This window comes from Toxorhynchites rutilus, chromosome 2 (assembly GCF_029784135.1).
Source record: "Toxorhynchites rutilus septentrionalis strain SRP chromosome 2, ASM2978413v1, whole genome shotgun sequence".
Taxonomy (NCBI): Eukaryota; Metazoa; Arthropoda; class Insecta; order Diptera; family Culicidae; genus Toxorhynchites; species Toxorhynchites rutilus.
In genome coordinates this window covers 189,695,502-189,817,453 of record NC_073745.1, presented here as the reverse complement: position 1 = coordinate 189,817,453, position 121,952 = coordinate 189,695,502, and the positions used below count along the sequence as shown (strand labels likewise).

The 121,952-nt window shown below is 39.9% G+C and overlaps 3 protein-coding genes across 4 annotated transcripts; 1 reads left to right on the top strand and 2 right to left on the bottom strand.

The window, feature by feature from the left end:
* Nucleotides 1–13,058: 13,058 nt before the first annotated feature.
* Nucleotides 13,059–13,866, bottom strand: LOC129771212 (cilia- and flagella-associated protein 299-like). Its single transcript, XM_055774632.1, has 3 exons — nucleotides 13,732–13,866; nucleotides 13,506–13,671; nucleotides 13,059–13,449 (listed from the first exon to the last, which is right to left on the bottom strand). The coding sequence occupies exons 1-3, from the start codon at nucleotides 13,863–13,865 to the stop codon at nucleotides 13,060–13,062; spliced, it is 690 nt and encodes a 229-aa protein (XP_055630607.1). The 5' UTR covers nucleotide 13,866; the 3' UTR covers nucleotide 13,059.
* A 9,104-nt stretch (nucleotides 13,867–22,970) lies between these two features.
* Nucleotides 22,971–24,083, bottom strand: LOC129766544 (uncharacterized). The gene is made up of 5 exons (XM_055767117.1): nucleotides 23,958–24,083; nucleotides 23,604–23,838; nucleotides 23,501–23,547; nucleotides 23,199–23,256; nucleotides 22,971–23,013 (listed from the first exon to the last, which is right to left on the bottom strand). Exons 1-5 carry the CDS (start codon nucleotides 24,081–24,083, stop codon nucleotides 23,009–23,011), a joined length of 471 nt encoding a protein of 156 aa, XP_055623092.1. The 3' UTR covers nucleotides 22,971–23,008.
* An 8,778-nt stretch (nucleotides 24,084–32,861) lies between these two features.
* Nucleotides 32,862–119,980, top strand: LOC129771686 (heparan sulfate glucosamine 3-O-sulfotransferase 1). Of its 2 annotated transcripts, XM_055775599.1 has the most exons (9): nucleotides 32,862–33,240; nucleotides 33,308–33,921; nucleotides 55,416–55,944; nucleotides 83,213–83,390; nucleotides 83,619–83,747; nucleotides 83,854–84,069; nucleotides 84,488–84,651; nucleotides 90,153–90,346; nucleotides 94,276–119,980. In XM_055775599.1, exons 3-9 carry the CDS (start codon nucleotides 55,880–55,882, stop codon nucleotides 94,497–94,499), a joined length of 1,170 nt encoding a protein of 389 aa, XP_055631574.1. In that variant the 5' UTR covers nucleotides 32,862–33,240; nucleotides 33,308–33,921; nucleotides 55,416–55,879; the 3' UTR covers nucleotides 94,500–119,980. The 2 variants fall into 2 exon arrangements, with proteins under 2 accessions (XP_055631574.1, XP_055631575.1); XM_055775600.1 differs by lacking the exons at nucleotides 32,862–33,240; nucleotides 33,308–33,921; nucleotides 55,416–55,944 and adding an exon at nucleotides 58,136–58,262.
* Nucleotides 119,981–121,952: the final 1,972 nt, after the last annotated feature.

The window sequence follows — 121,952 nt, the reverse complement described above, 5'->3', positions numbered from 1 at the left end:
GATTCAGAAGAATTCGAACCAATGGTGATGGAAATTTTGATTGGCAAGTGGTCACTGCCGTTGGGGTTCTGGATTACATTCCACTTGCAATCTAACGATAGTGAATTCGAGCAAAGCGAGAGGTCAAGAGCACTTGGGTTAGCAGGAGGTTTAGGTACACGTGTTGTTTCCCCAGTGTTCAAAACGGTCATATTGAAGCTGTTACAAAGATCATATATCAACAATGAACGATTGTCGTCGTACTGTTCCCCCCAGGCAGTTCCGTGAGAGTTGAAGTCTCCCAAGATCAATCGTGGCTCAGGAAGGAGTGAGCACATGTCAACAAGTTGATTGCGGCTAACCGCAGCTCTCGGAGGCCAATACAAGCTGACAATACAGAGGTCTTTGCCTCTGATGTTTGCATGACAAGCAACAGCTTCGATCCCTCCAATAGGTGGAAGGTCAATTCGAAAAAATGAGTGGCACTTATTGATACCCAATAGCACCCCTCCGTATCTGTCATCACGGTCCAAGCGTATGATATTAAAATTGTGGAAAGAGAGATCATCTCGCGAAGAAAGCCAAGTTTCGGACAGAGCAAAAACATCACAATTGAACTTATGAATTAAAAATTTGAATGTATCCAATTTAGGGATAAGACTACGACAATTCCACTGTAAAACAGTGATATCTCCGACCTCTCTATTTAAATTAGACATCAAGAGAGATAATCATTGCAAGGAGGGGCCATGTTTGCATCAATTGTTGCAAAATTGTCTTTAATACTGGAAGCATTGAAATGACAATGGTTCTGATGGAGTCGGAAACATTAAAACACTTGAAGATTTGGTCCAAAAGGTCAGACAACTTTATAAATCCCGATTGGGAAGTTGAACTGGACGGAAAAACAGGGACAGTTGGGGTTTTTGATGTCCCCTCGAGTGCTGGGCCATTCGAAGGTGAATTATTCCCACGGAAACCAGGAGGAACCTGATTTTGCTTGTCCGCTGCACTCGATTTTTTAGGCATGCTAACAGGGGGTATCACCGGAGGGGCTTGTCCTTGAACTTTGGGAGTGGTCACATTTTTGCGCCGGGGATTCCCTTGGAAAATGAACGGTGTGCCCCCGTTAGCTGTGTCCGCTTCTATTTCGTCAACGGGCAACGTGGCGAAGACATTTTGTGTGTTGATTGGTTGTTGTTGTTGGGCCAGTGGCGAAGCGCCCTTTAAAATATCCGCAAAAGTGCGTTTCGAGCGTTCCTTCAAAGAGCGCTTCTGTTTCTCCCAGCGACTCTTGTAAGTTTCACAAACTGAGAGCTCGTGTGGGGATCCCCCGCAATATGGACATTTATGCTCAGTCGCACTGCAGGATTTCCCCTCATGTTGCTCTCCGCAAGTGGCACAGCGCTCCTTGTTGGCACAATAATCTGAAGTGTGACCAACTGACTTGCATTTTTGGCAAGTCATGGGCTTTGGCACGAAGAGTCGCACAGGCAATCTCAATTTGCCCACCATGACGTAGTCAGGTAGAGCGGAACCAGCAAAAGTTACTCGAAACGAGTCTGACGGCGTGAATTTAGTTTTTCCCTCTTCTTGGGATACTTTTCCTAGTTGGCGGCTGTCCAAAATTTTAACACCCACCAACGGGAGTCTTTTAAATTTACCAACTCCTTCTTTTATCATTTCGCACGTCAGACCAGTTTCAGTTACCACCCCCGAGATTTCTACGTCATGGGAGGGCACGTAGACGCGATACTCTAGGGAGAATCTCTCGTCGATCACAATTGCATTCGCGTGTTTCCGATCACTCACGACAACACGCAGTTTGTTCGGTCTAACCTTAGAGATTTCGACCACGGAGGAATATAATCTTGCCAGATCTTTCGAAACCTGAATGACATTAATTGCCTTTCCTTTTGGTTTAGGCCGGAAAAAAACAACCCATGGACCAGCTCCAAGTGCATCGTCTGGATAGACCTTGACACGAGGAGAGGAAACAACTGAGGGGGAGGACGAGGTCGATTGTTGAACGGGAGCGGTATCAGTAGGGCTGGGAGGCAAGTTCGGTAGTAGAGCGGAAGCGGGAGCGGGAGATTGAGGGGGCGAAGAGGAAAAGTTTGCCAATTTTCTTGAGGGGGGCTTGTTAAGGTAGATTACCTCTTTCTCTGAAGAGACATCTTCTGAGGGGGGAACGCGTTTAAGCGACTTCCCAGCCCCCGTTGTAGCTAGTGAGGAGGAAACAGTAGTTTCAATCTCCATGTCAACATGACCTTCTGCTATTACGGCAGATATAAAATAATATAATTCTTATTTTTTTTTGTATTTTTAAACCTAATATATATTATACCTAAATCGCACACCAATGCGAATGAAATGAAGCGGTGTCTCAATCGAACCGCGTGGCAATCGCTCGGCACAGATGCAACGGTATATCGCACCACAACACGATGATGGAATCGATGACGATGCTAAAGCACACACAGCGATGATACGGCACACGCACCGCGTCCGCCGTGGAGGACTTCTTCCTCACGCTGGTAGTGATTGCTGCTCTCCTCACTCGCGCAATAAAAAGAACCCCGTTAGGGCGAAATAACTTCACCAGCCACGAACTGATAACGGTATAATCTCCACTTTATAATAGACGCGAACAAATTTGCGACCGATGTCTTCGGACTGCGCGAGCTGAATGTTCAAAAGGTATTGTTATCAAAAGCAAAAATAATTAAACTTATAAAATGAACGAACTACATTTTTCCGTCAATTTTTTAACTGTCCATTGCATCTCTGAAAGAGTATCTTATATTACAAGGTATGACAGAATATAAACAACTTACGAATAACGCTTAGTTCACTCCAAGATTTTAATGTGGGAGCAAAATTCGACATTGGCGAATTTCGATACGTACATTCATAGCAAATGAAATGTTTTGGAGACGTTTTTTTAACGTCGGTGGAAACAGCTTTGCTAGTGAAGCTGACCGAATGAAATCCGCCTTATTATATCCGCTAGTCCTGGTGATGAATATAATGGTAAAGCAATCTGCGCTTCGTGTTGATGATGGACGTAATCTTCTGAGTCAACTAACGGCTTAATTGTGGAGAAGGCATTACGGTTTCTCACGAGGTTTCTTTTTCGGTCGAAATGTAACGATATATTTGTAATCTGTAAAAGTTTTTGAAAGGTTTGCTACACTTTTGGTTTTCAATAATTGAAACATCGTACTTACTCCACAGATACGGGAACCCTTATTCGAAACTATTTTGTCGCCTCCGCAAAAATCGACCCAGCGCGCCTGTAAATACGTTTCCGATAAAAACTAACGCGAACATTTTCACTCGTATTCGGCCAGCTTTTCACTGAGCATTTAATTTTTATTTTTAATGTGCACTTTCCCTGATATTTTTCTCCGAACGAAATAAAAACACACGAAATCATAATCACATAAATACGAAGTCACAGTCACGTAAATGTTTACTCCTCCGAATTGAAAACCCTCGATCAAAAGTGGAACGAAGAGTTGCCAGATGATTTTTGAAAAAAGTCTGTAAAAATATGTGAAAGTCTGTTAAAAATGTGGAAATGTCTGTAAAAGTGTGCGGATCTGTAGAAATGTCTTTTAACGTTAATCTTCATAGATTCATTGATATTTTGTACATCGCGATGCACGTAAGATTGTCTTTTGTATATTATTGTATATTTTGTATATGTATATTTTGCATATATACAGCCATACCATGCCAAACCGATATAGTGGTTCTCAGATTTCGATGAAAAGTGGTAGTTTTGTTCTTTATCGCAAAACATTAGACCCGTATTTTTGGATTTTTTCGTTAGGGTGATCATTTCCATTTTAGGGTGGTCCGAAAAATATTTTTTCCGCTCTCTTTCCTAAAACTGGCTTTTTTCAAAAAATCATAACTTCAGAACCACTGAGCCGGTTTAGATTATCGACATATCTAAATAAAGCCAATGAGCTAGCTTTTTACTAAAAATATTGAACTTGCAAAAAAATGGATTTTATTTTCGTAATTATCGATTGCATTGGTTTTTTTTTATTGTATTCATGATTTTGGACTAGAGGGCGCTATATTTTTTGTATTTTTCTTGAATGATAATGCTGTTTTACATAACATATCCCGATTTCAGAGATGCGATTTTTTTTTCGTTTTGGAGATATGATTTTTCAAAGTTAACCGGTGGTCCAAAAAATCATTTTCCCATTGAGAACGCAAAATTATTTTTTTGATCAAGGCGCCTACAAGTATATTCTAAGGTGAGGCCATTTCGTAACTAAGTTGGTTAGGAGAGCGGTATATGAAAACTGTACGGAAGAAAGCAGAAGGGGAAATATTTGCTTGAATTGTGAAAGAGACAGACTGATCACGAGCGAGCTTGGGCACAAGCGTATTCTGTTTTGTTTACAAACAAAACACAGTAGACTTTCAAGATGGCTGAACAGTGGTTTTAGCAAGTTGGCCCACCTTAGGATATACTTCTAGGCGCCTTGGTTTTGATATGAATTCTTTAGAACGAATTTCTGAACTTTTTCTCACCATAACATTGTTCTACGGGCAGAATACAACAAATACAACAAAATGAAAATGGCTCAAAAGGGACCTTTCCTTCATCGGATCTTGTGATTAGCAACACATTTGGTCTTCCATTTTTACCCTTTTTATTTATATAGATAGATGGATAGAAGATATATGAATGCGTTGTTTTGCCTGAAAATCCATTTCCACTTTCGAACGAAGATCAACTTCGCTAGCGCAAATATCGAATGGTCGAACAACGCTCATCATGATGTAATTTTCGGTCATATGGGAATTCAATTTTCCAAATTTTCCGACATTCCTTCAGAGTTTTCCGAAAATTTTCCGATTTTGCTCTCCACTATATTGATCCACGGGAAGAGACAAATACAACAAAATAAAGAAGGCTAAAATCGGGCCATCCCTTCTTCGGGTTTTTTGCTTACGAACATATTTGGCTTTCCATTTTTATTTATATAGATAGATATAGACTAACAGTGCGAGGTTGAAGGGATGCTAATGAACTGGGATGAAACAATCTCCGTTATCGCTTGGATGTAGTCAATCTTAATATTACTCAAAGATGTTCAGTTAGGGCTTTGAGAATAAACTCATTGTCGTTTGCCCAAAAGAGACCCCTCTAGGAGAGTCATTTTCAAGGAAATTAGCGACGGACGGCAACCACTCGTTTGCTAAAAAATGATTCGCTTGGCGCCGGTAGCGCTAATTCGGTTTAGTTGGTTTGTCGCCAGCCGTTCTTGACATTATCGAGAAATTATAAGTTTTACCAATCTCATCGATAGTTCTCATAGGTTCTCGACTCTGTTCCCTCACTGTCATGAAATTTCAAAGTGTAGTATAGTAAATGTATAGTATGTGTAGTAAATGAATGCAATTTTTCATTCATCGTGAAGAAACGTATCGTCTCTTTCGTCTGCAATGATGTCAGGGCAAAAGTACTTATGAAATCATAAAAAACGTTGACGTGTACAAGTTATTGTTACCAAACAAAACACCAACAGAATGTAAAAGATGCTGAAGTACTGTCGTCGGTTACTGAGTGATACTATGCTCACGACTTCACTGTGGTGCGACCTATTTTGCGCACGTAACCACTGTGTTTACGCTGGACGGCAAAGTGTTAATGAATGACTCAAAAAATAGGTCTAACGTCATGTGTATTGATATAAACTAAATATGAAAACTTTTTATGTATTAAAACTATGGAAAAATGTCATACGGTGAGTCAAATATATTTAGTGTGATGAATAGAGCCTCTCATTTTTCATAAACCTGTGCAATATTGTTACATCCAAAAAGTTTGCAATTTGCAAAAATTAAAAGTATTTTACAGATATTTCTGTGAATTAACAAACATATCTGTAAATCTGGCATCTCTGGTGGTATGAGAATTTATTGCAAGAAATCACTTGAAAAAATGCTTGAATTTGCTTGAAAATGAAGTGAATTGAGTCCGCACCACTTAGGTTTGTATGAGGTCAACTATTCTCTATCGGATTAGTCGGCCCTAAGGCAGTTTTAAATTGCTAAAATTTGTATGAATTTTTTTTCTTGGCGTTATTTACCTACTAGAAGTACGTTGTTCTGACCCTAATTTAAACTATTTTCTATGAATTTCTAGATATTCTCGTCAAAACTTACCATTATAATATAAAATTATCTTTAGACACAATTTTTGTATGATATTTGTTCACTACTTGCAAGCAAAAGTGATTTTCATTTACATAGAGTACTAATTTGATTTGCAAAAAATAATTTTCATTCATAATTTTTATTTTAAAAGTTTGTTCATTTCTTCTGCAAACCCATATTGTCATGCCTACTTCCCCATTTCGTAATACGTAGCTCAATGCCGTCAACGCGGATATCTTGTCACCGCGTCGGAAAAGTCGATTCAATAAAAGGCAAGGTTGCCAGACAAATTTATCACATTAAAAGGGATAAAGCGATGATGAAGTCGACGTAAGCTAAGATAAGATCAGACAATTGGCGATCTAACGTACAAATCTACACCTAGGCGGCGCTGCGGTGAAAGTGATGATGGTTTTAAATTTTGCCATGTGAGCTTATGGAAGGTTTGTAGTTCTTTTCATAAATTACAATGTTATAATCATAAAAGATTATTTGATTGTGATGAGTTTGTAAGAAATTTAATTCTGCGCAATTTTATATATAACATGTTATTTATTTACCTCTTTCAGTAGTGAAAACTATAAAAATGTTGACAATGGTTGAATTAAAGAAGGAAATTCGAGAGCACAATCAAACACAAGTAGAAAAATGCACGATTCCTGCATGTGAGAACTACCTTGGAAAGCGCGGAAGTAAAATATACGTGATTTGTTTTTGAGTTTTAGGTTACATTGCTAAGAAGAAATGGGAAGTCTCATCATTCACTATGCAGATGGGAGAGTTGTTAGCTCTAGCTCGTAAATATGAAAAAAGAGATGGTTGATACCATCCAGGTTGTGTTTTGCTGACTACCAATTGTTACACTGCTGACATGTTCTTTCCCGCTGATTTATTTTGATGATTTGATAATGATTTTATATTTAGATTCCCAATAAAACTATCTCAAAAAGAAAACGTGCCCCGTCAGCGTGCAAAACAAAATTACAACGATTCCGTTTAGAAACATGAGGGTTTTATTAGTTTTTCCAATTATTTCCAAGTCTAAAAAATATCTTCGCATATTTTCAAATATCTTAAAAAAGAGACATGTAAAGACAATGTAAAGATTTGGCATCCCTGATTCGAGCGCTACATTCTGTTTTTGACGTTTTGAGGGATGCGAGTGCGAGTAAATACAAAAAACTTTGAAGTAGCTCGCACGCCGTATCACACATGACACTAACTGGCATGATGTGTTCACACGGTGTGAGTAGCTGCACTGCAGTAATACTTATGACAGACATACAGCTGTACTTGCGTTGTACTTCGAAAATTGTATGTCTGTCACCATGTACAGTGCTAGAACCATGCAAGCAACTCGGTACAATCGCTGTACCTGTACCGACCTATTTTACCGCTGTACATGGCTACAGTTGTACTGTGCGCAGCGCCATAGACGGTTAGTGGTGGGTAGCATGAACAAAACGAATCAAAACATTTGGTATACATTCTTTTCAATGACTTTCTCTTGAGTTAATAACTCAGATTGGATACATATTTGTTGTGTTCGATAGTTTAGACGCTAAATAAAAACCTTTTTCATTGAAATATTGGTGAAAATACAATGCAATAAATTCAAACTTCTGATTGTCAGTCTGACATGCGGTACAATGTACAACTAAAGTATGTGTGTCATGCTATCGTGGTACCTGTACAAAGCTGTACACGTACAGCGCTAGTACAGTTGTATGTCTGTCCATGGTATAACTGACTAGACCGACTCGTATGCTTACTCGCACCGTCTGAACCCGGCTTTAGATCGCCAATATACTCACTCGCGATATTTTTCAGTGCAGCTCTTCACAATGGTCATGGGTGATTTCGCGCTTTGCTCTGATTGGTTGACGAATAAAAATCGTTATTGAAGAAAAAAAAATCGCGCTCATTGTGGATGATTGTAAATCCGCCATTATACGTACCAAGTGGACAGGAAATGCACGATTTTATGCTCCCGCCTTCCCCTTTGTGGACAATCGAGAACATTTTCATAACCCTATCCTGTTGTCTACGTGGACATTTACCTTGTTTTATTAGAATAACTAAACATAACATAACATAATAACTGAAATGCATCTAAATTAAATTTTAATTCCATTTAAGTTTATTTTATTTCAAATTTTATTAGCTGTACCATAGTTGACCAGGTGGACAATTCGAAAAAATGAATTTGAGCTTTACTGATTGTGTTTTGCAACGGCAATAGAATAAAAATAAATGGATTGAAAATTATTATCAAATATATTTTTAGTTAACGATATTTTAAACACTTGCAAAAAATGTGTTGCTATTATTCAGAATACATATTAAATATTAGAAAGTTGATTTATGTTCACAGGTTTATCTCAGAAGTCTACTTATTCTATCTGGAAATCCTAAAACTTCCTGGGGAGTTGGCAGTAGCAACAATCTTTGAAGTGGATTGTATAATATGAGCTTCATCGGTGCCGAACTTTGCGAGTTTTTTTAAGCGCACGCAAACGAACAGACCAATTTTGTATGTGACGAATTTCATGCCAACTCGACTGGCTGTTGGCAGCACCATCTCAGATAGCAGTGAAACGTTCTGGGTGTAAACACATGGATCTTCTAAGCAACATACTTGAAATATTAAAAAAAAAATTATAGGAGGTTGTGTCTAAGATACGACCGCATTGTTGACGTAGAACTACGCTGTTATTTTATATAAGTCGCTCGTTTATACCTTCGGATATAATTCTATAATGCTGTGAAATTTTAGAAACAACTGCATAGTAGAATAATCTCTGAAATGGTTTTTTCATTGTAGAATCAGTTGACGATATTTGATTGATGATTCATTCGTGCCCTCACAGAACAATACACTAGCTGATCTCATGTCGCAATTTATTTCATGTCAATGCATTGAAAATTTACCTCGAACGCTATTCCGGTGGCCTTTTTCGCAATTGACATAGACTCGGCTACAGTCGATTATATACATGTTGCACCATTATTCCACATCTCATAACTACATCAATATATCATTGGCACCGCATGAAAACAACAACAACAACACTTGCATGTATCAAATATTATGCTACATGTTATTTTGTATTGCCTCAGTTGAATCGCACCTCTAAACATCGTTCGTATAACGTAAACCAAGCGCCAAACAAGCGTTCGCCATAGCATGTATACAGAGCCATACATTGTTGGCTTGAAACTACTAGGAATATAAACACTTCTCATCATTTTGCGAAACGCTTCTGTTAATATTGGTCTGGCCTCAAAAAAGTTGCATTACTTTCTTATGCTCGAGATAAGCACAGCTGTCATCCTTAGTGGAGGAAGTTTTGCTACTGGCAAGCGAAACCTAGTTACATACAAAATTCCAAAACGACATTTACTTTCTTCTTGGTGACTAAACAAGCAAAATAAACACTTTTTGTTAATATCAACAACCTCAAAAACAGTAGCATTGCTTCATTATGATCAAGATTAGCGTGAATGCAATCGTAGTTGAAGGCAGTTTTGCGACTGGCACGCGAACCCAAATAACTTATAACATTCCAGTACGACATTCAAGATGCCTGGTATTCTTCAAATAATTTTTTGGCGCACAACCTTAACGCCTGCTTCGCCATAACGTCAGTTTAATGCATTTAATGATGCAATGTCAAAGGCACCAACGAAGCCCTGCTTGGAAAAAGATTGAATTATGCCACACAGCTTGTACTCTGCTGTAACACTCATCGATGCAAATTCGCTGATGAGTTTGTCAAGAGCGACCGCCAGCGGGGGGGAGCTTGATTTTAGTTGCTGGCTGGGTAACGGCGTTTACATTTTCGACCTACGCGCCGAAGTTGCCTACTTCGCTGTTGTTCGATGCGGTGTCACACTCGCGAAGGCTCGGTTCAGTGCGAGCGCTTTTCACTGCACCAACATTGCGTGCATCATTAGATGATACTTGCCTCAAAATTTTATTGCTCCTGGCAATGCGTTCGTTTTTTGCAGGGCTCGAGCCTGTCTCGCTCGTCACACATTATGCGAAGCGTCTAATTTATGTCGCGGAAAGAAAAACACACGATACGAATAACGCGAAAAACGAACTGAAAAAAACACACGACTATATCCAAGTTGGATTACCACTGGTGGGGTCCAATCTTAAATCGAAGCACAGCGAAAGCAAAGTGATTTGGGTTGCTCAACAGTCCGATGCCGAATAAAAGTTTTCCTCTGCGAGATCCACTGTTTATACTCTAGGCAAGTGTTCCCCTTCATTCTTCTTCTTTTCCTTTGTTTACGGAGACTTTAAATCCTACGATTTCTCCTTCGTTGCTCGTTATTGAAAGCCTTGTTCGGGAAAGCACACAAATGGACAGAACAAATGTATGGGAAAATGGAAACGCTTAAAGTTTTTATGAATTTTAACCATTTACAAACCAGAGGATTCGAATGTATAGCATATTAAACAAATCTTAGGGAATTTCCGTTTCGTTTTGTATGTAAATCGCCAAAATCCGTTCGCGGCAAAAATAATTATTAACGTTAAGTTTATTTCATAAAAACGTGACCTGTTTTCTCATTTGGCACCCTTAATGAAAGACGTAGTTCTACGTCAAAAATTACATTATTTATTAAATTATAAAAAAATTCTCGACTTCAACTTTCTATATTTTATAGTTTCTGGAATATAAAGCATTTTTGTATGAAGATTCTCTTAAAATAATGTTTTACTCGTATTTTCATGTGTAATTTCTCGCGTTTGACATGTTTCTAAAAAGAGAAAAGCAGAACATGTAAATCGTTATAATTTATACATCAAGATGTTACTATTAAAAATTAATAGTAATTTTTCAAAGAAAAACATGGAACACTATTGAAGGTTGTCCACAGACGTACAATATTATGGCGTCACAGTAATATTTGTGCAATGAAATTGAATCATTTGGAGATGATATTGAAGTCGGGTCTTAATATTGTGCAAGGCTGGCTACTGACGATCAATATTTCATCGCAAGTACTTGTTGGAACCTGACACTTGATATCCCACAATGCCGGATGTGAACGATTAGTCTCAATAAACTCGAGAATAAAATTCCCGTCGGCGTTTCTGATGGCCATCGCGACACACGCGTCCCCGAAAAACAGTCTGTGAAATTGTTTATCTTCTTCTTTGTTTTTAAGAGGTTTTAAACTTTGCAGTTCATTCGCCTCCAAATTAAACTGTTTAAGATAACACTCACTTTATACCCGAGACGATGTAAATGTAAACATGAGCCTTGACATTAACTGACACCATATTGCACAACGTCACACATAGATCATGCAATATTGTAAGCGTTGCACAATAAATATCTAAATTTGTTGATATCATATAATATATTGTACAACATTTCAATAACTGAAACACACCCTCAATATTATTCCACAACCACCTATGTTGTGCAATAATATTGTAGATGTATGTGCCGTTTTAGAAAAACTTTTCCCCTGTAAAAGTGTCCACCTTCCGATGTATGGACGACTCATTGGAAATAGTAAGGGCTCACCATATAATATTTTTGAGAATTTGAAGAAAATGGTGGGTTATATCTATGATATAACCGCAACGTTGACGTGGGACTAACGTTGTCTTAGTAAGCATTTGTATTGTATTGATTAAATTATCGATTGAATAAAACAATATTCGAATTCAATTGAATTCATCATATTTGCTTTGTAAGTAAAAAGTTTGAACAGTTGCGATGTAATATCAATTCATGCATTGTAATAAAGGGTGTGTCACATAAAAAAGCATCACGGAAAAAACGCTGTAGAAATTCGCCCAGTAGACCGATCCTTTTGAAAATTTTAGACAGTAAAATAAAAACTATTAAACAACTTTTGGCATTTTCGTTTTATTCATACTTCGAGCCCACGCCCGTATGCTCGCACCTTCCTCTTTACCCCGTTCATAAGGTTCTGTACAACGTCAGGTTGTAGTTTTTTTTTTTTAACAGAAATCCATTTTCTCTTGAAGTCCGCCTCCGATTTGACAACTTTTGGGTTCTTCCGGAGGGCCTGCTTCATAATCGCCCAATATTTCTCTATTGGGCGAAGCTCCGGCGCGTTGGGCGGGTTCATTTCCTTTGGCACGAAGGTGACCCCGTTGGCTTCGTACCACTCCAACGTCCTTTGAATAGTGGCACGAAGCGAGATCCGGCCAGAAGATGGTCGGGCCCTCGTGCTGCTTCAATAGTGGTAGTAAGCTTTTCTGTAGGCACTCCTTAAGGTAAACCTGCCCGTTTACCGTGCCGGTCATCACGAAGGGAGCGCTTGATTAAACAATTGGAGATTCTATAGTTTTTTTTTGGCAGAATTTGGCAGATACCGTTTTCAAATAAATTTTAAAGAAGACAAAATAAATGTGTATTTTGAGGTATTGACAAATAAGTCTATAAACCTCTAAGCCTTAAAATCATTCAAACCTCCACAGGGATTGAATCGGAAGCTTCCGCGTGGTTCACTATTTTTGATGCTATTAACCACTTGTCTACGAGGTTCACTATCACTTCTACATCTCTCTGTTTATTTCCGATATGTGGTTATTGAGCGGGAATTCTGGCTGAGAGAACGCGTCAGTACAAAATTGCTCTGTATGTGAGTGGCTCTAATGATGTCAATGACATGGGTAGATATTCCGCTATTAGCATTACACAATTGATCTATGTAAATACTACAGCAAACAGGATTCACTGTCCGAAAAGAGAAAATGATTGTTGCATGCTTCCAGTGCTAGTTCTGTGTGAATTTGCGCAAGCGCCATGGAAATATTCATCTGATGAATTGACGCCACCGTGTAAAAGAAACATTATATATACAGTTCAGATGCATTGTATTTTGACTCATCGATTAATAATTTTTTCTTATAACATGATCGTACAACATAATCTGTTCATAGATATCACTATCTATTTCCATTCGAGTTGTATTAGGTCCGACATCGTTCTCGATTGGGTTTGGATATATATCCTTGCGATCGTGTATATTTCGGAATATGACACCTCGAATAGGATCGTATAAAACATGGTAATTTGCGGAACGTGTGTTGAAAACCTCGTCAGTTTTAAAGTTGTAGAACGAAAGATCTAACTTTGTCGGATACAGTACTTGATCACCCCTGAAAATTGCTTTCCAATCCAAGCTGTTCTTGCCTATGTTAGTACGGCGTAGAGCTTCTTCATAATCAATGTAACCGGAAATTTCTTCATGTTTTAGAACGTATCGCATGTAGATTATAGTCTGCGAAATACCTCAATAAATAATTTTAGATTCTTCTTGTTCGAATGCATACTCACAGAAAGTAATCCGAGACGATTGGGTCTCTCACGAACAGCTAGTTCTCCCAAAAAATTGTCAGATATTTGTAATCCTCTACTGTAGAGTACATTCGAGTACTGATTAGAGCACAGAAAGCTCTCGATTTCATTCCGTCTACGTTCGAAATCAGTCTTGGCAAGAGATCTGGATGATGATATATTTGATGTTTAATATGCAGTTATTTTGATGTACTCATGTACGTACCTAAACCCGTTTTGATACACGCGTAAAGCATTACGTCCGAGGTAACGCAAATCGAGCGTTGTTACTAAGCTCTCGAGATACTCTTTATGAGTAGGGAACTTGAGAAAGTTTAGATCCTTCTCTGTGATTTGCATTGTATTGAGTGCGCGAAACTTCTCGGTGATATTTTGTTGACAAAAATATTCAAAGTCTACTAGTTTTTAAAACGATTTTTTCACCGTCAGCCTAGCATTACATAATTGGAAATTTGAAACTATATCATATTTATATCTCTATTAAGGCTGATTTAGACGAAGCCAGTCAGCGCTCTAGTTGAAGTTAACTGAGAAGCCTGGAAAATCGTTATTTCAGATACTAGAGGTGAATGAACCTTCGCGGTTCGAGAACTCGTAAACATGAGATGTGCAATATTTTCAGAGGGAAATGTAAAATAGAATGATCGTTTGGTAGTCCTAGGCATAATATCAAACGTAAAAGGACGTTTATCAAATTTATTTGTAACGAAGAACATAATCTATTACAAAAATTTCGATGCATTCTACAATAATATTCGAAGTGGAAAACAAGTGGATTGCATAATATAATTGCTTAGTTCTACGTCGAAAATATGAGGTCGTGTCCTAGATATAACCCCTCACAATTTTTACCCCATTTGTTTATTTATTCAGGCTCATTAGCATCTTAGCTGTAACAGAGCCGGATTGATTCGTGTAGATGTTAAATGTTTATAGTATCTATACATATGGTAAATTACACAGTTGCCATTTAGGCGTAAGAGTATTCCTTCTGTTCCATTGCACAATGGTCCAAGAGGTGCATTTAAGTGGAGATTAGCATCTAGAGCTCGACAATTATTCTCTAGACAAAAACTGTCTTCGACAAAGTTGTTACATATGACAAAGCGCTCATTTTGATGTTGCCAAAAATAGGGTTACCAATATTTTTCGAAGAAATAAAAGATTTTAGTTTCTTATCTTTATAGATAGAGGTAAATATGGTTCGACAATGTTTTAGTCCCAGTTATTTTAAGCAAATTTGTAGAACAAAATTTGTTTCAATCTCTTGAAATAACCGATATAGCGTTTTTTGTAGGTAGCGTTAGGGTCACCATGAGAAAAACGGTTTTCATTCTCTGTTTTTTTACATTTCAAATTTTAAATGCAAACTGTCTTTAGAACACTTTTAGAGCTTACTAAGACAAATATTTTGCGATGCAGAACTTGTCCATATCTCGATTCTACTTAAATTTATTTATATTTATTTCCAAAAAATACGCTCTCTTCATTCGCTTGTCATTATTTTTGGGGCAAACATGAAAAATGTTTGTTGACTGCATTTGAAAGAACATACTTCACTCTACATAATGTGGTATTTCCAAAACTATGTTATTTTTTGTATTTGAGTAAATTAAAATTGAAGTGAGTTTTTGGGTGAAGAAGCATCAATAATTTCAAGTAGGATTAAAATATTGACAACCTCTGCATAATAAAATATTAGTCTTGATAAGCTCTAAAAGTTGTGATCATTCTATCTTGGATTCCTCGAGTCGAGAAAGACGCACCACGCTAGATATGGGGTACAGACTAAAGGGCGTTGCTGATTAACGGTCAGATGCATCTCAATAGGAAGTATCCCCCGTGTCGGGCACACGTACAGAGCATAGGAAACTGCAACATCCCAATTATGAGAACACTTGTAATACTAACATCGAGCCAAGCGCGAGTAATCGGTTACATATTACTAATATAGTTGTAGGCAAACATTGTCGAAATACTGAACTCCCAGCCCCGTTAGGCTGACGCCATATGAGCCTTAATAAAAATATATATTTTGGATAAAAAAAGCTTTAAAAGTCGTTCGAAGACAGTTTTGATGTAGGGTTTGAAATATAAAAGTTAGAGAGAAAAAAACCGTTCTTTCATGGTCACCATAATGAAACTTAGAATAAAAAGCGCTATATCGGATATTTCAAGAGATAGAATAAAACTTTGTTCTACAAAGTTGCTTAAAATAACTGAGGCTACAACATTGTGAAATTATATTTACCTCTATCTATAAAGATAAGAAAGTTAGATCTTTTATTTCTTCGAAAGTTTTGTTAACCCTATTTTTGACAACATAAAAATAAGCGCTTATTATATGCACAAACTTTGTCGAAGACAGTTTTTGTCTAGAGAATAATGGTTGAGCTCTAAATTCTAATTTCCACTTAAATGCACCTCCTGGGCCGTTGTGCATTGTTCAGTTAGACCAGCCAGCGGAGACTTTTGATATGATTAAAGTTGTGCAATTAATAGCACATGTTTTTTGTTACAAACAGCACTGCCCATTTTTGCATAGGAGATGTAATCGACAACACCATTAGTGTTGGGAAACGCACTTTTGTTGTTTTTTGGCCTATAAGCATAACCGTGCATATTTCCAATGAAATAATCTGTTCAGTTGTAGGATATTATCGGCACAAAGAGGGCGTAGGAGATTTTGCGGATTAAAACATATTTTTTTCCATTTGGAAAACGCTTGCGTCTATTTATGCGGACAATCAATCGTTTCAATGAACATTTGTTCGCATAGCTAGACGTAATCACCAGGTTGCTCTGTCGGTAGCGTTAGTAGATCTCTGTTATTTGATAGATATAGATATCGTCAACAACAGGCACAAGATCGCTGACATAACATTTTTTTGCAATGTACTGAGCGGACGGATCAGCAGCCCACAACTCTACGACAGGATGTTGTTCTTGTGAATATAACATCAGAAGAAATTCGAAGAAGACTAAGATTATATATAAGAGACCAACTAAATGTATAAGTTTTAAATGTGTATTTTCTGTTTTCTTGTATAGTTTTAAGAAGAGTAACGGGCTTACATTCTATAGTCCAAATAAACAATCAATCAATCTTCGTTCATCGCAGTGCAGGGTACAGAAAATTAGTAATTATATGAGCAGCGTTACAATGGTTTTTTATATTCATCTATTAGGAAACACTAAGTAATAAGATACTATCATAAAAGGCGTGTTTGAACTCTGCAACGAATGTGATTCGAATGTAGATTTAGCTTATAGCACATAATACTGATAATTGTCGATTTTCGAACGATGTATGAAAGCTGCATGGAACTACGTTTGTTATGCGGACAAACAGTGATTGTTCAGAAACGTTTTTTCAAAATTGCTCAAATGTTTTCGAACAAAAAATGTTTGTTTGCATGTTAAGCAAACGTATTACATTGTGTAGAATGCATAATGGTGAAAAAGTCGATTTTGTTCTTTTTGTCGCTTACGTCTCCTATACAAACATGGTCAGAGCAGAGTTTGTACGGATGGAGAGAGGCCAGTACTCCGACCGTGGGTCGATCTCCACCACTAACATCACTAACATCACTTTGCATGAACGTAGTTATTCTATAATAACACACATAGATGGCCAACTGAGAGCCCTAAGTTTTGAATTCACGATCAATCGCATAATAAGCGAACGCGCAACCAAAAATGTGGTCTTCAGAATGCAACGGTCAGTACCGTTTTTGCACCTAGTTTTGCATCGTGTTTTGCGCAGTATTTTGCAGCGTATTTCTATACTGTTTTACACCGGTTCCCGGAATAAATCGCCACAGAAAACGACTGCAACAGAAACCACCGCTTATAAAATGTGTAGTAGGCTATAAATATTGTGGCGCGGTATTGTATTTCAAAACAAGAATTAACCGGGCAAACGTATCGCCCCAGGCAAACGTAACGCCCCGGGCAGACGTATACCGTCCGACGCTCGCTAGAGCTCGGTCGGACATTGCTAAAGGATCGTATCCTATGTTTCAAACTAACCGGGCAATCAGTGGATCCCAGGTTTGCGTGCGAGACACCGCCGCTTCCGACGGCGGGTCGGCGGTGGACTCGGATTGCGTCATCTTGGCGGCATGGGCCGCCTCGATTCCTTATCCTCGCCAAATGGGGACTTCGTCCCCATTACATTGTCCTCAGAATAAATTTCGAAAAACGAGAACAAGAGAATAAATTTATAATAGAAATGTGAGGCACATGATGTTTTTCCCGCGCCAAATATTTCTAGCCTACTACACTTTTTCTAAGCGGTTGTTTCTGTTGCAGTTGTTTACTGTGGCGATTTATTCCGGTCACCTTTTACACCATACTTGAATCTGGTTGCTTTCTTTGTTGTTTTTTGAGAAGGCTCCTTTTCGCGGCAAGGTTCTTAGCAGATTCATGTCTGTGTCCGTATTAGAACACTGACAGTAGTACCAACAAAGAAAATTGTGAAACGGGAAGATTTAAAATTACAAATTCTTGGTATATATTAGAATTTTATTATTCTTTATTTAAGAGACTCTTTCGAAACAACTTCTGCAGTAAGAAGTATGTCCAGTTTGATTTCATTTCTGGAAATTTATTGATTTATTTATCGTCTCGAGTTATAAATACTAAACGTACTGAATCTTAGTTTAAGTTCTTCAATCTACTTTTGAACATGTATTTAGACAAATTAAAATCATAAACAGCACTTACATCGTTGAACGATTTAACACAGTTATCAAAAGGATTGTTGTCGGAAGTTGTCGAAGAGCATACCGAATTAAGCTGCGTTGAACACTTTCCATCCGAATACTCTAGACTGCATGATAAAGCGACCATACGGAATTGGAATTTTGTGTGACGCAGCAGGTTTTCCTTTTGATACATGCCTGTCCCTTTGGCATGCTCGGATTTCGGATTTAACGTAATTCACGAGTCGATGTCTGTCACAAGAGTGTATTTATCTTACCAACTAACTTACGAGCTAAGTTCGCATATGATATTACATGTTTATTTATTATCATTATTGTTGTCAACAACAAGCGTCGAGCAGGGCGGTATGTTATTGTTGTTAGTTGTTGGAGGTCGTATACAGGGAAGTTTGGCGTGCCATAATAGCGTTCAGCTGATGTTATGAAATTAGTTGGTTTGGGGGATTTCCGTAAGGAAATCAAAAGTTGCTGACGAATGTAAATGTTGTGTATCTAATATGCGGAAAAGTGGTTATGGGAAATAAGTAAGAATGCGGAATTGAAGATGAGAAAGAATGAGGGTCAGGATGTTTTGTGTTTAATTGGAATTGAGGTTAGTTAGTATGCTACACCTCCCCTCTTTAGGAGAATGGTGTAACCATTCGGAAAAAAAGGATAAAGAGAAATTATACCCGCTGAGCTTGCGTTTACAAATGAAAAATATGTTAAATTTTTTTTTTTTTTACTAGTTTTGTGCATATAAGTTTCATGCCTTGATTAGCCTATTTTTGTGTACTATCGTTTGTTTGCCTGTTATAGGGTGCTTAATAGTGCAATTAGTATTTTCTATATTTATTATGCTATATGGTCCTATATAAAAAGGATATAAATCTATCATGTTTGAACTGGACCCTATTTCTTATATTCGTTCCGTTTCGTTTTTATAAAAACAGATTTTCTATACAATATTGCACTACTAATTGTGGTTTCATTATTCATAATATAATTATTAACAATTGATACAACATGTGGTATACTCTTCAAAATTTAAAAAGTGAATGTTCAAAAAAAGATATATAGTTTTCAACTGGGTATTTGTTTTAAGGTTAGTATGAAATTAGAATTTTTATTGACTCAACGCATATGAACTTCTTCGTTACTCGTCTCATCTCTGTCTAGAAGAGTGGACATGTGAGTACGGAATAAAATTTCTGAACTAATCAGTACAATGCGCTAGAGCAATTGCCTTTCGTTCTTTTAATATGCCCATTTTATATTCCTTCGCTAGTCAGCTCTTGTGCTGCTGCATTATATTCATGACCTTTTATTTAGGCTCATTTTTCCCTTTTATCTTTTTTATCTTCATATTCTCTTATCTTCTTATCTAGAAGAGCAAACTCGAGTGTTTGACTTCCATTTTATTTAATTATTTCATTTCTTTCTCTTTTCTAGAAGAGCAAACTCTTATGTTTGACTTCCATTTTAATAAATGTGCATTCGTGCATCATATTTCTTTTCTTTTATTTCGCTTCTTTGGGTCTTCATAAATTTTCGGATTCTTGACTCTCAGATCAAGTCCTTGTAAAGTCATTTCTACGCTTCGTCAAGAAAAAATTAGAGATATTAAAGACAATCGTGCTATTTTGAATTTCATGACATGAAGTTGATCAGACTTCTGCCACTAATTTTCTAATAAATCGAAGTTTTTTGGAATTAGAAATTGGAAATATAATTGGAAAAAGAGAGAAATAGTAAAACATATCCAATTTTTAAAATTTCAAGAGTATAAGTGATTTATTTATTTTTAGTGCATTTTAGAGGTTTATACAATGATTTCATACATGGAAATGGCATTGTTGACGATTTCCTTTCGTGTATGATAATGTTATCTTATCTCTTATGTATGTGTTCACGAGCTTCTTATTTCTCATGTTCTTGAAAAACATTAAGATATATATATATATATATATATATATATATATATATATATATATATATATATATATATATATATATATATATATAAGTTATAAGCGAAACCAGGCTTAACCTTCAAAACCATCAACACAGAGCACGTGTTGTCGAGCGGGTAGTCATTGAACGAGGGTAATGATTTTAAGCAGGGTAGTTGAAAGTGTAGTCAACGGGTAGATTAGTCAAGTTCTCGCTGGATATAAAATATGGAGCAATGTCAAAATAAAGGAGTTCTAGCCTAGAGCTCAACCATCCAACATGTTCTTGTTCAACCATCTTTCAGAACCTTAGGTGATTATAACTGGCGCAGTCGGTAGGATCTCGTTGGTTGTTTCCTAGTGCTGGTGAGTGGAGCCTGTTCGCGACCGGAAAAAAGTGAGCATAACTTCAGGGAAGGAAGCGTCGCTAAGGGAATATTAGCGATTTGAAGCAGTTCCCCACGGGCACCGAGGGCAGCAACCGACGGGACCAACATTCTGTTTACGAGAATATCGATCTTATCATACCCGGAGAAACTTACGATTGGCACCCGGCGAAAATCGTCACCTTCTTCCAAATCCAACGATTTGTGCGACAGAGGGAATATCTGTACAGCACAATTGAAGCAGGAAAAACCTATAGATCACACAGCAGAGGGAACATCTGTCTAGAAGTATAATCGGCATCTGTGTTTAGATACACTGTGGATTGAGCGTAGAGGCAAATCACACAGAAATAATATCTGCAGCATACATCAGAAATCGGAACGAGACGTTCCTCGCTTGAAGAGGGAGTAGTTATAAGCGAAACCAGGCTTAACCTTCAAAACCATCAACACAGAGCACGTGTTGTCGAGCGGGTAGTCATTGAACGAGGGTAATGATTTTAAGCAGGGTAGTTGAAAGTGTAGTCAACGGGTAGATTAGTCAAGTTCTCGCTGGATATAAAATATGGAGCAATGTCAAAATAAAGTAGTTCTAGCCTAGAGCTCAACCATCCAACATGTTCTTGTTCAACCATCTTTCAGAACCGTAGGTGATTATAACTTATATATATATATATGTATATATATATATATATATATATATATATATATATATATATATTTATAAGAATGTTCATTTAATCTTCGCTTGCATTTCAATATAAAAACTCTATTCATGTATTCTCATTGGACCATTACCATGATATTAAATGTTATTCTTTAACCTTGATTTAATATCCTTACACAGCTGATGAAGCTGCTTTGCAAACAACCTATTTGTTGGCAAAAAAAAAAAAATGTCATATTTTGCTCATTGCCCATAATAATAATTTTAAAAGCTTATTGTTTCTATCGACTTCTTTGTCTTCAATATGTTATTTTCATCGGTAACTGTACCGAAATTCATTATTTCCTTGTCATTTTTAATTCAATCATTTACTTTCTTCGGTAATTTATTTCTCGTACTAATAAAATAAAAAGTAATTGTACAGATTCCTATTTTCCATTCAATATTGATTTTTTTTTTTCATTTAATATTGTTTTAATATCCGTATTAATTGGATAAGGAATTTAATAATGTGAAAAAAATAATTTTCTAATTAGAATAATTAAATTAAGAATTAAATTTGTCAATCAATAAGCTACGTCGTTGTTACAATTGTATGCGAGGGGGCGCTAGCCATGAGCCTCGATTCAATTAAACAAACGAGCGCGCTTGAAAATTTTTTTATCCTACATTATGGTATATATTTTGGTGCAAGCGCGTAACGCGCGCTGCTGGTCACAATTGTTATTATTATTATTATTTGGCCTTAACCGTCGTATCGGCCGCTTTAGAAGGTCGCGATTCACAAATTTGTATCGCTTCCTAGGTTGTTTATTCTTCATATCGTTTTCATTTATATATAAAAAAAATGCTTCTCCTTTGTTTTCCTTACATTTTACGGGGTGGCCGCAATCGCTTGTGCGGCTTTTAAAGCTTCTGCACGTACGCATGTTTTATAGATTTTATACAGTTGGCTATAGCACCTACTACTAGGATTATCACAATCACCCATAATAATATTTCTTGGGTCGCATGCATCTCGGTGTGATGCTCTACGTGATTTAGTATTGTGACTTGTGGGTCACCTTTATTCTCTATTTTTTTTTGAGTTGAAGAGGCCCATTTTTAAGTCACACATGCGCGTAATTTTTTCCTATTCATAAAATGTTGTTTTTTGTGGTTCTTTATCGTTACATGCTTTCCCTTATTGGCTACTGAATGACTCTCCACCTGCCGTTTCGATGTCGTCTCGATGTCGTCTCTCCTGCTTGGTTCGCTGCAGCGTCCTTCCGTCGAGCTGCCTACTGGACTGCTTCCTTTTTCTCTGCGATCGATTAGCAGCTAAACCTACCCAGTCTACTTTGTTGTGCAAAATTGGTCCCAACAAATGGTGTCGACAACGGTACCGATATCGTGCCATTTTGCAATGATTTTGTCGACCAACCCTTCGTATTTGACAACCAATTATGAGCCAACATTGGGTCAATCTGGCACCGCGTCGACCACACGCAAAACTGCTCGACCCTTATTATGACTCTGTTTCTTTTCAAGGAAATGAAAATAAAATGTAATGAAAGAAATACCGTTGATAAAAAATATGTATCTTATTTCTAGAAAAAGCAATTCACACTTAAATACAATTGCAACTTGAAATACAATCATCAACTTATCGTTTATTCACTTAGTTTTATAATGTATACTGAATATATATTCATGTTAAAAGTATGTGCAGTATATAATAATATTAATGTGAATGCCTGCTGTCGGTGGAGCGGTGGAAGACAATGCGAGATTAACCTGAAAATAAATAAAATAATTAATACGAAAGTACATTATACGTTAGAGATAATAGGAACGATAACAAAAACGATTCCTTGGTCTAGAAAAAAACAAAAACAAGGAACCGTTTTCACTATTAGGTCGATTCCGTTCATAACAAAAAACATGAAAACTATGCAACAAAAATAAATCATTGTACTCACCTGTATTTACTATGATGCCTGTTGAAGCTGGAGCAATAAAAGGCAATGTGAAATTAACCTGAAATAAAAATAATAAATAGTATACATGTATATAAAATATTATAGCCTATAGAAACGATATTATTTTTATTATATTACCGGAATAAATATTCGTTATCAGATAACAAATATTTATTCCGGTCACATCCCTGGATACGGGAAAATTATCCGGCACAATTATTTTAATAATTCAACTGCCTCTATGTCTCTGCCGACCAATACAACAGATTTTTCTGATAGAACAGTGAAATAAACTTACTCACCTGTCCTATCTGTCTACTCTGCAGTTCGGGAGTTCGATCAAGCCAATCTGGAACGAATTAAATTGAGTTTAAACTGAAAATAAAAGCAATTTTTAATACTTACAAAAATCGTTTCTCTTTCCAAAAACTGTTGTGTTGTGTTTTGACAGTTCAATGAGGAAAAAAAAGGCTGCTGTGATAGCGATTCGCTCAATTCGTGTAGTTTTATTGTGATTATAGCAGAAGCTTAGGGCAGTGCTGCCTGCGGGTGGCAAGGCGGGGTAAAATTCGGGCACTTTTGTAGCACTTTTCGTCACTCGGTCGACACTGTGCTTATAACCGCTCGAAAATATAGGAATCTGGGTAGTTAGTTGACCGGTGTGATGTTTCTCTCGACTCGTCGTAGATGTCGCTTCCCATATCTGCCCTCTGTACTGCTTCCACTGTCACCGATTTATCGCCTTCTTCGATCGATTACATTCACCGATTGATTACATTCTATGTCGAAGAGGGGGTTACACTTAGCGACGCTGTGGTGAGGTAACGCTACGGCTGCAGGTGCGATTATAAGTACCAACGAAATCACTATATTGCGGGAACGCATGTTTAAATGGGAATGGTTGTATGACTGTTGAGGCTACCCGGTGGTGTGATTTCCCTGCTTACACTTTCGATTACTGCGCCCACTGTTACCACTTGCTGATTCTAACATGTCTCTCACTTTTTTTCTTTTAACTCTCCGTAATTCACTTCATGTGTTCTTTTACCACTTCTGTTGGGAGCACCAGCTAAAAAAAATTTGTCCTGCTGGTCCCGACGGCTCAGTGGTTCTGACGTTAAGCATAGGTTTGTTCGGTTAATGACTCTTTGAGAATTAGCGCACTTGCAGTTCAACGTTTATCACTCACTTTATTCCACATTTATTTGCGTAATCAAATTGAAATTGTACCGCCACTTTCTTCTTCCAAGCGAAATAAGTTTGCAGATCACTGTTTACACCTTAATTGGTTTCTGTTCAATCGCTTTTCCGTTAACTAGTAGAAAATTAGGGTACTAAATGGCTCACTATTCATTTTTGCTTCTTTCAGCATACCACAACACTTTCCGGCTGACCCTTGGTACCGCACAGATCACTTTGTAATGTCCAAGTTCTCGATTAGGCCGTAAACTATCACGGTGATACAGGATCGTGAAACGCGGTCGCCATGATACATGCTTCCTTTAGGCATGCTCGGATTTCGGATTTAACGTAATTCACGAGTCGATGTCTGTCACAAGAGTGACTGAAACAACATCTACTTTTTATGTTTTCGATTAACGCATCGATTGTGCTAATTTCATTCGGTAGTCCTAAACGTGCTTTACCTGTTAGTCGCGTTCGTAAAAATTTGATAGCGACTGTAAGATGTTCCGTCTGCGTAAATTATTTTAATAGGTTAGCCGAATCGACAAATGCATTTAAACTATCGGGCGATCCGTCGTATGTTTGGACGATCGCCGTCGCTGTTTTAAGGTCAAATTGTGTAGCCATGATGGTGGGCTCTGCTCCTTTGCTTAAACGTTTGCAGAGGATGGCTGTCCGTGCTACGGTTTTAAATGTTAATTTTTGTTTATATAATATAGGCGTTTGTTCAAGAATTTTTATACTTTCTTGGTGCCTTATTTCTAAAATTTCATTTCTAATAATCATGGACGCCATTAAAGTTAATGAAATAAAAAGGTTTTATTTCGTCCTGTCACGGTCGCCATGATACATGCCTGTCCCTTTGGCATGCTCGGATTTCGGATTTAACGTAATTCACGAGTCGATATCTGTCACAAGAGTGTATTTCTCTTACCAACTAACTTACGAGCTAAGTTCGCACATGATATTACATGTTTATTTATTATCATTATTGTTGTCTACAACAAGCGTCGAGCAGGGCGGTATGTTATTGTTGTTAGTTGTTGGAGGTCGTATACAGGGAAGTTTGGCGTGCCATAATAGCGTTCAGCCGATGTTATGAAATTAGTTGGTTTGGGGGATTTCCGTAAGGAAATCAAAAGTTGCTGACGAATGTAAATGTTGTTAGATATGGTATGCGGAAAAGTGGTTATGGGAAATAAGTAAGAATGCGGAATTGAGGATGAGAAAGAATGAGGGTGAGGATGTTTTGTGTTTAATTGGAATTGAGGTTAGTTAGTATGCTACACTTTTTCATAGTATTAATTTTTAGATTTTCCAAAACAATACTCGGAACTTGACAGTTCAGTATAGTTGTATTGGTGCCAACCCGTGAAACATCTCAGTGCGAAACTAACAGCTTTCGGGGCGAACCTAGTGCGACACTAGGTTGAAACTGAGTGAAAAAAAGACGGGTGGGTAATGTCGGGGACATAACCGGAGTGACGTAGGACTATAAAAAGGGGACAGCTTTTGTTAAATATATATTTTAAATATATTGTTTTATTTTCTTCTCCTACGTGAATACCTACCTATCTACCTGAAAAATGGATTAGTTTACTGTTTACTCTTTATGAATATGTTGAGGGTTGAAAAGAACCTTTGGTGTTGTGTTTTTGTTATCACTCGATATTCCCATCTTGTTCGGTTAAACCTTCCTGTTTAGCTATTGAGTTTGCCACTCGCCACAGCTTTCACAGTTGGAAAATTTCTTCCTATCCAGCTTGTGACATATTGTTCAGTAAATTACATTTAATGCGACGTGCCGGAGAAGCACTTTGCCACTCACTGAAACTAATTGTTGCCTTGATGAGCGCCGAACCGAAGCTGCTCTGTTCTTGATGCGTGTTTTCTGATTGTCGTGAGCAGCTTTGCAAGTCAACTCGAGCACTCCGACGGCCGAAACTCTATAATCGCTGTTAGGTATACTGGTGCTCCGGCACCAATCCGTTCGGCCTAGTTACCCTTGCGGAGCAATCAGTGAATGCGACCAACAGGGAACTGGAGACCTGCACGGTTCGAGTGAGACTTTGCCTTTCCCTTAACTTGTCCTCCTTTGTTACGTCCACGATGCCGATGCCGTACAACCACACGGGTTTACGGTTTGAAAGAAAATAAGATATTTTTTTGGGGTCCGCGTGTTTTATACTCTAGCGGTACACACTCACAGGATAGAGACAAATCGGCAGACTCAGCCAGAGGGGCGAGTCCAACGAGACGAACTAATGAGCGTTAAAAGAGAGCGATGGCAAAAAAAATACATAGAGGCGAATAAACTGCAAAGTTTAAAGCCTCTTAAAAACAAAAAAACAAAACAAGAAAGAAGAAGAAGAAAAATACATTCATTACGATTTGTTCGCTCGTTGGATTCACATGCAGGCTAAAAAGGGTCCTTTTCAGGATCACAAAATTATCATCAATCTAAAGAGTTTATTGTTTTGTTGTCACTCGATATCCCCATCTTGTTCGGCTAAACCTTTCTGTTTAGCGATTGCATTTGCCACTCGCCTCAGCTTTCACAGTTGGAAAATTTCTTCCCATCCAGCTTGTGACATATTTTACAGTAAATTACATTCAATGCAACGTACCGAAGCGCCACTCAGTGTCGCATTGGAGGCGATTTGAACCTGTAATTGAACATTTGCGATGACAGTGGTACAGTGTCGACTTTCAATGTGCGGTCATAATTTGGATCTTTATGTTTACAAAAATGTCCAACTAAATAAGTCGCATTACATGTCCGTCCAATTAGCTAAATGTCGAACTAATTGTAAATTACTGTACTTTCAATCTGGAAACAATTTAAGAGTTGGTGAAAATTGAATAATCTTGAAAATCCCCAACTATCAATAAGCTCAGAACTACTGCCAAATTCACATACTCATCAGATCCTGGCAAACAAATTATGAAAACATCAATTTGTGTTTTATTATTATTTTGGATAATGTTTTAGAACGCATTGAACTTTATTTCCTAAATTCTTTTTTGGAAGGTTTAATGGCCCTGAAAAGCGCCTTGTTATCACTTCGGCGGCCGAAACTATATAACGGCGGCTAGGTGGACTGGTGCACTGGTACTAACGCGCTCGGCCTAGCTACCCTTGCGGGGAACTCCATATCAACACGGTTCGAGCGGGATTTTGCCTTTCCCTTCACTTTTCCTCCTTTACCATGTCCAGACATGGGTGCTTGGGTTGGTTTGTTGATGTGTTGTGATGCGAACCGATGTGGTGTACGGTTTGAATGAGAATGATCGTTACGGCAGCGGAGCGGGGATTTTTAAGCTGACTGGCTGGCTCGAGAATTACGCATGTGCGAGACTGCGACCAATGTTTCGTTCATTTTTTTCTTTTTCCTTTCCAATCGTGCTTCATTCTATTTCGCTGCTGCTCTGGTTGCCCGTTTTGGTCGGCACGATTTGAGGAGCACAAAATGGACCAATCAAAAATGGGCACATAGTGAATTTTGAGAATGCTTGATATTTCACAATTATTCAATTATTTATCTCAAGAAAAATGAAATGTTATTCGTTATGACAGATGCGTAGATATATTTCCTATCAATTGATGCAAAAACCTTTGCGATCTATTGAGAAATGCTCGAGTTATAAGCGTTCCAAATCTTGCATTTTTTCCTACTTGTTCAGTGCCTAGATTTCCATTTCACCCCCTATATCTTCCGGTTAGACGTAGTCCTACGTCAAAAAACGTTCTGACAGCAGTTAGTGTGGCACTGGGGTTGAAACAGAACAAAAACAAATTCGTTAAAAGTATGCAATTCGCCGACGTTCAAGAAAGAACTCGATTCGATAAGATTCTATTGATTTACAAAATACGAAAATTTGTTCTGTGTCATAAATATATGGATCGAATCGACCGTTCGATTCAATTTACATAATAAGGCCAATATTTCCTATAGAGGGTCGTTATACCTCTAGGTAATTGAGGAATATAATAATCATCTTGGGTGAATTATTATGGAAAATAAATGCATTGTATGCTCATAAATGACAATTTCTTTAAAAAAATTCAACGATATTGATTGATGAGCCTTTTCAGAAAATAAAGTATCACTTTTCAATTATTTAGTAACCGTTAATTATTTTTATTTTATAGAATAATTTATTATTGAATATTTATTAGTATGACCTATTTTTTCCCTTCAACTAACCCTCCTATACTCGAGCATACGGTCTCACCGACCGAGAATCAGCTATTTTGTTTTGAGGAGGCTGAATTAAAAGACTGTTGAAAATGAATGAAGTTGAAGAAAAAGTATTTTCTGGTTTTTTTTTTTAATCATATCTTCTATTACTTAAAAAATATACAAATAACGCAAATTCACAATCGAAGAATTACAGAGACAAGCACAGTCTGACACCGTGCGCGAGTATACGGGTTATGATTTTCCGCGCGAATACAGAATGGTTAAAACTTTGTACTACATTCATTTTCTTATAACTTTTCGATACAGTCAACGTTGGTGGACCGTCGCCTAACATTTGAACAGTTAGTCGCGCGCAATGCAAGCAGGGAGAAAATGCTCTTGAAATCATCGATCAATCGGTTTGATTATTCATGGATGAAAATTGTGTTGTAACTTGTTCCCATTATTAAAGTGGTCGAATGGGCCAAGCAGCAGTTTTAATTTTAGTCCTTGGAAGCGGAAGATTATAGTAACTTTCATCGGGAGTGAGAATTGAACTCGTGACCATCAGCGTGAGAGGTACGGATGACGCCTCAGGGATTATTATTCGTTGATAAGTTATAAACCGAAATGGATCAGCATTGTGCAATTAACCGTAAAATGAACAGAGAGTGTTTAAGGGGATATTCTAGTGTAGAGACACGAATTTCGGACGTTTCGAGCTCCGTATAAATAAAACAAAGAACATTTTTACTATCCATTATACCATTATTTGTTCATCTATCTTTTAACAATAAAACAAAAATTGAACGGAGAAAAAATATTCATAACTAGAATAGTTAGGAGCTGATGAAGTGAGAGAGTTAAAAAAAAAGTTTTGCCATGGCGTACACTATTCCAGCCCTTCTGGTTATCTGAAACAAACACATCGAACAGATTCTGAATCAGTAAAAATGCCGCTATCGCATGAACCTCGGACAAGTCAAAAACATCTTTTTTGACAATATGGCGGCTGTTTGAAAAAAAAGAGGCTTAAAACGTTTTTTTCTTATGTTTCCCAATTTTTTGAAAATGGTAAATTTAACAAATATTATTTTATAGAGGTTCATGCAAATTATATTCATACAAATTTGACTTGAATCGGTTCAGTAGAACTTGAGATATCGTGTACGGAAGTTTGAAAAAACTAGTTTTGGGAAAAACGTGTTTGAAGTTCATTGTTATGACCGTACCAGGATAAATACCGCATCACTAAAATGGCTCTAACTCGGTAAATGATAGGATTTCAGATAAGTCCTTTCTAGGGTATATTCTTAAATGCCTAAACAACAGAATTTTTTTTTTAATTTTGAAATTTCTAGACTAGAACACTGTCTTAAATCAATTAAATTCGTAAAACGTTCCATTCATTACCATGTTGGTAGTTCTGATAAATGAGTGTTTGTACTAAGGGGTGCGAACGATTCGCAAATCAATAAAAAATCAATTAGAGTAATCTCATCTTTTCCTTGAAACTGTCGATCTATGCGTTTGTGATTAAGGTTATAACGACATTGAGCACGTTGTCTGGTCGTGCGAGGTGTATTTTGTCTCCAGATCGAATTTAGAAAACGTAGATTCGGCACATGTGCTCCCGTGGCCGAGTGGTTAGCGTCATAACTAACATGCCGGGTGTTCGGGTTCGATTCCCGTTCTGGTCGGGGGAATTTTTCGTCAAAGAAATTTCCTCCGACTTGCACTGTGATCACGCGTATTCTAGAGCTTGCCACTCAGAATGCATTCAAGGCGTGTTATTTGGCATAGAAATCTCAACTAAGTACTAATAAAAATGACGCAAGTAATACTACGTTGAGACGGCGAAGTTCCTCTAGGAACGTTAGTGCCATTGAAGAAGAAGAAGAAGAAGAAGATTCGGCACATCCTTCGCACGTTAAGTCCGTAGTTGGATCGTGAGGGACGAATATACAGGCAAACCTTTTTTTTGTGCGGGAGATAGGGACCGCACAAAAAAAGTCGCATAAAAAAAATCGTGCAAAACTTCACCAGCAGCTTTAAAAAATCGTGTTCGGTACACATTTTGAAAAAAACTTTTTATGTGCGGTAGATAGGGACCGCATTAAAAAAAGTTTCCCCCAAGAAAATAACTCAAATCCACGTCATTCACCGTTCAATTTCCTTTCGTTTCCCTGCTTTGCGATGGGACACTTTGCCTTTTCGGTTGCGCGTGGCTGTTTTGTGCTTTTAGTTGCATGTCAAAACGTGTTGCTGTTAGAAATCATGTCATGCAAACACTTAGAAAAACTTAGAGCATTTGATGAGAGGAGGGGAATGATTTCAGAAGTGGATAATTGAGACGCAAATATGCTTTTTTCGCACTGAAATGCATATAAACCATCGAAAAAAAACTAAATGGACGATATAAACCATCGAAAAAAACTAAATGGACGTCAAATATAAATAATTCGTCAAACATGCTTCTTTTCATACACCGCACAGAACAGAAAATCGCACAAAAAAAATTCGCACAAAAAAAACCGCACAAAAACAGGTTTTACTGTACAGGAAAATCTGTGAGCGTAAATTACGAAGACGGGTATTTATGTGAAGGCAACTTAACAGCGAAGTGCAGTCGATGTTTCCCTGGATCAGATCACCAATGAAGCTTGCCATTGCAATGTTGCGTCTCGCCTCCAGGATTTCCAGATGTATAAGCATACAACGGCTTTAATAGCTGGGTAAATTGTTGGTGTCATACCACGGAAGATGCCTCAGAGCGAAACGATTAACTTCCGTTGAATATCTTCGATGCGATTCGTCTCGTTTTGGTAGTATTAACACCACACTACAGCCGAGTATTCCAAAATAGGCCGCACCAATGAGCAATACAAAGCTTTTAAGCAATATACATTTTTGAAAGTTTTAGCGAAGCAAAAGAAAAAGCCGAGATGAGAGGAAGCTTTTGACACTACGTAAGCATAAGCGTAAGCATTAGAAAGGATTTTGTCTGCTCGCTAGATGGATTGAACCAACAGGTTGAAAACGGGTGGATTTTAAATCGAAATATTTTTCCCTCCCATTGTCCATGGAACGAGTGATGCAGTGGCATATAAAAATTGTATATCACCGATGTATTAGTTGCTCGTTATTGACGAATGGGTAGATAAGCAAGTAAGAAGTTAAGCGTTAAACCGTTTAAGGAATATGGAACCGTATATAACATATCAATCAAATCTTAGAGAGCTTCCGATATGATTGCTATGGAAATTCGTTCGAGGTGAAAATAGTTTTTTTATTTGGCACCCTTACAGAAAGACGCAGTCCTACGTAAAAAACGCATACTAAAGTGCCCCAATCCTTTATGATCAACCTTTAATCATTCCAACGTCATCAATATCACATTGCAACCACGACTTCATGAGGACAAGCACATCGTAATCCCAGCTGAACAATTTTTGTATGTTAACATCTGATGTTCTGGTGGTAAACCGAAGAAATGTGATCAATCGATTCGAAAATGCATCCTAGTATTCGTTCTGATGACAATGGAGGATCAGTTGATACTGTCGATTGGATAAAATCATTTCGAGTGTCAGTTTTATTTGCACCTCGCCATGCCACGATGTGAATATCGAAAGTGTGCTTGCCTATGGCGACAGTGTGGAAGACCTGGACCTCATGTCCAACCACCGAATTGGGAGGATCGTATGTGGTTTGCAGCAAAGGTCAACTATGAGGGGGGTATAATGGGTTCCCAAATCACTAAAATCGTTGAGTCTAAGCGTCTAATATACCACACATCATGAAAGTGCTCACGAAAAATTTCGAGTCAGAATAAGAGCCATGGCATTATCCATTCGAATGCAGTTTAGTCGTCAAAAAACGAATGAATTTTCAGATGGTTCACACGGCTCGAGTTCTTAAGTTACTATAACCATATTCTGTCGGCAAAAAACTGTTTACGCATTCTAAAGGATATTTTTGAAAAAATGAAGTCATTTCCAATGCCAATGCTTAAAGAGTGTCGTCTACAAAGGATTCTAGTTGTGAATATATATTCGAATCATCAACAACTGATAACTATTTTGGTGAAATATGTACAAGCCGTAACAATCAAACTGATTATACACAGTTCAATAAATAACAAAAACACATGGAAGTTGAGATGCGATAAGAAAGAGGTAACATTACAAACGAAGAACAGCGAGTTTTGTGGAATATTCACTGATGACATCATTTTCATTTTGTAGTTCGTTCATTGCATAAAACGTGTTAGTATTCTGAAGGCTATTGAGAAGGTCATACGAAGCTGGCTGAACAGAAGACAAACTGGTACGGGAGATCCTAGAGGGAAACACGCCTCACTTCGTAGTAAAATATTGTCATTATCAACCAAGTACGTACGCCAATGTGTGTGGGTGTAGCATCCGTGTGACGTGGACAGTTGTACAGACGAAAAACGCCCGCTAGGGAAAAAGCGTCCATTGATAGTAGAGTTAAGCTCCGGGAGAGGACGAAACCCGCATATCGGAAATGAGCGGGAGATCAACAAAGTTTGGTACAAAGGAAAACGCTGAATTTTCTCACTGGAAAGAATGAATTTTCCGGAGAGCTTCATGCAATAATTCCTCCATGTGTCTGTGACACTGAGCCGTGAACAATGAAAAGGAGTTGAGGTGAGCGAGAATGAGAGCGCTTGGAGAGCAATAAGTGCAAACGTATATTCAACTGTTTCCACCGTAGGATATCACCAGAGACGGATGATTATTAGTAACGCCAACAGTGTGGCAGTGAATATACACTTGTTATATAAAAACGGGAAAATAAATGTAATACCTGCCGTTTGTGGGTGACTACAGAAATCATTCGGGAGTGCATCCATTTCTGAGGACGTGCGCTGAGTGGGGATTGAATTTGTTATCCAATGTGGAGAAAAGTGCTGGTGAAAAGTTGAAAGAAGAAATATCATGGAAAATTGATAAGTTAATGCTGCGGAGGCATTTCTCAAATGGCGATTATATCTGTGAATACGTTTTTCTTATCATTTATAAATATTGTGAATCCACAACCGAATTGAGATTTTCAACTTCAGCTGTCCTTGAATCAGGATAAGTTCAACGCAGCTCGTGAATTTGTTTCTTGTGGAAATACATGTGAGAAGAAAAAATTAAGGAAAAAGGCAAAATGTGTTTGGGTACCTGTGATCAATAAATATACAAGAAAAGAGGAATAACATCGAATAACCTAGAGCAGTGTGCTCGGAATGAACAATCTGATGTGATCCTGCAGATGGCTAGCAGCAACAATGTCCCCGAAATATTGGCGGAAGTAGCAAAGCTATTTTGAACAGAATTTAGGTAATTTCACAAAAAAAAATCATGTAAGATAGCATATAACAATCCGGTGTGAGCAAAAGTATGAGCCACAAAGTCCACAAATGTTATCCTTGATTTCCCTCGGTCTCGGTTACGTGTCTCCTACAGAAGCACTTAGCCTTGTGTATGTATGTATGTATGTATGTATGTATCAATGTGGTCAGTGTCAAGCTGTGAAGAATTCAACATTGGGCTACATATACACAATAATTGCACTGATTATGATAAGACTTTCGTGATTAATTGAAGCGTTACCGTTCGATGTAGGTGTTACAGTTGTTTCTTGTTTATTGCAAAATATTTCCACATGGGATTGTCAGCAATCTTACAATTGTCGGAAGGTTTATTTCTTGATTGAAAAGCGAAAAACTTGCGGCGGTTTTGACATAGGATTATGTCTTTGATTTGTATATAGGGGGGTAACTCTACGAAAAATTTAACGATTCATCAAGAGTTTTCAAACGCATATTACTCAAAACCGTTATTGCGACATATGTTGTGTTGTATACCATTAGTCAGGAAATTTATCCAGCATTTTTTTTTGCTTAAGACATAAACAGTGAATATAGTAAAAAAAGTTAACAATTTGACAATAAAAATGGGTATGTTTTTTATTTTACTAGCCACTCGTTTTCCCCCACAACGCAACGAGTAATCTTTTTGCCTACAATTCGGCGTTAACTCTCAATATGATTAGATGCATATTATGAATTATTCTCAATTTGCCGATAATATGCGTTTATCAGCTGGAAGAGTCAATGGAAGGATGATCTATTAGGAATCTTGAAGATTTTTTTTCGTCTATATGACTTTCAACACTTTTGGCTGGTTCGTCACTTTTTACTTCCATTTTTGGAAGAATGTTGGGAGTGATGATTGAACCCGTGATCTTTGCGTGAGAGGTATGGATGTTACCACTATGCCAGATCGCCTCCACGTCTTGAAAATAATATTGGATGATTTCACTCTCTAATCCCCAAAGATTTGACGAGAGCCTGGCTCAGAAGGTTAAGCGTTGAACGAGATTTCAAAAAATTGAACTTCAGGTTGTTGTCCAATCAATTCGTGCTCAATTCCCGTTCTATCGTGTAGGTCTTGCTACTAACAATTTATGGAATTGTAGTCCAGGATGTCATTATACCGTGCATGTTGTTTGGTTATGTAAAAAATGCAATTAATGAATTGAACAAGCTGCTGATTTAGAAGTTCGAGAGGATATACTCACACATATTTTTCAGTGCCATTTGATGATGTACCAAAAAATACAGATTTTGAACAATGACAAACTCTATTTAAATGCAATTACTACACACAATCACAGTCCTATGTCAAGATCCCATCCGTGCCCCTAGGTCCAGACCTATCCACTTTTTTCATTGCGTTTTGTCTACATTACGGTGATTAGAAGACCAAAATTCATGCTGTACATTAGTGCTATGTTATGTCCATTGAGCTCTATACCATAATGTGTTGAATAAAATCATGTAAAATCCTCAGAACTTATTGTACTACTTTATTAAACTTGTGTTTTTATCAATGAGGGGATAGTTTTCGAATAGAATTTATTTAAAAAGATCAAATAATTAGATAGAGTGAAACGAATAACGAAAAAGAAATAAACGGATGCGAATACTCCCGATGCATATGCAGATTATCCATATCATTATTTCCTTGAGAATTATGATTTCACATCTCTATTTGCCATACAAGTTTTTTCTTGCTGCTGCTGATGTTATATCGAGCATCCGAAGTTTGTGTATAGTATTTGATAACATATCTTTAAATCACTTCTTCCAACGTAAAATCTTTTATCAATGTGATTAGATACATGAAATTTTCAGTGTGTTACATTTCATAACAATATTTTTGAACTTTTCTCTTTTTGGATAGATACAATACTGATAAGTTTATCCATATTATTGTTCTTTTGCTCACACGTTTATACGAGGGAAGGTCACATAAAAAGCGCTCCAATCCTAGTTTTAAGAATATACATGATGTTCAATGTGCAGGCTGTTAGAAAACTTTTTTGTGTATGAATTATCCTCCACAAAAATCCTATCATCAGGATAGGGACAGTTTGCAAGAAAAATGAATACTGGAGATAAACTGTTAAAGCGTCAATGAGGTGGATGCTTTTTCTCCTTATATACACAGGCGCAGGAATTTATAGGTAATGTGAGATAGTGCGTTTGTGTGGGTTCGGGACAATTGGTGTGTATAAAGTTCTACGTCATTCTTTTGCTAGTAACATAGTACCATGCTCTTTCTCTCCTTCCAAAGTGTATTTACGCTGAGGTCGAGATTGGGAGCCACCGGATGTGGTGTATGAATCATGCTGAAACATACCCAACAGTAAAGCCGCCAAAGAAGAAAATACCACACGCGAGCTGCTACCCGGTGCTACTAGGTATTGACTTGATAACTTGGTGGTGGTGTGCAAATGGAGGAAACTTTATGCACTTTCAAAGTACCATTTGTTGATTTTGACACCCCGGTAATGTGTGGAGGGACGGCTGATTTCCATTTCAAAACGATATTTAAATGAAAACATCAGGAAAAATACATCTGTGTGTAAGAAAAAGATTCATAAAAAGCTGACCTAATATTGAACTTTTGATTGATACCATGATTTGCTATAGACCTGATACCCTAAAAACAGTTCTCGTATAATTAGGAACAAAATATTTAAAAAAGCATTACACATAAAAAGGGTTGAAAAAACAGTGTCAATACAGATTAATTCATCTGATGGGCGGTGAATTATTGAGTAATTTTATATGCCACACATACACATTTGCATTTGCAACACATTCCAAGTTTTTCGTGTATAAAAATGAAGCAAAAAGGCGAATTTTCGTTAGAATGAAATCAACTTTATGGATACAGTCCCCGGCACAAAAACGACCCTTCTTCAATTAATAAGTTTGTGAAAAATAAATCCATAATGTTTGCATGATTAGACTAATTTGAGTTAGGTCAAACATTTACCGTTTTATTCGACAACTTATTGTCATTTCAAAAATAATTCCATTATACTTCTCTCATAGAAACCCTCGTCCCTATTGACGAAAAACTGGGACAGTCGATTTTCACAAGCTTCTCCTGAGGTGAATTTTTTATCAGCAATATAATTCACTATAGACAGGAACAGGTAGAAACATTTGATGCCAAATGGATTTATGAGAACCTCACAAGCCTGAGTTTCTGGCGAGTCACTACAGACTGGTGTTGCCTGGGTTTGTCTTGGCAGAAGAAATTCTAAACTTGGCTGTTACTGATCAATTACTAGCTGAGCAATCCCACCCAAATTAGCCGAAAATTATTCAATTTTGACGTGACCCTCTTCGATTTTTTTAAACTTTGTACATAAAATCACAGTTTTCATTATCATCGGTTAGACCTCGATTACATGTCCAAATCTATCTTTTCCTCAAAACTATCGATCTCCGTGTTTAACCCCTTGTTTTTGAATTCCTACAGCATGGACCAAACATGAACACAACGAGTCGTTCCCATACTATGCTGTGCGTGCGTATCTGAGTTGTGCCGGTGAATGAGACAAGTTTTTAGCCTTGCTTTGTTTTCTCACGAATACTGTGCGCCTGGAGCTATGCAATCGTTTCATATCGATATACCACGAGTGACGTTCGATGTTGTACGTTCTGGCACAGTCTTATCGCCACAAGTGTCGTTCGATGTTGTACGCGAAAAGGTTAATCATCAGTATTGTCCAAACCTCCTTATGTCCCTTTCTCTCTCTCAGTCATCGCCTTTGTTCAAATATCATAATTCGAAATCTTGATGTTTGATCAAAATATAATATATATTTAGAAAAAAAACATTTGATATATACTGTTAAAAAAAATATTACTAAAAAATTAAAATATTACTGAATTGGATGTAATATTAAAAATTTTCATATTTCAAAATACCCCCCTCGATTTTTTGTATGCGTTACACATATTATGTATGTTTTTATTAGAAATTTCGTTTCTTTTATTTCTACAACGCTTGAGGTATAGTGCCGTGCCGTGTTGGATTCACCAAAATGATGATATGATTTGTTAAAAACATATGAAATTTAAATATTTTGTAAAATCGTAACTGTTGAAGAAAATTGTCAATAAAAAATGAAAACTACATGCGTTTCTACATGAAAATCTATATGCAACGATTTTTTCCCAGGACTCGTTTCTCACACCCAATAAGAGAAAAACATTAGGACTAACCGTTTTCAAGATATAACCAATTGATTATAAGTAATGAAAATAATGTTTGTGAATCATTAGAAAGATAGGTTCCGTCATCGTACAAAAAATTCACTACTCCGAGCTTTATGGAGAAAAGTCAAAGAGACGTAGAAAACCCACAACATCTTCCTTCAGTATTGTCTTTCGATACAATGGCCCTTGTCGTGCCTTGAATCACGCTAACATGAAGAAAACTGGGTAATGTAGAGCATGGCCCAAAATCTATGAAGATGAAAAATGAAAATCGACACTTCTCTCAGTAGCTTTGCTTCGACTAGGACTACTCGGCATTCGCCGTCAGCATGCCTTGCATTGACTAGAAATAAATTGACGAGCGTTAAGAGCGAGGATGACTGATGAACTATACTAGCAAATGGTTTTTTCATTAGATTGACGTGACTAATGAATACAAATCTGCCTCTTCATTCAACCTGACTTCAATCCATCCCACTACTCCCCCTGACACGAATCTCGTTACCTGCGTATACAATCTTATTTTAACGTTATTAAGTGAAACGAAAACTTGATTTCTGATGCAAAAAAGTAGTTACATTATTATTGGACGGCTCAATTGTTTACCCACCGTAAACTCAAACTAACGAACTTAGACAATTACCAGGTATGCTATAGAGATCCTCGCGTTAGTGTTAGTAAATAGCGTGCAAAATAGCGTGCAGTTTGGGAGGAATTCTGAACAAAATTTCCGAGTTTAATTTTGTGAAAAAACGTACAGGAAAACGGGTTTACATCAACAAAATTCAAAAATTTGTCAATGTTGCTGACCACAACACTGCATGCTATTTTATATGTGTGAGTAGTTTTCGTGCACGAAACAAAAAATCTAGCTCACCTGTAGCATATGTCAGACCACGTTGAACTCAAACATCGATTCATGTATATGTGATACATGAGAGAGAGAAATGAATTCAGTTACTTCAATATGTATTGATGTCCATTTGACAGGGAAGAATGAAATGAGATAGTCGTAGAGTGAGATAGCAACTAAACGCCCGTATAACTGTTGAGTCAGGTTCACGGAGAAACTGTTTTTTTTTAAATCGTTTATTTTTACAGGCTCAGTTACATAAGTTTAAAGGAGCCGAACTCCTTACTGTATTGTTACTAGTATATATACATTTTTCCATAATTCTAGTGTTAATAATATAGGAAACCGATTACTCGCGGTTGACTCGAGTTTAGAAGGGTGACATATTTTCTTCAGGAAAAGGAGGGGATATGAGGATATGTTGACAATGATCCCACTCACACTCTATATCACACTCATCACACTCAATCCTTAAACCTATCTTATATCTAATATGTATTTACATTTCATCTTATTCTTAAGAAGGGATCCGATCTCTCACAAAGGAAAAAATAGGGATATAAGGACAATCACACACGAAGATCGATAGCTTTAAGGAATACATATATTTGGGACATGTAATCAAGGTCTAACCGAGCCAACACGTCTCTCACCGGCACCATGGGCTGCCTTCCTCGGGCCTGAAGGGTCTCTTCTAAATTCGATCTGGCGACAAGATACAGCTCGCACGACCAAACAACGTGCTCGATGTCGTGGTAACCTTGGCCACAAACACAAAGATTGTTGTCGGCAAGATTAATACGAAAGAGTAGCGCGTCTAACGAACAGTGATTGGACATGAGTCGGGAGAAGGTGCGAATAAAGTCCCGACTCAAGTCCAGACTTTTGAACCATGGTTTGAGGCTAACCTTAGGGATAATCGAGTGTAGCCGCCGGCCCAATTCATCTTCGTTCCATTTGCGTTGCCAGTTAACTATGGTATTTTTGCGGACTAAAGAATAAAATTCATTGAAGGCGATTTTTTATTTTTTTTTTATTAAATCGTTTATTTTTACAGGCTCAGTTACATAAGTTTAAAGGAGCCAAACTCCTATCTGTATAGTTACAAGTATACATAAACATTTTTTATTAATTCTAATGTTAATGAAGTAGAGAACCGATTACTCGCGGCTTGCTCGAGTTTAGAAGGGTGACATTTTGTTTCAGGAAAAGGATGGAATATAAGGATTTGTTGACAATGTTCACACTCACATTCGCACTCACATTCATCATACTCAATTCTTAAGCCTATCTTATATCTAACATGTATTTACATTTCACCTTATTCTATTGTTAGTAAGAAGGGATTTGATTTCTCGCGAAGGAAAAGGAAAAGGAGAATATAAGCATATAAGGACAATCACACACGAAGATCGATAGCTTTTAGGAAGACATATATTTGGGACATGTAATCAAGGTCTAACCGAGCCAACACATCTCTCACCGGCACATTGGGCTGCCTTCCTCTAGCCCGAAGAGAGTTTTCTAAATTCGATCTGGCAACAAGATACTCCTCGCACGACCAAACAACGTGTTCGATGTCGTGGTAACCATGGCCACAAGCACAGATATTGCCATCGGCAAGATTAAAACGAAAGAGTAGCGCGTCTAACGAACAGTGATTGGACATGAGTCGAGAGAAGGTGCGAATAAAGTCCCGACTTAAGTCCAGACTTTTGAACCATGGTTTGAGGCTAACCTTAGGGATAATCGAGTGAAGCCACCGACCCAATTCATCTTCGTTCTACTTACGTTGCCAGTTAGCGATGGTATTTTTACGGACTAAAGAATAAAATTCGTTGAAAGCGATTTGACGCTGATAAATATCGCCTTCAATTGCACCTACCTTTGCTAATGAGTCAGCCCTCTCATTACCCTGAATTGAGCAATGTGAAGGGACCCAGACAAAGGTAATGACATAACAGCGTCTGGATAAAGCACTCAAAATTTCTCGTATTCTCTCAAGGAAGTACGGCGAGTGCTTTTCCGGCCTCACTGAACGGATAGCTTCGACAGAGCTAAGACTATCCGTTACAATGTAATAGTGTTCAACAGGTCGTGAGGCGACGCTGTCCAGCGCCCAATGTATTGCTGCCAATTCAGCAATATACACTGAGCAAGGATACTGAAGACTGTGTGAGGTGCTAAAAAATTCGTTGAACACTCCAAATCCTGTGGACTCGTTTATAGTGGACCCATCAGTAAAGTACATATTATCACAATTGACACGCCCATACTTTGCATTGAAGATCGAAGGAACGATCCCCGATCGATGATAATCTGGAATTCCATGGATTTTCTCCTTCATGAACAGATCAAAATGTACAGAGGAATTGATGTAGTCAGGAAAACAAACACGGTTGGGAGTATACGAAGAAGGATCAACCTGCATGGAGATGAATTCATGATATGAGCTCATGAATCCTGAATGAAAATTTAGCTCGATAAGCTGCTCAAAATTTCCGATCACCAATGGGTTCATGACCTTACACCGGATGAGGAACCGAAGAGATAATAAATTGAAGCGATCTTTTAGTGGGAGTAGGCCTGCCAAAACCTCGAGACTCATGGTATGCGTTGAGGGCATACATCCCAACGCAATACGGAGACAAAGATACTGAATTCGCTCGAGTTTAATGAGATGTGTTTTGGCAGCTGATTGAAAACAGAAACTGCCATACTCCATCACTGAGAGAATAGTTGTTCGATACAACATTATAAGGTCTTCGGGATGGGCTCCCCACCATGTGCCGGTGATTGTACGGAGAAAGTTTATTCTTTGTTGGCATTTTTTACTCAGATACCTAATATGGGCCCCCCAAGTACATTTGGAGTCGAACCAGACCCCAAGATACTTGAATGACATAGCATGAGTGATCGGTTTACCCAAAAGTTGAAGCTTTGGTTTTGCTGGTCTATGCTTCCTAGAAAAAACCACCATCTCTGTTTTCTCCGTGGAGAATTCGATCCCTAGCCCAATGGCCCAGGTTGAAAAATTGTTCAAAGTATCTTGTAAGGGTCCTTGCAGGTCGGATTCGTTTGATCCTACGACAGACACCACTCCGTCATCTGCAAGTTGTCTTAGGCTGCAATTTTGTGTAAGACAATTGTCGATGTCGCTTACATAGAAGTTGTACAAAAGGGGGCTTAAACATGAGCCCTGGGGGAGGCCCATGTAGGAGACCCGATTTACTGTCGAATCCCCGTGAGAAAAGTTCAACTGTTTCTCACAAAGCAAGTTATATAACATATTATTCAACAGAGGCGGCAGACCCCGAGAGTGTAATTTGTCTGACAAAACCTCTATTGAAACAGAATCAAAGGCCCCCTTTATGTCCAAGAATACTGAAGCCATTTGTTTTTTTTCGGCGTAAGCCATTTGAATTTCTGAAGAAAGCAACGCAAGACAATCATTCGTCCCCTTGCCCCTGCGGAACCCATATTGTGTATCTGAGAGTAGGCCATTCGTTTCAACCCATCGATCAAGACGAAACAAGATCATTTTCTCCAACAATTTCCGTATACAAGACAGCATTGCTATTGGGCGGTACGAATTGAAGTCGGACGCGGGTTTTCCGGGTTTTTGAATAGCTATAATTCGCACTTGTCTCCAATCATCTGGAACAATATTATGCTCCAGAAACCGATTGAATAAATTCAACAAGCGATGTTTCGCCACATCAGGGAGGTTTTTTAACAAGTTGAACTTAATTCTATCCGTTCCTGGAGCCGAATTGTTACAAGAAAGGAGAGCAAGAGAGAATTCTACCATCGAAAACTCGGAATCAAGATCGCACCTATCTTGTGGTATATCTCGAACAATTTTTTGCACAGGAACGGAATCGGGACAAACCTTCCGTGCAAAATTAAAAATCCATCGATGTGAATATTCTTCGCTTTCATTTGTTGAAGAGCGATTTCTCATGTTTCGAGCTACTTTCCATAATTTTTACATTGACGTTTCTCGTGACAAACCTCCCACGAAATTTCGCCAATAAGCACGTTTTTTACCTTTGATCAAGTTTTTAAATTGATTTTCAAGGTCTAAATACGTTTGAAAATTCTCAATGGTTCCACGTTTCCGAAAAGCTTTAAATGCATTCGATTTATCTCCATAAAGCTTGGAACACTGGCTATCCCACCATGGATTGGGAGGCCTTCGACGAAAGGTGGAACCTGGGATGGGTTTCGTTTGAGCGCGAACTGCACTGTCATAGATCAAACGAGAAATGAAGTTAAACTCCTCCAATGGAGGTAAGCCATCTCTGGAATTGATGGCTAGAGCAATCGCGTCCGCATATTTTTTCCAGTGAATGTGTCTTGTGAGGTCGTATGCCATGTTTATTGATTCAGAAGAATTCAACCCATTGGTGATAGAAATTTTGATTGGCAAGTGATCACTACTGTTGGGATCCTGGATTACATTCCACTTGCAATCTAACGATAGTGAATTCGAGCAAAGCGAGAGGTCAAGAGCACTTGGCAAAGCAGGAGGTTTAGGTACACGTGTTGTTTCCCCAGTATTCAAAACGGTCATATTGAAGCTGTTACAAAGGTCATATATCAACAATGAACGATTGTCGTCGTACTGTTCCCCCCAGGCAGTTCCGTGAGAGTTGAAGTCTCCCAAGATTAATCGTGGCTCAGGAAGGAGTGAGCACATGTCAGCAAGTTGATTGCGGCTAAACGCAGCTCTCGGAGGCCAATACGAGCTGACTATAGAGGTCTTTGCCTCTGATGTTTGCATGCAACAAGCAACAGCTTCGATCCCTCCAATAGGTGGAAGGTCAATTCTAAAAAATGAGTGACACTTGTTGATCCCTAATAGTACCCCTCCGTATCTGTTATCGCGGTCCAAGCGTATTATATTAAAATCGTGGTAAGAGAGATCATTTTGAGAAGAGAGCCAGGTTTCGGACAGAGCAATAACATCACAATTGAGTTTATGAATTAGAAATTTGAATGTATCCAATTTAGGCATAAGACTACGACAATTCCACTGTAAAACAGTGATATCTCTGACTTCTCTATTTAAATTAGACATCAAGAGAGATAATCATTGCAAGGAGGGGCCATGTTTGCATCAATTGCTGCAAAATTGTCTTTGATACTGGAAGCATTGCGGTGACAATGGTTCTGATGGAGTCGGAAACATTAAAACACGTGAAGATTTGATCCACAAGGTCAGACAACTTTATAAATCCCGGTTGGGAAGTTGAGCTGGACGGAAAAACAGGGACAGTTGGGCAGTTGGGGTTTTTGATGTCCCCTCGAGTGCTGGGTCGTTCGAAGGTGAACTGTTACCACGGAGACCAGGAGGGACTTGATTTTGCTTATCCGCTGCACTCGATTTTTTTGTCAAGCTAACAGGGGGTATCACCGGAGGGACTTGTTCTTGAACTTTGGGAGTGGTCATATTTTTGCGCCGAGGATTCCCTTGGAAGATAAACGATGTGCCCCCGCTAGCTGTGTCCGCTTCCATTTCGTCAACTGGAAACGTAGCGAAGACATTGTGTGTATTGATTGGTTGTTGTTCTTGAGCCAGTGGAGAAGCGCCCTTCAAAATTTTTGCGAAAGTGCGTTTAGAGCGTTCCCTCAAAGAGCGCTTCTGTTTCTCCCAGCGAGTCTTGTATGTTTCATAAGCTGAGAGCACGTGTGGGGATCCCCCGCAATATGGACACTTATGCTCAGTCGCACTGAAGGGTTTCCCCTCATGTTGTTCTCCGCAAGTGGCACATCGTTCTTTATTGGCACAATAAGCAGCCGTGTGACCAACTGACTTGCACTTTAGACAAGTCATTGGCTTTGGAATAAAAAGTCACACGGCTAACCTCAATTTATCTACCATCACGTAGTCAGGGAGAGGTGAACCAGCGAAGGAGACTCGAAACGAGTTGGACGGCGTAAATTTAGATTCATTCCCTTCATGGGAGACTGTTCCGAGCTGGCGGCAACCCAAGATCTTAACAGTCATCGAGGGCAGTTTTTTAATACGGCCAGTACCTTCACTCGTTTCGGTTATCACACCCTCAATTTCGACTATGTGAGAGGGAATGTAAAACCGATACTCAATTGTAAAATGCTGATTGACAACAATCTTGTTTGCGTCTTTTCGATCAGTCACGACAACTCGCAATTTGTTTGGTCTAACCTTCGAAATTTCCGAAACGGAGGTATACCTTGCCAGATCTTTCGCGATCTTCATGACTCTCAACGCTTTTCCATTTGGCTTAGGCCTGAAGAAAACAACCCAGGGACCAGTTCCAGGCGCATCTTCTGGATAGACCTTCACACGCGGGGTGGGAATAACAGGGGGGGAAGGCGAGGACGGGGATTGAGAGGGATCGGGGACAGTAGGGTAGGAAGGTGAAGGTTGAGAAGGAGCGGGGAGAACAGAGGGAGAAGACGAGGTTGAAGGTAAAGTGGGATCGTTAAGGGCAGATGGGAGATTTGCTAGTTTTTTGGAGGGAGACTTGGTAGGGTTAGCTGACTCGTCCCCAGAAGAAGTATCTTCCGTATTTGGTACGCGTTTGAGTGACTTTTTTTTATCACTTAGGAGGGAACTAGAGTCAGAGACCTCCATATCCGAAGGTCCCCCACTCTCTGCCATTTTGAAATTTGCACTTATATTCTAAGTATTTTTTTTAAAACAATATTTCACAATAAAATAATTCACAAAAACAAAAAAAAACTTAATTAATAATTATTTTCTCTGAGTATATTTAATTTTATTCACCTATGAACGCACTCCAGTGCAGATGAACGGGAGCGCGCTGAAAGCTCGTTGGTGGTGAGAATGTGCTTACGACACCACTACACACAGTCGTCGGTAAAAGCTTACCCGCACTGGCACTGTTGACACGATGATTCGGCGAAAACTCCAATGTCGGCGAAGCAGCGACAAAATAAAACCCAATCCTTGGTTTTCCGATGTTAAAAGCCTCTATCCGCTTTCAGGCAGGGTACTCCACTCACTATCCAGATAGCGAAATGAACTCTTCAGCGGCATAAAAAACAACAATCACGCGGTAACCGATAACGGAACTTAGACGCGACTTTCCTTCGTCTGGTTACTTCGGGCAATCGGCGAAGAATGATGGAGAAACTGTTGGAAGAAGCCAAAACTCATTTCCAATCGAATACGAAGGCGATGTTCTTCATAGTCCACTGACTATCTCCAGTTGATAATGACCTGTGCAAAGTTTCAGCTCAATAGAACATGATTTAGGGGTGCCTCAATGTGCTCAAAGTTTTTGGTGTTTTGACTCTAGAAAATCATGTCCGATTCGATTGAGCTGAAGCTTTACACAGGTCCTTTTTTGTGCCGATAAAAAAATGTACATGGTCCGTTTTTGAAATTTGGGATGACTTTTTTCGCTGCTACCCTAATGTATACAAATCCTAAGAAAAACAACGTGCGCCTTCATTCCTGAGATTTCTTTAGTTGTTCATTTATATTTAGATAGTGAATGAGAGTCACCGTTGAAATGTAAAACCAATCGCAAAATTGAGTATACAAGCCTTGATGGTTTGTTATTGTTGAGTTTTTCGGGGTTTAAAATAAATAAATAAATGCGACTTATATTCATCGTAAAATCGATACATTTTACTCTTATGTGGGATAAGAAAAAAATTAAAATGCTCACATTTCTACTTCATGTTTAAAATACAAACAAAAAATCTCCAATAAAGGCGTTGCAAAATTGAGTGCACAGTTCAAGTTTTCTTAAAACTTTCTTTTTTTTTCTAAATTGAAATCAATTCAGAAATGTTAATAGATAACAAAAATCAATACACCTTGTGTTGGTAAGGCCTCTTTGTGGCGTCCAGCACTTCTTGCAAGTATCGAGGCGAGATTTCTGGTCACTGTAGGCGAAAGTACCTTCCAGATCTCCGTAATCGTCGTTTTGAGTTCTGCTTCGTTCCCTGGATTTTGATGGATGGATGGTTCTTGATTTCCCACCATATATACTCAATAGTGTTCAAGTTCGGTGATTTCGGAGGTGTTTTGAGTTGATTTGAACATAATAGACCAGATATTCCAGCGCCACGAAATCAGTTTGCTTCGGGTCATTATTCTTTTGAAAGTAGTAATCACGAGGGAGACCGATTTTCTGAACGGGAGACTGCAGGTTACGTTTCAGGAAGATCAATTAAGCCATCTTGTCCATCGCGAATCGATAAACACCATGGTTTCAGTTCCAGGAGCCGCCAATGTACCATGCATCATCTGACTACCGCCGCCGTGTTTTACTGTAATGACCAAATGCTGAATCTGAAGCACCGATCCTGATTTCCTCCACGCCATCTGTCTTCCATTCGATTCAAAGATATTGGTTTTTGGCTCATCCGTATAAAAGACTTTGCTCCAAGACTCTTTAGGTCTGTTTACATATGCCTTAGCAAACTGTAGTCGTTTTTTTCATATTCACCTTTGAGATGTAATACTTTTCACGGCCAACATGACCTCTCAGATTGTTCCCGTATGATGCTCTTCGGACAGTGTCTGCGCAGACAGATCTTCCAATAATGCCGGCTACTTAAGTAGTCAATTTAGGAATGTTTGTTTTAGGGTTCTTTCGCATTGTTCGTACAATTACCCGTTCGTCATCAGAAGATAGAATCCGATTGCGTTCTATACCGGGAGATTTTCCATGGTTCCTTCGCATTTCCATTTGCTTATGATTTTCTTTACTGTAGAGTGGGTTCTTCATTTCCTGCAATGTCTTTCCACTACAATTCATACTTATTATCATTGTACATGTTGTTCAGTCCGAAAAACGCACTGAAAAGTATTCGCTCCGTAAGCCACGCCCACTTTAGTTTTGTCGCGATGCACTTGCCCAAATGAGGGTATATAAGGCGATGCACTAACCGCGAACTTCATTCATTATCATATCACATCGGACTGTTGAGCAGTCCAGTTCACTTTGCTTTCGCTGCGCTTCGATCTAAGATTGGACCCCACCAGTGGTAATCCAACTTGGATATCGTCGTGTGGTTTTTTCTTTTAGTTTTTCGCGTTATTCGTATAGTGTGTTTTCTTCTTACCGCGTCATAAATTTGACGCTTCGCGTAGTATGTGATGAGCAAGAAGAAGAGGAAGGCAGGCTCGAGCCCTGCAAAAAATGATCGCATTGCCAGGGGCAATAAATTTTCAAGGCAAGCGTCATCTAATGATGCACGCGATGGTGGCGCGGTGAAAAGTGCCCGCACAGAGTCGAGCCTTCGCGACTGTGACACCGCATCGAACGGCACTGAAGTAGGCGACTTCGGCGCGACGGTTGAAAATGCAAACTCTGCTACTGAGGCAGCATCCAAAATCAAACTCCCTCTGCTGGTGGTGAAGGCGGTCGCTCTCGACAAACTCATCAGTGAATTTGCATCGATGGGCGTTAAAGCAGAATATAAGCTATGTGGCATCGGCACTAAAGTTTTCCTCCGTACGCGGAATGAATTTGATCTGGTCGTGGCGTTTTTGAAGAATGCCAATATTGAGTTTTTCACCCACGACATCCCGGGGAACAAACCCTTCAAGGCTGTTATTCGCGGCCTGTCTAACTACGACCCGAAGACGATCACCGCTGAACTCAAGGATCGGTTTAAGCTAGTCGTAACCGCCATTTACCGGATGAAACGTAGAGGTGAAAACGAGAAGATGTACCCGGACTGTCTGTTTCTGGTGCACTTTCAGAAAGGGACGGTGACGCTGAATGCCCTCAAAGCGATCCGCTCTCTTTTTTCCCTGAGAATCCGATGGGAACCTTACCGTGGCGGCCGTCGCGACGTCACCCAGTGCCAGCGGTGCCTGAATTTTAGACATGGCACCCGCAACTGTAACATCAAACCTCGCTGCAGCACGTGTGCTAAGGACCACGCCACTGGTGACTGCCCAGTGGACAAAGCTGGTAAAGTGGAGTACAAATGTATCAACTGTGGCGGTGCTCATCAGGGTTCGGACCGGCAATGCCCGAAACGCGAAAATTTCAAACATATCCGCAAGCAGGCGTCTATCAACAATCAACCGGGGCGGAAGAAGGAGAAGTCGTTTAGAGCAGAAGATTTTCCTCCGCTGCGCCCCACTCAGCAAACAACTCATCCAAGCGCTCGGGATCGAGCTGCCCCTCCTCAACGTACCTCCGGCGAGCCCGCCGGACAGCGCTCACCTCCCACCCCCCCTGGATTTTGGCGCCCACCACAAACTGAAACCAACTCCGAAAAGTTCACCCCGACGGAGCTACTGGAAATTTTTGACAAGATGACGACCGCCCTCCGCGCGTGCCGCAACAAGCCCGAGCAGATGAATGTGCTTGGTAAGTTTATCATTGAATATGGCTCTAAGGTCTCTGAAAATTGCCACTTGGAACGCTTGCTCGATAAGAGCAAAAGCCATCGAGTTTGCCGATTTCGTCGGCAGACACAGCATCGACGTGGGTCTGCTCTCAGAGACCCACCTAAAATCTGGTGACAGTTTCTGGCTGCCGGATCACAACATCATCCGGCTTGATCGCACCAGCTCTAGGGGGGGGCGGTGTTGCGGTCATCGTACGGAAAGGCCTGAAGCTCAACATACTTCCGCACGTTCGCACGTCGGTCATCGAGGCGATTAGTGTGGAGGTCGCATTGACAAACGGCAACATCCATTTCATTGCCGTGTACTGTCCTCATCAGTGTCCGAACAGCAACAGGATGGCGCGTCAGTTCCAAAATGACTTGACTGCCATCACTCGCACCTCTTCTCGCTTTGTTGTTGGGGGTGATCTCAACGCCCGCCATGAGGATTGGCGGAACTACCGACAAAATCAAAACGGGCGGCTTCTCTTCGACCACGCGCAACATGGGCAGTATGCGGTACAGTTCTCGGACGAGCCAACCTTCACCTCACCTGCGGGAAATCCATCGACTTTGGACATCTTCCTTTCAAACATCATGCTGACCAAGCCGGTGGCGGTAAACGAGCTCAGCTCCGATCACCTTCCGGTGGTTGCTGAAGTAGGGGTCAACATTGTTCCAGCCATCTACCTTCGAAAGGATTACCATCACGTCAACTTGCTGGCGTTTGGAAGGATGGTGAACCATCACCTCGAGGAGAACCCGCTGCTGCATTCAGTGGAGGACATCGACCAAGCATTAGAGGGACTTCAATACGCCATCTCCGTGGCTGATGTGGCGTGTGTGCGGCGTGTTCCTGTGAGGGGTAAGTTCGTTGCTATTGACTCTCACACTCAACTATTGATCCGCTTGCGAAATGTGCGTAGACGCCAGTTTCAGAGGACCGGGGATCTCGGCAGAAAGGAAGAGATGGCCGATCTGAACAGGCAGATTGCTTCCAGGATGGTCTCTCTTCGAAACAACAGCTTCGGGCGCACCGTACAAAACTTGGATGATCGCTCCAGACCATTTTGGAAGGTTGCCAAAGTGCTGAAAAACCATCCGAAACCAGTTCCTCCTCTCAAGGTCGGCGATAGTCTCCTCGTTGCGCCTATTGAGAAAGCGAATGCGATAGGCAATCACATTGCATCGTCGCATTTGCTTGGCTCGCATATGGCTAGTCCGCTCGAACAGCAGGTTGCGCAGTGCGTCCAAGAACTAGATACCTCCCCATGTGCCATACCTCGGGAAGATAAGGTCAATGCAGAACAAGTTAGCTCAGCGCTGAAGGCCACTAAGAATATGAAGGCTCCCGGGTTTGATGGAATCTTCAACCTGATCCTGAAAAGGCTCACTCCCAAAGTCTACTCGCTGCTCAGCAACATCTTCAATCGATGCTTGGAATTGCACTATTATCCAAGCATCTGGAAAGAAGCGAAGATCGTGCCGATCCGCAAACCCGGGAAGGATCCAACTCTACCTTCAAGCTACAGACCTATCAGCCTCCTTTCAGCGCTGGGCAAACTTTTTGAAAAAATCATTTTATTCCGATTGCAAAAATTTGTTGAGGTCAACAACATCCTCCTGCCTGAACAGTTTGGGTTTAGACGGGGGCATTCGACTATCCACCAACTAGTGAGAGTGGTGAACACCATCCAAAGGAACAGGGCTGTATCCAAGTCCACAGCCTTGGCACTGTTGGATGTCGAAAAGGCTTTCGACTGTGTCTGGCATGACGGGCTTGTATATAAGCTCTGTTCCTTTAACATTCCAATTTATCTCGTGAAAATCATCCGGTGTTACCTTCAGCAAAGGTCGTTCAGGGTATCGTTGAATGGCTGTTTGTCAAACACATTTTCCATCCAGGCAGGGGTCCCGCAGGGAAGTCTGCTGGGCCCTTTGCTGTACAGCCTTTACACCTCTGACACTCCTCCCCTGGGAGATGGCTGCACGTCCTTTCTGTTCGCAGATGACACCGCAATTGCCGTCAAGGGGAGGATGCCTCGTGAAATAACAAACAGGCTTCAACGATGCCTTGACGCCTTTGTTGAATATGCTAACATATGGAAAATTAAAATCAATGCCTCCAAAACCCAAACAATCATGTTCCTGCACAGGCAGTCTCCCAAACTCAAACCTCCTCCATCTTGCGTTGTGGTGATGAATGGCACAAGGGTTGAGTGGTCCGCTGAAGTAACATATTTGGGGCTAGTGATAGATCAGAAACTCCTCTTCCGTCAGCACGTGGAGAAGAATTTGAATAGGTGTTCCGCTTTGGTTCGATCTCTGTACCCTCTGATCTGTCGACGATCCCGTCTCTCAAAGGTGAACAAACTGGCCGTCTACAATCAAATCATAGCTCCTGCCATCCTTTATGCAATTGTGGTGTGGGGGTCATGTGCTCAGACTCACAGGAACAAACTCCAAGTGGCGCAAAATCGTGCATTGAGGATGATTCTTGATCGTCCTTTTGACACAAGGATCTCGGATCTACACCAAGAGGCTAATATCCAAAAACTAGATGCAATTATGTATGAAACAAAAGCTAAATTTGTTGAGAAATCTAGATCCTCTGAATTTGACCTGATAAAAAATTTGTATATAGTAGATTAGTTAGTTGGTTATTAGTTAGTTAGTTAGTAGTTTATAAGTAGTCTCTTTCAAATTTAATTTCAAACAATACCATTAAAATGGCGAACAACTGTCAAATTATAAATAAGGAACTTTTGCTTAACAGTATGATTTTAAATCCAAAAGCTGAACCGAAGATGTAAAGCCCAGACTGTGTCACTTGAACTGTAAAATATGTATGCAAATAGCAAAACATCTGAATAAAAATGCATTTAAGCGAACTTCATTCAGTTTTATCTCGACCGTGTGACAAGCAACAAGGAAAAGTGAACACCATCAACAGTAGCGGAATAAATAGCAGCAGCATTGAACCAGCAGCATTATGATGTCAGCAGCAGTGGCAGAGCAAGAAGAATAAGAAGCAGCATTGCGTCAGCAGCTATATTGCGTCGCAACAGCATTACATCAGATCCAGTGTTACGTCAGCAGCAGTGGCAGAAGAAGAAAAATACGAAGAAGCAGCATTGCAACAGCGGCTGTACTGCGTCAGCAGCAGCGAGTGAATTTTAACGTATTTAAACAATTCAGTGAGAATAATTACAATGAAAGCAGTGTAAATAAAGCATAACCCATGTCTCCAACTCGCACTACTCAAACCCAAAATCCATAAAGTAAAGAAGAGTTTTTCAAGCATTTCCGAAAGAGTAAAAATACTCTTTTCAGAGCATGTAGAGAGTTTTCCATGCCAGGAGCGGAGCCATTGGGGCTCCCACCCGGCGATTAAGGCGTGAGGAACACGAGGGTTCCTTCCACGCACCCGTTGTGTCCAAGAGTGGATCAACGCATCCTACATATAGTCCACCCCTAGTTCCCAGCAGACGGAATATTTGGTCCTTCGAACCGGATTGGTGATCAGCAAAAACACAGCAACACACAGATCGCTTAACAGTTTCGAGCAACGAATTGGGTATAGAGTAGTGCAGTGGAACATGGTGTAAAAAAAAATAATAGGAAAATCAACGAAAAAGCTTATGAAGTGAAGTTAAAAAAAAACATACATTGAAAAAGGCATTTGAATAACTGACAATCAATCAATCAAAGTGAGCAAAATGACGAAGCGAACACCAGCGAAAACATACACTCATACACTCATACACATACTCTCAAATACACTCGAGGCCTGTTTCACATTTCTCACCAGCTACAACCTCGCTCTGGCCTTCTATCGAACAGCAAAGGAGTGCAAAACGCCCACGCGAAGCGAAGTCAATTGCACGCCCAATAAACTATCAACTAGGAAGTAAACCGGCGCAGGAGAATGTAGCCCCAGTCCCATCGTGAAAAACGATTAAGACCGTAAATTCGGGCTCTACCTCTCCAGAATTTGCCCAGATGTGACAGTGGAAGCCGTGCGTGCAATGGCGAAAGCAAGCTTAGAAATCAACAACGATCCGCCAGTGATAAAGTTAGTACCAAAAGACAAAGACATCAACACGCTTTCGTTCGTGTCATTCAAGATAGGACTCGACCCTTCGTTCAAATGCAAATTGCTTGATCCTGAAACGTGGCCATCAACTGACGACCAAAAGAAGAAGTACACTGTCAGTCGCACAAGAAATATTGTCTCCAGTTAATCCCATTATGGATCGGATTTGATAGTTCATCCCCCGGGGCGCAATAAATCCAGCATTTTGGAAGCCCTCAATCCCCCAAACACAGTTCCGCCGCTTCCACCAGCGTTCTTCAGTCGTCCCGGTCCTGTGCATGGGTGCGGAGATGAGGTCTTCCAAACTGTTTCAACAGGCAAGTTCATATTCGATTCGTTCGAGTCACCCCCGGTAATGCCAATCGTTTTTAGCATGACAATTGCAACAACAACTGCTATGCCGCGCCGAAGCACCGCTGCCGCTGATGGTGCATCCAGCCAGCTCATCTCCCCAAAAACAACGCATGGTGCTTCTAGTCATTCGATACGTGGATTTTTTTTTTGCAACGAACTTCACATCGGTCTTTGTACTGTCTACAGCAGCACTGATGTCTCCGGGATGCATGCCTATAAGCTCCATGGAAACCACTGATCCTCACGTCACAGTCGAGCCATTCCCGCCAGCCATCTGCAATCATCCGGGTCCTGTGTACGATGATGGAGAAGGGGTCTTCCACCCAGTCACAGCAGGCAAGTACCCTCGCGTAAAGAGCACCTCTATCTCATGGCAAACTATCTTCAATTCAAAGTCTATAAGCGATCGAAACTACCTTCAAGAATTGAAGTATAAAACAATGCTATCAGACACCTACCACAAATACATAGCCACTATTAAAGCCAAAGTAAAGCAAAACCCGTCGTGCTTCTGGGACTTTGTAAAGAGAAGGCAATCATCCACTCGTATAATACTAAGTGTAAGCATCAATGGTGCTCAAGCCAATCCGAGCGAGGAAACCGCAAACCTTTTCGCTACGTTTTTCGAGGGCGTGTTCAGCAAAGTATCACCCATACCAAGACACGTCTGTTTGGAAACGGAAGTACTAGAACCTGTATCGTCCATCTACGACCTACAACTCAGATTCGGCAAGCAGGAGGCCACTATGACTGCGAAAGCTTTCTCCGTATTGGGCTTCATACGGCACCACGCAGCCGAGTTCACAGATATACATGCACTGAAAATATTCTACTGTTCGCTAGTTCGTAGCACGCTGTAGTATGCTGCGCCAGTTTGGTCCCCTTATCACACTGTTTACGTTTAGCGATTATTGATATTCGACATTCTCAGAGGATTTATGGACTGTGTTGAATTGCTTGCACAAATCCCGTTCTACATTCCTCCTAGACGATTTCGGAACTCACCACTATTAGCAGTGCCATACCATAGAACGAACTATGGCTATAACAACCCGTTCGATTCTTGTCTTCGTCAGTTCAATTTTATTTGAGACGAGTACGATTTTAACCTGACTAAAAACGTATTTAAAAATAGAATAAGACGTTAGTTATAAGAGAATTACAGTCTGTGCGACTTGTCGAAGACGGTGGAAATAAATAAATAAATATAGTTTTCATGCTGAAATATCATTTTTCGTGTTTGTACCTCTTTTTTAGTTCATTATTACGTTACCCGCGATTTTCGTTATTCGCGGTGATCTTGCCAGACTATTACGCGGATATTCTGGGTTCTACTGTATCCTGTGTTTGTGTCTTATTTACCTCATTATGTTACTAGAGAAACTTTCTCTTTTCAGCATATTTCCTTTTTCAGTAAAAAACTAAGGAAGTTCTCTACCTATACATGATTAGTAATAAATTCAAAGTTATTATATATTGATGAAATTAACTTATTGCTATAGAGTACATTCAGCAATGATGCCCCACACCTTATTCGTAGAAACTAATATTATTCTATCGTTTGTTTTCTTTTCAGATCAATCTCGAACATATCGTTGAAACGGAAACATATCATATGAAATGCCTCGTCTTTTTACATTAGAATAAGTTTTAATGAAAAGTAATTATAGGCTTTGGAATCGATCTATAAGTTTCGGAGTCAGTTCCAATACATATCACATAGTGGCTTCGATAAATATATGTGTAAAGTTAAATTTTTGTGTGATAGTGAAAACTAGAAGTGTAAAATGAAAACGAATTGTGTCGAAAACAAGGTGTCACGAAAAGCTTGCTATCACAAATCATTCATTGCTGTGTATGTGTGAAAGTTAGTTATTGTTTGGAGTGGTAGAAGTAAGAGAATAAACTACCAAATTGTATCCCGCCAATTTCGGTGTTGCACACTGCTGGCCTCTGCTAAATAGGATCAAATGCATTCAGAAAATCGATGGAATCTGCGAAAAAGAAAAAACTAGGAGATCGTTTACGCAGATCATATTGATGCCCACGAAACGACGTGGTGATCTACCGAGAAGTTGTTCGATTTTGTTTCCACACGACATTCTGTAAGTATTGCTAACAGTTGAATTAACATTATTTCAAAAAATGAGTTAGTTATTGTGAAGATACAGAATATTTACACAGGAGAAAAATGGATCAACACAAACAGTTGTACTTTCATTTTAAAGATATTTTATGTTTTATCACTCTTCATATTTTATTTATTTTACATATTTTATATAGAAAAAAAAATAAATAAGAAATTCGAATTCATTTTCCAACATCTATTTTCAAACTCCGTCATACCTTCATCAGACTCATACACAAGGTGCAAAGATGAAAACCAATTTCGTGCGGCTGCTTGTTAATGTTCGGTGGAATTTTTTACCTATTCTGTTTTGCTACAGGTTCAATGTGAATTCGGTTGAACGACGCTGTTGTATTTGATTTCGATCGATTTCATCTCATTTTCCAGAAGGCTAGCTTTATTGGTCATTTCCTTCTATTTCCGCACATCCTTGGCCTAGTGAAACGGACTACGGGGCACATGTGCGGGGATAGTGCAACAATAATGACCAACTCAGATGAAAATGAATCAGGTGTCTAGTTGCAACAATCGTGAGGACCATACGATGAAATCGATATACAGTACATACATAGGCGTAGAAGGTTGGATTGAATTGGCAGTCATCGCTACAAGATAGATTTCAGCTGGGAGGGAGGGAGATATTTTTAAACGGGAAATCGAAATCACGAAACGATAATGGAATTAGGAAAACGAATAATTAACATCGGGACTTATTGCAAACGATATGAGAATCAATACCGTAGTGAAGATATAGTTTTATATGAGAATGGAAGGAAAATAGCGTTTCTGTTAGCGGTTCCATCGTAATGAAATATTATAATGATTCGGATAATATACTAAGAGCTTAAAATATTTAGATAAGTACCAGAGACTAGTCTACGCACCACTCTTCTCATTAACCTTGGACACTGGTCGGTCTAGAACAAAATCGTCGGACGCGCCGTAAATATGTATGGGGTTGCACAAAAATAATTACCGATTTCACTTCTTCTTGAATGGCGTTAACGTTCCCTGTGGAACTTTTGCCGTCTCAACGTATGCATTAGCTAACGTCATTTATTAATACTTAGTTGAGATTTTTTAAGCCAAATAACACGCCTTGAATGTATTCCGAGAGGCAAGCTCTTGAATACGCGTGATCACAGTGCAAGTCGAAGGAAATTTCTTTGACAAAAAATCCCCCGGCCGGAACGGGAATCGAACCCGAACACCCGGCATGATAATGTGAGACGCTAAGCCACTGGACACTGGTGTCGATTTCACACATAGATGGCATTAATGGTATTTGCCAATGTCTTATGTCAATATTATGATTTGGGCATCAGCAACGTCATCCAGGTTCTGTTGTTCAGTCTGAAATAGAGGTGTGCAAATCAGCTCATCATGATGAACAGCTCTTCAGCTCAGTTGTCAGTGCCGACTTTCAATTTGGGTCCCAAACTCGATAGCCACGAAGCCAGTTTGAAAATGTTAAAATTCAAATGAAATTTTTCACACCATATTATTAATTACTTGAAACACGTATTCCAGACTATTATTTACAACAGACTCGGCGAGTACAACATTTCCGACATTTTTACTGAGGCTTTACATTACAATAGAAAGTTTTCTTCAAAAAAAAAAAAATCTTATGAGATTTTTGCACCGCCTGCAAACAAAGTGTTTTTCATTGAAATAGAATACTCATTTGATATACAGAAGTTAATTTTCATTAATAATTTGAATTTTAAAAACGTGTTCATTCTGCCTGAGAGCCAATTATTATTTTTGGCGCCCCCTAAACTGGTAAACAAAGCTCAATGCCGTCAACGCGAATATAACAGTTGAAAAGACGAGGGACAAATGAAACTAAACTGATGTCTTAACACGAAGAGCGAGAGACGGTCAGTTCATTTGAATCTTACAGCTCACACACTCTCTTCAATTCTACAGCTCTTTTCTCTCCTTCATCATCATCAAAGTGAGCTGAAGAGCTGTTTGATTTTTTTTGCGAGCTGTTCCGCGTCAACTCACTTCAAAGAGTCGATTCTTCGGAACAGCTCATGAGCGGATGGCACATCTCTAGTCTGAAAGAGGAGTCCACCGTGACTAGACTACCGTATTTGTTCTCCAGAACTGTTTAGAAACACGTTCACCGTTTATCGTAGCGATCGTAATCCACGTAACAGCTCCAAATCACGCGGTGGTGGTGTTTTGATAGCCGTCTCATCCATGTTAGGCGGTTTTATTAATCCCACTCCAGTGTGTGATACTCTCGAACAGCTTTGGGTCAAAATCCGGATGGATGGTTTGGTCGTAAGTATCGGTGTTATTTATTTACCTCCTGTTACGGCGAGCGGAAGCGAGGAAAAAAGTCCAAGGAGTAATCTCACTATTTACCGGGTTCTCAGCAGCACAGAAACAGAATCTGTTTGTTTTGCGCAGCTTTTAACTGTAAATATATTTCAATTTTCCATTTCTGTTTTAGGTTAGATATACATTTTTTACTCACACTTTCGGTGATAGCGAGTACAAATTCTTATCACGCGGGATCTCCAAGATAGCTCTAACTAATAGGACGATCTGAAATTCAATCTACACTTGTGAACAAATAACCAATAGTTATTCCAATTTACTTACGTGGAGCCAATTTAGTATTCCACTAACAATTTTTAATCAAAGAAACTCAATTTATATCTTTTCACTGACAACTACTCTGTTTATGACTTTCTAATGGTGGAGATTATTTTTCTTTCTTTCCGGTTGTCATCCTATGAACCGTTTGTGGGTGTTTGACAGCCGTTAGCGGGATTAAGTCGAGGTAACACCGTGAAACGCTTAGATGTAGCAGTGCGCCCAGCGGGAACATCCTCCCCCCCGTAACACTGGCCACCGGTCCCAGTTTTACCACCAATATCCAAGATAGCTAGCTTCGAAACAGGTCTACGGAGTAACCCCCTCGCAGTTCTTACTATTGCTTGCCTAATCCGACCGTCGGCCCCCGGTATAACCTCCATCACTCTTCCCCTGGTCCAGTCATTCCGCTTACCGTCGTCTATGATGAACACCAGGTCTCCGTCACTAATCATCCTCTCTTCCCCGAACCATTTTGTCCTCTTGGTCAGCGTTGGCAGCATCTCCCGGATCCATCGCCTCCAGAAGCAATCCAGTTGATGCTGTATCATGCTCCAGGAATTCTTCAATGCTTCTGAACTATCCGTCGGTTCCGCCACAGGTTGCTGAACTCCGCTCGAGCTTCCTAACAGGAAGTGGTTCGGAGATAGAGCCTCGCTTTCCTCTGCGTCCAATGACAAATAAGTGAGGGGACGGCTGTTAACAATGGCTTCCGCTTCAATGATCAACGTGTTCAGCGATTCGTCGTCGAGCTTTCGATGGCTGTTATGGGCACCCATCATCGCCTGCTTCACCGAGCGCACCATGCGCTCCCATGCGCCGCCCATATGGGAGGCTGTAGGCGGAATGAACAGCCATTTGGTTGTCGTACTGGTTACCGTCGCAGCAAGTCCCTGCTGGATCTGTCTCACCAACACCCGCTCCGCGCCACAGAAATTAGTGCCATTATCAGAATGAATTTCGGCCGGGGCGCCTCGGCGACACACAAAACGACGAATACTCTTCAGGCAGGCGTCGGTTGATAAACTGAATACTAACTCACAATGCACCGCACGGATTGTAAGGCAAGTGAAAAGCGCAACCCACCGTTTCGCATTGCTACGCCCCACTTTCACAACTAAGGGTCCAAAGAAATCTAGGCCAACGTAGGTAAAAGGCCTCGTGAACGAAGCTAAGCGGGCTGGAGGAAGGGATGCCATGCGTGGAACATGAGGAGTCGCTCGAAGCTGCTTGCACACGTTACATTCGCTCCCGATCTTGCGGACGACTGCTCGTAGGTGAGAAACATAGTATCGCTGTCTTATCTCGTTCACCACGGTCTCTGAATTGGCGTGCTGGAACTTTCGGTGATACGCTTCTATTATAAGCTCTGTCAGTCGGTGTTTCTTGGGAAGAATTGCAGGGTACTTCGCCTCGAAGCATACATTTGCGGCTGCTCCTATCCGTCCATCCACTCTCATAATACCGGTTTCATCGACGAATGGTGTCAGTTGGTACAGCGAGCTGGCTTTGCTTAAACCCACTCGTTCGGTTCTGGGTCGGTCACGATCACGTGAGAGCACCGCAAGTTCGTCTGAGAACCGCTGTCGTTGTGCCATCACAATCAGCATCACTTCTGCTTGCTGCAGCTCCTCTTGAGTGAGGAAATCTGTATTTTTCGCCTCACCGTAGATGCTTCGTTTCAGGTTCCCCACGTAGCGATGCACGTAGGCCGTTGCTCTCAGTAGACGTTCCCACTTAGAGAAACGCTCGCAATCAATCACCGCCGTTGGTACAGCCGCTTCCACATGAACGTTGCATGGACGAAACTCTTCTTCCACCATTGGTAACGGCACTTTCTGCTTCGGCCACTCTTCCATCGGTTGGTACAAAAAAGATGGTCCCTGGAACCAAACACCCTTAACGTCCACAGATGGACCGCTTCCCCATTTCGTGGCGTAATCCGCTGGGTTATTCTTCGAAGGTACCCACCACCACTCGTTCACATCCGTCTGCTCCAGTATTTCCCCAATTCTGCAGGCTACGTACTGCTTATACTTGCGGGGATCCGCTCTAAGCCATGCCAAAACTGTTGTAGAGTCCGACCACATGTACCGCTCGGTTATTATTACGGTGTGGGACTCCAGAATAAAACGCATCAATCGAGTTCCAAGTACAGCAGCCTGTAGCTCCAACCGTGGAATGGACAGGTGTTTCAGGGGCGCAACCTTGGTTTTTGCCGTCACCAGGGCGCATCTTGACGTACCATTTGTTTCGACGATTCGAAAATACGCTACCGCTGCATACGCAGCCTCGCTCGCGTCCACGAAGATGTGCAACTGCAGCTGACGGTAGCACTGCAGGGTAGCGTTCGGGAAATAGCATCGGGGAACTTTTACGGTCGAAATCCGCTGTAACACGGCAGTCCAGCTCCGCCATCGCTCCTCGTGGTCTTCACTGATCTGCTCATCCCATTGAGTTCCAGCGCGCCATATGTCTTGTAGCAAGATCTTGCCGTGGACCATGAGAGCGCTCAAGAGGCCCAGTGGATCGAAAAAACTCATGAGACAACGTAGAACTTGTCTCTTCGTAGGACGGGATTCACTTTTCAGGATTCGCTGCACGTCTTCCTTCAGCTGTACGCTAAAGCTTAGGCAATCTTCGTCCGTTAACCACAGCATGCCCAATACGCGTCCGTTTTCTGCTGTTTTATTATGAAACAAATGTTTGTTAGAGGAGACTGTGGTTTCACCCAATTGCTGCTTCACGGTAGCACTGTTTGACTGCCAGTTTCGTAGCAGAAAGCCTCCTTTGCTATGGACCGCCCTCACTTGCTCCGATATCTGCACTGCTTCCGCTACTGTACCAAAGCTATCGAGGTAGTCGTCAACGTAGTGGTTTTCTATTATCCCTTCGACAGCTCTTGGATACTTGTCGGCAAAGTCTGCGGCATTCCTGTTCTTGACATACTGCGCCGATGCTGGGGAGCAGGTAGCCCCGAATGTAGCCACGTCCATAACATAGACATCTGGTGTAACGGTTGGATCTTCACGAAACAAGAAACGCAGCGAGTGTCGATCTATTCCACGGATCCGCAACTGATGGAACATCTCTTGAATATCGGCGGCGACTGCCACCGCAAACTGGCGAAACCGCGACAATACAGCTGGCAATGATGTGAGCTGATCCGGGCCTTTGAGAAGCATTGCGTTGAGGGAGATTCCATCCACTACAGCTGCGGCATCCCAGATGAGCCGGACCTTTTCCGGTTTCTTTGGATTCACTACCGCTCCCAGCGGTAGGTACCAGACTCTTCTAGGATCGAATGCTTTTACCTCCTCCTCGTTAGCTCGATGCGTGTAACCTTTCTGCTGGTACTCTTCAATTTGACGGTGAATTTTCTCTTTTAATAATGGATTCCTCACCATCCGACGTTCTAGACACTCCAGTCTTCGTAAAGCCATTCCGTAGCTATCCGGAAATTCAACTTCGTCGTACCTCCATAACAGCCCTGTCTCAAATTGATTGCCCACCCGTGTAGTGGTCTTCTCCAGAATATGCTGAGCCCTCCTGTCATCGGCTGACAGCAATTCATTCTTCGGTCTGGAACCGACGTCCTCTAGAGTGAAATAATCCTTCACCAGTTCGTGCAGTGCACGATCCGAGTCACAATCACAAGCGTGGAAATTGACGGCATTGGTCAACGAAGTATCGATCCCCCCGTATACACACCAGCCCAGACGGGTTTTCATGGCAACTGGTTCGTTGGAATCACCTTCTTTCACCTTCAACGGTAATGTAAACCGTAAGTTGTTGACTCCTATCAGCAGCTGAGGTACTGCGTTCTCGTATCCGGAAAGTGGGAGGCCGCGAAGATGCTTATACCTGTCCACGAACTCGTTGATTCGCAACGTCTGACCAGGCAGAGCTAGTTTTTTCACGGTACGCACATTCTTCAGTTGGTGGTGCTTTCCACCGTTAGCGCTGGACACCTCTAACTGCAACTGCTTCGATTCAGCTTCGATTCTGGACACATTCCCCGTCCAGGTTAGACACAATGGTGCCGGTATCCCGTCGATACCGATCTTGTTTGTAAGCTCCTCTTCTACTAGTGTTAAGGACGAGCCGTCGTCCAGGAATGCAAAGGTTTTCACTGTTCTCTTCGGTCCATAGAGCGTCACTGGAATTATACGAAAAAGCAGCGATTGATCCTGCATACGATGTGCATGATTTCCCGCAGTTTCGATATTGTACGCTACCCTGGGCGCTGTTGATCCACTGGAAGGTCGATTACTACGGTTGGAATGCAGTAGTGGGTGGTGGCGGAAAGGGCATCCGTTGATTCCACACTGGGTTGCACTTCGACAACTCCTTCTGCCGTGCGCATTTAAGCAGCTGCGACAAAGTTCGTTGTCCTGCGCTGTCTTCCACCGGTCGTCGACAGAGAGCGCTTTAAAGTTGTCACAGTCCCGTACCCGATGCCCTCGCCGCTTGCAAACACCACATGGCTTATCCTCTTTCTTCGGTACTTCCGGTTGGCTAACATGCGTGTTGATCGACCCTCTGTTCTTCGTTGTTGACTTGTCCACGCTGGCTCCTTTTCCGTATCCTCCAGTATATCGGGTTACCTTGCTGGCCGATACCACAATGCCTTCCATGAAGGTTCCGAAAGTCTTAAGGTTCACCTCAGGAAATCGCTGCATGAAACTCGCCCACTCCATTTTCACATGTGCGGGCAACTTTTCCACCAGCTCCATCAGCAAACACGGGTTCATCAGGTGGGACTGTTGACCTGCTGCCTCCAAATGGTCACACAAGCTCTGTACTGCCATTCCAAACTCGATGAGCGTTTCTAGACGTTCCGCCTTAGGTGCTGGAGTCGATCTCACCTTATCCAACAGCACATTGATCAGGAGTTCCGGACGTCCATAGAGAAGCTGAAGAGTGTTGATGACCTGCGGCACTGATTCCGGGAGAAGGAGACGGCTTCTTACTGCTTCATACGCTGCACCTTTCAGGCATCGTTGTAGTCGGGTTAAGTTTTCAACACTGGAATATCCACACGCGGCGGTTGTATTGACAAACGAACTAATAAATATAGGCCAGTCCGCGGGGTTACCGGCGAAAGGGGGAAGGTCGCGGGGCATAATTTGTCGAGCGGCCAACTGCGAGGGGGAAGGACCAGTTTCAGGCATTCTTGGTGCCGGAATAGAACGTACATTAGAATGTAAATCGTTATTATTTGGACCTGTATTGGCTTGAGGAGCAAATTGATCTCCGTTCCTCTCTGGTGGTGTGGAGAGAGGAAACGTAGAGGGGGGTGGGCCTTGAGAAACAGGCTTAGCCCCAACAGGTTCAGCCCGACTCATATTTAGGAGTACCGGGCTAATAGATCCCAATTTCTCTAGCATATCTTTATAATCGTTTATTTGAATTTTATTTTCATTTAATTTTTTCTCTTTTGGTAGAATAATTTTTGGTGGCTTACCTGGTGGCAGTGTGGGGGGTTCAGAGGGGATAGGATTACCTACAGACGTCGTCGGAATGATTTGACGATTCGGAACCGTTTTAGGAATCGCGCCTGTGTTCCGCTGCTGATTCCGGTTGTGTTTCGACGGATCTACCCGAATTTCTCCACGCTGCATCGGTGGTTCCTTCACTGGGTTGGGCTCTGCCTGATGCTCCGTAACGGAAGGATTGGGTCCGGTTTCTGCGCCTTGCTTCTCCGGTACTCCTCCTACAGTTCCTTCATCCGAGGACTGCTGCTGCACCCATTCGGTCACTCGTTGTTCCCTCGATCGTCGACTCACCTGGCTACGGTTGCTAGCTTTCTCCCGTTCATCTTCAAGCTGCTCCTCCATCAGAGCAAACTTCTCCTGCATGAGTTTCCTCTCTTGCTCGATGGCCCTTTTCTCGGCCTCAGCCGCACGCTGTTGAATTGCGCGCTCCTCCTCCAGCTTCTTCAGTCTCAGAGCAATCTGAGCCGACCGGTTTGTCGCCTTGCTGTGAACAGACAAAGGTAGACAATTACGGCACGTCCAGGGCCTCTCCGCGATTGATTCGGTCACACCCGCACAGCGCATGTGCCACCAGCCATCACACTGGTCACATTGGACGAAATTGTCGTAGCTATCGGGGCGCGAGCAATTGACGCAGCCTCCCGTATTCGGCTTTTCCGGCGTTTGCGACAGCGATTTATCCGCACCTTGATTCGCATCGGCTTCTTTCGCACTCATCGTCGCGAAAGTTTAAAAGTTGTGTTACGGCGAGCGGAAGCGAGGAAAAAAGTCCAAGGAGTAATCTCACTATTTACCGGGTTCTCAGCAGCACAGAAACAGAATCTGTTTGTTTTGCGCAGCTTTTAACTGTAAATATATTTCAATTTTCCATTTCTGTTTTAGGTTAGATATACATTTTTTACTCACACTTTCGGTGATAGCGAGTACAAATTCTTATCACGCGGGATCTCCAAGATAGCTCTAACTAATAGGACGATCTAAAATTCAATCTACACTTGTGAACAAATAACCAATAGTTATTCCAATTTACTTACGTGGAGCCAATTTAGTATTCCACTAACAATTTTTAATCAAAGAAACTCAATTTATATCTTTTCACTGACAACTACTCTGTTTATGACTTTCTAATGGTGGAGATTATTTTTCTTTCTTTCCGGTTGTCATCCTATGAACCGTTTGTGGGTGTTTGACAGCCGTTAGCGGGATTAAGTCGAGGTAACACCGTGAAACGCTTAGATGTAGCAGTGCGCCCAGCGGGAACACCTCCCGATAAGAGAGGTGATTTCAGCTGTATTGAGAATCATATTGATTCCACCGGAGCCATCATTTCTCAGATTTAAGCACAGGACGTTGCATTTGCGTTCGGCGACTGCAATCAGTCTGGTTCAGTGTGGAACATCACGTCGAATGCTCCACTTTCTATTGACTGCTCACGATCACGTTTTCAATGGATTCTGTTTTCATGGACTAACGCGGATCAATTCAGTGCTGGGCAGGAATGGTCGCTTGCTCGATCTAGTGCAGGCAAATGATGCTGCTTTATCAAGGTGCGCGATCACCGGGGCCGCCGATCTAGTTATTCCGCTCGACACCGATCATCCAGCATTAGAAGTTGACGTCAATCTACCGGCGCCAACTGGATTTGAAGATGTACCAGATCTGACTTGCTTCAATTTCCAGAAATCTGATTTCGCAGCATTACATCAAGCAAAAGCTCAAGACGACTGGAAATTTCTGGAGGCCATCGACAATACAGATGCTGCTGTTGCCAGGTTTACTGATGTCATGACTCGTATCATCGCTGATTGCGTTGTAAGTTGTCAGCATGGGTGCCCAGTGGCACACACAAAACTCCTTGTATAAATTCCTTATGGTGGGTTTACGTACGATTACGCGGTCAGGGAAACACCTAATCCGTACAATCACGCTACTATCACCTACTTCCTTAGCCTCCACTCACCTGTATTGCGACCGGAAGAGGGATCAAAATTGCGCGTCTGCGATTCTTTGTGGCTTCTTCGATGCCTCGGATTCTAGGAACACTCCCGTACCTTCCAGTTTAATCGCGAGCACTCACGAAATCGCACCACCAAACTTGCTATCTTCGAAACCGATGCTTTTCTATTTTACGCGACTATTCGCTCTATTCACCGCGATTCTTTGTATTCGCGACTTCCCTTTCTTAAACGCGCGACACTCGGTTGATTTCAACCATCCGATTCCAAGTCCCCTCTTGAAGTCTCCTCTTTTTTGTTTCTGGGCATTCGCCTTAGCCTCTGGAGAATACCCTCCGGGTCCGTACTCAGGTGCCGTGGTTTCCACCATCATACTTGGCCATAAAAATAGTGCGGGTACCAGGGTCTCCGGGTAGCGCATGGGGAGTGTAACGTCGTCTCAGCGTTGTGAGCGTGACATGGAGCGGTGAAATATTACGCTCATTCACGCTAAGGTATTTCCTATTTTAATACATAAATTAAGTACTGAACAAGACGCGCTAGTTTTGTGCATCTCACCAATGTACTTATACTAACAGTTACAGCGTACCTGCGTGGATAACTGCACGGAAACCAGTCTGGGGCAACATACGACTAGGAGAACTCAAGAGATTGCGATCCTCTGCTCTCCGGCGTTTCGGTAGGCTGTAGGCCCGATCCGGGCGGTATTCCTTCTTGTGTACTGAAAAAATGTACACCAATTCTTACCTACCCTTCATGGGTCCTACTCGACGCCTCCCTACAGCAGAGTATGTTTCCTTCGCTATGGAAGCAGTCAGTGACGTCAGTGAGGAGACAAAGGTAACATAGAAAACTACCGAGGAATCACATCACTTTGTGCCTGTTCGAAAGTTTTTGAAATCATTGTCAATGATGCTGTGTCTTCCTGTTGCAAGAACTATCTTTCATCGGATCAGCACGATTTCTTCCCAAAAAGGTCTGTAGCAACAAATTTGGTCTACTTCGTTTCCATCTATGGAGTCTTTGTTTCTAGGTCACAGCTTGCTGTTCCGACACGACCGGTCTTGACTTACGTTTCCGCATGAAGATGCCCATCTTCACTAGGTATTTTTTCACTGTCTGGCCCGTTGCTCTGAGCTTCCGGCCCAAAGCCCGGAACGATGTAGCTACCTTTGCTTTCGTCTTCTGGTTTAACTATCTTCAGCTGCAGTTTACGATCTCGTAGAATCGTCGGACGAACCAGGCCACCGTTCAATACTCTCATCCTTGTGAAGAAGTGTAAGGATATTATAGATACCGAAACAGGCATATCCGACGGACTCAAAGTATTTGACGATGTCCATTTTTATCGCAACGGAATGGAGCTCCCAGTACACACAAACTACGGCGCGCTGTCGCATTACTGTTTTCGCCATGACTTCCGCAGTTCAACTGGTAGCACTGTAAAATTTGTTTGAAAACTCATGGGTTGCTATGATTGACGTTGCACAAGTGGTAAACATTGGTAAAACGTGACATTTTTATAACGCAACCGTTATGCGAGCTCTCACATATCGGTTCAAACAACCGCATGTTTGACTGGTGAAAATACCGTTTTATTGACTCACCCCCCGCACAGCCCTGATTTGGCGCTCAGCGATTTCTTTTTGCATTCGAACATACAGAATAAAATGCGGAGTTAACGATTTTCGATGCCAGTAGAAGCGGTTAAGGCGTTTAAAACACTTGTACTCGATCGAAATCAAGTCAAATGTGTTGCATAGAATTTAGTTTCCGGAAATACGCCCTGTGTTGCCTTCAGTACAATCTCCACAACGAGAAGGCCGTCGCGTTTGGTTTGGGTCATTAGGGTGGACGTGTCGTGTCGTTTTCCAATTGGCTTGACCATCGAGTGGATATTATTATCATCCCCCGATTTTCAGCTCGCTTCGATTTTAAATTTCTTCGATCTTCTGGGATCTGTGGTTGCATACAAAACCTAGAACTCAACAGATCTAGTGCAGTGTCCAGGTGTTGATGTTCCGCGCATTCATTTGTTTGCCGATTTAATTTAATTCTGGCCGGTTGTACTCGGTGTGACGGGGCATTGTCATCAAGTAAAATCACTTTGTGTTGTCTTTTCTGTTGACGGCATGAACAACAGAGCATGTAACGTTCACTTTCAACAGTTTCACTGTATTTTGTGTTTTTAAACGCTTTCGGTTGTTTTACGCTTCTTTCAGGGGATTCAGATGAAGATCAAGATCATCTAAAGATCATCATCATAAAGATCGTCGATCATATTTGATGGACAAAATACTCCTACGCAAACAATGACAGATTTATAGAACTTTTATTTCGTGCTCTGTTTGCCTCAAACTGGCTCTACATTAAAAAGTACGCTTCGTAAGACAATTATGTTGCTTCCGTTTGAAAGATGAGAATATTTGGTACAGGATATAGTGGTGAAACATCTAAATTAGTGGATTTAAATAACATTTTGTAAGTAACGAAGATAACGTTGTCAAAAGCTAGTGGTTTTAAGTTTTGGTTAAGAATTCAAACGGCGTAGTTTCACCTACTTCTTTTTCAATGGCACTTACTGTCTCACCAAGTTGAGATTTCTATAAAATCCTTCAAATGTATTCCGAGAGGCAAGTTCAAGAACACGCGTACACTAATGAAAGTCGGATGAAATTCCATCAACGAAACATCTCCTGGTCAGAACTGGAATCGATCCTCTCGAAGCTCTCTGTATGATAGGGGTAGTGGGGGCAAATTGGTCATGGGGGGCAAAGTGGTCACCTGCTTGTTTGGTAGTATAACTATTGACTATAGATGCCGTATTGATAGTCACCTCATGTTTGAAGAATTTAATGACTTTTGAGTCACCCAGTACTTCAGTAGAGCTGTCGCATGTCAAAATACAAACAAAAACAGAAGTTGCTCTCTCCATAGCAATTCGGCCATAGTTCTGTGCGCATGGTATCTAAGAAATTTCTCGTGAAATTTAGTTTATTCAATCTGATATATTGGACAAATCATCAGTTTGGACGATTGTTCACATATTCTAGGAGAGGCGAACAGATATTTTGTTTAATTTCAGCGATTAATTAGCATAGTAATTACTTTGATGTTTGGGGGCAAAGTGGTCATAGGTGAATAACAACTTACAATGTTCTGTTTACTAAAGCTGGTATACCGCATCACGTTCTACTCTTGTAGAAGATCCTTTTGTGGCTTTGACGCTGGATAAACATGCCACTCCAACTAAACCAAGCCTCATTATGCGGAACGTTATGTGTTTCTTACAACGTTTTTGTATGCATGAGAAAATTTAAATTTAGGCTATAGGTGAATAGGCCAAGCTTATTTCATACATGTACCTACTATATTAAATATGATTTGAGCAAATTTGGACGAAAAAGTACATAAATCTATCCCATTTAGCTTGATATGTGCGGGTGACTACTTTACCTCCAAGTAAAAAATAAGTTCGATATTTAACCTTTTTTTTTCTAATGATGAAAAGTGTACTATTTTAGATTTTTATAGTAGAAGCCGTTTGCTATCTTTAGGAACATTGAGTTGAACTATAATATTCTTCGAGAAACGGGAATTGAATCGGTGTGTGGACGCTGGAAATGGACATATTCCTTAGGGTGACCACTATGCCCCCACTTCCCCTATGTGTGACGCTAACTACTCGGCCGAGTGAACCACGTAGTAATTCATTTGCACGAGCAAAATTACTTCCGCCCGCTTCTTTATGACTCAAACCATTCCAGTCTGCTGGTACGATAAACCAATGAAACGGGTAGAATGCCTTTCATCGGATGTGAATAAACGAGAGAAATGTATAGAACGCGCCTTCCGGGCTGAAGGTTCACTTGGAACCCAATAAAAATATAAATGCAAGGCTTATGGACAATCCGATATGAAAGCTGTAAGGTGTTTTAATTTTTTCTCTCAACGCCTTAGTTAGAAGTTCTATAATCTGGGCGTCTTGAGAAATTAATTCCTAGCATTCCTAGCAGTGTAACCACTGTAACTGAACTGCAAAATGATTACTCTTGGAGGGTGCATGTTATACCTTTCTACCTTAGTGGGTTCGAATCAGATTTTGTGGTGTTTGTCGAATGCAGCCAAACTGGGTCCCAGTAAAAGCATCAGCATGTCTTATACATCAACACAACACTCGAAACGCAACATGTTGTTGTTATAGGTGTTTGGGATATTGCATCAAACATTGCATTCCTCTAGAAAATTGAATAACAAAACAATTTCGTTGTACTGATCTGTTGCTCAACCATGTAGTTATACTCACAACCATTGTTGCATTGCGTGTCAAAATTAAAGCAATGCCGTCTGTTCCAATTTACAACTCGAATAGTACAATGATATGTGAAATATGTTTGTTTTCTAAGTTTCTAACCTCCCAATCTGAAACAATTAGGTTATTGAATTTTAAATAGATTATTGCATTTATGAAAAAGGCTATTATATTGTTTCCGGAACAAAATGAAAATGTTGAGTTGGGCTTTCATTTTTATTTTTTTATTTACAATAATCAACAGTTTAAATTTAAACCCTAAGGATAGAGATTTATCTTAATCTTCCTTGTGGGAGGTTACGGGGAAGGCGATTTTTACGACTTCCTTTGTAACGTTCAACTCAATGTGTTCGATACGTTCATTAGCCCATTACATTGCTTGACGAAAGCCATTGGTGTAATTTAGATTTTTGTCGCTAAAGAAACCCCAGCGTTCAAGAATTATTTTTTCTTCATCTTCCATTTTTTTCGAGAAATGACTGTAAGAGAAATCGAACATTGGGCAAAACTTGCACTTTTTTTTACAAATACAAACACTTGCAAACAAAATGTCACTTTAATTAGTAAATATACCGTATCGGTACCGGAGGATGAAAGTTTTTTAAATTTTTATTTATTTTTTAAATTTTTTTTATTTAATTTTAATTTATTACCGGCATATTTTATCTTTCAAATGAAAACTTTTGCTGTATTTTTTATTGTTGGTGGTAGAGCAATGTTGACGCTAAAGAATTATATCTTTCCGATTATGCATTTCCTGAAAAATCGAACGTTTTCCAAAACCTGCAAAAAACAATAGCCCTGTCCTAAATGGGAGGTTGACATTCAGTGGAATATAATTATCATCTGAATTTTCTTAATCAGTGAGATAGCGCACCGGTTCCGGCGGAAGAATATTCACACCAGCAATCTCATTAAAATCGTTGTTACACGTTCCGATGATTTCATCCAGCTCCTCCACATTTGAAATTGTACGGAACGATATCACTTAAGGGTGTTGCGAATGAAAACGTAACTTTTTATCAAAATTTATTGAATTAATTGATGTTCGTGTTTTTCTCTTTTTTGGAATTATAACTTGAACAGCTTTCACGACTCTTTTTTCCAGTTGAAATACACACGGTCACTGGGAATTATAAGTTTGTTCCACCACCATATTTATTCCACATTTCTAATAAACAAAACATTAACACGTGGAGCCCCGCACTGTTCTTGCTGCGCTTTCCATTCCACTCGCATCAAAGTGGTTGCACAATTTCAGTGTCGGTCCCAGCTCCCATAAACGAGTATATTTATTACATAAACATAAAACAATCAAGAAATTCAACATATAAGTAGTCACCATTTGAATCAACATTTGACAACGCATAAAAACCAACAACAATGTGTGCGTGTGTTGTAAAAACACCCAAGTGCTTTTCACTAGACGAAAAATCGACGCTTTGTATTACTTACTTACTTATTACGGTACTTAGGTGTACCGATAAGTTTCTTCAGTTTTACAACAGATGGCGTAGCTTGATTATCATTCCAGTGAATTAAATTTCCAGACATTTGTTGAAAAGCTGCGGAAAGTCATCGCATTTGGTGGAAGTTTATGGTGACCATGCTCCAACTGAGCGACTGTATGAGACGTGGTTTGCACGGTTCAAAAGTGGTAATTTTGACTTGGAAGACGAAGAACGTTCCGGACCGCCAAAAAAGTTTGAAAATGAAGAACTGAAGTCTTTACTCGATCAAGATCCGTCGCAACAAGAACTTGCAGATGCACTTGGAGTAGCTCAGTAAACCTGAGTAAATTGTTTAAAAGCAACGGGAATAATCAGAAAGATAGGACATTGGGTGCCGTATGAATTGAAGCCACGAGACGACGAACACCGTTTTTTCACGTGCGAACAACTGCTCCAACGGCATAAAACTTAGTTTTTTTCGCATCGAATCGTTACTGGCTATGAAAAGCGAGTCCATTACAACAATCCTAAACGTCGGGCAACGTATGGATACCCCGGTCATGCATCAACATCGAGGGCCACGCGGAATATTCACGGCCAGAAGGTTATGCTGTCTATTTGGTGGGAGCAGCTGGGTGTGGTGTACAATGAGTTGCCAAAACCCAATGAAACCACTACACGGGACCTCTACCGACGACAATTGATGCGTTTGAGCCGTACACTGAAGGAGAAACGGCCACAATACCAGCAAAGACACGATAAAGTTATTTTTCAGCACGACAATGCTCGGCCGCATGTCGCGAAACCGGTCAAAACATACTTGGAAACGCTGAAATGGGAGGTCCTATCACACCCGCCGTATTCTTCAGACATTGCTCCGTCCGATTACTACTTTTTTCGATCGATGTAGCATGGCCTGGTGGCCAGCACTTCTCCAATTTTGATAAAGTCAAAAATAGGATCGATTCGTGGTTAGCCGACAAAGCGGCCGATTATTTCCGCAAAGGAATCCGTGAATTGCCAGAAAGATGGGAAAAAGTTGTGACTAGCGATGAGCAATACTTTGAAAAAATTAATTTAAAACCATTGCAGAATAAAGCATTAATTTTTGAAAAAAAACCAAGAAACTTACCGGTACTCCGGTACTGATATTATCATTGCATCGAGGTCCACCTTGATGAATTTTTTTTTCTATTATAGATGCTTTAAACTACAAAGTTAATTTGGCTCTAGAGCTCCACTTTGGATTTAATGTTGCGAACAAAATCATACCGCAATTTTATGTTGATTGTTTGCTGGTAGGAATAAGATTGAGTAATAGAAATTGCATAGCACCGCTTTTACATTTTTATGTTTCAATGAGTTGGCATCGGACGTGGCTTAAATTTGAATATTTACTTTCTCCACAGTGTCCATTCACATGTTGCAGTGTTAGTTTTCTCCATATGCATTTCGAGTGGCCGATTCCCTGTGGTATATAAAAATAGTCTCTCGCCGAGAGAAAGAGTGCAACTCTCGCGTTTAGTTTCTTGAAGAACTTCAGCGATTCTCGAGAACGATAAAGCAGCTCCATCTCCTCGCACTCTTTCTCTTCCAAGTGCAACTCCCGGCCGTACCGATTCATGCCAAGTCCTACTCCACCTGGTTCAATCACCTCTGGGCTTTTCTTTTTTTTTTTTTATTAATGATGATGGTCCCACCTCATTCCCCTACAAAGGTTTGAGCGGAACGGGTTATCTAATTGATAATAATTATATTATGGTATTTACATTATTCATCAACAAACCAGTAAGCAAATTAAATTGAAATGAAAACGGACTGGTTATTTCGCAGACATAGATTACTAATCGAAAGAACAATATAAGCCATTATCTGATCGTATTTATTCCATGGTATGTCGAGAGAATTTCCAACCCGGGAAGACCCTAGACCGATCGGGAATTGAACCCAATACCTATGTCAGTATTAGCCAAGAATTTACAAGGGAATTCCCGCTTTATCTGATACCCGGCCACGATGCTATCGTTTCCGAGTTCAAGCAGCTGAGCAAACCCAAGCCTAATTCTAGCCGATACTTCAGGCCCATTACTTATCCCAAGGAATGTCAAGAAAGTTTCCAACCCGAAAAAATCCTTGACCGATCAGGAATTGAACCCAATACCTATGTCAGTATTAGCCTTGAATTTACAAAGGAATTCCCGCTTCAACGGATACCCGACAACGATCTGTCAATCGTTTTCGAGACCAGACAGCTGAGCAAACCTAAGCCTAATTCCAGCCGATCATAACACAGAAAAATCTCGTTTTAATTATCTGTTGAAAAGATAAATTTACGAGTATTCCGGTTGAGCTATCCCTAGCTTCATTCCGTTTTCCACATTGAACTCCTTGGAATACTTTTATTTTATTCGCGAAAAACTACTTTTGCTTATGCTCGATCTCAAGTCTTTCTATGTTTGCCAACGCGCGCGGGCTCAAACTATTGCTGACTTCACAATTATTTTTTTTAATTGAAGAATTGAATTGAAATAAAAACAAAACCAATCAATACCATCATCATCATAGTCTTAAGATAAAATGAGTAAAAATTTAAAAAAAGCACACACACACACACACAAAAGACAATACATTATTTATTATATGAAATCATTCTTCTTCTTGTTTCCATCGGATTTGGTGCGAACACCATCTTTGCAGGGTTACTGTCCGGAAATCTTGCAACATCGTCCAGCCTTGGCGACTTTCTGGATGCTGGTCTCGCCGTAAAGCTGCGCCATTTTTTGGTTCATCCTCCTTCTCCTTCCTTCGTTTTTCTATATACCACCGTATATTGCATATTGGCCTTCGAAAACATCAAGAGCTTGTGAGTCCTTTTCGAGTATCGTCCATGCTTCGTGCCCATAGAGAACAACCGGTCGAATCAGGGATTTGTACATGGTAAACTTCGTACGGTGTCGGAGTTTGTTGGGCCTTAAGTATTTGCATATTCCATAGTAGGCGCGACTTCCGTTGGCTATACGCCTTCGAATTTCAAGGCTGTTGTTATTGTCAGTTGGCATCAATGAGCCGAAGCAGATAAACTTACAAAACTTGTTGAAAATCGTGCCCCCTATTGAAGACCGCTCTCCGCATAACAACTCCCAACGCCACGTTGAAAAGCGATAGTCTAGTCGAAATCTACTGGGAGTCTCAAACAATTCCGATAGATCGCCTGAGATCCACACATCGTTCATCATTGTCTGAATCAGTCTTATCGGTCTGCCCAAAAATTTGTTTACTACCAGCAATAGACGGCGAAAACGGATCTGAGACAGAATTTTGTAGGCACCATTCAGGATCGTGATTGCACGGTAGTTTCCACGATCCAGCTTGTCACCTTTTTATATATGGGGCAGATTACTTGAAGAACTTCCGTGCAGCTGTCGATAAAGCAGCTCCATCTCCTAGAAAAAGATATATTTTCTACCTTCGCTTCAGTCTGTATCATTCGACGTTTTGTCGAGTCGCTCGTTGTAGCATGGTTGTGCGATTGCGACGGACACGAAGTGACTCACGATGTCCAACTTCTTTGCTCCAGGGTAGAGCTTACAGTGCGAACAAAGAATCGTAGTGAATTGATTGTTTTCACTAGACTTTCCGGGATCTCGCACAGTGTGCTTTGCGCTAGCCAGTCTCGTATCTCACACATTGCGAGTTGTGCGCAAAAAATGAGCGAGGCAGAAGACAGCCAAGCGAGCAGACTTCCTGTACGCTCGCTTAAATTTCGAGACGAGTATCGATTTTCTCTACATCACAAGTTTTCCATGTGTAAGTGATGGAACCAGGCTTAGGACGCGAGCTTGAGTTTGGCTCTTATTCTTTGCTTTCGTAGAATATTTAGATGCGTTCAGGAATGCCTCGTTGCGTTTCGATGCACGCGCTGCAGATGTGTTGTATTCACGTAAGAGAAAGTCGCAAGACTTTCTCGTGTATCTGCCTCAAAGTGACTTTTGGTCATTGGTGATTGCAAACTGTGTTCAACAAATGAGCGAGGCAGAAGACAGCCGAGCGAGCCCTTAGCACCAGCTTATAGCTATTACTGTGCGACGTGCTTAGTCAAATCTTGTTAAATAGTTGATTCGCCTCTAATTGCATATACCGAGACACCACTCAGAGTCTCAGGAGAGGCGATTGTGACCTGTAGTTGGACATATCAATAAACACAACACGATGTGAAAAACAAGTTAAAACAGGAAAATCATTGAAAATCTATCAAATAACCATTAGAAAGTGTGCAAAGTACATGAACTAGGTTGAAAACACTCTTAAAAATTCATCGTGCTGTAAAAACTTGCACAAAGAATGTTTCCAAGAATGTCCAATTATTCGTGTCGCATTACAGGTCTGTCCAATTAGCTAGATGTCGAATTAGTGACGAATCCCTGTGTATAAGAATAGATTAGATTAATATTATAAATGCTACAATCTTGAAATAAAGGGTGTGTCACATCAAATTGCATCACGGAAAAAACGCGGTAGAATTTTAATTTTTAGGAATTATATCCAGCTTTCGCTTAGAATCAGATAAGAGTGTATAGATCACGTTGGCCATGCTTCACTGTCAATTTTTCGTAAATTTGGAAAAATGTCGTCGAACGAAAAAGAGCGTCGTGAATTAATCCTGCGCACTCATTTCGAGAATCCGGAGTTGTCACATCGGGACATCTGTAAGATGCTGGGAATCGTCCAATCCACGGTCAGCAGAGTACTAAAACGATACTTCGAGAACCTAACCATCGACCGGAAGGTGAAGAACGGCAAAAATGGATGCTCCGTCAGTGAAAAAGATCACAACCGCGCAGTTAAGCCGTTTAGACGTGATCCGAGAAGTTCGGTCCGGGATGTCGCCAATAAGCTGAATTTGTCAAGTTCATTCATCCAGCGGAACAAGCAGCGGGAGGGCCTGCGTACATACAAGGTTCAGAAGGCTCCTAACCGCGACGAAAGGCAAAACATGGTGGGGAGGACGCGAGCCCGGAAGCTTTACACCGAAATGCTGACGAAGCCGCATTGCCTGGTAATGGACGACGAAACCTACGTCAAAGCGGACTTTCGTCAGCTGCCGGGCCTGTTGTTCTTCTCCGCAGAGAACAAATTCAGCGTTCCGGAAGAGATTCACAAGCAGAAACTATCCAAGTTTGCCAAAAAGTACATGGTGCGGCAAGCGTTCTGCTCTTGCGGAAATCGGAGCGCCCCCTTCGTGATGACCGGCACGGTAAACGGGCAGGTTTATCTTAAGGAGTGCCTACAGAAGCGCTTAATACCACTATTGAAGCAGCACGAAGCAGTTTAGTGATATAATAGTGTCTATCTTTTCGGGTTTTTGTTAAAATCCAATTTTTGAAGTTCTTGAATGAGTCGAATAAGCGAGAGATTCTGTAGATTTTCTTCGTTGTGCAGCGTCCGGTGTTTAGTTAGAATTAGTGCCAATACGCTGAATGAACGTTCCACGATGATGTCTCATTCATGAGGTCAATGTCTTCCAACGTATTGTTCGACTCATCCAAAGTACTGAGATAGTCCTCGCGGGCTGAGAATACAAACGTCCATTGCCATATGTTGGCGAGGAGGGTGTTATTTGAAATTGATAGAGACTGACGATAGCTTGGATGGCGTCCCAGGTTCGCTTGATAAACTCCTGTGATAAGAAAAATAAATGATTCACATAAAAAAGGGAAACAAACCACAGGCAAGTACCCGTCCGATGTTCGTATGCCGTTGATTTTTGTACCGGAAACCTCAAACGATTTCAGCAGACCGTCAGCGTGTATTGATCCTTCGTCATCATCAGTTTGGACACCGCAAAGCATCTCGGAGTCGACCGATCATCTTTTCTCGGTGTATTACCAGAACGTGAGAGGTTTACGCACCAAAATTGTTCAGCTACGTTTATTGCTGCTGAGCTGCGATTACGACGTGCTTGTTCTTACCGAAACGTGGTTACGAGCCGACATTGATGACGCAGAAATAACATCTGCATACACACTTTTCCGATGCGACCGTAACGGATGTTAAATAAAAAATGAGAATTTTTTCAATACCTTTCAGTAACTCAAATAAAGAGCGTAAAATTTTCTTTCTCCAAGAAAATTGATCTTTGGGATCTAGAAACAGTAGGCGTGTTTGATTTTGCTAGTTTGAATTTAGTCAAAGCAAAGATGGCGTCGAAACAGCACGTGCTCCGCGAACGCATTGTACGGTTCTACGAAACGCATTTCCAGCAAGGAAAAAAGTTCACGGTGGCACATTTTAAGGAAGAAAATGTACCTGTCAGTACGGTATATCGTATCCTGGGTTCTCTGAACGTAGAGCGGAAGGTCGGAAGTGGTCTACCGGTGACGATAATGACGAAGCAGAGGAAGACATCGTTAAAGAAGCTGTTTGACAACAAGGACGCAACCAGCCTGCGTGACGCCGGTCGGAAATATGGCTGCCCCCACGTATTGATCCATCGGATCCTCAAGATGGAAAGAATCGTCTGCAGGAAGAAGACGAGGTCGCCGGAGTACACGGAGGAGCAGATTCAGACGGTTCAATCACAGTGTCGGTGGATGACCAAAAAATACCGCGGGACGTCTTTTGTTCTGGACGACGAAAGCTATTTTCCACTGTCCAAAACGCATATTCCAGGAAATGATAATTACTACTCCAGCGACAAGTTATCCACACCGCCTGAAGTGAAATACAAGTTCAAGCACAAGTTTGAAAAAAAGGTTATGTTGTACATCGCCATTTCCGACCGGGGCATTTCAAAGCCTTGGTTTAAGTCGAGCGGTCTGGCAATCAACCAACAAATCTATCGAGAAGAGTGCCTCGATAAAAACCTGCTGCCGTTCCTGAACGAGCATCACGCGGATGGGAAGTACGTCTTCTGGCCGGACAAGGCGTCTTCCCATTACGCCAAGAAGATGCTGGCGTATCTTGAGGAGAAAAAGATACCGTTCGTGCTGAAAGATCGTAACCCAACAAACTTGCCTCAGTGCCGCCCAATAGAGGATTTCTTTGGCTCACTCAGTGCCCTAGTGTATAAAAACAATTGGAGGGCCAAGGACACGAACTGACTACAATCCGGAATTGTATCCGGAAAATGGTCGTAAATGCCGTACAACGTTCTTGTGAGAGCATCGCGACAAAGTTGCGTCGAACAGCAGACCACGGCCCTTACTCAAACATTCACTGACATTTTTTTGAAGAAAATACATTATGTTATTAATAAAAAATACTGAAATCGATGAAAAAAAATAATTTTTTTTTGTATGTGATTGAAAAAATTCTCGTTTTTTATTTAACACCCGTTAGTAGTCTAACCAGTAATTCTACTATGGGAAGAGGAGTGCTGATAGCGGTGAAAAAGCACCTGAATTATGAACTTGTTCCTCTACCGAATTGCGATCGTCTTGAACAAGTCGCAGTTCGTGTGAAAACTGCACATCGCTCGATGTATATCGTGGCCGTCTATCTCCCACCGTACTCCTGTCCGGATTTGTATTCCACTCATGCAGACGCAGTGCAATGCATAGCAAATCGTTCTTCTGGGGCCGACATCATCATATCGGTAGGCGACTTCAACTTCCCTCATCTCCGGTGGCAGTTTGACGATGCCGTGAATGGTTACATTCCATCAAACGTTTCATCTGAGGCCGAGCAGTTTCTTATAGAAAACATGTTTGCCACTGGCTTCCAACAAATCTGCAATTTCGTGAACACAAATAATAGGCTGCTGGATTTAGTGTTTGTTAACCGACCAGATTAATTAGATCTTTAGCACCATCCACTCCATTTTTACCTGTGGACAATCACCGTCCACCTTTTATTATTTTGCTCGAAGAAAACGTGAACGACTCAGGCACACATGAAGACTCCAATGAAAATGTGTCGTACAATTTTCAAGCCTGTTATTTCGACCGATTGAACGACACACTTGACTGGGACGGTATAATGAGCGACGGAACTGCGGATGAATTACTTTCGACTTTCTACGACAAGTTGAATCAAGTATTAACTGAACACGTACCTCGGAAAAGACGAGCCTCCGTTATTGGCAAACCATGGTGGACTCCTGAGCTGCGACATCTACCCAACACCCTCAGGAAAGCACGCAGAAGATTCTTCCCAACAAAATCCGAGATCCGAATCTTCGAGAAGTGGAAACAAGTTATAGAGAACTTCTTCTGTTATCATACGAAAACTATATTTCTAAGGTACAATCGAATATGAAACTAAATCCTCAACTCTTCTGGGACTTTGTGAGAACACGTAGATCATCTACCCGCGTTCCATTCAATGTGAAATACGGGGAATCTGATGCAAGCTCGAATGTAGAAGCAGCGGAACTTTTCGCTACATTTTTTGAGAGTGTGTTCAGCAAAGTGTCGCCCGTTTGTCGTCGCAATTGCTTTGCTCACATACCATCATATGACATCACATTTCCAGTTCTTCAGTTCTCCTCTGAAGATGTGAAAAAAGAATTCCAGGAATTTGACACCAAGGAAGAATCGAGTGCAGATGGAATATCTCCCTTGCTTCTCAAGAACTGCTCTTCCACCTTGGCGGGGCCCGTCGCTCTTATATTCAACCGCTCTCTGCGCGACCGATCATTCCCGGCTGCATGGATACGTGCCTGTATTGTTCCGATCCATAAATCCGGAAACTGCGTTTATGTCAGCAATTATCGTGGAATATCAATACTGAGTTGTTTGAGCAAGGTCTTCGAAAAGTTAGTACACAAGGTGTTGTACAACGTGTCATCTTCGATCGTCTCCGATAGCCAGCATGGCTTCATGAAACATCGGAGTACCACGACTAACCTCATGTGTTACGTCACCGCTCTATCTCGTGAAATAGAGCTCAGACGACAAGTAGATTCGGTGTACATTGATTTCTCGAAAGCATTCGACACTGTTCCGCATATTACTGTTATCAACAAAATGAAGCACATGGGCTTTCCCGATTGGTTTATGGAGTGGTTATGGTCGTACTTGACGGATCGTTCCGCGTACGTAATGTTTAATTATACAAAATCTAGACCATTCAGTATCACGTCTGGCGTACCTCAGGGTAGCGTCCTTGGCCCTCTGATCTTCAACCTCTTTGTCAATGACCTGTCTTCACTGCTCTCTTCTTCTAAGCTTTCTTTTGCCGACGATTTGAAATTTTATCGGTGCATCACCTCGCCCCAGGATCATGTCGCCTTGCAAGAAGATATAAACAAAGTGCTGACATGGTGTGGCGATAACGGCATGCAGGTCAATAGTAAGAAGTGCAAGATCATATCCTTCGGTCGCCGTTACAACGTTGCTTATCACGAATATTTTATGGACGCGGACTCACTTGACCGGGTCAAATCTATCTGTGATTTAGGAGTGACCGTTGACGCCCAACTCAGGTTCAACGAACACGTAGGAATCACGACCGCTAAAGCTTTTGCTACTCTTGGATTTATCCGCCGGCACGCCTCCGATTTCACCGATATACACGCTTTGAAGTCGATCTACTGTTCTTTGGTGCGCAGTATACTGGAGTATGCTGCTACTGTCTGGTGCCCATACTACACATCGCACATAATCAGTATTGAACGCATACAGAGGAAGTTCATACGGTTTGCACTACGTCAACTTCCATGGAATGATCCTATCGATCTTCCTCCATATTCCGACCGTTGCCAACTGATCGACATGGAGACCTTATCCAGCAGGAGGGTCAATATGCAACGCTTATTCGTCTTCGACTTGCTACGAGGCAATATTGACTGTTCTGAACTTCTGGAACAAATCTCGTTCTATGTTCCACCTCGACGTTTCCGAAGTTCGTCTCTGTTGGCACTTCCCCGTCATAGAACCAACTACGGCTACAACAATCCGTTCGACTCGTGTCTTCGTGCGTTTAATAAAATCAGTGACGAATTTGATCTGAATATGTCCAAAAACACATTTAAAATTAAGATAAAGAATATTGTATAGATTACTAACCATTATTCAGTCTGTACGTCTAGGACGAAGACGGTGATAAATAAATAAATAAATAAATAAATAAATAAATAAATAAATAAATAAATAAATAAATAAATAAATAAATAAATAAATAATTAAATAAATAAATAAATAAATAAATAAATAAATAAATAAATAAATAAAATTACATTGTGATAATTAGAAAGGACCGTTTCGAAATTTGAATCGTGATCGGTAAAAATCGCAACTAATAAGCACCTGTTATTCATCCGAAAGATTCGTGATTCTCAGAATTTCGTGAAAAGTAGTCGTTATTTTATTTTTTCGTTGGGGTGACCATTTAAAAAGTCAGTTCTTTCTCATTTTTTCCAAAAATTCATGACTTTTGAACTTCCGACCGATTCAGATGATTGATATACCAATCTAAAGTCAATCAGCTTTTTTGAAAAAATACTAAACTTTAAAAAAATATGAATTTACTCTTCGTATTTGTTTTTTTAATAATTTTGATGGTCTCGGGACCAAGGGCGCCATATTTTTTATATTCATTCTTGAAAGGATTTTATCTCGAAGGATTCTTGAGGATTTTTCACATAACATATCCGAAAATTAAAGATGTGTTTGTTTTTAGTTTTTGAGTTATGATTTTCCAATTTTTTCCGATGGTTCACTTTGAATTTTTTCAAAAAATCACGACTTTTTTCAAAAATTCGTAATATTTGAACTATTAATCCGATTCAGATAATTCACATGTTGAATCGAAATCAATGAAGTAGTCTTTTACTTTTTACTTTAGTCTTTATAGTATACTTGCGAAAATTGGATTCTAGTCGCATAAATATAGTCTAGTCACATAGGAATATTGTACGGAGACTGAAAACATGTTGACTTTGAGGAATCATAACTTTAAAATGAAAAAAACACATATCTAATTTCCCGATATGTTATGTAAAAAAATCTCAGCTTTCACGAAAAAATATTTAAAAAATATAGCGCCCTTGGTCTCGAGACCATGTCAACTATAAAAATCAAATACAATCAATGATCACGAGAGCAAAATCCAATTTTTTTGCAAGTGTAGTATTTTTTCAAAAAAGAGTAAGAGTAATTTCAAGTAATTGGCTTTAGTTTAATTTAACGATCACCTAAATCGGTCCAGTAGTTGAAAAGTTATGAAAAAATAGGAAAAAGCTGGTTATTCGGACCACCTCAAAACCGAAATGTTCACCCTAACAAAAAATAAAAAAATACGGGTCTAATTTTTTGTGATAAGAAACAAAACTATCACTTTTCACGAAATTCTGAGAAGCACTATATCGGTTTGGCATGGAATGGCTGTAAATGTAAATATTCACCAAAACTCCGAAGTGTTAATTAGTTTGAACTTACACTAAGGATTTTCAATGTTTCCTGTGTTTCTTTTTCAGATGGTTATCCCAGCCGACCATGAGGCCCATCGGGCCATTAGACACGTCCCACCCAGAGTGCGTCCTCGTTGTAGGCATTTCCCGACCTAAGTTAGCGGTTTTCTTCATCACTGTTATGTTGGTTTCGCTTTTCCTTACCTTCCATATATTGTACGATAGTGCAGTGTACAGTATTCAGGTGAGTCTAAATAATGGTTTTTCTTCGACTTTTCTCTCATATATTTTCAGATGTTACTGGGGGAAATGTTTTTTAATCCCCTTAGTGTTCCAACTATTGTCTGTGTTCGCTCTCAAACGTACAGCAAAAAGAAAGCTAATACGGAAGCATTTGAGACCGATAGCAGTATGAGAAACTCTTGAATGTGATGTTTCTAGCATTTTATACGTTTCTTTTCTCCCTTCGCAGGCTGCCACGGCAATATCCGAAAATAAAATAGCTATACTAACGAATAACATTCCGAACCCTCCGGTGCTTAATCATACGGTGGCAAACAATCCGATATTTTTCCCCAGGACTAGCAGAAGACTTCCACAAGTAATTTATTGGCAGTTGAATTTATTGCTGAGCATTGAACTTATATCGAAAAAAAATTTTTTTGTTTCTTTCCCTTTTTGGACGACTATAACATAACCGCATGCAGTGTTTGATAATTGGAGTGCGGAAATGTGGCACTCGTGCGCTGCTGGAGATGTTGTATCTGCACCCACGGATTCAGAAGGCTGCAGGAGAGATTCATTTCTTTGATCGAGACGAAAATTATCTCAAGGGATTGGAGTGGTACCGGAAGAAGATGCCATATTCGTTTCGCGGCCAGATTACTATCGAGAAAAGTCCAAGTTACTTTGTGATGCCAGAGGTAAATATCGGCAACGAACTAGTTCATTTCGCGTTTTTTTTCTCTTACGCGAGCCATTATCGATTAATTAATTGAAACTAGTGAAATGAACGAACAACATCAATTTGGAATGTAGCTGGTTACCAATTTCAACGTGAAGAGTGAAATATGATAAAAGATTTTTCATAAGTATATCAATTTACCGTTATTTATGAATATTTGTTGCAATATTTGTAGACTAAATGTTTGTAGAGATGCAAATTTCTTCCCTGCGATTCTAGATGTAATCTTGGTATTAACGTATTAACCAGTAAAAACCGCAACATCACAAGAAAAAAAACTAATATAATTACGAACACTGCTACTAATGAACAAATCACGAAGCGACTCCATCATCTGTTTTCTTACACAGTTTTTTTTTCGGGTTTTTATTCATCAGGTTCCTGAGCGAGTTCGTGCTATGAATGTTGCGGTGAAGTTGTTGTTGATTGTGAGAGAGCCAGTAACAAGGGCGATATCGGATTATACTCAGCTACGAAGCCATGCAGCCACCGCATCTTTGCCCCAACAGCAAACTTTATCTTCCACATCGCCGTTATCCAGGTGAATTGAAATTGTTGGTTTTTGGAAGATTTCGGAAAATTATTCCCTACGCTAAATATTTTGAACAACATCAATAACAATACCTCTACATAGCACTGCTTTTGTACAAAGGAGTACGTTATGAATTTAAACATTTTGGGAATGCATTGCATAACTACTGAACTTGAAAAAGTCTTGGTTTTTTTTCTATTGAATAAGAATCTGTTTTTGTTCTCTAAGGGGATCAACACAGGAGGGAGCCCGCTAGTGGATTCAAACTACAGCAGAACCCCGATTATCCGCGGAATAGTCTGGTAAGTTCACCGTGAATAACGAAAATCGCGGTTAACGCAAAAAGGACTTAAAATGAGGTCTGAAATTTCAGCATGGAAACATTGTACTATCAATATGGGAATCATTAAACTGTCCTTCTGTAAAGTTATGTACACCAGTGGTCAGATAATGTGAAAGCCATGATCAAAACAAAATAGCATGAGCCTACCACTTATTGACAAATTTTGGTAAGGCGTATATCATCCCCTCGCGGATAATCGGGGTTCTTCTGTACTCTTATTTCACACATTCATGTACATCGTATGATGACAAATCGTTCTATCGGACGTAAACTGAAAACACTATCGGTCGAAAGATCCTCAGGAATCAAATGTTCGGTAGTTGTTAAGTGAAGGGTTATGAATAAATCAGGACTCTGAAAGACTTTCGAATCGCTTTGGAGTACATCTGTTCTGTACGTTAGACTTGTGCAACAACTATACTTCATATGCACATGAAAGGAAGATGCCCATGAAATGGGAATGAATAGTTAGAATGTGATAGACCGTGGCGGGTCCCCAAATTAGGGCTGCTTTTAAAACGGGAAACAGAGACAGAGTCAGTAGAAGCTATGTGCAAGAGCGACCCTCCTGCCGTTTTAAACCATAAAGCCTGAGGTTGTACAAATGAACGATTTAAAAAAAACTCCCCCTTAAGTTACGTAATATAATTTGTGCAAAAAATCGAAGTCGTTTGAAAAAAATTCATAGTATTTGAGCTTAATGTAATGTAATATAATACGAACGTAATGTTTATCAACTTGAAAAATCAGTCATCTACCCAAGTCGAAACCATATGTTCATACGGAAGTGACTTCGAAAGAACTTTCGACTTTTTCATACAAATTCGAACAAAAACAGAGGCGGGATAATTTTATTGTTCAATTATTGTTGTTCGTTTTCAAACCATATGGCATTTAGCTGAGAGGTTGCTGATCAGTTGTTATAAATTGTTGTTGATTTATACAAAAGTAACTACTCATTGGTTCAATGCAGTAGTTCCTGTCGTTATATTTCATTAGGTGCAAAAGGTACTGGAGTGTCCTTATGTGACGAGCAAACCACTCGGCATACCAAACGGAATAAGCTGATGTTTAGCAGCCATGACAAATTCATAGATCAACACGATATTCGAGATGAATAAATCGGTGCCTGCTTACCTTATCATTTTGGGACTGTTTTCTGTCCCACCTCATCCGGTCTCGGAATCGGAGCTAGCTGTCCAAGCTTATACGGGAGCGTGAATTTATATTGGAAGTAGCTGGCAAACTTCGTCCCGCCCAAATTTTTTGTTTGTTTTCAATACCTCCACAAACATTCACGTTTTCTCACTTATGATCATGGGTCCAATCGCAGAACTGTTTATTGATTCATCTTCTAATTGAATCTTTACAATTTACTTTTAATATAAATTTCCTAGGACTTCTACCAAAACTCGTCATTATAACATCAGATTATTTTCAGACACAATTCTCGTTCAAGATTTTTCAATCACTTGCAAATAACATGTTTCTCCGTTACAATAAATGTTTGATACAGAAAATATGATAGAATGAGGACAGCGCTAAATCGATCAATTCCTTCCTCGAGTTTTGCTCTTATCAACACATTCGGCGATCCATTTTTATTGATATAGATAGAAGAAAATATAGGAGTGCGTTTCATCACATTAAAATCCATTTCCACTTTCGAACAAAGATCAATTTCGTTACTGGACTAACAACGCTTGTCAATATGTAATTGTAGAACGCATGCGAATTGATTTTTTCGAATTTTCTCATTTTCCTTTAGAGTTTTCCGAAATTTTTCAATTGTCATGTTTGGTTGGAATATTTGCATTATTTTTATGGGACCCCCTCTCTTTTACAGAGGAGGAAGGGGTGTCATACTATCATAGAAACATTTCTCATACCCAAAAACCCTCACATCCCAATTGATTCTTGAGTTATGCAGAAGTTTGTGTTTCATTTGAATGGCAGCCCCCTTCCCCTTAGAAGGGGGAGAGGAGTGTCAAACTACCATAGAAACATTTCGTGCCCTCTAAAACCTCCACATGCCAAATTTGGATCCGTTTGCTTGATTGGTTCTCGAGTTATGCGATATCAAACCATTATAGAAACATTTATTGCACCTTATGTTATTATTATTCATTGATTCTCGAGTATGCAGTTTGCAGTTTGCATCCCGCCTGATGGAAGGGAGAGGAGTGTCAAACTACCATAGAAACATTTATCAATCACCAAAAACTTTTTATGCCAAGTTTCATTCCATTCGCTTGATTAGTTCTCGAGTTATTCAGCCACTCTTCCCTTCAGAGAGAGAGGGGAGGATTGTCAAACTACCATAGAAACAATTCCTGCCCCCCAATTCCTCCACATGCCAAATTTGGTTCTGTTCACCCCTTAGAGAGGGAGGAGGAGTGTCCATTCACCATAGAAGCATTTATTGCACCCTAAAACCTCCATGCCGATTTTAGATTCGTTTGCTTGATTAATTCTCGCGTTATGTTGAAATTTATGTTTCATTTGCATGTCAGCCCCCCTCTTAGAAAGGAGGAGGAGTGTCTATCCATCATAGAAAAATTTATTGCACCCTAAAACCTCCACATGCCAAATTTGGGTTCGTTTGCTTGATTAATCCTGGAGTTATACTGAAATTTGGTTTTCACCCCCTTAGGGAGGGGGGGAGTGTCTATCCAGCATAGAAACATGCACTGCACCCTAAAACGTCCACACGCCGAATTTGGGTTCGTTTGCTTGATTAGTTCTTGAGTTATGCTGAAATTTGTATTTCACTCCCTTAGAGAGGGGGAGGAGTGTCTATCCAGCATAGAAACATTTATTGCACCCTAAAACCTCCACATGCGAAATTTGTGTTCGTTTGCTTGATTTATTCTCGAGTTATGTTGAAATTTGTATTTCACCCCCTTAGAGAGGGGGAGGAGTGTCTATCCAGCATAGAAACATTTATTGCACCCTAAAACCTCCACATGCGAAATTTGTGTTCGTTTGCTTGATTTATTCTCGAGTTATGTTGAAATTTGTATTTCACCCCCTTAGAGAGGGGGAGGAGTGTCTATCCAGCATAGAAACATGATTGCACCCTAAAACGTCCACACGCCGAATTTGGGTTCGTTTGCTTGATTAATTCTCGAGTTATACTGAAATTTGTGTTTCATTTGTATGGCAGCCACCCCTCCTCCTTAGAGAGGGAGGTGGAGTGTCTAACCACCATAGAAACATTTATTGTACTCTAAAACCTCCACATGCCGAATTTGGATTCGTTTGCTTGATTAATTCTCGAGTAATGCAGAAATTTGTGTTTCATTTGTATGGCAGACCCCCCCCCCCTAAGAGAGGGGGAAGGAGTATCTAACTACCGTAAAAACATTTATTGCACCCTAAAACCTCCAGATGTCTAATTTAGTTGCATTTGCTTGATTAATTCTCGAGTAATGTAGAAAATTGTGTTTCATTTGTATGGCAGCCCAGCAGCGCATAGAAATATTGAACGAAAACTGAAAATATGTTAACTTTGAAAAATCATAACGTAAAAACGAAAAAACGCCTCCCTGGTTTCGAGATATGTTATGTGAAAAGTGCTCAGCTTTCCATAAAAAATATAAAAAAATCATTGGTCCCGAAACGATGTAAGCTATAAAAACCAAATATAATCAATAATTACGAAGGCAAAATCCATTTTTGTTCAGAGAGTAACATTTTTTCAAACAAGACTAGCTTATTGGCTCTGATTTGATATGTCGATTATCTGAATCGGTCCAGTAGATCAAAAGTTATGATTTTTCGTAGTGGAAAAAAAAAGATTAACTTTGAAAAATCATAACTCGAAAACGAAAAAAAAACGCCTCCCTGGTTTCGAGATATGTTATGTGAAAAACTATATCGGTTTGGCATGGAATGTCTAATTATATAGCCGTCTTGATTTCACCGACTAGTTTGGCGATGACAGTTAAATTGACGGCATAATCTTGACTCGTGGCTCATATTTCCTTAACCGGGACCTGATCCATTACTATAAAGGATACCTGTTGATTATGAACAATAATTGGTCGATGTTAAGTCAGATCAGACTATGTGACATTTCTATGATTTCAAGAGAAAGTTCAGTGCTATAAGGGGTTTTCGTTGATCATTCAAAACAATTTCGATCTGTTGTTCCTGCTTTACGCACGATTTTTCAAATCTAATAATGTGGTATGTAGCTTGCAAAATGCTTTATCTAATGTAATCAACCCGAAATTTTTAGTTTTGTCACTAGGTCTTCCCTGATTGAACTCCGACCAATTATACGTCATTGATTTGATGATCAGGAACGTTACACCTTGTCTCTTATTATTCTCGCGAAATATTGGTTTAGGACCACCATTTTTGAAGGTGTCGAGAAAAGGGACTTCCGATTTGTTCTCTGTTTTCTACTTTTTCAACACTCATGAACCCTATCGACCAGTAGAAAACTTAGATAAAGAGTTATACTAAACATTTCAATGCCTAAGTCGCCATAAAACAAGAATTTTATGTAATGAGTTGCCGTTGCAATTGAGGGTATCTTGTTAGGGCCGCCCTCCCCTTATAATCTCGCCAATTTATTGATTTGAATAAGAGAAAAAGTTTTGAAAATACCTTCTATTAATAATCATTGATAGAAATGATAAAAATGTATATGTGGCGAGTTTTCTAAATTAATTTGAATGAACCTCTTCTTCTTCTTGAATATCTCTCACGTTCCCTGCGGAATTTTAGCCGTCTAAACGTATGCATTAACTAGCGTCATTTATTAATAGTTAGTTGAGATATCTTAAGCCAAATATCACGCCTTGAATGTATTTCGATGGGCAAGCTCTTGAATACGCGTGACGAACCCGAACACCCGGCATGATAATGTGAGACGCTAACCGCTCGGCCACGGATGCACAATATGAATCAGTTATCCTGAATAACACAATCGTCCGAAATTCGGATTCCGAATTGATTGATGAAACTCAACCAGGCATACTCTCAGAATAAATATTGCTTAAGATGTTATCTTCTGATGAATCACAATACCGGAGGGAATAATTTATATTTCATTGAACCTCATTTCATTTCTGAAACAAAAAGAGCGAGAATCTTCTCTAATTAATTTTATATTTTCTTATTTTTGCATATTTCGTGTGTCCACACGGCTTCCCAGGTCATTCGAAGAGCTCGCAATTTTACCGAATGGTACCATTAACGAATCGTACCGACCGTTGGCAATATCACAGTATCACGTCTACGTGCACAGGTGGTTGGAAGTCTTCCCGAGAGAGCAATTGCTCGTCGTCAACGGTGACCTGCTGATAGAGGATCCAGTATCTCAGCTTCGGCGAATCGAAGATTTTTTAGGTAAGCGATGTTAGATACTTGCTTAAAATGAATTCATATCTTATAGCATGAGATCAATACAAGAAAATATTATTTTGTGTAAGTCCATATTGATAATTCATTCGTTTGTGCGCTTGAGATTTCGTGAACACGAAAAGAGAACTGGTTATCAAATTGTTTTTAAAAAATCAGCTAACGTTTCCAACGTGACCAATTTCCAATGTGACCAACGTAGTTTCCATGGTCAAACCACTCTACAAGAATCAACCATACCGCTTTCAACAAAACTCTTCACCAAAATAATCCAAAAAAGGATTATTTTTCAGATTTAATTTCATCCAAAGAGTTCTTCAGCTGATTCCAATCCCTTTCATTTTTCTGCATGGAGATATATATTGCCTATGCCAAGAAGTACCAGAAGACAGTAGTTACAAGAGGCGTTTAGTAAAAATATGGGATGAAATGCGCCTAGACACCACCGTGCCAGCTGTGAGGCATTTCTAAGAAACATGCGGCTTGTATTAGGTTGGGAAATAAGTTCGTAGCGTAGCTTTTACTTAAACAAAAAATATATCAATAAGTTAATCAATTAAATATTCGCCGCAGTTATTTTTTTTTCCACCAATTCACGACTGCTTTGGCGACCGTTCAGAAGGGGCGTGTCATCGACGTCAATGTCGCCACATTTGAACTTTGCAAACCATTTCCGAGCTGTAGACCTGTCCCGAACTACTTCGGCAGCTTTTTGACTTCGATGAAAAGCAAAGAGCAGGTTTCGAAAATGTTGATATTTGACTCCTGGGTATTCCATTTATAAGTCTCAGAACTAATAAAAAAATAAATAACTCGAAAATATAATTAACATAGTTTTGCTGAGCAGAAAGAATTCTAGCGAATGAATACTTACTCTTTGCCAAACAGTAAACAAATCGTAGTAAAATAAAAAAAACATATGGAAACGCTATGAACTTATTCCCCAACCCAACAATTGATGCACAGGAAAAAATCTAACTTGACTAACTTATATATCTACCTTACCTGAAGGAGGGACCAGGTTCAAAATCAGTATTTTAGGGTTACGTAATTTGTGCACGGCACCCAATTGTGCACAATAAGAAAAGTTGTATCGATAGTCATTAATAAGAGAATTTGAATTAACCAATGTGTTTGTATCGTTTGTTGCCGACTCTGTTTCGGGAACAAAGAATGAAAGTAATCGCATTGAGATTGGTTTTTCGCTATGACTTATGACTTATTCTCGTTCAGAGGAAGGATTTCGCATCGATGCTTTACTCGACGCATCGAATCTTATGAACATTGTCGAGATTTTTCTTGTTGTACCTGCTCTTCGCTCTGCATGCACCGATTGTCCCATCGAAAGTGTCCAGAATAGAACAATTGTGTTTCAATTATAGCAACATCGCTTTTATCAACATAAGCTGCCTCCGAACAGTTAACCTCTTTTATGCTTCGACTATCAACGCCATGTAACGGGTATTTCAATAGGGACGCTACAAAATTAGACCGATAGGGACAGCAAACGACGCCATACTTTTTTTCCGCTCTCTTGACCAGGGCCCGAAATCTTCGAAGGTGAAAAATGAAGACCGACTCTACTCCCAGTAGCTTCGCTTCGACTAGAACTGCTTCGGCAGTCGCCGCCAACAAAAAATGATTGACTAGAAAATGAATCGACTAGCGCTGACTAGTGAGGATGACTGGTGAACTAGTCCAGTCAGTGGTTATTTTAACTGACTCGACTAATGAATACAAATCTGCCTCTTCATTCAACTGACTTCAATCCACATTTCCATTTCCCCCTGATACTAATTTTGTACCCGCGTACGCACGTCCATATAAAGAGGAACGAAATTTGATTCCTGATGCAAAAAAGTAGTTACCCCATCAATGGACCCCATTTCTACCCATCGTGAACTCAAACCAACGAACTTAGACAGTTATCGAGTATGCTGTAAAGGTCCTTAGTATTAGTTAAGCGTGCAAAATAGCGCACACACACTGCACGCTATTTTATACGTGTGAGTAGTTTTCGTGTACGCTACAAAAAAATCTAGCTCACCTGTAGCGTTTGTGAACTCAAACATCGATGCATGCAAACGTGCATGGGAGAGAGAGAGGAACGAATTCGTTTTGGGGGAAGTCACTTCCAAATGCAATGAGGACAATTTGATGATGATGATGTTGGATTAAAGAGACTTTAAACTTTTCAGTTCATTCGCCTCTAAAGACAATTTGACTGGGAAGAATGGAATGATATAGTCGAGTCGGTAGAGGGAGATAGCGACTAAACGCCCGACTGACTGTTCAGTCGTTTTGGCGGAGAAACTGCGTGAATAGTCAAAAGTCATTTATCGACTGACTATAGATACAGTCAGTCGGTTAGTCAGCCGACTATCCCCAGTTGGCTATGACTATGTCGAGCCCTGCTCTTGACATTTCTCTTCAGTAAAGTTTGTCATTTCATAATGGAAAGATACACAACAAGTCGAGATTATTAAAATTTACTACCGAAATTCGGAGTCAATGGCTTCAACTTTAAGAGCGCTACGTCCAATTTATGGTCGTCATAATCGTCCTGCCAGATCAACAATTGAGCGTCTAGTAGAACAATTTGAATCCACAGGCACAGTACAAAATATTCCCGTGCGAGTGAGACAAAGGAGTGCCCGTAGTGTCGAGAATATTGCTGCCGCTAGCATATCAATTGAGGAAGACCCAAATCATTCTCTCACACGTCGTTCTCAAGCGTTGGCATTTCTGTGACGACGTTGTGGCGAATTTTGCCAAATTTGGTGAGCGTGTTATCTCACGTAATGGCCCAGTAAATTGGCCGCCTCGGTCGTGCGATTTGGCTATTTCCTGTGGGGCTACGTCAAGTCTGTGGTCTATGCCAACAAGCCAAGGACGATTGATGACCTTTGTACGAATATCGAACGTGAAATTGCAGCAGTATCGGCCGATTTATGCTTGAAAACCGTCGAAAATTGGGTTCAACGTCTGGACTTCTGCAAGCGTGCCTTTGGTGGCCATGCAAAAGAAATCGAGCTCCATACATAATGGCAACAAATGTACTTTCACATAAATAAAGAATTTCGTTGATATCCAAAACTGTTTTTGTTTTATTTAAAAAAACTTTTGTAGCGCTCTTATTGAAAAACACGATACAATGATATTATAGCTGGTTCTTGGTGATTGATAGTTTCAAACAACTGATCAGAGAAAGTATAAGGTCACAAGTAGGCTAGAAACATTCTGACGCGGGAAAACATCATGGGTATAACGGTCTGTGATACCGTGTGTGAGTACACAAATTATGATTCTGCGCGCTAAATGTCCAAACCAAAATAACTATTATTGTGGAAATCTCTTTAGATCGTTATGCAATAGTTTTGAATTGCAATTAATGATATATTTCAAAACAAAAATTAACCGGTCAAACGTAATGTACCAGGCAAACAAATACCGTTCAATGCTCGCTCTAGCTCGGTCGAACCTTGCTAAAGGATCGTATCCTATGTTTCAAATAACCGAGCAATCAGTGGAACACAGATTTGCGTACGAGAGGCCGCAGCTTCCGACGGCGGGTCGGCGACCAACCCGGTTCGCGTAATCTTAGCGACTTGGACTGCCTCGATTTCTTATTTTTAATGAACGGGGACTTTGCCCCATTACATTGACCTCAGAATAAATTTCGAAAAACGAAAACGAAAATATGAATTTATAATAGAAATTGCGCTTTTTTCTGTAAGGCGTTCATTCCCATGGTGTTTTCCCGCGCCGCGATATTTCTAGCCTACTTGTGATATTACATATTTTTCTAGGCGGTTGTTTCTATTGTAGTTGTTTTCTAGAGGGATTTTTTCCAGATATCCGAGAATGAAGGAATATCATTAATAGTGTTAACACTTTTCATAAATTTCTAACCACAGGACTCGAGCCACGAATCGGTAGCAAGAACTTTTACTTCAACGAGACGAAAGGTTTCTACTGTCTACGCAACGACACGGGCGACAAGTGCCTGCGGGAGACCAAAGGTAGAAAACATCCCCGGGTCGATCCGATGGTGGTATCCAAACTGCGAAAATTTTTTGTTGAACCCAATCAAAAATTCTACGAACTGGTCGGCGAAGATCTCGGGTGGCCGGAGGAATGAGACGACTTCGTGAGATGTTTTGATTTCAGAAAGCATCATTTTTCGTCGCGTTATTCCATAGAAACAAGCATCGCACAAGCGAAGGTTCCGCTATATAATAGCAGCCCTCGATCGTCCAAACCGACAAGTTGAAAGGTGAGTGAGTCTGACTTTAATTGGATAAATGGATGGAACGAAAGGTGGGCATATTGACCGAAGCAAATGTGAATATAATCAAGAGCAAGACCTGAGCAAGTAAAGGTAAAAAAGGTTACTAGCGTTCGTTTGTAAAACGATTAGATAGGAATTAATTAATATAGCATCAATTTTTAAAGCGCAATGATTAGTTTTGAGTGATTGGGCAGCAGTGTACGTGAGGGTGTGTTATCGGAAAGTTTAGAATTGATGCATTACATCGAATGTGTGGCTGTATTTTCGTGTTTTGTCGGGAAATTTTATTTTGGCTATGGCAGCTAAATTCAGAAACTTATACAATTAGTGGATAATGGTACTTGGTAACAATTACGGAGTTGAGAGAACACAAATAAAATGTTAGTTGCTAAACGGATCGTGTAGAAACAACGGCAAAGGAATTATCTGGTGGTGAGTGCTACATCTCATTAAAATTAAATAAGGACAATTATACCGAGTGTTTCTTGCACAAGCTGCTGATTCTGCACAACATCTGCTTTATTGTCATTGCAGTGTCACGATTTGTACGAGTCAAGTACATATATGTGTATGAAAATTCTGCTTTTTGGGTAAAGCTTCCAATTGGATTCATCTTCACTGCTGGAATAATTTCTAAACCAGGGATAGAGGTGAAGCCTGCAAGAGTTTCGGCGACAGTTGACGATCAAAATCTTCCATAAAAATGAAAACCTTCCGATTAAAAAAAATCCCACAAAAATGATCGTAGAGCAATATTTGTGAAATGTTGAATTCGATTTCTGATTTATTTGCCATGTATCACTTCTGAGATGTCTTGATTTTGCTCAGCCATTTGCCGGTTATCGTTATTGGAGAGCAGTTTATTTTTACAGTATCTGTTTTTTAGCAACTTTTACTAAAATTGTTTTGTAAACCAATTTGCCTTTTCATGTTTCATGTGCAATAATATAGAAATTATTTCATTTCATTTACGGGTGAAACGCACTCCTTGATGAAATAATCACACGAATAAAGATAACATAATGGCTATTAGTAGCGAAAAGTGTATTTATCATATAGTCTTTCACTGCAGCTACATCATCTGTGAGAGATTCCAGCTGTTTCTTTCGCAACATATCATTTTTAGAAATTCCATAACGAGATAGTCTTTGCTGGTGATTTAGTTCTCTTTAACGAGGCATCAGCAGAAGCAGCATCAGGCACTGAGGGTTCGGAATGCACATCCGCTAGAGAGTTGGAGACTACGTGACTTTATCACCGCACCACCATAATCATTTCTGTGTTGCTTGCACTCTACTCACGAAACTGCAAACGCCGGAGAATTTGAAGTTTCGAATGTAGTTCAATACGAGCATAGCACTGAGCAAGAGTTCTTTCAAACGTGAAAATAGTTGGGAATGTCTCTTTCCATTTCCGGAGAGCTCTGCTTCGCTTCTTCCTAGTCGAGCAAACCGTATGCACGTGTTGCAAATAATTAATTTCATTGAATCAAAATGCAGTCGGGTTCTGTGCAGTTCTAGCAAAGCTATCACCACCAAAACCAAGTTAGTTTACTCTAGAAAGATTTAGCCTCAGTAGAAGTTGTGTGTTGAAATTCATCATAATTACGGACAGTGCTCATCGGCTATGTGGTTTGCAGCTAAAACTTCGTTCTGTTAGGAAGGATCGGCTACAAGACAGCTAAATTTCTACACTTTCTTACAGTATTTTTTTACTCAGAATAGTGTCTGCACGATGGCTTTCGGGGAATAAGTTCATGTAACGTTCCACCAAATAAAAGGGCAAAGCGTCAAGACAAATGAATCTCATTATGGAGAGAATAACAAGTTCACGTGATATGGCTGAAAACTTTACGATAAGATTGTGGGAATGTTCGTTATAACTGATGAGACGTAACCAAATCAGATTTGCATATATATGTATGTAGAATAGAGTGGTACCTTTTCCACCAGCACGATACGTTGTGACCAGTTCTACCATCTGAAAATTGGATAATAGATGAAAATCAAAGGAAAAGAAATTGCGTTTTTAGAAACAATTATTAACTGTTATATTACGAAAGAAACAATATTTATTCTAGTTGTTTAGTTAAATATGTGGTGTCAATTACAGCATGTTTGATAGTTTTTTATTTACAAAACTGCCGCTTTGGATAGAGAGATTCATATCAAAAAAGCTCGAAAGAAAATATTCGACTTCGCCACTCTAAAAATCTCAAACTTGTTGTCGAACACGAACGGATGCTATAAAAATGAGTACATCTTCTTATCTTCTTTGTTTTTAAGAGGCTTTAATCTTTGCAGTTCATTCGCCTCTAATGAGTACATCAAGGAACTTGATAACCATTACCAAAAGAGCAATAGAGTAATTGTGCCATTCAAAAAGGCTGTTCTTTTATTATTATGATTATTTTACGGGAATCAGCTAATTTCAGTCTAAAATGTATTTAGGCACAACCCTTATGAATGCCAAATTTTTTTAATAATTTACATAGCTGCATGAATATCATTATCGCAACATGTAGCTGAAGTCATAGCAGCGCGATGTGTCTTCCTCCCATTTCCGGGTTGGGGGAGGGGGTATGTGTTCAGACCAAGCTGGTTGTTGTTAAGAGTCTACTGTAACGCTTTAAGCACAGCGTGACGAATAAATAAATAGAATCGCTGCTGCGAAACGAAAGCTTCTCATTTCAATATGAAATAATTACGGTAATTTGCATAAACTCAAATTTAGCGGGTTTCGGGTGACCCTGCTGCTGTGTTATCAGAGCTTGCTCAGCCGGTTCCGCTGTCGGATATTTCAGGCAAAAGATCGATTGTGGTGGAAAAAGACATAAAGGAGATAAGTTGAAAACACCGAGCGGTGACCATTAAGGATAGCAACAGGTTCGAACAGATTCTCCGGATTGTTCTTTCATTCCAATTGAGCAGTATGAAGAGCTGTAGGTAATTTGTTCAACTTTTTTACGGAATCATTATTCGAGAAATTGATTTACCATTTGTATAAAAATTGTGGTATTGGTATATAACCTAGTACAGCCATAAGTTCTGTCAGTAACATTGGGGCTGCAGCCACCAGAGAAAAAAGAAGCGAAAAATATGGAAGCACCTGATGTCCTTCACTCTCACTATGTTTCATGGTCCCATCAGTATTTGTTCTTTTTCCTAGTTTCGTCACGAGTCTCACGAAGCGATAATTTAAGTTTCGGAAATAGGAAAAAGTCACACCTATGTCTCGTCGCAAGTAATTTTGCTTTGTATGAACATTGGATCAGAATTTAATCGGTCAATCATCAGCCATTTGATTACGATGTAATTTTGATTTGAAGAAAATTTAACTCTTTTGGTCGTGCTGTGACTTTTTTCATGTCCAAAATATCAACCAATATATGACGGACGGTCTCGTAAGAGATATTTCATTCTCAAACTTGAATGACGATTTCCGAGCATCGTTTCTTTTATTTTATCGATGTTTTCATCGATTGAAGAGGTGAATCGTACTTCATGACGTGGTAAATGGTTTGGCTGTTTTTGAATACCTTATACCATTCATACACGTGTTTTTTCGACATAGTCACCAAATGTATTCTGCATCATTTTCAACGTTTCAGCACGAGAAATTTTGTTTGCAACGCAGAATTTCACGCAATATCTTTGGCCAAAGGAAATATCCATATGAAACACCACCGAGCAAAAAAAAAAGTTAACTTGTTCTTAAAAACGTTGTAAACAAACTAAATGAATGATCGCGCTTAAAATGGTCATTAAGACCACTGACAGTAGTACCAACTCAAAAAAAAAAGAAGAAAAATGTTCAGCGGGTAGATTCAAAATAACGTATTTTCAGTATATATTAGACAGAATGTATAATATATATGACATAGCAATATAAGAGGGCAAAATATAATCTCCGTTTTGTACTAAGAAAACCCTTTCCGTGTTATGAGATCCAATTTCATTTTATAATGTGATGTAATATAGATGCATTGGTATGACGGCACCAGTGGTTATGTGGAATAGCCTCACGGTGCTTAACATCGTTTGAGTTTTTTTAGAGTGCAATTTCAAGCGGATATTCGGAAATTTAGATACTCACAGATCGATATTTATGTATTTATCCAGTCTTCGTCAAAAATTGTCGGACAGACTAAAATTCAACTATTATTCTTTATACAGTGATAGACATTCGTTTAGCCGCACTTGAAAAAAAACTTGAAACACTCACAAAACAACTAAGAATGTTCTTTTTATCGGGATACTTATTTGCTGTAGTGTTAGTATATTTAAGTCACTTTTATAGAAAAGGACGTGCGTCACAATCACACACACACAAGGCGGCATCGGTGGATATAAACATTTAAACGTCGTTTTTTCCCGAGATATACGTTTTAAAATCGTTAAAAATCGAGTTTTCGCATAATCACCAGGCTTTTATCTGTGTTTTTTTGAAAAAATACTTGGGAATGTTCAATTTACAAGATAAATATTAGATGTGCAACGTAAAGAGTTGGTTAAATTAGTGATTTACGTAGAATTTAAAGGAATGGCGAAAGGTATTCTATTGACGGAAGAGGGGCGGAAAATAATAAACATATTCAGTGAACAAAAGTTTTCTAATCGCACGATCGTAACAAAAATTGGTCTATCTGAGAAAGTGGTACGGACTTTCTTTAAATAGTGCCAGAAATATGGGATATAACGACCAACAAATGGGAACACCAAAGTTACTTTGCGTCTTAAAGGTCGAATAAGACACGAAGCAACCAGGAAACGATACATTAAGGCAGAATGAGTTGTTTCAGTAACGAAGAGGCATATTGCGCGCATCTTGAATGAGTCACCAAACATCATGTGGAAGAAATCTCAAGGGAAGCCGAAACTGATCTCCACCCATAAGCAGAACCATCTCGTTTTCGCCCGGCAATACATGGAATGGAAACTAGAATAGAGAAATGTTGTATTTTCCGGCGAAAAAAGTTCAATTCGGATGGTCCGGACTGTTACAGTTGCTATTGGTACAATTTAAGTCAACGGCATGTCGTGAGATCGAAGCAAAACTTTGGGGGCGGAAGTTTGACAGTGTGGGGAGTCGTTTCCTTTCACAGCAAGCTTCTCATTTGTTTCATTTTCACCCGAATGAACTCCGAAAAGTATCTTCATTTACTGGAGGACGTTTTGATTGGCCATATTGAGAATAACGCTACCGAGGATGTCGTTTTTTCAGCAGGATTATGTATAGATCCACGTTTCCTAGCAATCGAAGGGATGGTTTGCCGAGAAGGACATTCCGCTTCTTGAATGACCTGCTGAGAAAATGTAACATTTTGGTCATAATCTTATTCAGAACTTTTTATTTCGCTATTCGAAGGAATTTGTACAGTTCTCAGTTATATGAATTGAATTGAAACTTACTCAAAATATGGAATTAATTTACAATCTTTTTCTGCAATTTTATGCATTTTTCTATATTACAAGGTCTCTCGAGACGCCATTGATCAACTTTTGAACTTGACCTTGAGTTTGGTTAGACTTCCCTTTTCCGAGATATCCACTTACATCCACCAATGGTGATGTGGTCCCATCCTTAGTCACTGTGAAGTACTGTTATAACCAATAAAGTTATGTTCGTTGTTCACCCACCGATGAGAGCCGTGAATCAGTCTTTGTGTCAATAAACTTTCATCTAAACTTTCATATGGTGTTTGAGACAACCCATTCGTTCCATCAATGACATATTGCGTGATTCTTCAACTTTATAAACGGTTGTGCTCGTTGGACAATCGCGGTGTTACAAAAGATGTGCTTATAATTGTAATAAGTGACGAATCATGGATTTAACACGCAAGATTCCAACAGATTGTCTGAGATCCGCGCACTGCGCCGCACAACGCTCATCGTTTCCTGGATAAATCTTGTCAGCTTTCGGGGAAAGCTGTGTTCGTCCACGATTCTCAATAGCTGTTGCCAGTCGATTGTATGATATGCGGCTTTGAAGTCGATGAAGATGTGGTGATACTCGCATGATACTTGCGACATTTTCTGAGGATCTGTCGCAGTCTGAATCTGGCCTGATAACACACGGCGAAAGAGTATATGGGATAGCATTTTATAGGCATCATCCAGGATCGTAATTGCGCGATAATTTCCACTATCTAGCTTGTCATCTATTTTATTGACGGGGGAGTAGATTACCCCTTCTTTCAATTCCTCCGGTAGCTATTCCATGTCGCAGATCTTGACTGTCAGCCGGTACATACACTCTACACAGTTATCGGGCCTCTCTTGAAGAGCTCTGCTGCGAGGTCATACCCTATGATGGTTTCCTCTGCTGTGCTGCCAATTGCTGCTTTCAGGGTGTTCCAGCATTCATCGAGGGGAGCAGCATTCAGTTCATCTGCTCTCATTAACGCAGCTTCAAGACACTGCAAGCATGTTGCAACAACGTTCGTCGTAAGTTGGACCTAAGCGTTGGAGTCCCATGTTTTTGACGACTGACAGTTTGGAACGCAGATGGCCATCACCGGGTAGTGGTCTGAATCGATGTTAGCACCATGATAGGTTCTGACGTCGATCACATCTGAGAAATGTAACGATATTGGAATAACTTTCCTGAGATTTTACGAATGACTTGCAGAGCCTGCCCCAACCCCCTGTGTCGCTTAGGTTCATCGTGCACAGCTATGTTTAGAGTCCCACGCTGGGACGAGGATAATGATCCGTCGCTGCTGATATGAAAAACAGACGCTGTTTTGAACCGAACCTCCACAGTGGAAAGACGCACAGATAAGCTCCCTCTTCCCTGTCAACATATGACTAGAGCCCACTGGGGTTGGTTACCCGATTTTTACTATGTTTCCTTTTTGTACCTCAGTCGACACCGCTGGGAGGTATGAGTTACTGGACAAGAAGCAAATGGACAATGAATAGGATCTGTATGTCCAAAATCATCGAAGAGGGTGGTCGATTTTCCATAAATTATGTAGGAACAAATCTCGTTGAGCAGTCCACTATGAGCACTAATCAAATTAAACACCAGATGACTTTTTCTAGTTCGTCAAACATGATCTACGTGGACAACAATGAATGAAACTAATGACCTTCGTTTTCGATCTACCTAACACCTCAGTGCAATAGACACTGATTGAAAAATATCCTTATGTTTTTTATCCATGTATTAATCAAACTATTCTAAATCCTAGCCAACGTATGTCAATCGCTGCACTAGTGGATGAACAAATTCTTCCTGTCCTGAAAAAATCAATTGAAACTGATAATTTAAACATCCGTCTAAAATCTGTCCATGGACATCATTACGTCAGAAATGACGACCGTCTGGGTTCGTGTTTATAATCACTGGAACACATTATTTATTCTGAGCTGGTAGAAGAGGATCTAAAAATAATGGTTTACGTGGAAAATTCCTGCACACATATTGCGTCACGGTTTAATAACATTATTACCCCATTGACGGTTACAAGCCGATATCGGTTCCAGTTGAAATAATATTTATTTTTAAAAGCCAACAGCTAACGGCTCACCTATGAAATCATATCCAATTAAACATTTTGTATTATACCATTTCCCCTTCATTTGAGGCAATTTCGTTTTCTATTCAGATACAAACAGATATAAACTTTTGCCATCATCCCGCACTGCAGGAAAGTTCGGCAAAAAAAACTCAAAAACTTATTACGGTTATCACGCGTGAATACATTAATATTCCGGATAGCGTTTCTACCTCTTCACGTTCTGTGCCTTTTTATTTTCGCCGAAAAAAAGGACGCGTTTATTAAGGATTCGAACAATTCTAAAACCGTGGAAGGGGAAAGGCTAACGGCTTAGATACTATGATGGGGGAAATGTGAAATTTTGTATGATTAAGATAATTTGTTCAACAATAGCTGTTCTTTTGCATGGAAAGTGGGAATTATCCATTTACTTAAAAACTACAGAAAAGCAATATCGTTTCCGAAACCAAGTATTATGCTTTGTGTCGATTGGATCAATAATACGAGATGAATAAGATCGCCGGCATTTAATAAAAATTAGAAAAAAAATAATTGTTTCCCCATGCTAAAACTAAGAGTGATTATGGCACCGGAACGCTGCGGGGAAATTTTACAAACAAATTCGATGTCTTTTTTCCAGACTGTCATTTGTTGAAACGATATAACCACGCATTGTTTTCTCACTAAATCCCCACCGTCTTTTGAAAAATGGCACTTTTAGGATGAAAAATAATTGATATAAAAAGTTTTATTTTGACCATTTGAAGACGACACCTGTGTCACAAAGAAATTCTGCGCGATACTGCGGGGGTGATGGTGGATTTGACTCTTGCTTCAAGATTCAAGGATTCGACATTATGTCGGTTATAGAATAATATTTGGGTAATGGGTGATTTTATGGTTTTATTTCTTTCCTTTTCGACGTCGCATCAGTCGTTCCACAAGGAAGTCATCTTGATTCTTGAATTGTTGTGGTGTGCCCAAACATCGTCAATTCAATTCACGAATGCATGAAGCTTTCAGATGCCGATGGCCGATGGCTTTTGAGTGTATAAAAAACATAGGCATAGTCAAATTGTTGCCAGTTGATGTGGTACTTGTTGTGTGTCGCCGAACTCATTGAAATGCTCTGTTATCTCTTCTTCCCGCAAACCCACAACTTCATACTTTAATTATGAGCTTGGATCGGTGCTCAATAATAGATAATGAACGTCAGGCAATGCCAATTTCAAGACGAGCACCTGAAGTGATCAAGAAAATTCGTGATTCTGTGGAAAAAGTTAGAAATGCTTCACTTCGAATGATAGAAGAGGCTTCACACATAAATTTCATAATTAAATCTATTTCTATATTACGGTGGATGAAACGTGGTGCGTTCAATATGTTTAAAAATCATCATATATGGTTTATCAATCATCAACCGAACATGTCCAGCAACGCGTGGGACCGGAGACGTGTAATGTTGTAATGAAGCTCATTAAGAACTTCATTATACGTGTGTTCAGCGCTGTAATGTCATGAAAATGCATTGTGTTTTGGCCTGGCAAAACAAAAATTGTGTCAGTGTTGTTCATGATAGCGTCTCGCAAATGAATATATTCTTTCTCACACCGCTTTTGTTGATTGTGTCATAGGAAACGCAGTCGTCTGCTCTCTACCTTCGCGTACATGTCGATCCTAAATTGTTGGTACAGCTAACGACGTCTTTGTATGGCGTTGTCCTGACCATGTCGATTCATCATATGATACACATAAAAATGCATGGAGCGCACTCTCTTGCTTGTTTCGCCTCCTACAATTGTCGTTCATAAATATTAATCAATGATGTTTATAATGAATGAAGTACCTGAGGGGGTCTCGTTATTTAATGTTTATGCAATATTCGTCTTGTCGTCTTGTCGGGTGGTAGATTTTTCGCCGAACAAATCCTTCTGATTTGCACTATAGTCACACTTGCCCTAAAGCATGTTTCTTAGAATACAGTCAAGCATAGAAATCGCAACTAAGTACTAATAAATATGACGCAAGAATTACTACGTTGAAAATGCGAACGTTAGGCACGTTAGTGCCATTGAAGAAGAACATGAAGAGAATCGTATCAACGGTGTGTGTCAATGATAAATTCTAGATTATTGTTTTTTTTTCTTCGAATCACAATTTCTTGCGTCATTGTGTAATCGTCTACAATTATTCCAGTAACGCTTGCGAATTGAATCTAACAGCCTTGTAGCTGGTGTTTTATCAGAATTGATGATAATATCGTGATTGTAATTTTATAATCCGAGTAAGTGTGATTTGAAGAATTTCAATAATTCATTGTGCCCATCCAAAAAGGCCTCCAGCGCCTGGCTTTAGACGTATTGAGGTTACTCGCGCATATTTGGATGAAAGTTCGATTAAGCGAATGTAGCGCCATCTGTCATTCCACAATGTAAACAAATTAATTCTGTTTGAAAACCGAATGACTGTTAATTTTTTGAATATTGTTTATGCAAACATAAAAAAAATAGGGGATGGACATTAAATTTTGTGGTTATTTATATGGTTTGAGCCAAATTTAAGAAAAAAAAAATCTGCATGGGACCACCCCAATCGGTATTAAATATATGGCAACCGGTATCCAATATCGCATATAAATTACGATCTATTCTCATGCTTACCAAGTTTTATGTGTATAATTTCATCAAAATCGGTGGAGTCGTTTCGGAGGAGTTCGACCACGGACACTGCGACACGAGATTTTTGAATATATAGATTGGCTTGTTGTCAATCAAACACTTTTGTGACGTGACAACACTTGATTTTTCGCGATTTCGGACTGTTGAACATTAATGATTAATTTATTTAATTACTGTCCCGTTTCCAAACATGCAAATGAATTTTGTTCTATGATTTGTCAACAATAGATGAACGTAGATTCCAGAACATAGAATATAATCTTGTTTCGACTTCCGGTTTGCCGTTAATTGTATTTAATGTCAAAATAAAATATTGCGTTCTGATAGCAAAATCAAATGCGTTCCCCCGGTAGTGAGCGCCGCCCGATGAGCCAGGCTTGTGCGAGCCATTGATGGCGATGGCGACTGGGGGTCTGTTTAGGAACATACCGACTTTTTCCAAATACAGGTTACAGGTAGATTCAATTTTTTGCCTTGTTTTGCAATGCTTCGAAATCTAAAAGAACATTGAACTAATTTTCAATACAGGTCAAAAATATTTCTACTCTGTTTTTTAAGCAAAAATGGCGCTAAAACGCTAGAATGAAGAGAATGGAATGGTAATAATTTCATTTGACATTATTGAAAATTCGGTAGGAAACACCGTTCCTGAGATACAAAGAGGGGTAGGACCACCTTCCTAACATGTCCGGTGTTCCTGAACCTACCCCCTGAGATCTCAGAGGAAATTGAGAAGTATTCAGGATAATAACTAACATAAAGAATAGTGTAAGGCTTGCTACGGTGAGATTCACATTTACTACACTTTATTGATTTTGTGGCGTGACAACGCTTTGTGAAGACTGTTTTTCACCCAGAGCGTGTTGTCACGTCACGAAATGCATGTCGATTTTGACGTAGGATTACGTCTTTCGGGAACATATTGGGGTACAAATTGAAAATCGAAAATCGAGCACATCGTGAAAATTGTCCAATTTCAAACGTTTATTGCTCAGTCATTTCATAATAGATTGATGAAATTTTTGCGTCAATCGATTTCGGCACTCCATAACAATTTTTTATATTGAAGAAAATAATGACATATGAAAATCTGCACCAAGTTTCATGACATATGTCATGAAACTAACTATCGAACAATTGAAAAATCTCAACCCCTATCCTAACGGCAATACCCACTACTGATTGGTCGAAATTGACGACACATGCGGCGGTTCCCTAACAGAGATATCAAAACCACGCTGCCTGGGGGAAATCGACATTCAAAATACATAAAAGTAAGGGGAGCTTTTGTTCCTACCGAAATGTATTCCCTAACAGAGACATTAAAACCAAGCTACCTGAAAGAATTCGGAATTGCAAATACATGAAAGTAGGGGGAGCTTTTGTTCCTACCAACATGTGTTCCCTAACAGAGACATTAAAACCAAGCTGCCTGGGAGAATTCGGCATTGCAAATACATGAAAGTAGGGGAAACTTTTGTTCCTACTGAAATGTGTTCCCTAACAGAGACATCAAAACCAAGCTGCCTAAGGGGAATCGGCATTGCAAATACATGGAAGTAGGGGGAGCTTTTGTTCCTACCGAAATGTATTCCTTAACAGAGACATCAAAATCAAGCTGCATGGGGGAAATCGGCATTGAAAATACATAAAATTAGGGGGAACTTTTGCTCCCACCGAAATGTATTCCCTAACAGAGACATCAAAACCAAGCTGCCTGGGGGAAATCGGCATTGAAAATACATGAAATTAGAGGGAACTTTTGCTCCCACCGAAATGTGTTGCCTAACAGAGACATTAAAATTAAGCTGCCTGGCGGAAATCGACATTGCAAATACATGACAGTAAGGGGAACTTTTGTTCCTACCGAAATGTGTTCCCTAATAGAAACATTAAAATCAAATCATTATCAAAGAGTTAAACGATGTAATTCTTCAAACATATCCAAAATCAACAGATAGCCTAACGGGACATTAAGGCATGTGTAGCCTGTTGTATTTGTGAATTAAATGAATAAATAGAGTGGGATCCTACGTCAACTATGCGGTCGTGTCTCGGACACAACCCTCCTGTGACTTTTTTAAGATTCTTGCGAGTTTTTTTTTACAAAACTGAATATACAGGAATCTACGTTCTTCTTTTGTTGACAAATCCTAGAACAAAGTTCATTTGTATACTTTGAAACGGAACTGAAAATCCAACATTAATGTTCAACAGTTTCTTCTTCTTCTTCAATGGCACTAACGTTTCTAGAGGAACTTCGCCGTCTCAACGTAGTATTACTTGCGTTATTTTTATTAGTACTTAGTTGAGATTTCTATGCCAAATAACACGCCTTGAATGCATTCTGAGTGGCAAGCTCTAGAATACGTGTGATCACAGTGCAAGTCGGAGGATATTTCTTTGACGAAAAATTCCCCCGACCAGAACGGGAATCGAACCCGTACACCCGGCATGTTAGTTATGACGCTAACCACTCGGCCAAGGGAGCACCAGTTCAACAGTTGGAAACCTCAAAAAGTCAGGTGTTGACATGTGACAAAAACACTGGACTGGCAAAAAGCGCCTACAACTATAAAATTTTCTCCAACTGATGCTTCTTGTAAGATATTTTCTCAATTTCACTTTGACATCGTATGCTTTTCACGTGTGATTTATACATGAAAACAAAAAAAACTGTTTTTAGTGAGTTAAAATGTTACCCTGTACAAGTTATCTTTTGTACTATACAATTCTCACTTCCTTCATCAATTGCACCAGATGTATTATGCACTATGATTTAACCAACTTATTTATTTACCTATCTATCTACTTTTACAGCAAATCAGAAACAATTTTTCACGAGCTCGAGTGTTTTATTGGAAAATCCTCGTAGATAAAGAACCATTTCTTTGGTAGTGAAAGTGCCCCACTCTGCCGAAGAAGTGCGCAGAATGTTATATCGTGACCCAAAACGAAGGAAACCCCGGGCAAAATAGGTTATTCTGCCGTGTAAATAAGCTCGTGGTTTGCAAATCCCTGACGTTGGCAGCACACGGTCCCCGGGGCAGTGCAGGCCTATCATCAGGTCCCCAGCTCACTGTTGCTACTATTGTTTGATATTAACACCCAGATTAGCCCTTAAATCAGAAGGTGATATAAAAGTACGGTCATTCTAGGCTCCAAGTGGAATGTACCACAAAGATAATCATTGGAATACGGCCAACTCTATTTGATTTATATACAGCAGAACGCTGGCTGTTCCTCCCGGAAGGCCATGGGCGGCCGATACACAGCTTGAACAGTGCAACGGTGTATCTACTTTCAAAATAATTATTGGGATTATGTTGGTAAAAAGCCTTTTTATCCTATTTTTAGGTGTGTGTCGACCAGCGACAAGTAAAAATAATTTATTCAGTGAATCAATCGAAAAGCGTGTGAGCGACGAAAATGGAGTGGAAGAGCCACGAGGCTGTGAATTTTCTGTTGCTTTTTACATTGGATAATGTTGTCACCAGCATTATGTTATCATATTATTTACTGCTAGGTAGCACTGGAAATTCTCACCCCATCCCATCCTTGTTGCCATGCCCGATTATCGTCACCCAGTTCGGTGATGTTTTGGTGTACATGTGCCTTGGTTAGCTAACAGATGGGAACCTTTAAAATGATCAAAAATGAAGAACATTATTTCTCTTTGCAATTGCTTATCTCACCTATCAGATGTGACATTCTGATTCATTTCTGACACAAAACAAAAGGGAAAATGGTTATAATCAATGTATTTCAATTATTTTTGTCATTGAGAAACGTAATGGGATGAGAAAGGTCAATTCTATTTTTATTCTTTTGGTAAGATTTTTTTACTGAGGCACCTTTTTGACAATATTCTAAAGCTTAGATCATTCAGATAGGAACGGTTCAAAAGTGTCTATTCAGTTCATTAAATGAAACCGAAAACTTTTGATTTAAATATAGATGAAAACATTCTTTATCGGGAAAAATATAGAACATATTATTCATACGAGGAGCATTCAGAAACAACTGTCAGTAAAATCGCCTAAAATCGAAAAATGCATTTATTCAAAAATTTCTATTACAGGCTTTCAAAGTACTTCCCTTCCGATAAAATACACGATTACCAGCAAGTTTTCCACTTTTGGAAGGTCTGATAAAAGAAGTTTTCTCCGAGCTTCTTGAAAATCGCCTCTGATGCTTCTACTACTGATAAATTCTTGGTGAATCGACGACCTCTAAGGTGTTTTTTCAGCTCAGGAAACAACGAAAAATCACAGGGAGCCAAATCTGGGGAGTAAGAAGGATGTGGCATAATTTTAATGTCATTTTTCTGCCGGTAGTCGGTTACAATTCGAGCGGCGTCGTGTTATTGTGGTGCAGTATCCAGGTGTTCGTAATCTCGGGGCACTTCTTCGAAATGTGTGATCGGAGGGTTTTCAACACGTTCAAATAATTTTGCGAGTTAACAGAATCCTTCTGAATGACCTCGTGTTGATATATCACGCCACGGCAATAAAAAAAACGATTAGCATTACCTTTCCGGCCGACTTTGATTGACGAACTTTCAGAGTACGTGGAGAATCAACGTGTTTCCATACGGATGTTTAGCTTTCCACTTTGAAATCCCAGTGCTAAGCCCATGTTTCGTCAACAGTGTTGCCTCTATCTAAAAAATTTGGATCCGCCTTCAGCATTTTTTTTCCATAATTTCAGTCGTTGATACGTCTCTCCATCTGTTTGGTAGTGAGGAAATGCGATACCCAATTTGCGCACACATGTCTCAGCTTCAACTCGTTCGCTAGGATGTTGTGTGTCGAACCTACGGATATATTCATGATCTCGGCTATTCGTTCAACACTAACAGACCTATCTCCTTGAACAATAGTCCATTTCGTGTTGATATTGACCTAAGTACAGGAGGTTCTGGGCCTTCCTCCGTGAGGAATCAGTTCACTCGATTCTCGACCATTTTTGAAGCTTGAGTACCATCGAAAAATTGTTCTTTGGCTCATACAAAGTTCACCATAAGCCGCTTTCATCATATCGACTGTTTCTGGCGCGGATTTGCCCAAGCGATGGCAAAATTTTATCGCACAACGTTGTTTATTTTTAACGTCGCGTCACACATAGCGAAAACTTCGGAGGCGAAAACCAACATGATTTTAAAACTCATATACTCATCCGCTATAAATGACTGTAGGGACAATACTGACAGTTGTTCCACGCTCTAAACGCTCCCGAGGTCATTTTAATCGTGACCAGTGTGGCCGCTTCAAAAAAAAATAAATCACTGACAGTTGTTTCTGAATGCTCCTTGTAGTTATTTCAAAAAATTGCCTAACTTCTCCATTAATAACGTACTACGACAGTACGAGGATAACGCAGTCTAATTCATAAAAAGTAGAAAGGTCTGGGCCTAAAGGCACGGACGGAAACTTGACGTAGAACTTTGAGAACAATTGCTTTTGAATGGAGTTTTTGTAACTGTTTACAAATCCGGAAATGTTACTCATTCAATACGATAAGAAGACGTTATCTTACAGTATATTCATAAACCTAAATTTCATAACTAGCTTGTCTCGGGGATATTATTCATGTCTGAAACATTGACTGTGGAGAGTCAGAATGATTATATCGCCAGGTGATGCAAATTAAATATTTTATGACCGTGAGTACTCCATTGTGAAGTTCGCGTGGATTCTATAGTGAACTGATCCCAACGGCTCAATAATAGGAAAGAGAAAGAGAAATGGACAAGTGGATTTAGGGAAGTATAGCTGGTTAAATAAAACCATTAGTTCTTCTTGATGAAATTTCGCGAACTTGCATGCGTACTGTACCCTTTTGAACCTCTCAATCGGCAGCCAGTTTAGTTTTTTTTATTACAGAATTTTGGACATTATCAACGTGCTCAATATCATAGCCTACATTATAGAGACGAGCATTGAGAACGATTAGACAACAACCTTTCTAATAAAATTTCTATTAACGTTAAACCCTGTCGCTTCGTCGTTGTCGTTGAAATTATGGGGATTATATAGAGTATCGCCATGTTCCAAGTCATCCCATCTCGTTTGATTCTGATAAGTGCTTGCTATCGGAAAATGTAGAATAATTCTCAATACGCATTGATTCGTCTTGTTTGTCACGAAAAAACATGTAACAACGAATAAGAAAACTAGATCGTGGATTAGGGATGAGCAAAACAGTTCATTTTGATGAATGGCTCAGTCGCTAACCGTTCACCTGATTGTTCTTTTGCATTTGAATTTCCTCTTTCGTTCAGTGGTATCAATACCGGTATCAAAAATAACATTGAATGTTAGTGGGAACCCAACATACATAAGCAGCTTCATAGCTATTCATGTCCTATTCATGTTGTTTGTTGCTCTTCCCCTACAGCACAATTAACGAGTAAAATCCAATAAAACATACCCGCCTCATTCGTTAACCCTTTCAATACGGCAGTGTGTTCCGTCGGAGTGCTAACGCTGTACGGAGCACTGCGCCGAAAAGTATGCATTTCGCGCTAGTGTGATCGATGTGCAGTATCAACCTGATGTCGCCTATAGACGACGCTCGTACACACAGATCATCGCGCGGATATCGATATATTCACTTGTTCTATTATCTCTAATGTTTATGGTTTTAACCAAATATTTGCTGAATAAATTTCCCATCTAATATATAGTATGACTAATATCGCAATAACGATTAATATTGCAATATCAGAAACCAACCTATTATCTATTCTATTATCTTTAATGTTTATGGTTTTAACCAAATATTTGCTGAATAAATTTCCCATCTAATGATATATAGTATGACAAATATCGCAATAAAGATTAATATTGCAATATCAGTCACTCGTTTTAATTTATCCTTTTTTTGTAGGTTGACACATCTGTCATTGACATTCTACAAAATTTGTAGTGTGATAGTTTTACATTTCTAAAAGTTACGCCGTATTGAGTACACCTGCTATTGTGTATGCCTTGATTTTGTACAATTTGCAAAATTTGCAAAATTAATCGTTATTCGTGAACATTTGGTTAAAAACGAAACGAATACCATTCAGCAACCACCGAATTCACCTGATTTGGCTCCCTGCGACTTTTCCCTATTCGAACGACTCAAAAAACCACGTTTCAGCACCTGAGATTAGATAATGGAAAAATGGAAGATGGCGCTGATGGCCATACCGCAAATCGAATGTAATAAATGTTTCGAGGATTGGATCAAGCGCTGGTCTAAGTGCGTTGCAGTCGATGGGGTACTTTGAAGGGAACAATATCGATATTGATGTATAAAAGTTTTAGGCGAACGTAAAGCGATAGTTCAAGATAAAGAGAAACGTCATTTATGATGAATCGGGTAACGAAAACCGTGATCGAAAGTGACCGAAAGTTGCGTGCATTCTTCAGTTTTATTAGCACCTATAGCCTATAGCCTATAGCTAAACTGACCAGACGTCCCGCATTTCAACAAAATGTCCCGCGTAAGATTTCGTCCCGCGAAACGTCCCGCATTTGGCAAAAGAAACGAAAATGTCCCGCAATATCAATATATTTCAATATCACCATTTGAAGATGTTGATTTTCTTAAATGGATGAACCTCAAAATAAATTTTTATTTGGCAGACTGAGCGCTTCAAATGCATCCAAAGATTAATACGTTGAGCTTGTTTCATCGCACCGACATTGGGTTTTTTGTTTAGAGAGTGTCAACTGGAAGCGACAGCAACAAAATAGGAAAATGATTTTTATGAAAGTCCCTTATTGATCCGCAGGGACCAACGTGAGTCAGACGAAAAGTTCATCTTTGGTCCCCTAGCTCGGTCAGGGCTTAACGTTTTAAATAAGCCGGAAGAACTCGACAGGAAGAGGCAGAGTTGTTTGATGAAGTATCGTAAATGAAGCGCTGGGAGGTCTTACGGAAGTTGGCCGGAACTTGAACCATGGCCGATGAAAAGATGTATATCGGCGTGTTATTTAACCTTTTCTTGGCTTTGGTGGTCGTTTGTCTCTCTATTTTGGCCATTCACCCAAATTTTTTCTATCGGGCGCAGCTGGGGAATGTTGGTCTTCGCGACAATGTTTATCTCCAGCCGATCCATCCCCCAGTGATCTTTTGGCATAATGGGCTGATCCCAGGTTGGGCATAAAGACCACATTACCTTCCCAACTCCGGCAAGCACTTCGTACTATATATCTCCCCGTTCACCAGATGACTCGAAAGAAGAGCGGCTTGGACATCCTTCACGTCTGTCAGAGAAGGATCTTCTTCGAGAACTTGATGTGAATGATATATTCGACGTCATCGCTTACCTGGGGAACGTAAAGTACCCGGACCCTGCCATTCGTTGAATTCTAGCATCAAGTACGTCTCGTCTCTATTATGAGTACGAAAAGAAGTTTTTCACTTCTTTCGCCGGAAAGAAGTTTTTCACCAGCACCTCAAGCTGCTCCTTCTGGGTGATTGCCTGCTACTCAGATACGGCCGGTCTCGTCTGACGATTCCGCATAAAAATGTCCATTTTGGCCAGATTCTTCTCCACCGTTTGGCCAGTTGCTTCGATCTCCCGGCTTAAGGAGTGGCAAAGAGATGATATACCAGATCGGCTATATCTGGTAGACACAAAATGCCTCAGGATGTTGCTTGACAGTGCTGCTGCTACGAATGAACAACCTTGAATCATTTTTGTAGTAGACTTAATAAAAGTAATGTTTAAAGAAAATTTGTTCCTATAAGTTATCTTTCATCGCCATCAGAAATTAGTCCATTTATTTTATTTTTTTATTTACTTTACTTCGTCTTAGACAGATCTCTCAGACTGACCAATCTTATAAACTACCTAATATTCTTAATTCTACGTTTGAAAACACATTTGGACATATTAAAATCAAAGTGACATCCAACTTCGTTGAATGCACGGAAGCAGCTGGTCAAGGGACAATTCTGCCCGTACGAGGTTCTATGTGGCCGTAACGCCAATAGTTGTCTTCCGCGGAGCTGTCTGGTGGGAGCATAGAAACGTATCTCGTTTATTAACTGCGCAGAGTCGATGTTTCCGGACAACAAATCGAAGACAAACAAACGTTGAATTCTCGTCCTCCTTGTCGACAGAGTTTCCAAGTCGATGAGCATACAGCGAGTCTCGTAATCAGGAAGATGAGTGGGATCATTCCATGGCAGTTGCCTTAACGCGTAGCGGATAAAACAGCGTTGCACTTTTTCAATCCTGACGATATGTGTTGTATGATAGGGAGCCCACACACATGCTGCGTATTCAGAGACACTTCGTACCATTGAGCTGTACAAAGCCTTCAGCGTGTACGGGTCCCGGAAGGACTGCGAGTTCCGCCGGACTTGGATATTTCCTTTTCGCTGATCTTCAGCCACAGATGAACCTTCTAGGTGAAGATATATTTGATGTCCCTGTCAGTCATTGAAGTCCAGCATCAAGAAGGTCTCGTCATTCATTATGACCGCGAAGGCGCGCTTTGCCGGAGAGATATTTTTCACCAGCACCTTCAGCCGCACATTCTGCATAATTGCCTGCTGCCCAGACACGGCTGGCCTCAACTGATACTTTCACATAAAAATATACATTTTGACAAGGTACTTCTTAACCGTTCGGTTGCTCCGACCAACGTGCTGAACAATAAATCCACCCTGCTCGCCGTCGACAACAACACACTGACATTGGTAGCATAAGTTTTTTTTTCAAAAATCAAGCTGTTGGGAATGTTTTTCATTTAGTGTACACTTTTTGAACAAATCGGATTTTTTCAGTGTCCCGCCCTCGTGAGGTTCCTACAGCATACAATGAGGCAGTAGAGCATGTCTCTGCAACTTAGTGATGGGGGATATGCGTTGCAGTCTAGAATGATGTGGACCATAAAGTAAGGTATGGTGACGACGCCCACGAGAAAGTGATCCTTCCCTTTAACATGGATGATTTCAAGGTCTACGCTGATTCATGTGAGCGTCTAGGCGTAGCTAGTCGATCATGTTGTTATTCCATGGGGTTCGGTCGGAAATGTTATTCCACTTTTGCTTCTTCGAGGACAACAGTTTATCGGTGTTTTAGTGAATTGAAAATAGGCCGTACAAGCACCGCAGATGTATGCTCTGGAGGCCAAAAGAGTTTACGAATCCAGAAATCGTGGAACAAGTGCATCGACTCGTTTTGAACGATCGTTAAGTGAAGTTACGCTAGTTAGCTGAGATCGTAGGCATTTCAAAAATACGAGTGGGATACATTTTGCACGACATTTCAGACATTGATAAGCTATCCGCGCGATGAGTGCCGCGTTTGCTGACCGTCGACCAAAAACAGCGGCGCGTTGATGATTCAACAGCCGGTTTGGCGTTGTTGAAGCGGAATCGAGTGGGCTTCTTTCGACGTTTTGTGACAATGGATGAAACGAATCGTTACCACACTCCTGAGTTCAATAGTATAGTCTGCAGAGTGGTACTGAGACATGTTCCGAAGGTTTAGACGTTTCGTACTACAGAAACCGGAATCGAAATGTTGGAAACTCGCTATACCAAGTGTATTGCTTTCGAAGGAAACTATATTGAGGAATAAGTACAGCTCGGCCCAAAAAAAACGATTGCTTTCATTAAAAATCCCGAGACTTTTTAGCCCATGTAGTGTCCATATAAACTGCGTTTTATTTTTTCCATAAATTGTTTATGGTCGATGGAAAGTACTAAAACAGGAATTTTCTCTATACAGAACGGGCATCATTGTTTGAATGAATCGGGTTATCGATCCACAGTAATAAAGAAGAACGTTATTAAAAACCAAACGAGGAACCAACCAATTATGTTTTGACAGCTTTATGCATTGCCACACACAGCTATGTATAAAAGTTGATAACAAATTACATTGGTAGAATCTAACCAGCCAATAATCTTTCTCCCTTACCACCTGCACCACCTGATTTTATAACAACGTGAGTCGCTGATTTCCCTCCTCCCAAGTGCCTTTGGAGCCTCGGTTTCGTGTTTTATCATCATAGCTTGTTGATTGTTTTTGTTCCACACCCTCCCGAAACTCCGAAATGAATCCACTGTTTGATTGCCAATAGGACGACCGAAAACGCGAAAAATTTATTCATGAAACTGTTCGAAAAGGAATAAAATATGAGTCTGCTGTTTCGGGATTGTTTGCGTTAGGCGGCGGCAAGAATTGGTATTGTAAATTTTAGAAGAAGGTCAGATATGACAGTGTCATCTTGTGTTGTTTGTTTCTATGTCTTCTATAAGTCTTGTATGTTAGTTGCCACGTTTTGCACCAAGATAGCGTTACATCGTAATATCGAGTTCGAATTCCATTCTTCTGAGGGAAGATATGAAATATAAGATGGTTTCTCGTGTATGGGCATCGGGATCGTTTTCCATTTTTGCCTGGGCATTTTTTTCGCAAAACAGAATCTGTCGATTTGAACTGGTATACGTAAGTTAAGGACTTCAGGTTCAATGAAACAATGATAGAGTTTGAACTCTAGACTAGAACTAGTTTATTTCACATTGTTTCCCATTTTTATACACGGCTAGAAACTTTACTTTATCTACCCCTTCCGGCATAGGCGGATTACCTGTATCTCTTTTATTTACCCTGTTTCCTAGCATTGTTCCTTGTGTTGCTCTATGTTGCTTCTATTGTTGTTCACCTGGCGGCGGGCTGAATGTAGGGATCTTAACTCGTATATTCTAGAACCACTTGGAATACATTCAAGGCTTGTTATGGACGATAAAAATCTCAATAAAAGTGAAGAAATTAGGACAATACACGAAAATACACACAGTTTAACAACTAATGAAGCTTTCTGTACCTCATCCAAACGACTGCAACCTTTTTTGCGAGCCAGTAGAATCTTTCTCGGTAAACGTGAACATTAGTATGATATGTTTTTGTTACTTATGTTATTTACATAGAATCTTATGAAGATCAGAAGGAAAGAATGAACATCAGAAGAAAGAATTAAATATACACATATCCGACACGAACGAGTGTCTTCAAGAATGAATGCACGATTCGAATTCAATATCGGGGTTAGTTGAATACAAAAACACAGAAACATCATACAATTTGAAAGCAATATAAATTATCAATATAATTGTTTGTTCATTGCGACCACACAACAATTGATACAGGATATTTTACAAAATCTATCAACAGAAAATAACCATCGTGGAAAACACATAATTCTGAGTTCAAATCTGTACAATTGAATTGAAATCCATTAACGAAAAGAATTAATGCAGGCGAGTTCGAAACGAAACGCGCTAATATACATATCATTAATGTAAACATGAAATGTGATCACAATGGGGATGAGATGTTAATGTGAACGAAAAAAAACTGTTATAGGGTCATTATGTCAAAGATCATCCATAGCGTCAAAATATTAGCTGTAGCTAATGCATTTACTAGCTGAGAAAGACAAGACTAATGAACAATAGTTAAGGAAGGCAGAAAAAATATACAATCCTTTTTGTAAATAGTCTTCTCGTATAAATTGTTTCTGATATCGCAGTGATATATGTAAGAGAAGAGGAGCGATTATATGAATCAAGATGACTGGGCATTAAGCTTCTGTGATGTTAGAAAACTCCTTGGAATGTGGAACTCCCAGGATACGATCCTAAATTGAATTGATGAAAGAAGCCAGACAACTTCTTATATTGTTACACTGCGATTTCAATGGATTTAAAATTCTCTTGTATCTCAATATTGACTGCAATCATTTTCAAGCATTTCAGAAGCTTACAAGAGGGTGTTGAGTAGAAGAAACGCGCCATAAGGTACTAGTCTAGTCCCATAGACGTGTATCGATTCAAACATATCATTTGACAAGAATGAAACTTACGTTAAGATATTTATGTATATACATAGGCCCCGAGTAAGATATAGTGTGATTAAGAGAAACAAATACACAGTAAATTCGCTTGCAACAGTGATATTTTATATTTTCACTGAGTTGTTCGGATGCTCCAAGCCCGTTAGACAGTCATTCATTTTACAATATATAATACACTGTTGGCGATCGACAATGGCTAGATTATGAATAATATTAGATCAATAGATTATAATTTTAAAATAACGTAAAAGTATTAAGCATAATTCTTTTTCTTTCCAAACAACAAAATTACTGGATGGCTCTACACTGATAATGATTTCGTTCGCGATTCTTGACCAATTAAGCACCGTATAAAATATAAATTGCGCTGTAAACGATCCATCTGAGCGGTCATGCCAAAAACTTCCATGTCATATAATTTTATACAAGGAAATCATCAGACTAACATTGTTGCACTAAACCCAACGGCAAAGTGGTAATTTATCAAACATATCGTAGCGAAAAGACTCTCTCTTTAGAAGAACAGAAACTATTTTTGATGTTGTACTTATTGAAACAAGACCTACTAGAATAGGCGAGCAGAACAAAAACACACACACACACACTGAAAATAATAGTATTATGACAAATGAAGAAATCCAAACATATCAAATATACTACAGTAACAATGCTGTAACTCTTAACATTGAAAATGAAACAACACATAGCGTACAGTGATAAAATCAATCAATCAAATAAAGGAACTTATTTGAGTTGGTGATTACGGTGTGAGCTTTTGCAATGGGTTTATGTTAGTTTAAAACAATTCTCTTGTTTCAACAAGACAAAACAATCTTCGTGATAAATGCAGAATGAGATATATGCTTAGAGATAAATAAACAGAACGTACTTTTTAAAGATCCCTAACAATAACAATTACATATCATCATAGAGATAAGCCCGAATGAGCGGCATAAAACTGGAAGATATATGGAAAATTAAAATGAAGAAGTATACAGATGTAAATACACATTGAACAGGTGCATCAGCCTGTAAACCGCGGTGGTATAGAGTATATTTAGTGTTATAATTTGATAAAGTAAAACAAATTGAGAGATTTTATTAAATTATTTACTATCAACTGTTTACATTTAGGAATTATTATAATAAGTGTGAGCGTACATGTGAAGGTTGAAGCAATTGATTTACTAGGTTTAAAAACAAACGAGTGCATTTTTGACGTTCATGTATATTGAGGAGAAAGATGAAAGAAAGAATTATTATTGAACAATTATAAAAGGACAGATTAAAACATGTAACAACTCAGAGAGAAAATCATTTCGGACGTGGTTTCATACGATTCATTCGGTTCGATAAGTATATGTTAAAAAAGAATGAAATGTGCATATAAGTGAAACCGCAGTTATATTGAATAAGTTTTGTTTTGTTGACAAATTGTTCAACAATTAGCGATAAATGATAACATCAAGTGAAGCAAGCAAAGTTTACATAACTAAACAACGATCATTTTATACGTTGAGAGAGTGTGCGATTATTATAAATTTTAGCGTACGAATGAGTGTTCGATTCCAAAATAGTACGGTTAAAGCTTTACATAACAAATAAACTGCTTTTCTTCGGTATCTAAATCGTTTTCATGCTAAGTTTGAAGTTTGAATTGAATTTAATACGTGTTGACATATAAATGAACTAGCGAAATTGCCAATTGTTAAATGTTTCACGATTGTTATGTTACCTATTGAGTTTAGTTCTGTTTGCACTTTTGCCAATTTATGAACAAATTAAAATAGGAAAACATTTCCGTTCAGTTCGATTGAAATCAATTCGCCATTTACAAGAGAATAGCTTGTTCTTTACAATTACATTACCGATATATTGTTGTCTTTCTCTCTCTGTCCAGAATAATCTAAATTACTACCTTGTCCTAAATCTTCTCTAGATGGTTTGTGAAATTTGCTATTATTACTGTAAATCTCCTATTCATCACGAAGCGTCCAAAGAAAAATTTATTAAATAAATTGACGGTGAAATCTAATTTGATGAACGATCAATCGGATTTGACCATCTTTCCTCGAAACGAAGCAACACTCGACTTAAATTAATCAAAACTAAACCATCACACAGATACAAACTCAATGAAAATCAAGTTATGATTAAAAATATTTTACAATTCTACATCATTCTACATAGTTATAATAAGTTACAGTACCTCAGAGATTATGATGACGCGGGAAAAAGGGAAGATATTAAATAAAAAGTGAATGTATTTTAAAACATTTGTATGTATGATTTGCTTGGAATATCACAATCAAAACTCATGTGGTTTGCTCTTTTTTTTATTCGACCACTCGCCCTCAGTGAGAGATGATTCTGCTCAACGTACTCAGATAGTGACCAGGTATGTACAATGGAAATATGATTCACCAACGTTTCACTACTACAGTCAGATACAGGTGACATAAAACCAAGTATCGTATACCTTGTTAACAGTGTCCATAAACAATAGCTCTGGGGAACACGTTGCGTACCTGAAACAGAAATGCCAATAAAGAATCAATTTTCTCCAAACAATAACCCGAACATGGTGGGGGCCCATCGAGGAGACCTCATTAAGCTGTACAAAACAACGATATTATTGGTGTTAGAATATGGTAGTTTTTGCTTCCGATCAGCAACTAGGTTTCATATTCTCAAGCTGGAGAGGATACAATATCGCTGTTTGCATATAGCCATGGGGTGAATTATCTCACAGATTTCTCATTCGTTGCCAGATCATGAATCTATTGGTGATTGATAAGTTCGAAAATCTACTCCAACTAACTCTTCAGACAAGTTTTATGTCTTTATACCAAGAGTATTTTACCCATGAAGTGCACCCTTCGCCGGGCATCTCCAACCAAATTTGCTTCCCATACTTTTGCAATTCCTCTTTCATTTTTTATCTGTCCATGCGTCAAAAAATCCATGTAATCTCAGATCATCTACTCTCCGATGTAGGTCCGCCGATCTTTTCGGAAAAATATCGTCTGATAGAATGTTCTTCAAAGGCGGTTCATTCATAAACGGGTCCACTGGCTTCGGCATCTTCAATGAAAACTTCAGTATCCCCTCCAACCTCAGGGTTCGTTGTTCCGTGTAAGTCGCTGAACAGGGTGCGATATACTACATTGAAACATTGCCCATCGACCATTATTTTATTTTTCTTAGACAGTCTCAGTTCAATAGAGGCAATCCGCTCAATGAAAGTTGATAAACACTCATCCTATTTCCTAACAAGATTAAGATAACTATTGAGTGTTTTGGAAAATTTATTCAAGATTACCTTAGCACGGGTTTCCTCCCATCGATTCTGGGGAATGACAAAGCGGACTCGTTAGTGAAGGTGGGCGCTTCAGAAGGCACACTTTTCGAAAGGCAAGTTGCTTATAATGAATTTTCCACATTCCTCGTCAGCACACACTCGTTAGTTGGCAGCGCATGTGGAGTGAAGATACGTTCAGCCGTTGGTTACACTCGGTTATCCCTAAGGTCTCGACGAGTACATGGTTCAAGGGATTGAATGTAGGTCGTGATTTTATTCGCGTCATATCTCGGCTAATGTCCAATCACTACAACCTAAACGCGCATTTTTATCGCATTGGGCTCGCAGCAAGCAATTTATGTGATTGTGTTGATGGCTACCACGACATCGTGCATGTTGTCTGGTCGTGTATCCGGTTCCATGCTGCCCGCTCTCAGCTTTCCGGAGCATTGAGGGCACAAGGTAGTCAATTGGATATCCCCGTCCGGGATATCTTAGGTAGTCGTGATCCTGATATTCTGCTTTATCTATACCTATTCCTCAGAAACGCCGCTGTCAACGTTTACTGATGTTTCCTTCGTTGTATCCCTGTATCATATCCCTCCTATCCGATCGATAAACTTTTACTTAATCACGGCAATACATGCACATACTCTTTACAGATACCAACGACACGAGTCGAAGGTTGTGCAGGCCACTGATCATTCACCTCGAGCTGAGTATTGTACCGCTCATGACAAATCTACAGGAGCTGAAGCTTGTACCGGCCAGTGACCATTCTATACTGGATTCCTCGAGTTGAGACAGACGCACCACGCTAGATATGGGGTACAGACTAGAGAGGCGTTGCTGGTCAGCTGCATCCCAATAGGAAGTATCCCGTGTCGGGCACAGGTACAGAGCGTTGGAGACTGCAACATCCGAATTATGATGATAGATTGTACT

Bases quoted from the DNA above. Each gene is read 5' to 3' on its own strand.
- LOC129766544 (XM_055767117.1), bottom strand. From the start codon at position 24,083: ATGCGTTCCCGCAATATAGTGATTTCGTTGGTACTTATAATCGCACCT. The intron at 23,839-23,957 runs GTAATCGATCGA...CTAACTACCCAG, and splicing joins AATGTAATCAATCGGTGAAT to ATTCCTATATTTTCGAGCGG. The intron at 23,548-23,603 runs GTAAGTATTAAA...AATTCGTTCCAG, and splicing joins TGGAAAGAGAAACGATTTTT to ATTGGCTTGATCGAACTCCC.
- LOC129771212 (XM_055774632.1), bottom strand. From the start codon at position 13,865: ATGCAAATCACAGAGAAGGATCTAAACTTTCTCAAGTTCCCTACTCAT. The intron at 13,672-13,731 runs GTACGTACATGA...ATCATCATCCAG, and splicing joins GTGTATCAAAACGGGTTTAG to ATCTCTTGCCAAGACTGATT. The intron at 13,450-13,505 runs GTGAGTATGCAT...GGTATTTCGCAG, and splicing joins ATCGTCTCGGATTACTTTCT to ACTATAATCTACATGCGATA.
- LOC129771686 (XM_055775599.1), top strand. From the start codon at position 55,880: ATGCCCACGAAACGACGTGGTGATCTACCGAGAAGTTGTTCGATTTTG. The intron at 55,945-83,212 runs GTAAGTATTGCT...TTTCTTTTTCAG, and splicing joins TTGTTTCCACACGACATTCT to ATGGTTATCCCAGCCGACCA. The intron at 84,652-90,152 runs GTGAATTGAAAT...ACGGCTTCCCAG, and splicing joins TCCACATCGCCGTTATCCAG to GTCATTCGAAGAGCTCGCAA.